At 41.5% G+C, this 143,134-nt stretch overlaps 5 protein-coding genes and 1 long non-coding RNA gene across 8 annotated transcripts; 3 read left to right on the top strand and 3 right to left on the bottom strand.

Annotated features, from left to right (window-relative positions):
* Positions 1-24,371: 24,371 nt before the first annotated feature.
* C20H20orf85 (chromosome 20 C20orf85 homolog) lies at positions 24,372-28,460 on the top strand. The gene is made up of 4 exons (XM_039563490.1): positions 24,372-24,692; positions 25,225-25,306; positions 26,010-26,108; positions 27,928-28,460. The coding sequence occupies exons 1-4, from the start codon at positions 24,655-24,657 to the stop codon at positions 28,057-28,059; spliced, it is 351 nt and encodes a 116-aa protein (XP_039419424.1). The 5' UTR covers positions 24,372-24,654; the 3' UTR covers positions 28,060-28,460.
* On the bottom strand, positions 25,339-34,274 carry LOC120411059. The gene is made up of 3 exons (XR_005603472.1): positions 34,166-34,274; positions 33,773-33,888; positions 25,339-28,805 (listed from the first exon to the last, which is right to left on the bottom strand). It is a non-coding gene; the product is annotated as an uncharacterized LOC120411059 (long non-coding RNA).
* Positions 34,275-40,261: 5,987 nt separating this feature from the next.
* LOC104687618 (serine/threonine-protein phosphatase 4 regulatory subunit 1-like) lies at positions 40,262-62,053 on the bottom strand. 2 transcript variants are annotated; one of them, XM_019284394.3, is made up of 20 exons: positions 61,952-62,053; positions 61,812-61,856; positions 57,070-57,202; positions 56,638-56,744; positions 55,894-56,036; positions 55,247-55,393; positions 53,538-53,645; positions 52,335-52,400; positions 51,581-51,739; positions 50,910-51,103; positions 50,129-50,562; positions 49,207-49,439; positions 48,549-48,641; positions 47,879-48,064; positions 47,436-47,597; positions 46,740-46,840; positions 45,521-45,641; positions 44,888-45,022; positions 44,081-44,222; positions 40,262-43,374 (listed from the first exon to the last, which is right to left on the bottom strand). In XM_019284394.3, exons 1-20 carry the CDS (start codon positions 61,956-61,958, stop codon positions 43,220-43,222), a joined length of 2,871 nt encoding a protein of 956 aa, XP_019139939.3. In that variant the 5' UTR covers positions 61,959-62,053; the 3' UTR covers positions 40,262-43,219. The 2 variants fall into 2 exon arrangements, with proteins under 2 accessions (XP_019139939.3, XP_010395118.3); XM_010396816.4 differs by lacking the exon at positions 61,812-61,856 and having other exon boundaries at positions 61,952-62,043.
* Positions 62,054-62,137: 84 nt separating this feature from the next.
* Positions 62,138-81,525, top strand: RAB22A (RAB22A, member RAS oncogene family). The gene is made up of 7 exons (XM_010396818.4): positions 62,138-62,329; positions 64,159-64,238; positions 67,700-67,781; positions 71,733-71,804; positions 71,924-72,030; positions 73,834-73,943; positions 75,266-81,525. The coding sequence occupies exons 1-7, from the start codon at positions 62,294-62,296 to the stop codon at positions 75,361-75,363; spliced, it is 585 nt and encodes a 194-aa protein (XP_010395120.1). The 5' UTR covers positions 62,138-62,293; the 3' UTR covers positions 75,364-81,525.
* A 3,705-nt stretch (positions 81,526-85,230) lies between these two features.
* Positions 85,231-115,973, top strand: VAPB (VAMP associated protein B and C). The gene is made up of 6 exons (XM_039563504.1): positions 85,231-85,575; positions 101,237-101,389; positions 108,896-108,999; positions 111,219-111,299; positions 112,499-112,675; positions 114,828-115,973. The coding sequence occupies exons 1-6, from the start codon at positions 85,518-85,520 to the stop codon at positions 114,984-114,986; spliced, it is 732 nt and encodes a 243-aa protein (XP_039419438.1). The 5' UTR covers positions 85,231-85,517; the 3' UTR covers positions 114,987-115,973.
* A 4,073-nt stretch (positions 115,974-120,046) lies between these two features.
* On the bottom strand, positions 120,047-141,579 carry APCDD1L (APC down-regulated 1 like). Of its 2 annotated transcripts, XM_039563503.1 has the most exons (4): positions 141,196-141,579; positions 129,667-129,778; positions 128,522-129,080; positions 120,047-126,141 (listed from the first exon to the last, which is right to left on the bottom strand). In XM_039563503.1, exons 1-4 carry the CDS (start codon positions 141,230-141,232, stop codon positions 125,377-125,379), a joined length of 1,473 nt encoding a protein of 490 aa, XP_039419437.1. In that variant the 5' UTR covers positions 141,233-141,579; the 3' UTR covers positions 120,047-125,376. The 2 variants fall into 2 exon arrangements, with proteins under 2 accessions (XP_039419437.1, XP_010395370.4); XM_010397068.4 differs by lacking the exons at positions 129,667-129,778; positions 141,196-141,579 and having other exon boundaries at positions 128,522-129,660.
* Between the last annotated feature and the right edge of the window lie 1,555 nt (positions 141,580-143,134).

The raw sequence follows: 143,134 nt of genomic DNA, 5'->3' as shown, positions 1-143,134 counted from the left end.
TCCTCAGCATTAAAATAAAATTGACAGAATACAATGATGCAAGGAATCAAAAAAATCATCCTTTTACCTTCAAAGAATCGCCAATCTAACCCCTAAGTCTACACTTCTGACAAGGAAAGGGAAAAGGTAGAACATATCCTCATGGTGACAATGAAAGGAAATGGATTGTTAATATGAAATAGGTCACCTTTATGACAGCTGCAAGTGAATGATAGATGCCTCAGAGAGATGTTTCACCCTACAGATGTATGAGTGACACACGAAAATTTTCAAGCAGAAGCTGCTTGCATAAAAGCCAGAGAACATACTGAAGAAGTGGTATCTGACCTTTAGAGGGGAGAAAAATGGAGAGGGATTGTGCAGCTGACTGGTACTTCTGCAAAAACAAAAGTTAAAAGTGCAAGCTGTAATACAGTCATACTGGGGCTTGCTCTTTTTCTTGTACAAATTACTGCTCTCCCCATGACCTCTGAGATAACATTACCCAAAGTAAGAGGTACAGAACCAGTGGAAAGAGTTACTTTTTTCCCTAGGGCTCTACAAGTATCAACATTTCATTATTCTCCCATTTTTTAGTAAGTGGGTGCATCATATACTGCTTGCATAAACAATAAACAAATGTAATTCCAGATCTTGCTCACACATTGCTTTATTACATCCTATGCTTTTTCTGACATGGATCTCTCCTCCAATTTCCATACACAATGCATTCACAACAGTTTTCTCCCATGGGGTGTTGAAGAGTGGTGGATTGTGTCCCTGAAACTGGGAGATGCTCAGGGAAGGAAAGCCAGGGAGCACGTAGAGCAAGTTCCTCTCGACCAGGCTCTCTATTGCCCTCAGATTCAAGGATGGTCCCTTCTTCCCCAGAACTTAGTTTATACTATTTGTCAAGAACAAAGAATGTACAGATTACTAGCTCAGTATTTATCAACTGCAATCAGCCCCATCATTCTACTCCCACAAAACTGAAAGCCCTTTCAAAGAATCAGTGCCTTGGAGTTAGTTCTGGATAATCATCATTTAATATTTGAAACCACCACTCAGGAGGTACCTATCTATCAACTTGTCACTTCAATACCAACACAACAATTCTTCTTCCACTGTACCTGAGCTTAAGAATCTCAAGGTGTTTTGGAAACCTGAAAATTCTTATGGGATTCTTATGATTCCCAGTGAAAAGATTGGCTTGGGACCTCAGAGATTGCCTGATTTCTGGAAAGAATTCAGTTTGGACCAATGAAAATTCAATCTCTTTAAAAGCATGTTTAGTTTAATGCTTAAAACTTGAAACAACAAAAGTGGCCATTCACCTTTAATTTAAGCCATAATCTGCCAGTAGTTACAAATGCTGCTGTATCACCTATTACATCAGAGCCTTCCTAGAACACAAAATATATCACATGCAAGCAGAATTTGTAAGATGTTTTATGCTACTTGATCACAACCTCAGAAAAGTATTGACTAAATTTAAGATATAAAGAAAAATATGCTAATGACAGCAAGGCTGCTGACACATCAACATTTAAAAGCACTTGGCTGACATTTCTTTTTATCTATCAAGAATGACTTTTGCATATTTTTATATTCTAAAAATACAGGATTAACTGCATCTGTTAGATCAATAGCATAAAGTATCAATGCTGTCATCCATAAACACCCAGTCAGTTTTATGAACCAGATTATTACTAGTTAAATATTTAAAGCTGCTTGCCCTTTGGATCTCACTTTGATGCTTGTAGCCAGAACACACTATCTTCCAACACCACATCTAGGCTCCACAGTGTGGGAGGAAGATTTTGAACCTGATCAAGAGCAAAATTAATTTTCCATCCTTCCAGACATGAAAAGAAAACCAAGAATAGGTTCAAAACAATACTGCACATTTTGGCTCATTTGAGATTGTCTTCAAGGAATGATACAGAATGAACCATATGAGAAAAGGCACCACAAATTTCAGGGGGCAGAGTTAGGAATAAAGGTTTGGTTATTGCTGTGAGTCCTGACATACACAAAGCAATAGCCCCACAAAGAGTGAATCATCCAGTCACGCTTGCTTTGTCTCCTTTTCTTTTTCAAGACTTTCTCTTTCCTCTGCAGCGTTTGTCACCCTCAGTCCTTCTCTGTTCAAGCCCATATCATTCCCCATGATTTGCTCCCTCACCCCCTGCCCTGCTTGGTTTGAAAGCTTAAAAAATAAATATGTGCCAGAGACCATCTATTACAAATAACTCCTTAAAACAATATTTCAATTAAATCAAAATGACTGGATGTCCAAAAACGGGGGGGGCACAAGGCAGCAGCAGAACTGGAGCTGTTTTTATCAAGAGTATTGCAGGGGCCAATTCAAGAACCCCAGGCATGTCTATGGGAGAGAGACAGGGAGACATGGACAGGGAAATGCTGTGACATGGTCCTTTCATCCAAAGTAGGGTCAAGACAGCAGCTACCACAGAACAACATATCTAACCTGGAAACAGGATTTTCTCCCTGGAATTGTCCCCATTTCCCCAGGGTACTCGTCAGGCTGTGCACTGAAATATAACAGTTGGTTTCAAACAAACCCACAGTTATATGACATTGAAATTTTAAGACTGAAATCCCACCTGGTTTACTTTCACAGTAACCAAGGAACAAACTTAAAGAGCTACACAGTAAAAATCAAAGGAAACCAATACAGAAATACAATATTTTGCTAATTCTTGGTGTCCAGTTGTACCCAAAATGATCCCTCTTTTGTCTTTTTCTGTTCCTTCAACTGCTTATTCTCTTTGTGGGCTGACCAAGATGCTCTGAGCTGTCTGTGGCAGGTGGGACAAGACTCATATTCTGTAGACACAAACAGGGTTAAACTTTAAAGGAGCACTTCAGCATCCAAGACAAGGGGAGCAGGCACCGAGGTGTGGAAAGGATGTTCACAGAAATTTACATTTGCACTGAAATTTGGGACATCTACACTAGACAACATCTGTGTACAAGCAACAAGAAAGTGTAATGTCTGATTAGCCCAGATAAGCTGAATTGCCTCTTGACTCTGTAGGAGATGCTCTGCTGGGACCTGACAGGAGGATGGGACTGATGGAACTCAGACAGTGAGAAGGAGCACAAACATTAAATACAACCAGACCAAGGCTGACTCCCAGAGTCACCAAGCACAGACCCAATTTCCAAAAATAAGGGATATATTTATCTAGCACATTGTCCCCATGATTGCTACTTAGCTGCATCACACAGGAAGCAATCCAATCTGTTCATACATTTGTATGAACTGTACTGGTAAATTAAATAATAAATGTCTTCCCAATAGACTCCCATTGGTTTAGAAAATGCACTGAACCATTTTAAAGAAAAAATTGGATGTTTAGGGATTTCACAGTCAAAAAGGTAGTGTGGCACAACCATTTTGCTGGCTACTGCTAATAAGCTTGTCACCATAACAAATTAGCATACCTGTGTAAAAATATACATGTGTTTGCATACATTCATCTGCACACATTTCTGTTCCTGTTTTAAAAGTACTTCACATAATGTCTTCTCAAACCCAGTAGTCAGTATTAGTACTTATAAGAAGTCAGTTAAAGTAAGTTGCCAAAACAGTGCTTTTGTTTCCCTGAGACCGCTCTGTCAATTTATTTCAATTTAAATATACCATATTAGTTTTCTCTAAAAAAGAGGAAGGAAACAGAACTGAGCTTTTTGTCACTTGGAATCACATTATCTCCTAAGTATAATTCACATAAAACAAATTACGAGGCTGATCAAATGCTCTGTTAACATAATTCTTTAATAATAATATCACTTAGATCTTAAACTGCCTAATTAGATTTCAGTCATTGCAATCAACAGCCTCATTGAAACTGTTCATCTATAATTTATACTCTTTGCATTTTACTGTTCATTTTAAAAACAGCATTAACAATAAGAGCCAATAGTAAATAGAAAAAAATAGTAAAAATTAAAACCCTTTAGGTTTTGGGGTGAACTTAATTCCTGGTTCACTGAATATCTGTGAAAATATTTCAATTGGCTTGAATGGATTCCTGATTTCCCTTTAGGAAAAATACATTTGGACTTTAACCACATATGTAGATCCAGCTTTCACATCTGACCACAAATCTGAACTGAATAAAATAAGCTGTGCTTTTATTGGAAAGTTGATAAATGAAATAGATCTTTCAGACATTTGAGGCCTAAACACATTCAATTTAACTTCCAATCATTAATTAGTTTTCTCTAGATAATGAAGGTATAAAGAACAGGCCTAAACAATGCAACATTTGCTGAAATCATGTTCTTTAAAGAAGACATGCCTACTGAGAACAGTGCAGAAGTGTTCTGCAAAGAAGTATTTGTGCATTTTTCAACATTACAAAACAGCCATGTCCACAATAACTTTTTTTTGAGTGCAGACAGAAATAGGTCATCCAGGGGCGGATGACTTACTGTCTTGGAATAAATTACAATTATATGTCCAGTGGTAAAGTACAACCTTTGGGTCTGGCCTGCAGGAAACAGAACTCCCCATCTGATACCACCCCCCTATACAGCACAAGTGGGATATTACAGCTCCAGGACTTTAGATAAGATTTGAGGATTGTGGTTCCTCTTTGAACAGAGACTATCGTCATGTTAACAAGCCAGGAGTTTTGCTTTTATTCCTATTATTTTAATAGCCAGATCTTTATCTTCCTGTTGTTATTGCAAGATGGTATATTTATATACTTATAAGTTTATAAATATACTCCCTGTAAACACACAGTGATTGGTTAACACCTTGGTGTTTCTTCAATAACTGTTTTAGCTCCCTAAACGGAACACATTTCAGTAGCTCCTTCCTAACAGTGCCCACAACAGACCCCAGCAGGATTTTAACACCCATCCTTCTAGAGCATTCTGCTGATATGCTCAAAATATAAGTGTAAACTAGCAGGCATCTGCTAAGCTACTAGGGAAGTATCCAGTAAGTAAATAAATGCATCTGGGTTGCAGCCACTGAGATTTATAGCACTTTTCCCCGATTTCCTTTTTCACACTACAGTAAATACAGTAATGGTGCTGGCTAATAAACAGCCATAAATCTGCCTTCCTGTGTTTATGATGTTTGCTGATTGAAAAGTAATGCTGTGAAACTGATGAAGTCAGGGACTATGAATGCAGGAAGTCTTTGGATGCTGGGGTGGGGGGACAAGTTTTCAGTATATTTGAAACAATTCATTTTGCAAGAGGTCTCCACTCCCACATCAATAAGTTGGGCTTTTCTCATAACCTTCATCCCCTGTATTTTCCACATGTTGTAAACTAGACTTTTATTCCTAGTAAATTCAACAGATCCAGTGCAGATGTAGAATAGAAGAGGAGGTCTGGAGTTTTGTGAACATGGCTTCTCACCAACAACTTAATTCAGTTCCCATGAAGTCGTCAGAAAAATTCCTGTAGACTTCCATGAGAGTGGATTTGGGCTTCTGTTACTTCCGTCCACACCGTTTCTGTTATCCCCCTCTTCCATCCTTAAGGGCGGTTTGGGAGCAGCGGTAGAGAACACACAGCTGTTCTCACAGCTCAGTTAACAGAGCCCTGCACCAAACTTCTCAAAGTGCAGCAAACATTTGCTGCAGGATCTCTGCAGGCAGAGTCTGGCAGAGAGCATCCTCCCAGGAATACCCACACTGATTCTGTCAACATCTCAGATTCTGCTAACCCTGATGGGACTGTCCATGAAAGTCAGACATTTCTTTTCAAGTAATGACACTTATGAGAAAAGTGACAGTGGGGTTTTTTTCCCAGACTTTTGTAGGTGTTAGTTTGAGAACTAAATCAGAAGCAAACAGAAAAGGTGACTTAATTAGACAATTTCATCTTTAGAAACTCTGGAAACAACTTATTTTATCAACTAAAGGCTTGGCACTTCTGTATGTTGGAAGTGCTATACACTTGTGAAAGGTGGCCCAAATATTAATTAAATCAGTTTGCAGATGTCAAACCTGTGAGATGTCAAGTGATAGCTACAGGGAATTAGCTGTGTCTATATTTTAAAAGAGAGGAAATATGGGAAGATAGACACACTGATGGCACTGGGCAACAGAAGTGGTAACTTCTTTGCAATTCATCCCCTCTTGCTCATGTATCCCCTTCCCTCCTGGCAGATGTGCTAATTTCAGGGAAGTTTAAAGTGAATTCTTTCAAAGAAAATAGTTAAGACAGGCCTAGCTATGCTGACCTGTAAAAGGTCTCTCAAGAGGAAGCATAATTGCATTTAGACAACCTTTATCCCCTCCAGCAGTTACAGCTACCAGCTCTGCAGACAGATATAAAATCCCCAGGGCTACAGGAACCTCAATACAAAGGAAGAGGTGAGAGTTAATGACTGACTAAACAAGAAATCCCATTATTTTCCTTCCACAAGAGCCCATGCTACAGTCTGCCTCATCCCCTCACAGTGAAACATGACCTAATGCTCAAGGAGGAAAACCTCAAATCAAGCACATTGTTACACGGGGAGAAATCCCACAGGAATGGCAATGGACACCCTCCTTCCCAGCTATTATTGACTCCTCAGAGCTGCACAAGCCAGGACAAGTGAACTGTCAGGAACTCATTGAAGTTCAAAGAATGGGGGCAACATCCATTTTTATTCCTTTTTTGATACACATACAAATTGTGCAGAGCAAGCAGTTTTAGGACTGATGCAGGTAGAAAAAAAACCTTTTTTGAACAGGAGAATATTTTACTTCCTGTAACCAAATTATATTTTGCTCAATAATATTTCAAATAGGAGTTAAACTGTACACCAGGACTACCATCATTTTAATAGATATTTTGCAGTAGGAGAAACTAAAACTCTAAATTTCAAGTGCAAAAGAAGAAAACATCTCTGGGCAGCTCTAACACTGAAAGGTCACTGCTTATCTTGCTTTATCCCTGGTATGCCCAGTTTATAATTCTTCTGCCATACATGAATCTCCAGACCCATTTTTATTAGTGCTAAAATAGACTGTTCTCCCACTGTCACACCATCTGTCTTTTCCTCCTGCCTGCCAGTATACAGAACATCTAGGAGTTGTTCTGAAAGAAGAAAAATAGGAAAGAAAGAAAACTGTATTGTTTTGGTCACACACTCTGCTGGTGACAGCCTGTTTCCAGCAGTGACTGTCTCCACAGAGGGACACATTCAGCCTTCACCAGCCCATGACACACATTGAGTTAAGAAAAAAAAAAAAGGCAAAACAAAACCCCCACTGGTCTGAAATGAGGAGAAATGAGATTTGCTTTCTGCTCTCCCACTGTGTGATTCCAGAGAAGGGCAACTCCTCCCAATATCAGCACTGCCTTGTTGAAATTCCAGGTTCTGCATCAGAAATTTCTCCTGACAAATTTCTGATTCAGACTGAACCTGAATCAGCAGCAACAAGACCTGTTCACAGCACACACCAGGAATGGGATTTTCAGAAAGTGACAGAAAACACTATATGGGCTGTTACTGCCTTTTTAGAATTTACTTTGACTTTAAATGTAAAAAATTTTGGGGGGACTTAATACAGGCATCAAATTCGTTTTTTCTCCACATAATAGCTCTCTGTATGAGAAGCAATCCAGGAGACTGCAAGCTCCATTTATACTCAAGACAAGCCAGAAATGATAAAGTACTGAGTGGCACAAGTGGGGCAACAGGCTGTCATTATAAGGAGTGTCCTCATGGATAATTTTATACCTGCCTAACACAGCAGTCACATCTCGTGAAATGAGCTGGATCAGTCACATTTTGTTATGTGTTAGAAATACCTGCAGATATTTTTCTAAGAGGAGCACACTGAATCAATGGTCTGTCAGCAGGAAAAGAAAAACGTAGAGTGAGAATGCATCATTCAGAACAGATTATCAGGCTGACCATCACCCAAGTCCTGTGATTTTGTAAGAGGAGAGTGAGGAGGACTGAGCAGCACAAGGTTCCTGTCAGTATTCAGTGTCTGTCTACTGCATTTAATACATAAAACTTGTACCTCAAGAGAACAGTCAGGTTTGTTTAGTTCCTGGGCCGGTGAATGAACACTCACCTCCCCTGCTTTGACTATAGGATATTTCAAAAGCAATAAAAGAGAGAGTCATTATAAAGAATGAGGGATAAAATAGATTCAAAAATCCAGAACTTTCTGGGTTTTTGTAAGCCATATTCGCCACTTGTTTGCGTGCATGAGCACTTAATAACAAAACTCAGTTTCACAGAAATAAATCCCAGCACTGTATGAACCTATTCCAGTATGTGACAGCACCTCAGAGCTCAGACTGAGAGGCTGGTTGGGCAAAATGGAGAGGGACAGCTTTGGAACTGGGGAGCTTCCATTTGCTTTCCATCCACTACCAGAGCAACACAGCTTCATAGTCTAACAGTCCTTGCAACATCCTGGCTTTTTCCTTTGGGCTAAAAATGAATTGGCATTGAAGTAATTTGATTTTTCAAACTTTTAAGATTTTTCATGGGAAAATAGCACCATCTGTAGGAAAAAAAAATGGACCAAATTTGATTTAAATGTGTGCCTATTTTCAAGCCATTAAGAAAAGTTAGTACTTTCTAAGAATAAATACATTATTTTACAAAGTGGGCCCACGTTTTATCCTCAGAGGAAGCCAAAATAGACTTTAGCTGGTCTCATGAAGGAAAGACAATGCCATTCCCATCCCATGATAAGAAAGAAGGTGCTATGACAAAAAAGTTTGCTACTCTAATCCCCTCTAACACACTTCAGGAGGACAGTCATTGATAGCTTACAAACCTCAAGTTCTTCCCCAAATACCACCATGACAGCAAAGTTATATCAGGCTATTGTTAGAGCTTTTTAGTTATTGACAGGGAAAAAGAATCAGCCTTTTCAGTAAAGTTCCCTGACTGTTGGCCAAATCTCTTTCTAACATATGCATCTTTTATCTTAAAGCACAAATATGTACTAGAGAATTTGGCTGCCTGGTGTGAATGAGTAAAACATTCAACAAGAGAAGGAGTTCCATAAAGATATAACAGACTTCTAGTTGCATGTTCTTATTTAATAAGAAGATGAATATTATCTCAATTGACAAGGCACAAATAGTGGTAGTAACTACTCTGTGAGCCATTTGCTCTCTAAAGAGAATCAAAGAACTCCATCAAAGAACAATCAAAGAACATTTGAACAATCAAAACTCAATCAAAGATCATTGCTAAATATTCCCTGGAAAAAAATTCACTTCTCTGGGACCGAGTCCTACTTCTACCCCCACCTTGCTGGGAAACACTCTAAAATCATTTAAAAACTCAGTTTAAAACACAAGGAAAGTCTACTGGCTTTGGAAGCATTTATAGTTTATTTCACACTGCTTGAAATGTTTATATAGACTGTACCTTATTTCCTAGCATGAATGTCACTCAATTCTTTGAAAGCCTTTAAAGATGTATCATGACATTTGTTGCTTTTAAAGGTAGCATTTCAATTAGCCTAATGATGGTTTCCTAGGAGAATTGAAGATCCACTAAAAAACACTGCACAGATCAGAAAAGCAAATGTGTGCACGTAGACGTGCTTATGTCTGTCTTCATCAGATGGTCAGAACAGTGTTGTTAACTTGCCTGTGGACCTTCCTCTTCTTAATTTAGCCTTCACATTTCACTCCAGTTTCTATACTGACCTTTATTTCTTAGTGGCAGTTGGACAATGCCTGAATATAAAATTTAAGAGCCATCCTTGTTCACAATGCCTACAGAAAATCCTTGGGGATCTTTCATAATAGCTGCACCACAGCTGGACAAACTGATAGCTCAGGAGATATTCCACTTGGCATGGAACTGTTAGTTGCATCAGATAACATTACTAATACCATTTTATTTGTCCAGCCTTGAGGTGAGACATGGAAGACCACAGTGTTAACAAAACCCCACCAGCAGCTGATTCCAGCAGCACAGCTGTTACACAGGATAATGGAAAAGTATGGCCCTGCTGAACCCAGCAGCCCAGCCCAGTCCAGCGGAGAAAGCAGCCACATGGAAAAAGGGCTCATAGGAACAAAGAACAGCTCTTTCCAGAACTACATCAACTTCTCCCTGGGAAGTCTGAGGGGTGTTAAAAATCAGTCTCTCACTACTGCTGGTTTTGAAGCTACCGAACAAGATGCGAAGAGTCAAAGAGAAACCTCTAAGTTCAGCTCCTTCCAAAAGCCAGCTGAAGGCTCATCCCATGTGAAATTCCATCCTATTCCTTTTGGAAGCATTCTTTCTGCAGTTCATATTTACAGAATCAGTTGAGGAAGGGGCACTCAAAAAGCATCAGCAGCTGCAAAATCGAGTCTTGAATGAATTGAAGAGAAGCTTCAAGACAGCACTGATGCCAGGTGGCATTGGCTTGCAGTGAGATTTGGGCATAAAAATAAGATACATGCTGTTCTCATCAATAAAGCACACCGAGCTTGTATTTAGTAAAAATTGCAAATTTGTTTGAACAGCCCAGTGGAGACTTATCAAAGACTGATTTGTTGCAATCTGCCATTCCCTCACTTGTCTTACATATCTAGCTTTGAAGTTGGAGAGTGACTTTGAGCCTCTGAAGTTATCTTCCATTTTCTGACATAACACCACCAGCTGTTGCTGCCTTCTGTGAAGAGACAGCCCAGGTAAAATTCACCCATGTGGAGAGAGCTGGCTGAAGGGAGCCTCCACTCCAGTTACACACTCATTCAAGTGCACAGAGACACATTCTGCAGGGTATTCTGCTCCAGGCCAAATTTCATTTAAGCTCTTTCTGAATCTGAAAACCTTAAACAAAACAGTGAAATTTTCTTAAGGTCTTCCATGTATGCAGAAGTCACAATTCTTAAGACACTCAGGTTTTATTAAAATGTTTCAATAAAGCAACATTTGTTTATTTTACTCAATATGGTTTTAGGACCTGATTTGAATTTGCAAATTTAATTTGCTTCACTCCATTACCACAAGGCAGATTTCATAAGAGTGAGAAGTTTGTTCTTACCATTTTTCTCTTCCATTGTTCTCCTTCTTATTATTTGCAGCACCCTGAGATTTGAACAAATTGTGCTCCATCAGAAAATTTCCACTTTGCAGAACAGCTTTTCTGCCCCCCTCAGTGAAAATTAATGTAAAATGCATTTTCCTCTAACTTTTTCGTGTGCAGAAAAGTTAGATGTGAGCCTCCTCACCAAAATGTGATGAGTAGGAATGGAATAAATGGGTCAGGTTTCAAGAGATGTCTAGCTTGCAGTGATATTTGAAGCTCAGGAATGTAACCTGGCAGACAAGCTGCCATGGGAAAAACAAAAAATCTCAGCATATTAAGTAAAAGCCTTACCACAACTCTTTCTGCACTCTTCCCTTGCCTCACCTGCAGCTAAGGAAACATGGTGAATTATAATAACCTCAGCGGTTTCATGAGTGTAATTAAACCTCCAAATTACGTGACAAACTCAGAGTAAAAAGACTTCACTAAATTCTACAGAGCTTTGTGCAGGTATGTGACTTAAGCAAATTTCAAGGCCTTATGGTTTTGTGCTGAGTCTAAAATTCACGCGTGCAAGCCTTTTGTGCAGAATCAGATGGAAACTTCACTTCTCCACTTGCACTTCACTCTGAGCCTGGGTCCACTAGAAGCTACAAATGATAGCAAAATTTGCCAAGAAAAAGTGATACAAAAGGAATGAATTTACATAACACAAAAACTGAAGGCAACATTTGCACGAGCCCCTGTGAAGCCCAAATCCCAAACGCCACAGAGCAACAGTCAGCATGTGCTGAGAAACACAAAATATTAATGACACTATGACAAAGCTCATACATTTCATCTCAGGAACAGGACTCCTACTGCTTATATTTGATTTTTAAAAAGTAAGAGCATGCACCACAGATGTTGGAATTTCTGCAGCTCTGATTTGACTTGGAAAGCCATGATACAAACTGATAAATGAATTCCCCAAGAGTGACTGTCCCACAGAGACATTTTTATCTTTCAAGACCTATCACACTTCATGGGATTACACTGTAATGTAGCAACATGATGTGTCTGAATACAAATCGCTGTCTTCCTGCTGAACATATAAAGAAATAAAAAACAGACTTTGCCTTCCTTTTTCTTTGGTACACATTCTGAGTGAAAATTATAAGACAGTGTCTGAAGTCAAAGGACTGACAAACAAAACTTCTCTGCCAGCATCCAAATCACCAAGGATACAAATGTTTCGTTTGTCTCTCTGTTCAAATAAGGTGGGCTGTTTTCATTTATTAATGCCAGCATAGACTTCTTTCCTGCAATACTCTCACATGGCTCATCAGATGGAAGCTCTACTTCAAAAACTCTTTTCTGATGTTTAATATTGATGTCTCTGCAGACTGCTCTCATTGCATCAATTAGGAAATGAACAACAAAGCATCTCTGAAATTACAGTATAAGGAGTCTTAATGTATGTTAAAGGTAGTCTTGTGTAATGAGCCAGTGTAAATGTAAACTGAGTCCTTGGAATAGCAGAAAATAGCAGACCAAAAGGAGAGTACATGGAACTGGAGACAATTACAGGAATTACCAGCATGGTCCCATCCATACCAGTGTGCTCAGGGGAAGCAGAGTTGGAAGGCTGTGCAATCAACGTGGTCTCAGCACTACAACCTCCAGTATTTCAAGTTGCACAAAAAGAGCTCAGCCATCTCTGAAAACTGAATGTCATCTTGCCTCAGATCTGTCACTCTTGAATACTTAAGTTGTGATTTATCTCTTACTTTTGATTATCATCTTCTTGACAGCAGTAGACAACTCCCTGCTCTTTGACAAAAAAACCCCCAGAACTGAAAAACAACCATGTTTCAGCTGAAAAACTTTCTTCCAGCTTCTACAGTTACAGATGAGAGGACAAGCTTCTTTGAGTCCAGCTAATCTTCCAAACTAAAAATATTAACAAAATTTCAATATATCATATTCTTCCTTCAGTCCACAATACCCTTGCAAGCAATCACTCACTCCCTATAGGATTACACCAAGCAACTGCACGTGGATATGAAGCCAAACCTCTAATCTCTGTTCTCCTTCCAAGCCTCTCCTTGAAAGGTCATCAGCCTAAAATTTATTATATGGCTTTATCCCAGCCTCTTATGAAAGCTTGATCTCTTCACTGAGCTGCTTGGCTTTTCCCCCCCACTCAGTTTTTCCTGTTTCAAACAAGGACAAGAAAATCACTTGATTCATGCCCACAAAAAGTCACCCAAGAGGCTTCTTATTGTCATTACAGGGATAAGTAACCAGTGTGTAGAGTCTAGATGTAACTGGACTGCAGTTTCTGACTACTTCACAAGAAAATGCAACAAAGACTACATTTTCAAAAAAGCAATGTACAGTCAAACTGACTTTATTTTCTCTGGCCCAGTTTCTAAAGGCCACAACCAGAATTTAGGAACACCAGTAATTATACCAGTGATTTATTTTACACAGTGGGAACACGATTAAAGGCATTCAAACAAAATTGCAAAAACAACTGACACAGAAAAAGTATTTTTTACACCAACCACTGCTTTAAAAAACCACCACTCTTCACCATCTGATACCACATAGTACATTAAGATTCTGTTACTATTACTGTGCTGAAGTATTTTCTTCCAAGGGAAAAGATACTGGTTGCAGAGACAATTTTTGGAAAAATCCCAAATCAGGAGGAGCAGAACACGCCACCTCGACTATCATCTATGATATTTTTCCAGTCCTATGACCTTCATTAAAAAATTTCCTACCCAGTCAAGTGATTAAAGTGATGAAAGGTCATTTAGCACTTTCTAGTCCTTAAAGGCATTCAGTCACACTTTGTGCTGCAGAGAGTATTTGTCTTCTCTCAGTGTTTACCACTACAGAGAGGGCGACCAGCAGTGTCATGATGGAAGAGCTGTTCATTTCTCTTACATCAGTTACACTTTAGGACTAACAGCTTCTATTGGCTGATTCTCTTCTTTTGCTACATGGTCACAGCGAAAGACAAACCTTACTCAAATTACTCAGGAAAGACTTCATGGACTGGGTCACTCTGACCCTCTTATCTTCCACTGGCATCTTGTCTAAACTGCCTTAGGGCATTTCCAGTCACAGTACCTGTGTTTTAATATATTTTTTATAAATATTGATGCAAAACTAAGTGTAGCTTGCACTGGTTTTAACTGTCAAAATTATTCCCAACCATAGTTTTCTACTAAAACTACCATGGTATTTAAAAGAAAGCCATCATTCTAATTGGTTTGTGAAAAAAAGAGGTTTATAAGATCATGGAAGCTGGTAGTTACATTTGCATCCTGACTAACCTTTTCCTTTTCCACACAAATTGTTCTATTCCTTGGAAAAAATTAATCAACAGATTACTGGAAAAAAAATCTAAATCCATGCTTGAGTACAAACAGTTTCTTAACAACAACCGCCACCAACATATGCGCACATACACTGATACAAAATTGTGATCTCTCAAAAGTTTCTTAAAATTGGCAACACAGCCTCTCCTTATCCAGGACACGCTTATGAATTCCAAACCAGACAACTCAGAGTTGGGAGGCAGCACCTGTGTTCTAAGCAGTTTTTAGACCAGATACTAAATTTATATGATCTATACTCAGCTTGCATGATGTGGTTAATACTTTCACATGAGAACATCCTTCAATAATGGAGAAAGTCTTTTCTCTGAAAGATGGAATTCATCTCAGTTACACAGTAGAAAGCTACAGTTGAATGAATAAAGTACCCTACCTATCAATGTCCAAAATAAAATAATAAGGAATTAAAAGGTAATAAAGATTCCTGAACTGGCAACAGTCTTGCAATTTGGAATTTGTTGGAGAGGTAAAATGTACATGACATTCAAAAGATTCCTGAAGCAATCACCCATAATTAACAGTGCTGTAACAAGTACACAAAGAAGAAACAGTCAGTAGGATACAAACAGCACCATGTTCAGTCGTAACAGGTTTCAATGTGTTGAGAGAAGGTTCGGGGTTGAAATGAAGGCTCATAGTGGATGCATTCTCTCATACAGCAAAGCATGTACAAAAACTCTGGAATCATCCAGTTTCTTAACTGGCTTGAATCCTGGAGAATATAAGTCATTTCCGTTGCTGCATTTCAAGGCAGTTTCCCTTAGCACAAATTTTACCTTGTAGTGTTTTGTAGGATTATCTTAAAATAAAATGCAGAATTTTTAAAAGAAAAATACCTACCAGAAAATTTGAAAGAAAGGAAAGAACTCATACAGAGTAGGATATTTTCATGTCTTCAGATATTTCCATCCTTTTCTGTTTGTTGGCTATTTGAGCTGCAACATTAAACACTTTGGCAGAAGAGAGCAGTGCAAAAGAAAACATGACCTCTCTCATTATTGCTGCCACCCTATGGACCTCACCTCACAAGCATGAAGAATCTCACCCAGATGAAGTTCTGTCGCCACAGCCAATGACAAAGAAGCCACATCACTCTCACAAATTAAATTTGGCTGGAAGAGTGGCAAAGAAGAACAGAGTGCCAAGCATATTTTTGTTTTGCCAAATGAAAGGATGTTCTATCATTTCAGCTAGAACCCATATGTCACTCATACCAAGGGATATCAGTAACACATTTCCTTCTGAAGAAAGAACACAATGAACCAATTAATCAAACCTTAAAATGAGGATGAAAATTATTAGAGCCATTTGTTAAAATACAAAAGGGCATTAAGAAAACAAACAGCAATATCTGCTATGGTTAATGCAGTGATATTTTCAGTATCCTAGGCTTGCAGAAAATTGGCACCTCCTTTCTGGAACTCAAATGCAGGAGTTTCTTAGCAGTCTTCTCTGATTCACTAAAAATGAAGAGATTTATTTTGTTTCTACCCAACATGGATAAGGGATAAGACTATTGAAATAAATGTGTCTGATTCTGCACTGGCTCAAGTCTTTTTCTAAAACTATGTGAGGGCATTTTGAAACCCTCCTATTTATGTACTTACATGACAGGCAGCAAAAGTAGTGTTAAACCCACCTAACTACAACATGAAGCCATGAATTTATTTGAAACTGGCAGCCTAAACTGTCATCAAATGAAAGAGGCACCTCCGAAGGGTGAATCCTATGATGGTTGATAGCCCAAAGAAGGTGTCTCATTATTAGATACATAAAAAAGAAAACATAAGCTATACAAAATGCCAGGAAATGGAGAAGCAGCCTCAATTAATAAGTTTACCTAATGTGTTTCAATAATTTAGATGTCTCGAAGAGGTCCATGACATCAAGACTGGAGTAGTATAGACATGTAAGGAGATGGAAGGAAGAAGACAACACCGCTGCAGAACTACAAGCTCCACCTCCTTCTCCATTTTACTGGGAAGTACAGGTGGGGCATCTGGGTAGACTGAATAGATTTTTCTGAAAACTCAATCTAATAACATTGGCCTGGCAAATTTTATAGACAGAGGTACCATCTCTCATTAGACCAGTTAGTAAATGCTAGTGGGTTATGTGTAGAATCAAAGACAGATATAAGTGAAGCATATCACTGCAGTCATTTCCGATGTCCAGCTCTATCACTAGACCTTTTCCTTCAGCAAAAAATAAAACCGAAACTCTGGAGTATTTGCAATAGTTTTTCTGCCCTTTTCATTGTCATTTTAATTTTTTTCAATGTCAGACAGAGAAGCTGTGCTAATTTAATTAACAATGAAATATGTTCCTCTTGAAATCTTTTTTCTCAGCAGTAGTAAAGTAAAACTGAAGTGAACCACAAAGAACGGTGCTGTTCAAGCAAGTACTGGACAGTTCACAGCCCAGAGCAGGTTATTTTCATTTTATCACAACACTTTTGTTGACAAACAGACTGAACAACCCTTCCACAAGCAAGAGCACTTACCTGTAGTGTTAGTGCAACCAGCTGGGCAGTTCACAGGAGTACTGATCTGGCCCTTGGACAATGCTTTCCTCAGGAGTAGGACTCCCTTACAGAGACACCTGCAGAAGTACAAAGCCTGGAATTTAGTCCTCTCCTGTGAACTGCTGAGGCACTTCAGACTCACAGAATGGGTCACGTTGGAAAGGACCACACTGGGTCATCTGGTCCTGCTTAAGCAGTGTCATCCCAGAGCTCAGTGCAAATAACCATTGCAATTTAACCAAGAAACTTCAGGATTTTAGCACAGAAAGGTATTCCATTGGTTTCAGCAGAAAATCCAGGTAAGAGTGTTAAGGATTCCAGTCCAAAAGAAATTGAAATTAAGGCCCTCATTCCAAACAGTTAAGCATCTGCTTTGCCTGCTTGAATGAACAGTACAAGTGACTTAATGAGATTGTTAAATAAAATGTTATATATGAAGCAGAACCTTTGCAAGAACTAACCCCTAAAAAATTAAAATTATCAAATTGGAAAAGCAACATTCAATTTCAATTACAAAGGACAAAGCACTGGTGGTTATTGGTCTCCTTATTTACATGGTGTTTATTTAAAGCCATTAATTAACAGAACCCTGAGATCACACATAATGTTGCCTGGGTAGAATTTCTGTTTCCACACCATATACACATGAAATTCAAAGCAAAAGGCTTAAAAGCTTAATGCAATGAAGACAGAAAATATTAAACTTTTCAAATCCTCATTTCTCTGGCCTTTTTCTCACCCCAGTCTCCTATCACTTTTTTTTCCTTAAAAGACATTATGTGTTAGGAGAGCAAAGCAGCCTGGGGAGGTGATATTTTACCATTGTCTGTGCCATTAATGCAGTTAAAAAATCCTCAGACTGGAAAAATCAGACAGATGCATCTTCCAGGTTCACATGTGCCAACTCCATCTGTTAAATCATTAAAACACAGGCTTGGCAGATTCTGGAGAAAAACACATTTGTTTTCACTATAAAGAGGAAGAGTAAACTTTCTTTCTGTTCTTACAACTCTCCCCTCCCCCATAATTACTTTAATGTGAAAGTCTGCATGAGTGGGTACTATTTAAGATGCTACTAAAAGAAGTTTTGATTTAATTGGGATGCTTACGTGTCAAATTATATGTCATAATCCAGGTTAGTCAAAGAACTATTAAACCAAAGTCTATAGATACATTAAGGTGCTTCATCATTTGCCTTTTTATTGCATATATCATATTCCACCACCTATTTAAAAACTGATTTTCCTTACAGGAATGAACCTGTTCATGTTAATTTTAAAGGTGCAGTTTACATAAGGAGCAGAAAATCTGATCAAAGAAAGCTACCAAACCTTGCATAAAGTAATTAATAACAATAAATCTTTTTTTCCAAATCCCCTAATGAACAAAAAATATTTTATACTTTCAGGATAAACAAAAGCAACAAAATCCTAACCTAAATTTAATACCAACATCCTATATTTTCCCAATATCAATACTACTGATATTGGGAAAAGAGATTTATGTTGTCTTTTTCCTACTACAGCACTGTACACCCATTTCTCACTATGGCAGCATTACCTATAGTGCATACATCTAAAAACTGAGCATTTTGAGTGCAACTAAGTATAAAATAGGATAAACCTAGACACAAGTATGACAGTGTGAATAATTTAAATCCCAAGACATCCCATAGCTGCTATTAAAACAACAAATTGCTGCTGAATGCATTTCTTTCTCTTTGTATTCTACAACAGAACAGAATTTCATTTTCCAGGCTTGTTACTTCAAGTAAAATATATCCTATTTAAAGCAAATGTTTGGAAATTGTCTTTTTTGTGTTTGCTTACAGTTTTGCAGCTATTTTCTATCATCATCTAAACAGAGATTTTCTCTGTGCTGTTCTTAATGGCAAAGTAGAGAAATTAAAAGCTGTTTGAGATCAAGATATCTGCTTTTGCAAAATAAATACATTTTCATAAAGGATATTCCACTGCAGTATCCTCAAGTTTCACCAAGTCATCATCCCTGCCGTTCTGTGCATCAGTGCTCATAAAATAGACTTGAAACCAAGATCCCACTTTGTGTGTTATGTAACTGCAACCTTTACTTCTGTCAAAGTACCCACAAAGTGGCTGTAGGAGCTGTTTCTCTCCCAAGAAGCGGTTGAAACATTTCTTTGACTGGAACTGGCAATTCTCCTGCTTTTGGTCATGGGTGAACTGCAGCCTCATGTTTCACCCTCCTCCTCTTCCAAACAGCTTCTGAAAAACCTGATGGAACTTACTCCAACCAGCTATCTCTGCACAGAATTGATGGTGCACTGTGCACTCCACTCACTCCCAACTATGCTTCTTTTATTTATGCAGTCCTAGAAGCGTTCTTAGAACCTGGGAAAATTGCAGAACCATTTCTTTGAGTCATCCAACACTTTCCCAAATGTCCTCTTTCACATTACCTACGCACCACTCCCATATGGCTGGGGTCTATCCAGGGAACTGGCTACAGCTTCTCCACTGGAGATCAACCCCAGTAAAGATTAAGTGGAACAGAAAATATTTCCTCAATACTGAGCAACGTAATATTTACAATCTTATCATTTTTATAAATCCACTGTCAGAACTGTTCTCAGGCAAGACCAAGCCAGCAGAATACAACATGAGTACACCAAAGAAAAAGAAGAAAACACAGGCATATCACAGAACACAGAACAGAAAGAGTACTTAAAGTATTTTCCAACAAAAACTGTTATTTCAAGTATGTACTTTCTAGAAAGTATTTTAATTTATATGCTCAGAGAATGCAGAGGAAAATGTATCCAAAAGAGACAATAAGTTCATCATGTGATGGCTACAAATAGAGAAACCTGAACTTAAAACAAATATCCTTTTAAATTAGAACACAATTAGATGCCGATATCCCACCACTGCCTGCAGTCACCCTCAAGGGAAATTACATGGGACTAACGGAACATTCACTTGTTCTGAAACTTACAGGAGGCTCAAGAAAGTTTCACATGCATTTTACCTCAGAAACAATGTGCTATTTATTCTTCCTAGCAATGATTTTTTACATAGCATTCTGGGATCAAAATGTAATTTTCAACAATAACATATTTTCTGACATTCTCTAAGGAAAAATTACTGGTTTCTTCCCTCTAAAAGGATTTAGATGGAATAACATCTGTGTTGAGATTATTGTGAATATGTTAAACTGACAGCAAGTCTCTAAGGGGCACTGCTCATTAATGTTTTGTGCATAAAATTAAAACTTGAAATATATTTTTCAATCCTTTTTGAATCATTTAAGCAATTCTCATGCAAAGAAACTATTGTGCAGAAATACTATATTTGCAGAGTAGGATATGAAAGCGATTAAAATGTCCCAGACCCCCTGCCTTTCAGGAAAAAGGAAAAAAGGAGATGCTTTCTGATTTGAAACATGCACTGTATTGAAACACAAAATACTTTCAAAGACCATGAAGAGTTTGATTTCAGTTTATACAATGCAACAAAATTTTAAATTGTTTCTTTTCCATCTTTAATTCATATGGTGCCTAGGTACTTCTCCTATCAGCAGGAGAGTTCTGTTAAGTGTTGCACATTGGCATTTACAAGAAATTTTTCCAGTAGCTACAAGTGGTGGCCATATTCTTTGAAAGTGCATCATGGCAGCATTCTGCAAGCTCTCTGCTCAACTGGGGAGCTGTGCTCCGAGACAGTGCCTGGTACTCAAGGAGTTTAATGCAAACACCTTCTCTAATTTGAAAGTGACAGAGATCTCCATATCCACAGAACAAATAATTTTGTTTGGAGGGCACCTATACTTCTTCCATCAAGTGCGACAAATGTAAGTGCATCTATCGGGTTTAGTATAAAGCAGTCTCTCACTTAAATCTTTAGTTTGAACAAAAAGGAATGAATCTGCTCAAAACCAAATAAAACTCCAGGAATTACTGAATTTTTCAAGCACAGAAATCTGCATAAAGCTGTAGCTGTAAGTGCCATTTTATGGATAAAAAAGGAACGTATTATCATTGGGAAAACAAACATGCCCTCACTGTTTCGAAAGCCACTGGATAATTACAGCCACAATAAGACGAGAGTTCTAAATTTTGCCACAACATATAATGGTTCTAACCAGGCTGCTAGGTTACGTTCATGAATGGAAATTCAGGAACTCCAATTAACATATTCTTGATGTGATAGACTTTAGCAAGGTTTTTTTTAAATGAAACCAGAGTCTGTGTCAATGGGACTTCATTACTTAAATCACAGTAATCATAACAAGGCAGTCTCAGGCTGCCTGCATCTGAAATATTATGCAAAAACATTACAAAAAGACACTGAAGTTATGGTCAAATACTCCTCTTTTAGACTTCCACACCTCATATTGCAAACTGTGGAGCAGCAAACACAAAACCGCCAGTACTAACTAATATTTTTTGGTAAACATTTTCAATGCAAAAGCCTAAGCATAAATACACAAATGGCTATATAAACATCTATCAGCCCCCTGTGCCAGAGCTGCTCCCATGAAGAAAGAATTACTCTGTGTAACCATGATCTCCACAAGAAAACCAGTTTCCATTAAACCAGACCTTTGCTAGTTTGTGTCACAAGTGTTCACAAAACAGGTACACAATTCAAAGCGTGATTTAGCAACAATTCTTTAGCACTTGAATCCAAGTATCATGCAGACTCAAATCTCAGCACATTCTGTGGGAGTGGAGATGTCCATAAACAACACTCACAAATCCTTGGATAGAACTCAAAAGAGAACAGGTTTGTTTCCTTCAAGTCATTTCAGACTAGGACACAGAAAGCTTTTGTGTACTCATCTGGATACTTTCTCCATAAACAAGCAATATACAAAGCTTTAACATTCTTTTATCAGGGTACACACACAAGATTTCCAGAAAACCAAAAATTAACTTGAATTTTGAAGAATGCAAACATTAACACAGCCAAAATTGCATTATACAGAGTCTTCAGCAGCAGTAGAAGATTAAGATATCCACCTACCCTGTGTTGCTCTTTTCAGCTCACATCATCTTTTCCTGTCTCTGTTCTGTCTGATGCCTCCATGCAGAAGCACAAGTGCTTGTGGATCCATTCTGTGGAAGAGATTAAAACAGTGAGCTGATTTTCTGCAGAGCCTATTTAAGCTTATTTGGTTCCCTGACTTATTTCACAGAGCAATACCACCTGTGTTTGTGTCAACACAGCATCCTAAAACTTTGCAAAGACCTGGACCTAGCATCCAGCACTGCCCTCCTGCAAGCCCTCCTGCATTGCCCCATCATGTGCTGGTGGAAGCATTTGTACAGCTACACAGAAAACTGTATTTGCATTAACGCATCTCATTTTCCCCTTGGTTAGTTTTAATCCCTATCAGCACCAAGCCTACATTAGGACACAACACCACAAGCACTGCTTTTGGCCGAGAAAAGGGAGTATGGGGGCTGTAAGAAACCCAAACTGCTTCCCCAGGGGCAGGGCGATGCCTGACACAGGTGAAAGGTACCCCAAACTCCAGATATTAATCTGCAACTCTCAAGTTATGGACAGGTTGTAAGTTCTTGAAGAACAGTTGTGAGTTCTTGTTCAACAGCAGCATTACTGAACAGCTCAATAATTGGATAATTCCTAATTAGAAAATGACAGGAAGAATTGGAATTCCAGCATTTATGGCCACATCCAGATAGAATTTACTCATCTTAAAAGGCACCAAGTATTGAGACTTGATTCTATTTCAAGATGATACATTGAGTGATGTAGGATCTACTTCAACATTTGTCACATGATGACAAATGCTGTTGTATGTAGCTACAAGATCCAGACTTTCCACAAAAGACTCTGGAATCTCAATAGACCTGTATTCCTGTCAGTCAGTATCATTATTAGCTCATTAAAATCCTATTTCACTTTTTTCTCATTGTACAATTCTAATATTGCCCTGTGCTCATAAGAGCCTAACAAGACCTAAGACTAACTACTCATTTACTACATTCCCTCATCTGAGAAGTAAGTACAAAAGACTTGAACATTATAAAGTTCTATTTTCACAGTGTCAGTATAAGTTTCATCTCTCTTGACAAATGCTAGTGCAGTTTAAACCCTGACACAGTAATCTACAGATTTGTTTCATTAACAAATTATCTTTTTCACGGAAAGCATCAAAGCAATAAGAAGGTTCCTGAGATAAATGTGACTAAGCAGCAGGAGTTAATTAAGTAGGACAATGAGTAAGCATTTATGGGTGTGATAGGAGACCCAGCTGATTTAATTGCTACCCTAATTATCAATTAGAGAATCAAGAAATGGCATGTAAGTGAAATATTCCATTTGTTGATACTTTAATGATTTTCAGAGACCCAGAAGAGCAGTATTAATTGCTATTTTAGAACTACAGGAGGAGTTTTCATTCTCCTCTTACTCAAACAGAGGTTCTTAGTACTTCTAAAATGACTAATAAATGTATATAATCTTCTCATACTCAAATATTTAAGGGCTCTAGATCCTTTGGATTTTTCTTTAAAAAAGTCTAGCAATTAAACATCCAAACACACAGCCTATAAACCCTTCAGCTGAAGTCAAAACCTTTCTGTGTTTATTTTCTAATAAGGATAATAAGTGCCCAGTGGTGTGAGAGTCCCATTAACTATTTCCAGGGTGTTTACACAAGTCCATTTCCAGACAAATCCAAAGAGGTCGGGGAACCATTTAAACCCAAGAGGGCAAAGAGCCAGCTGGCTCCACTCATTGTTGAAGCATTTTATCCAGCAAGTGCAAGAAAATAAAATTACCAAAAAATTCATGTAGAGCCAAAAATATTAATATATTGGAACACAAAGAACCCTTTACAAGCCGTAAGTATATTCTGGGTTCTACAAAGAAGCCAGAAAGCACGTTGAGGTCTTTCTCAGAACTTCTGTCATAGGCATGTAGCTTGTAAAGAACATTCATCAGAAAAAGAGATCAGGCAGACACTGTATCACAGGACGGGGGTTGTTTCCCAATGAAATTATCAAAAGACAATTTTGGTGTGAAGCAAGAGGAACCAGGCACAGGACAGCAGGTTAAAAAGCAGCTTTCCAGCACCTTAACCCAAACGTGTTTTCCTACATTTAAAGACACCCAAAAAAAAAATTACCAAGCACTTCCCCTGGCTTCCTGAGGGGCCTAAAGAAAGCACGGAATGAGAGTTTGCTGCTTTATTCCCAGAAATGCAGCTGCGGTACCACCATAGAACTTCCAAAGGACAACCGAACAGGATACCCAAAAAATGTGCGAGCACTTCCCGACCTTTCATTCAAGGGCTCCCGCCCCTCCCACCTCCTGTGCCCGCCCACACGGGCTCCCGTCCCTCCCACCTCCTGTGCCCGCCCACACGGGCTCCCGCCCCTCCCACACGGGCTCCGGTCCCTCCCACACGGGCTCCCGTCCCTCCCACACGGGCTCCCGCCGCTCCCACACGGGCTCCGGTCCCTCCCACACGGGCTCCCGCCGCTCCCACACGGGCTCCCGTCCCTCCCACACGGGCTCCGGTCCCTCCCACACGGGCTCCCGCCGCTCCCACACGGGCTCCCGTCCCTCCCACACGGGCTCCCGCCGCTCCCACACGGGCTCCCGTCCCTCCCACACGGGCTCCCGTCCCTCCCACACGGGCTCCAGTCCCTCCCACACGGGCTCCCCTCCCTCACGCCGCCGTTGCCCCGCAACGCCCGGGCGGTCGCGGCGAATTCCTGCTCCCCCCGGAGCTGAGGCGCCGCGGCTTCGGCCTGATGGAGGCCTGCAACTTCATAGCGCAGGACGACAACTGGTAACAGCCCCGTCCGGCTCCGGCAGTCGCTGCTGCTCTGCTGCTGCTCCCCTCCACCTTCCCCTCCCGCCCTGGGCTGCCCCGCAGCTCCGCGCTGAAAGTTCTCGTGTGTTTAAAGTGCGCTGGGTAAAGCGTGCCTTGGTGAAAAAGTCAGGGCTTTTAGAGCTGGCTCCAGCGCTCCCCTCCTTCCCCACCCGGTGTGGGGACGGGGCATCTCGTCAGTCAACACAGTAAATTGAAGTATGTTGAAAGCACATTGGTGCTTACTTTTCAACCTCCTCCGCTTCTTAACAAACATAATTTAAAGGCAGTGCGTTCACACGCGCTGTTTCAAACCTTTGGGAGGTATTTTCCCATTAGTTCTGAGTCAGACAATGATAATTTGTACATAAACTTGCTGTTTTGAGGTGGAAATTTAAAGATTCCTGCTAAAGTGCTGTGCTTTGTGACATCAATAGTTGGGTTGGTGTGTTGGGGGTTTTTTTAACTAAAGTTTTCAAAGTAATCTTAAGTATTTGTCTGTTTGTTTCAGGAAAAAACGTGTTGAAAGTGAAGGAGACGCTGCAAAAAGATGGGCTGACAAATGGGGATTTTTGAAAACACCTCTTGAGGAGGTAAAATTGAATGGCGTATAAGCAACATGAAATCTGCTTGTGCACAACTTTATCTGGACACAAAGTTATGAGAGCACAGAAGACTAGAAATGTAGTGAGTATGCTTTACTAAGCTGGCATCCGAGGTGGCAACTGCACTACTTTTGAGATGGTTCAAATATTCAGTTTTCTTCTGACTAAAATACATCAAGTGGTAATTTATATGCTGTGCATATTCTGAAATATTTCTCTTGAGAAGCATGACTCCTAATAGTGCTAACAAGTACTAGATGCATACTGACAGGAAAATATTTCCCCTTTGTCTCTCCATATGGTATTTTAAAAATTTAGGGGAAAAGGTTCCAGCTAATTAAATTGTCAGTGAGGGAATCTACAACCAACAAAAATATTTGGAGTGATGTCTCTTCTCAGTGATGTTTAGATATTAGAATACAGTAGCAAATGATGTTACATTTGGAATCACAGTATTTCATTGCTGAAGAACAGGACTGATGCAGCCCCTACATAGTTATAAGTGTAGTTTGCATGTCCTCTGAAACAAAAAAATCCAGTAATTTCCAAAGCACTGAAATAAGTAGCCCTGCTTGATGTGGAAAGAATGGGAAGTTCAGATGCAACAATGAGGGGAATCATGTGGCTATCTCATATTACAGTATATTTCAAAAGATTAAGAGTCCAGTTTTTAATTATGTTTGGGTTTTAGTTGATTGGAGATGAAAAGAAAGAAGATGCAAAGCCCAAGATACAGCTTCCAGATCACCTGCAGGTTCGACCTGTGACACCTGTGGAAAAATACATTAAGGTTAGAAAATCAGATTTTAAAATTGCAATACAGCAACATCTGTCTTAAGAAACCACACAAGCCCTAAACCCCAGTTTTCTTATAGAAGGGGATCTTTAACTAATGGTCAAAGAGTTTGCAACCCAAGCTATGCTTTAAAAGCATTTGTTTAAGACAAGGAATTGCCCTTAGGATATGGTTGTAATTTTTCTACCTTTATTTAAGAGTGTGCTTTTTGGCAGAGACAATGCCACTGTCCTCTTCAGTAGCACAAATTAATAAGAAGCCAGTTCTAATAAGCCAAGTCATAAATATTTTGTTTTATTTGATTTATATGTACATTCAGAGTCTTAAAGCTGTCAAACAGCTGGAGAGTAGAATGTGACTGATGGTTTAATTTATAAACATGGTGTGTCAGGATCACCAATGAACAGGGTAACTCCACATGCAGCTAAAGCAGTGACACTGGGAGAGGAACGTACTCACAAAAGGGGAAGCAGAATATGCTAACGAAAAGGAAGGTTAGTTCACTTAGAGAAGATTAGGAAGAGAGATTGGAAATCTTACTTGCTGAACTAGCTTTCTTTCAAAGGATTCCAAGGGTGAAGAGATAACGTGAGGAAGTAGTAAAAGCTTTTACTGAGATTAAATTAAGAGCTAGTGCTCAGTGTGGCAAAGAAATGAAATGGCATAATTTCTGTCATTAGTGCTACTTGTTCTTCAGTTTTGTCCAAAACCTCCAATCTCAGTCAAGTTGCGGTTTCAGTCGAGTCTCAGCCCCGTGAGGGTGTTGGTGCATTAACAAACCCTGCAGTTACCAGCTGCTCCTCAAGTGTGCAGAGCCTGGTGCACATTGGAACAGTTTCCATTTCACCTCAGAACTCGGAGGAAGAGAAGGGTTAGCTGTGACTTAGGTCACCCTTTACATATTCAGAGTGAAGTTTCATGCATCCTTTTCAGAACTGTGTGTCTTTCTGCACATTTACCCTGTGGTAACAGTCAAATCTGTTCTCTCTAGGTTAGACTAATAAAAGCTTCTGCATCGTCCCCTCCCCCAGACTGAAAGTGGGACATGATTTCCTTCATTATCCCGCTCAGTGGGTGGCACTTTTGGCCATAAAAATTATCTTTTCTAAGGAACTGCTCCACCTAAATATCATAAACATTTTCTAATCTTGGCCAAGGAACAAAGTGAAGCAACTCTGGCAAGAGAACTGAAACATTGTTCTCTTGCTGTGTATTTCTCTGCTAAGTCCCCAGATGCTGAAATGATAGAACGTGCCCAATTGAGATGATTCAGCCAAAGTAAGCACAGCAGTCACTGAACAGAGTCTGTTGGCTTTTGTTTTGTTTCCTTTTTAGCTAGATTAGTTGCAGATTAACTCACCCATCTTTTAAAGTAGAGAGAAGGTAGAACGAATAAGTAATTCTTGATGCAAAAGCCAACTTGGTTGGTAGTATCTTTGGCATTTGAACTTAAAATTATTATTCCATAGCTGCATTGCTACCAAATATATTACAGCAAGGAGAAAGCACTATTTCTCCTGTTTACAGCAGTTAATTAGTTTTAAAGATGATTATGATGATTATCTTCAGCTTTAGTCTTTTTTCCATACATGATAAAATTCTTCTCCTAATAACATAAAGCAATTAAAGCCCTTAGTATTGAACCAAACTTAAAAAAAAAAAAGAAAAAAAAAAAGAATTCCACCATACACTACTAAACAATGATTTGATTTTTGGTTTTAGAACACTATAGCACACAAGACAATGTTGCATGACAGAAACTGCAATCAAAAACCTCTTCATAATTCAATTTTACATGTTACTTTGATTTTAGGTGCTTCCATCTCCTCCAGTACCTAAAACTACCCAGGGATTTATTGGCTGGAGATCAGGTGTTCCAGGGCTGGCACTTGAACATGATTATCAAATCCAAAGCTGCAAAGGAACTGTCTGTAATATGAAGTGACCATGTGAGCCCTCTGAGTGACATTATGAAATAAAGAGTTAGGCACATAGATGCATCTGCATTCCTGAGGAAACATCCTGTAGTGGACTGTTGGACTGTTGATCATTTGTGCTATTTATGTACAAATCCAAAATCATTTTGGTAAAGTGTGAACATTTTAATTTTACTTAATTGAATCTATGGCATCCAAGCTGTTAACTCTGCTTCAGAGCTTCTGCTTGTTAACTTAGAAATAACAATGAATAAACTCAGATAAAGATCACAAAGCAGGTACTATTTTTATTAGCACTAATAAAACTATAATTTAAAAATATTCATTGGAAGTTGGAATGACAATGCAAATTATAATTGTTTCTCCATGAGAACCTCTGCTCATAAAATCCCCATGATTATAAAATACACTGGTTTTGTGTTGGGTGTGCTTTGTAGGTGTTTTGTGTAGTTACACACATAAGTAAGTGAGTACTTCCCAGTAAAGAAATAAAGTACACAAAGGCCACAGTGACACAAAATCACTTTGAAAAATCAGTTTTGGTATCAAAAGAGGGTTTTTTCTATTAGTTGATCAGTATGCAAATGGGTTATAAAGGATCACTTGAGTTTTGTGTATACCAGTATGTGCACCAACCAGGAAGAGATGCTGAGAGCCAGCAGGGGATTGCACCGTGAGTTACTGGGGTAGCTCCCTCAGTGCCATGGAATTCAGTCTTGCACTTCATTATGTATCTGAAGATTTGCCAGGATTTCTGGAAATTCAGAAGGAGACTCAGCAACTGTTTGCACGATATAATTCTAACTGGCCAAGGTGTTTAAACCAGAAGGTTGTTTAAACAAAAAAGACCTTCCAAGAAATCAACACAGGGCTCTCCCTCTAACTCCTTATCACATAAAGAGGAAAAGTTTCCCTCTTTAACCCTGCTGCAAGATCTCCTTTGTGCTCTGCAGCCATCAATATCTACTGCTTGAGTCAGCACTAAGTCCTTGGCTTTCACAGCAGTAAGACAGCAGCTAGTGTTTGTTCTTCCCTTCTTCCCAAGAAATGACTCACAATGATCAACATCCCACCTTTTTTTTTTTTTTACATCCATTTCCAAATGCCCACAAAATAATAATATTTTACTTTTTTCCATATTCTTTACAAATAATGGAGAAGTGAGTCATATCCTTTGGAAAGATTACCCAAGAATGAGAACACATAGCAGAAGTAACTTCAGACACTTCACTTAAAAACCAGAATAAAGAATAACTTGGAATCAGCCTCTGGAAACTTAAGTTAAATTGCAGTTTAGCTACTAACCATAACCTGTGCACACTGTTCTTTGAACAACCAAGGTAATTGTTAGAACAATATTTTAAATCAGTGTGCTTTCTTGTCATTGCCAGGTTTGTATCTCTTGCTTATTTTAATCACGTGGTGTGTGGTTCTTCAGTTTATTTTAAGGCCATAAGATCTTATTCTTGTCTGATTTATATAAACAGGTAAAATAATGATTAATATGTAATTTAGTAGCAATTAAATTACATTCATTCAGGCCAAATGAAAGGGGAACTTCAAGACCACTGGCTTTTAAAGAGTTATATTGAAGAACCAAAGCTGTTTGTATGAAGTGAAATCCAAATCCAGATGAGCCATGATTTGATTTTGAAAACCAAAATAAATTCTTTGTCTAGCATCTACAGTTGGATATTCCTGAATCCTATTCCAATGTCTGACTATTAACTCTGTACTAACAGTAAGGGGTTTGTATTGTACATTCTGTCATTTAAGGTACCCTTGCTCCAGGAGATACTTTGATAAGACACTAATTTGGGATGTGCAAGGAGTACAGTCTAAAATTTTAAGTAATTTCTTTATCATAAATCTGTCAGTCATTATTTGTCCCATGTATTCAGGGTTTTGGTGTTTTGTGAAACTAGAAACCTGACTTTCTTTTCCAAACACTTCTACCATTTTACATGAAAAAAATTGTGTAGAAGTTGTGGATTTGCAGCTGACAAAGGACTGCCCAGTCATCTGCCCCAGTTGTGAATCCTAAAGGTTGATACAGAATTATTGTATCACCTTGGAATGTTTGAAACCTGGCCTTTAATTTGTGGAAATTAACCTATTTATTGGAACCAGGTGGGGTACATAAATGCCACTGCACACTGTAAAATATCCCACATCTCCAAGGTCAGGATAGTGTTAGTAAACTCTGCACACACCAGAAAATGCTTCAAAACAAAATTAAATCACTTCAAAAATGCAGCAAAAGTCTAAGCAATTTTAATTCTGCATAAAAGTGTTAGACCTGTGTTTCTGTGCAAGTCAGAGCAGAACCAAAATATGAGAACAAGATGTAAGTGTATTTAGACATCTTCGATGCTTCAACCAAAATTTCATTTGTTCTTTTGCAAAGCTTCTGGTGAGCACAGGGGGCTGCAGAGCAACTCCTTGGTTGACTAAAATTTTTCAGAAAGCTGAAGCCATCTTGCCTTTGTTTTCAGGTAAACTTTGCTAACAGACTCATTTTACAGAAGAGCTATGGATGGTCTTTCAGAACTGCACACACAGAAATGTTACTGGATCTGATACCCAGTCACCAGAGCCAGAGGTGGAAACAAGTCAGCCCCACATCAGCCACCAAGGATGTATTCCTGCAGGTGCTCTCCTGCGCGTGTGATGAAATAACAGCAGAGGCTTAAACGGCAGCTGTATTTACATTGAAGAACTATGAAATCAGAATTATCTTTTTCACAAGCACTTACTTTACAAACAACAAAATTGAGGGACAAAAACCTGTTGTTTTGCTTCACAGTGTGTTCTTTTCTGTGCTGCTAGAACTAGCACAGAACTGGCACTTGCTATTTATAATTCCATTAATATAAGATACTTTACCAGGAGCTCAGAGTCAAAAAAATTGCTATTTATTTAAAATGCATTTCACAGAGAATAAAGATTTTTTATTAGATCATAGTTGCTGGTGATTCTGAGTAAGTAGCACTAAGGTTGCAATCACCATACAAGTGTTGCTGTACATTTGGGAAGAACTAAAGTGAAAAGCAACTACAGCCTGTACACAGACAAGTGATACAGTGCCCAGAAGGGTGCTTGGAGAATAAACCTACTCAGTGGTGTGCATGAGACATCTCTGCAGTGACATGATGTGACATCCCAATGACACCCACTGCAGTCCTAAGCCTGAGCACAAACTCCTGTTTCCAGTTCCTCCTACTGGCTGCTCTGTCAGCCTGAGGTAACTTTAGTCCTGAGATTGTTTCCTTACAAAACAGAGGATGTAGATTTTATTATTATAATTTTCAGACACTTCCCATTCAGAGACATAATTTCCTCCTTTAGTGAAGGATTCTTTTTGGTTCGTTCCACATTGTACGAAGTAGCAAAGTGACAAACGTTAATCTAACAGAGTCACTGGCAACCAGACCAGAAACCTCTGCTCCCCTGTGAAGCCCAGCCCAGGCCCTCCTTGCTTTAGGTTCCTCAATGTGTTTTGCTTTGTTCCCCTTGAAACCCTGCCCTTGTAGCAAGACAGATAAGGCCTTCTCACAGACTATTACCTTCTTCCTGACTCCTGTGGTTTTCACATCCCATCAAATTGTCGTTTAGCTGAAAGCATGTCGGACCATTTCACAGGACCATACTGGAATAAATTTAACTGTACTGGAAATTGATACTGTTGTGCTGTGAAACTGATTGGGTTGGAAGTGAACAAAACATCATTCTTCAGTCATACACGGAAAAGACTAATGCTATTGAGAAAAAAAATTTAAAACATAACAATTCTGTTAACCTCATGTGTCCTGTTTTAGGTGAGCTGCACTCTGCAGTTACATGTGAGATCTGGCTGAAATTTGAAAGTGATTGATCAGTACAATTTGCTTTAATTAATGGAAATTACACCTTTACACTTTGTGGTCACAAGTTGTGTATGTGGCCCAAGTGACTCAACTTTGAATTTGGCCTTTTCCCCCTCCCTGCTTTACTACAGAAGCGAATAAACTAAAAATTCACTAAATATTGAAATATACCTGTGGACTTCAAAGCACAAAAACAGATACAACAATGAAGAAATAAGCAGAACAAAGAGCCTTCACTCCCCAGCAGAACCACGCTCCACTGACCCAGCAGCTTCCCTGGGTGCAAGATCAGCCTTGCAGGTACCAGATTGGGATTAAATGTGGACACAGCTCTTGTTAAGCAAAGTTTTTAACAGCTCTAATAACACTATTTAGAGTTCCAATACAGGGCGTGTAGAAGGTGCCATTTTCTCTGCTTCCTTGATAAAGGCTCTTTATTCAGTCCATTTTCCCGTCTGCTTTCCCAAAAGATCGTAATTGAGGACAGCAGCCTTGCACCTAAACAAGCCGTGGCAGCCCTCGGCCCCCACCCCTGCACGCACATTTCTGTCTCCGGCTTTCCCAGCGATGCCTCCAGGCTGCCGAGTGACAACCCGGCTAATCCGTGCTGCTCCAGCCTGACCCGAACCTGACAATGCCTTCTCACTTCCCGCAGCCGCCCAGCAGCCCCCCCTTTCTCCTCCCGAAGTGAGAGACGGGCAATGCTTTTATTCCTCACTGGGGAGCAAGACGAGCCCGGCTCTGCTCGTGAATCTCCTCTGCTCGCTGACATGCGTCAGACACAACATTCTCATCCCTAAAAGCTGGAGCAAAACAAAAACAAAGCAAGAGCCCAAAAAAACCCCAGTGAGCTCCAGTCCCTGTCTGGAAAAATTAAACAGCCATTATGCTGTTATTGCCAGAGCCCATGGATGTCCTTTGTTTCAGTGAAAGCTGTGTGATTTCTCTGCTCCCATCACGTGCGTTACAGCTTCCATCTCGGCACTACACTGGTTAATGAGCAAACCCCACATATTTACAGTCTCTCAGGAGAAGCCGAGATCCAACTGACAGGCTGGCAAGAAAGCATGGAGGGACAAGGTTGATGGCTTGGACATGGAGATCTTGTCCCCCATCTCATTTCCTTCTTGGCTGTAGTCACAAGCAAAGTTGGGAGTTCTCTGTCGCAACAAAACAGCCCTTCCTGGTTAAACCCAAGGCCTGAGAAGTCAGGCTGGCTGTGCTGCTTCTGCACAGATCAACAGGGTGTAGGGGCAGTGGTGCTCCTGGGTCAGAGAACTCTGCTCCAGGAGATGGGCCCTGAATATTTAAGGTAGGAAAATTCACTTTAACCTACAATTTTTGGGAGTCTTGAGCCAGCTCTGGCCAGGGCACAGTGCCAGGTAAAGGGAACACTCTGCAGTGCAAACTGGACAATAACGTGGTTCCCAGAGAGCACTGCAGATGCTTTTGCTCTCCCAGAAGCTGTGTCCACAATAATTTGAGTTACTTATGTGCAGATGAGGAAAGTTTCACCAGCTCTCACCATAGATTTGACCAAAGCAGGTTTTTCACCATGGTTGTTTGCCTTTTAGTTCTCGGTTTTTTTGTAGGAGTGCTGAGCATATCAGTATTTTACTGAGATAACCACAAGCAATGGACAGCTCGAGCCTTACTCCTTCACCTTGGGCCAGAGCTGTTTAACTTGAGAGGGGACAACCTTCTTCATACTCAACAAATCTCAATTAAAATGTCCTGCATGCATGTATGCAGCATTCTACACTTAAAGGACTCAAGAAGGAGAAAGGATTGCCTAAATCTGCTTCCCATTTTCCTTTCATTTGCACTGTTGGAGTCACTGCTAATCTATCCTTACCTGTCAGCAGTGACAGGCAGGACCAGGCTGGTTCTGCTGGGCAGCCAGACCCCGGTACTCTGTGTGTCCCTCTCAGCTCACTGGTCCTGCTGGGGTTAACCAGCTGTTGAGGGTTTCTGGAACACAGAAAACACCAAATTACAGAAACACTGCAATTATTTGGAATGTATTTTACATTCATTTCATGTGTGTGTTTGGCAGTGTTGCTAGAGTTGTTTTTGGAGTTGAATAAAGCACATGCAGAGAGTGGTCATGGATGTGTGAAAGCATCCAAATTATGAGAATGGTTCTTCAAACCTAGTGAGCCAAATCTCTTTCTCTTTTGAAGAAGGGCTCTATAATGATGATTTATACATTTTTACCGTGGAAAAGTAGATAAATACACAGTACTACCTTGTAATCCTTGTGAACAGTCCCCATAAGGGCAGGTGACAGCCAGAATGCAGAGTTTATCCTGTACCTCTGGTTCTAAAAGGTTGTTTTGTTCACCTGGTCTTGCCCAAACCCTGTGGGGTAATATAATGAAACATAAAAATACTAAGTCTCACAAGACTATGGTTCCAGCTCAGGTCTCTCACAACACTAACAAAACAAACAAGCTTCACTTTCTCTCCTGATGACTACAGCCTCCCCTGAAAAATTACAGCTTTATTATGCATAATTCAATTTCATCATCTGCTTTTCTTTATTGTCCCTTCTAATTATGCACACATGTATTTGTTATTTATTGCAATACATAAATCATGCCCCAAGCATGGCACAGAAGTACACACACACTTCCTATGCAAGAAGAATGGAAAAAATCAGTCAAGCCAGTCATGGATATACTTAGTCCCCTGCCCCATTCTGGATTTGTAGGTGTTTGTACAGATTCAGAAACCACATCTGAATTCTGTCTGAATTCTCTCTTGGGTTGTTACAAGGGCATTAATTACCTTCATTCTATAATGTATCACAACACCTTTAAATGGTTTTTATTTCTGAAAAGCAAGGTCAGATGCACAGAAGTTTTTATGCTGCTGGCAGCCTAATGATGACAACACAGTAACTCAATTTGTTGCCTAATTTTGGCACAGTGAAGCTCGGGTCAGTGGTGCCACATGGATTACTTTTAAACTCTGGTCATGATTCCAGACTTCAGTCCAAATTCAGACCTTTAAAAGATACATCACAGAATCCTTGTTCTCCACAAAGCTACAGAGGAAGCTTGGACAAGGAGATCTTATCTTTAGCCTTCAAAGGTATTGTCTGAAATCAGTCCCTGTGGATAAATCCCTCCAGGGCAGGATGCCAGGGCCTTGCAGGAAGGCAGCACATGGGATTTGTTCATCCTGAGCCCACTTTGACTGTGCTGACCACTCACCCTTCCCTGCAAGAACATCTGCATACAACAAAACTAAGCCAAAAAGTCAGGGCTTTTTTTCCAGCACACACTGAACCACCTATGGAATATAATTAATCTCATATGTACATTCCCTCTGCAAGGTGTCAGGACAGCACAGAGTCCAGAGGCATTTATGTCCAGTGAAGAATGTAATGCCTGCAGGTCTCCCTTCTCCCCCAGAGGAGAGAGACTTGAAAGGCTCCCGTAATGGATGTTTATCTGTCTGTGGTATCAATTTATTAATTTGTTATGCACTAATCATTAATCAGCATCTGGTGCTCAGACAGTACAAGGGGTCGCACAATCAGCCATGCAGAGCATCACCCACTGCCCCGCCAGAACTCACAGATGCTAAAACACCAAACAGGCAGCAGAGGGGCTTAAATTTCGTAGAGTAAATGCCAACACTGCTTTGCAGTCCTTGGATGAGCCCAGCCATGGAAGCTCTCCTGATTAGACCAGGGAGCACTCCCCTCGTGTCCCTGAGGTCACAATTTGGCTAAACATATGCAGAACATGCTTGGCTCATTACACATGTGCATATCAAATCCACATTCAGCAACAAGGGAACAGAGAAACAATATATGGTAAAATACTGGAACTGCACTTCAAAGATCAGGATGCAGTTCCACGGACTCCCAGGGTGACTTTGGCCACAACAGTCACCTCTCCTGCTCCAGCTCCTGTCTGTAAAAAGCAAAATAACCATCCCTCATTTTTACTTCACCCATCTTTGCAATTTAGACTCAGAGTTCTTTGTAGTGGTATCTCTCTCAAAATACATCCAGCTCCCAGTACAATGTCCTCCTCAGAACAGCCTTATGGAAATGTATCACAAAAAAAAAAAAAACATATAAAACATCCACCGATGAGATAAGACCACCAGCACAACAGTGCAATGAACAGCTGTAATCTGTGGGAGGATTATTTCTCTTTGCCATAAATGCCATCTAATTTTGAAGACAAGCTCTTCCCTTTCATAGAACAGGGAACTCAGTATTTGCAGACAACTTCCCTTTCCACCAGTATGGTTTTTAAAGGCTCCCAGTAGTTTGTGACATTAGCTAGAAGATGTCACATCTTAATGACAAATATTAGTATTAGTCTGCTTGATTAACATAATTCATTTCTTCATGGACATTTTATTCCAGCTGAGCTGCTTTTCATCCATCCATATTTGCTGGGGGAAAAAAATGCATCCTGACATGCAATGTTAATGTGCCCTTTGTGCTGACCTCTTATCTCTTAACTTTTCATTCTCACCCCGCCCCATTCTCTGCAGTGCCTGGAATGAGCTTTAGCAGCAGCTCTTGGTCAAGACTCTCATATGCTGGACCCCTGCCAAAGCTTTTGGGGTGTTTAGCACTAAAGGTCTATTCCTATGACACACAAATTTAAATTTAGCACTAAACTGGTGGGCAAAAAAAAAGAGAAAAATATGTAAAATGTCACTTTCTGACAAGCAGAAAATTAGAATTCATTCCCCTGAGAATTAAATGGACTTTTCTGCTTCCAGTCACTAACTATGACAAGGTTAACATTTTTCAGTCTAATGACTAAGGACATTAAGTGTGCATGTGAATAAGAAATAGAATTACTGGAGGGTATTAGCTGAGTGTGTGACAACAGCCCAAGCTGACAACAGAACTCTGAGGCTGCCGATTGTAGCCAACACCGATCCTTTGCTGCGGAGAACCAATGGATAGCAGAACATGGAGGGCATCCTTCTGTCCTTATTACTGTAACAACATAAAAATCACAGCAAGATCCACATCTGGGTGGGAGGAGAGCTCATTTCAAAGGGCAGCCAGCACGTTCCCAGTATCCCAGGCAGGGACACCATGTCAATCAGAAGCCACAAACCCCTGAAGATACTCCAAAAAGAAAAAATCCCAAGTGCATCTCTTACTTCCCCGAGGATTCTTTCACAGCTCCTGATTTAATTCTGATATGACACAAGGATTAGGGTAGGAGATTAAGTTATTATTTGTGACTTGCCTTAGCTTCTGTCCTTCCTAGTTCAGTTTTCCCTGTAGCTCCTCAGTCTTACTCAGCTGTGGCAAACTGAAGCTGTGTCTTCCAGACAATAAAGGATTTCATGGGCTGCAGCACCAAGCAAGGAGGGCTCAAAGGAAAAGAGAAGTCTCTGTGTTATTGATATGCCCTAGGTATTAAGATACTGCAAATTATTAACTATTGGGAATCTTTCAGGACATACATAAAACTGGGCCACTAAAAGGTAAGACTAGAAGATTATCTTTTCAAATATCTAATTTCTTCTGTGAAAAATAAGTGTAAAAATTACATTTAGAGATATGGGTCAAGTTAGAGAAAGCCCTTTTAAACAGTGACAATTAATATGGATTCTATCAGAACAATAAAAGCTGCAAGGACATCAACAGAATTCAACACAGAGAGCTCTCCTTTAATTGTTTTTGCCTTTGATTTGGTTTCAAAAACTGCTTGGCCACAACTGAGAAAAATCCAAAGCTTACAATTTAGGGGATAAATGAAACACTTATAAAAATGAAAATAGACATTAGGACTAAAAAGAAGGAAAGAAAACCAGAAGAAAACAAGTACTTTCAAAACCACAGAATCTACCTCTAGATTAGCCAACTGGAAGGATTCACCAATTTCTCTTTGCTTTCCTGTGGTTGTCAGGGCACTCATGAGTCCAAAAAAATGCACTTTTTATTTTTCTAGTCTGAAATCATTGTGATGAACTATTAGGCAGCTCAGTTACAGATCATGTTTCCTGCAACATCAAAAGCTGGATTCTCCTCTCTGCATGTACAACTACCAAACACATCTCAGCCTCTGAAAGGTTTGTGCTTTACCAAAGCAGCATGAGAGGATTCCTGTGTTTGATACCAAAGACAAGTGCTGCACCTGCCCTCCCACAAGCTCTGATCCACATTCCACACCACTCTCACTCCGACTGCACTCTGATTACTTTTGGTCCCTGGCCTCATTACCTCACACTTCCCTAAAATAAACTGCATAAGCCACCTACCTGCCTGTAATCCTGATAAATCCAAATCATTTTGAATGAGTTTGTTTTGTTCCTCTGCCCCTCCAACTTTCTCAGCCTTATTTTATGTCATCAGCATATTTCAGGCACTTTTGAAATTACATTCTGCTTGAGGTCACTGCACTCATTTTAATTCCAACCCCCCCAGCACATCAGTGCTTTAACTCCCTTCTGATTTATTTATACTGTTTATTATCAGAGCCCAATTCAATCAATAAAAGCTGGAATTCAAACACATGCCCACGTTTGAATTATGCATACAAACACTCATCAGGGGAGAGAAGACAATTGCTATGGTCTAGATCATTCCTCTAACATATGGCAGCTCATAGGTAAGGAGGCTCACAGCCATCAATTTTTATACCTTGACTTTTGCTTGACCCCCGTGGTTGTTTGGCTACTGGAAACCAAATGAATTGAAACAGCGTCAGAAATTCCACGGAAGAGGCTTGGGCAAGGGATCTCTGCATTTCTTATCCCAAGCCACGAGAACCATATTTATGGGCTTTCTGAGCTGACAGTTCCTTTATTAGCTCCTGTACACACAGGAATTCCAGAAAAACACCAGCAACCCACACCAGACAGTCATGTCAAGCAAATGCTGCAAACAGAACAGTGTACAGGGAACTGAAACTTAAAGGGAAACCAAAGCACAAACCTCAATTGCAGCCTGGCTTAGGCATCACACCAACCTAAACGGGCTGCTGGAAGCAGAGTAGGAAATTAATAGCTTTTGGCTCCTCTCTGCAAACCACCACCCTCCCTAAACATTACTGGTCAGCAGATCCTCAGGCACAGCTCACTGCTGGCTTCTGCTTGCCTTTGAACGCAGTTGGTGGTTACAACCCAACAACACTGCAAATTCAAAAAATGAAGGCAGAGAAAGTGTGTGGATGTGGTTTCTGCTACAGACAGACTACCTTTGGAATTGTGTGCCCCAGCTCATCTGCAGTTCCATTTCTCTCAGTCCTCAACTCCTCATGGCTCTTCCCTCTCCATCCTCTCCCTACCATGGATCCTTTGCAGCCATCCGTCATAAGCAATCACCCTCCCTCCTAATCACTCTTCTGAAAAAGCTGTTTCTGTTTTTCCTTACTGCTCCAAGCTCTTGTGCCACAGCAGAGCTGCACTGGCTTGTAGCACATGGAGGCATGGCCTGAGTGCAGGGGACTAAATCACAGCTCCTCTGCCCTCCTCACGAATTTGACAGTGACAAAATTCCTGAATCTTCTCTGGCCTAGAGTTATGTGAATTCCAGGAGTCTCTTTGAAATCCTGTTTTAATATTTCACAATTTATGCACAGAGTATTTTGGCTTTTCTATCAATACATTTCTGCTCAGTAACTCCCAGTTTGAATGCTGATTGTGTTTTGCATAAATTAACTAAATTGCAGCCCTTCTGTTTCATTGGTACTTTTTGTCTGCTTCCCTCAAGAACAATATCAGGGAGATTGCAAGCTGACTACAATTCTCTTTCCTAAGCAAGAGGAAAACATGTAAGAGCCCAATCAGCACCAGTTTCCTGACGTCTGTTGGGCTTTATAAGATGTATTATGCTCTGGCATTTAACAATTTCTGTTCATTTGGTTCACTTTAAGAAGGGAATGTAACAATTGCCACAGTGAGCCTCTGGTGTCTATTGATAAATAATGAAACAGGTGTAACAACAGCTCCTTTCTTTCTCCTTAAAAATTCCCTGAGCTAACAAGTTGTTTATGCAATGCCAAAGCAAGGACAGGTCTCTGCTCCCAAGTTCCAACACTCAGCTTCCATAGGGAGATGTGCAGCAGACTGGATTTCACAGGTACGACAAGACCAACAGTGGTGTGAGGCTGCCACAAGCACAAAACTCTGCTCAGGTGCTGCCTGAGCCTGAAAGGACCCATATCCCCACAGGCAGGGGAAGTTCCAGCAATAGATGGCACATTTTAAAGGCTCTTTTACTACACAGCATGAAGAAGTCCACATTCAGCCCTGGTCTGACAGCCAACAGTGTTTATACCTGGAACATGTTTCATTAACCAAGGAATACACTCACATCTCACCCATGACAAAAATCAGTTACCACAAGTTGGTTTATAAAACAGTCACAGGATTTATTGAGATAAATACAAATAGAAAGTTACATAGATTCTTTATTCTGACAAATGAATGACACTTCCAGAGTGTCCCCACTTAACTGGGCTCTAAACACCACCGTGTACAGACACAGCTGCCCCTGGGGCAGCACCTGACTGCTGCCACGAGCTCATCCCACCAGGGACACCAGCGAGGTTCAAACCTAAGCAACATGACCAACATGCTTTGGATTACAAGTGCTGGATCATTCCCTACAGCACCCCAGCAATATTGCACCAACGACTGTTATTGTCATGTTCCTTAGCTAGAAATGCTGAAAAGTGATATTCTTACTGCTGCTGTGAAAGTGGATGGACTACCTAACTTTGCTCCACCTGGCTTTTTAAATACATATTTTTGCATAATTTAAACAACCCAGAGAACTGCACGTGAACACACTCATTGCATACATTTGTCTAGGACAAGACGTAAAGTGCGGCCTTTAGTCATGCTGAAATCATTTCTAGTTTAAAACTAAACCAAAAAGACAAACTTGCAGAGGGTAAATCTGTATAACAGACCTGCACATTGTCTACAAAACACCCACCCCAGAACTATGCTGACCCCCATTAGGACATGCAACTGTGGAGTTGTAACAGGAGGTTTTAAATGCTCGACTGAAATTGCCTCATTCAAAACTGACCTGAATTTGGGAGCCAGAGAGGTACCAAAATATTGTTAAAAACAAAGAGCTTTGTTCAGCCTTTTAGTGAACTTTATAGCTGGTGGCTTACCCTTTACACACATCCTAGTTAAAAACCCCTACTGAACACTAACCAAACATGCTAAAACCTATGGAAGCCTGTGTTTTCCAGTGGATTATTGCAAGTCAAGGTAACTATCTAAGGTGATCTGACAAACAGCAACCTGGGTTGGGTTAACATTCAAGGTATTTAATTTATATACAGTATATTTCAAACATACTTACATATACACACACTTAAAAAAATCTGTTCAGTGCTGAGAAATTTAATGAACTGATAATAAAAAACAGAAGTGAAACCTTGTCAGAAAGGCCTTAGAAAATCTGAACTGTTAGAAAATATCAGTATAATGCCAGCATTAGAAAAAGATATTAGAACTAGAAAAAATTAACTTGAGGGGTCTTTTTGTTAAGAAATTGTAATCATAAAAATCCTGTACTGAAGAAGCATTTGTTTTAAATTATAAAAAAACCTGTAAAAAATTAAATGTAGAATGTTGCAGAGTTTACACTGTGTGCTGCAATAGCAGTGGTTCTGCCTGCAACTTCCAAAGAGTGTTTTGTGATCTTACAAGAAAACAATTTGTTACAAATACTGTACATATTATAATACATGACTGGTTAACTTATACAAAAGTGAGCCCTCCCAAAATACAGAACCCAGCTGAGGAACCTACTCACTATTGCAGACAAGCCACATCCAAACAAAACTGAAACAGTTATTTCTGTGAAAACCTTTCCCCATGTGAACTACTTACTATGGAACATGAAATAAGGGCAAGTATTGACACAGGTCTGCTCAGGAGAAAGGACTCTGCTCTCAGAAAGAAAGTAACTGTTATCACATTAAACCATTTCTTTAGTATTTAAGCATTAGTTTTTGAGCAGGACAAAGTTTCAATCCACAATTAAAAAAAAAAAAAAAAACCACCAACTTTTTTTCCCAGGACCCACATTATTGCAGATTTGGGTTCCAAGAGAAGACAGGGTCCAGGAGAAGTATAAGCTTTATAATTTTTCTGAGGCTACTCAATTTGACTAACACAATTCTGCTCTTTCTTCCAAGCCCCTGTTCCAATAGACAGGAGAAATCCCACTTCACCTTACATGTCTCATCTGATGTTTGCCCCAGACCGTGCCCTACAACCCACAGAGGTTGCAGAGCAAACTGTGGCACCACCTTTCCCCAGAACACTTCTGAATTGGGGTTTTGCAGAATTTAGAGGTCCTTTGTTTCTTAGGAAAAGCTGTTTGGGGTTTAAACACTGGGCAGGTTAAAAGGTGTTTGTTAAATGAGGTGTGCATGTAAAACAAACAAAGACTTAAGCCTGTAACTCTCTGTAATACCCTTGTACAGCCACAGCTCCTGTTGCAGAACTGAGTCTCTCAACTCAAGTGACCTTTGCTGGGGCAGAATGAGGAATTTTCCGCTTCGGAAATCTCCACTCTACCTGGTCCTGGGAGAGGCAGCAGTAACAAAAACTGACCTGTGAACACCTGTAAGGGTGTAGCTCAGAAATAACAAACTACTAGAAACCTCACAATATACAAAGAATCTTGAGCTCTCTGTGCTTTGAAAAATATCACACATGAAAATGGTCCATGCTTAATTCTAGCAGTGTAACTACTTTAAAAAAATGAAATGCTTTTTGAGCTTTTCCCACTGATACAGAATTAAGTTCTTCATAATATTTTGTTACAATTCTAAACTATTCACATATATACACTTTCTTTTTTTCAAATAAATGCAATAGCTGAAACAGTACAAAGATTATAATAAAAGTGAGGAAAGAATAGCTTCAGGGAAGTTTGCTATAATCAGGTTTTAAGATTTAACAACCTTTTTAAGCTTATAGCAGACTTGTACTAACGGAGATGTTTTGTTAAAAAAAATGAAATATAAATTCCAATTATGCTGAAACACTGAGTGTAGTGTAAGACTTTAGAGACACTACTGAAGTGCAGGTGAGGTCAGAGTTATCATTCCATTTACAAAGGGAAAACCAAAAGGAAGGAATTACTCACAGGACTCAAACACACCGGTAGATGAAACAAGGTTGTGAAACGAAGACCATAACATTTCTCAATACTCCCTTTCCTGCTCAAATAGGTAACAAAACCCACCTTATCTGTCCTTGTTATTCACACTAACAGAAACACAAGGTGAAAAACCATCCTGCTGTTCAGCTTTCACTGCAGAACCACCCCTTAGTTTTGTTTCTCAATGGTGATACTGTCCATGTTACCCTGTTTCAGTTTAACGGTGGCAAAGAAAGACACATCTTGATCTCTGTCAGATTGCAGGGCTAGAATGGTCTCTTCTGCAGCTTCTAGATGAGGATTGCCAACACTTTTAAAATAAGCTGGAATAAGAGGAGAAAAAGGACAATTTTAATCAAATACAAAAGAATAAACCCTAGGGCATAAGTAGTGCAGAAATACAGAGAACGCCAAAACCATCTGGGGCAGCTTATCCAGCTTACAGTCTCCTTACAGAAACTACAGGAAACTAAGGAAGCTGACAGAGACAGAAATATGCTGCTTCTGATCCATCTTGCTAGGTACTGAAATACTTCTAAGATAAACTTTTTGCTGAGCCCTAAATAGAGATGTATCAACGAGCAACAGGAAGCTGCCACTGTACAATGCATTCGAAAACCTTCTCCAGACTTCATTCTGAAAAAAAGATAGGCGATTTCTGTCCTTATTCCTCTGAATAATCAGAGAGCAGCACACAAATTACATTTGAGATACACCCAAATAACCCACGGCTGGATCGCAAACGCGGAGCCGCCTCGGGCGCGGTTCGCGGGGCCGCACTGCCCCCAAGTGGGGCCACTCGGCACCTGCAGGACCGGCCAAGGCAGCTCCAGCCCTTTCGGGATGAGCATCCCATGTTCCAAGGCTGCAAAGCCACTGAGTACTCTCAAATCTGAATTTAAATCCTAAGTTACAGCATATGATTCTGTTTCACAGCCTTGCACCGACTGAGCTACAAGAGCTGTGCTGGCAAAGGAGAGCCAGTGCTCCTGAGATGTTGGATCTTTCCCAGGAAATGAAGGGCCACACCTTTCTCCAGCAACGTCTGCCTGAGAGCCTTGGCGAGCAGGACCCTGACGTTCGGCACAGGATCTGATGCAAGGCTTAGAAGGCTGGGGAGTAAGTGTTCAACAAACTGGTCCACAGGCATGCACTCCTCTTCTACTACAGCCTATGAGACAAACACACAACAGGAGAAGGCAAAATTTATGTTAAAAATATACTCATTGCCATTTCTTTCATTTCTTTCCACCTTATACTTAATTTGGCCTGTTAAAATAGCTCTGAACAAGAACAACCCCCCCCCGTGTCTCACTGTTCTGAAGTTCAGCCAAAGATGCGCCAGAAAGAGCAGATGAATTTCTTTCAAGAATGTTTTAGCTGCTCTCTTCCCTGCCATCACCCTTTCCCCTTTTAACGTTCAACCCTTGCTCCTCACTGCTACCCAAGTAAGCATTTTTGGTTTGGAGGGGGTGAGTGATGGCAATAAAGAGGGAAATAGTTCCTGGCATTCAGCACCCATTGGTGGTTTGAAGAGCTCTTGTGATCCTTTATCCTAGCACAGCCAAGGATTAAACAAATGCATCTCCATTTGGGACTTAATTCTTGGCTTTGCCACTGGGATACCAGAAAGTCCAAGGATCAGCTATGGCAGCTGAAAGCACAGACCCAGACAGAGATACAGCCTGGAGCGGGACAGCTGGATGCCAGCACTGAGACCACACTGACTGACCAAACCAAAAAAGACCAAACAAACTGAGAGTTCAAATTTCAGTTTTGCCCACATTCCTGCAAAGCCCCAAATTTTATACACATACAAACAGAGAATATTCCAACCTGACAAATAAAGGCAAAGGCTTGTCTCCCAACCCACTTGGAGCAGTGGCGAAACCGCACTACGAGCTCATTGATGAAATTTAATCCCAGGGCATTTGCACTGTTTGCATAGAACTTCTGTAGTATTGCTACAACCTGTGAGCCAAAGGAATGGGAAAAGGAGGGGAACAAAAAGAAGAAATGAAATTTCAGCTGTAGCCCTTAGACTTAAAAAAGACATAATTTCATTTGAATTCTACAAGGGACACTGTATTCAGTGTAGTCAGCTGTGCTTGTAGGCTTCATAACAAATTAAATCAGCTTTGAGGAAAGATCAGTAGTTGGTTGTTCTGTGTTTTGCTGTGGGGTTTTTCCCCCCAGAACTAGGGGAAGGTTTTCCAAATCACATATACTGGCTTTCACTCACTTCAACCACATTCACATACAACCACAGAGAAAGATTTCAATATCTGTAACAGTCTGACAACTCAAAATATTTTATAAACTTTCCATTTGACTTTTTTCCATATTGATTCCAGTGTTTATCAAAACATCCCTATTCACCCTACTTGTGTGAAAAAAACAGTGATTTCAGGTACCCTCTCCAGGACCATTTTCCTGCTCTCCTGCCAGGAAGTGAACTAAATCCCCTACCAGTTTGAAGGAGATCCACCGAACTTCTGAAACTTTATCGGAGCACAGAGTTAGTGCAATGTGCCTTAAGTAGTCATAGACATCATTGGGATTGTAGAGCTCCAGGATCAGGATCAGCTGCCTGGAACACAAAGGAAATCATTAACTGTACCAAGTGCAGCATCAGCCTGCTGCCATTCACCAGCTCTTACAGGTAAGGAAGGAGCACCAAAGCACCAGGTTTACTACAGAGCCCTTGAGCACTTTGCTCTTCACTTGTTAGAGGTACAGCTTTAATCCAGCAGGGAGGCCAAGAGAAACTACACATGATCCAAACTACACGTACCAGTGTATCAACATTACCCAAAAGAATAACCAAAGGCTACAAAGAGAAGCATGAGAAGCTTTTATCAACTTCAAAACAATACCCTGTACATTCTTGCAAAGCAAAAACTGAATATTTACCTTGGTGTAGAAATCTACATTTCAGAAAATAATTCCTATCTCAGAACCACACAGAACTCACTCCAGCCACAGAACCAGCAGCCACACAGAACCCAGCCAGTGGCAGCTTCCCACCAGGGCTCAGGGGAGCTGCTGTGTAACTTCTGTACCACTGTGAGTTTGTTGTGCCAAACGACAAAAGCAGAGCAAGTCCTCAACAGCCCAAACACAGCAACACAATAAACACAAAGGTCAGACATGAGCTGCAAACTATGCCACCAAAGGTGCTTCAAATATCAACAGGGCTTGCAGAAAAGGAACTGTGGGATGTTAATCTACCTTTGTTATATAGCCAGTCTTATAGAAGTACCAAAAGAATAAACTTATTTTTTAAGAGCTGGTTTTTCTTTCCTACACATTAAAAAAATTACTTTTCGCATGTGTTTCACTAATTTTTGCAAGGGAGTCTTGAACTAATAAATTCTCACTGAATAGTATCTATCAGATTGTCATGTTTCATTAGCTGCAACTGAACCAGACCTCCATTTTAGTAAAATCACAGACACTTAAGTTTCAGTCACACATTACAATGCAACTTGTGAAAAATAAAAAACCCAAAAAACCCAAACACCCTCAACTCCCCCCAAACAACGCTAACAGCCAGAGGCTTTTTCCTTCCTAAAGGACAGTTGTAAACTTTTAGCTCCTAATCGACATGTGCTAACTTCTGAATGTAATTACTTATTTCCAAGTTAGTTGTACAGGTTAAAAATCAGAAGTTAACAAAATTACATACTCTGCCAGCTCATAACGAAACCTCCAGTTCCTGCTGTTATCAGTCACCACAAATTCTTGCAGCTGGTAAAGATACTCTCGCCTTTTGTCTGCATGAAGTAGCTAAAGAAAAAACATTAATGGTACAAAACTGATAAAACTTCAAACTTGCAGTTCTCTGGTGTGTTACTCTATTCACACTCCATGCATTTTTGTACTTGAAAGCAAGTGACCATTGACAAGGTGCTTCCTTAAAACCGTGCACAATCACCTGAGTGCCTGCACACACACAGGTGACATCCAAAGGACAAGAAGTCATCCCTTTAGCAACACCCAAAGCACCATCTCTGGGCATAAGAGTGAGTAACCAAAAGCTACGGATCTGTGTGGATTCCACAGCAGCCCACCAGGATCTGCCCTCTTCTCTCCCAGCCCCAAACACAAATTGCAAATGGGCCAGCTTTCTCAGTTTACAACAGCTAGCAGCATTTACAACCACATTAACAAAGGGTTTCAACTTTGGTATTTTGTTGGGATATGAGAGAAAAGAGAGGTGAGGCACATTAAAAGAAGGCATAGAGGCACACACATGAAACAGCAGCATTGCAGAAAACTAAACATTAATTAGATGCTGATACATGCACAGCTTGTTCAAAAACTCTTCATACAATGGCGTCAGAAAACATTTTATGCTGAGAATTTCATTACACTTCCCTACCTTCAGAAAGTCATACAGATGTTTGAGGACACCGATACGCACTTCATCCAGGTCTTTCAAGAACCCATTGAAAATTGGCACCAGATCAGCAGCTGTTAACTGATCCCCCAGGATCACAGCCAGCTCGTGGATGGAGAAAGCCAGAGTGCGCCGCACCTTCCACTGCAAACAGGCCAACAAGGGAACTGCATGAGGCACCACAACTAAAACAAGCAAGCTTTTGAACAACCCCTGTGTGAGGATTGAGACAACAGGACAAACAGGACTAGTAGAAAGTGTTAATCATATTAACTATGTCTGATTTAAATCTGTAATTTTATGTTTTTAGTGCATATTTTTTCCCTTGTAAGAAATTACATGATCTTATAACTTCAGTGCAACAAACTGAGCAAACAATCCTCACAATTCTGATTTATGGTTACAAACCCTTTTTTTTTCCTTACCTGTACATCTGAAGCCAGTGTCTCATAGGTGTCCTTGAGGCAGTGCCAGTTCTGCCTGCCCAGAGTCAGGGCCACGCCAGGCAGGCTGTAAGCACAGTGCTTGGCAATCTCAGTGTCAACAGTCTGGGCCCGAGCAGGGTCAGTCATGGACAGGTACTGGTCCAGTAAAGGCTGAGGGATGATGTCCTACAGACAGACACACACTTCAATTTAAAATCAGAAAGAAAATACACTTGCTGTGCTACAGTTCTACCAACCAGCCAGCACCCAAACACACCCCTTGTGTGTGTTACCCTCACCAAGGGTACATGACCCCAATGGTTATTTGTCCTCTCATTAGGACAGAGCAGTCAGCAATGATAAAGCCATAATGACTGTTCAACACCTTCCATCAATCAAGCTGAAAATTCCTTCTTTGCTGATGCCAAATAGCAAATCAGGGACAGAACAGTACAGTCACTGCCTACCTTGGTTGCACAGGTTGCCTCTAAGGCACCAAAAAGGCAACACAATGTTTCTAATTTTCTCATTTAAAATAGGGTTCTCCTTGAATTCTGGAGCATTCCTTCACATTCCACAACTGATCCATTGCAGAAGATACCACTGCATTAAGGGTAAGATGAACTGTAGCCAGTACTCCACTAAATCCATTTGATGCCATTCTAATCACCTGTAATTTTGACTTGTCATCTTCAAATGGTGGATTACTTTCTTGCTCTTTCCTCAAAAATACACTGGTTCCTCTGTGTTGTTCTTCTGAGTCCTGTAAAAGGAGGTACCAGGTAGTGAAATGAGTGAGACTTGGTGCTGTTTGGGATATTTCAAAGCATCACAGTGCAGAACAATGGAGCTCAGATTCAGAACAGCCCTGCACAGGCAGAGCCTTGTTCAGTGTGTTTATGCAAGTACAAAAAGACAACAGTTGTACACTGAGGCAAACAATAGAGACTGTAGCAGCAACAAGGGCAGCAGTAGTTAAGATTTACTTCTAAAGAAAGCAACCTAATTTACCACCACAAACCCAACACTCATACACATTTTGGATGGTTACTTTTAAATAGTTTTTATTCTTGAAATCAAATTATTCAACAGAATTTCATCAGGAAAAAAAACCTACAAGACTACTGCAAAACTTTAACTCCTGGGTCATTTGGGTGCAAACATAAATGATAACCCCTTAAAGGCTTTTCTTTTTTTTGATTAGACTAAGTAGAATATCACAGCTGTGGTCTAGTAATGTTCAAAGGCTTTGGATCAAAAGTGGGTCAGTTATGCCAGGAACTACACAACCCCACACAGTTCAGACATGGAGCACAACCTGTACTTACTGTGCTTTTCAGCACACTGGTGGCTGACTGGTCACTGATGTCATCCTGGGAGGCAGGGGATGAAAGAGTGTCCCCCTGCACCTGGTTGCAGGCAGCATCTGAAACACCTGTTTCATCCAAAATCATTTTGTTCTGAAGATTGTCACCGCTTTCTTCCATTTTTTTGGTCTCACAGTCACCAACAGAATCAAACTGAGCAGCTCTGAGAGCAGCAGACAACACTTGGACCTGAGCTGTATAAAGCAAAAGATGGTTATTTAGTCTCCCTACTGCATTTAAAAGCATTAAACTTGCAATTAACTCATCTGAAAAGATAGAAGGTAGCCCAGTGTGAGCTGCACAGAAATGGTGTATTAGCAAACCCTTGCTCTTGGAAAGAAAAGACCTTTTACCCCCAAGCACTCAAGAGACTTGGTGAAACAAGAAACTGAGCTGACTATGGATGACAAGAGGGATTTAGTCCATGAAAGACAGATCCCACCATCAGGCCAATATCCTTCCAATACTTTCAACAAAGGGCCTGTTTCAGGTGGCTAAGGAGAGAGAACTTGAAATTAGGGCCATTCTCACTCAGCCAAATATTAGATTAATTCAGCTGGTAACATGTAGAATTGTCATTAAACCCCTAGTACCTACAATACTCGAAACCTGTTAAAACTGTCTTTAACAAGCTGTTTTCTCTTTTGTAGTTAGATGAATTTATTTTTCATGCAAACAGAAGCCAGGAACACTTCCCCAGCTGCTCTAGAAATAACTCAGGTCTTATAAAAAAAGCTGTCGCATAACCTTCTACTATAATTTACTCCCCAAGGTAGGCTCATCACCCTATGAATACCAAACCAATTAAAATGCAGTCAAGTGTTTTGTAAAGGCCAGAAAACCAGCTCAGAGAAAATACGATTTTACTGTCACAGAGCCTCACCTTGAACATCTGGATCATCTATGTGCTCCTGTAAGCTTTCAAGAACCTTCTTTATTTCACTGCTAGCAACACAGTTATTGCATGGCACAGAGCAGGCATCATTGTGCTTCTCAGCCTTGAACTGCAGCAACTCCAGGTCCTGACTTATGTCAGGCAGAGGAGGGCGCCAGTACAGGAATGTGTTAAACACGTCCTCGGCAGACGGCAGCCTCGAGCTCATCCCCGGAAAACTGCTCTCCTTTGTAGCTTCAGTGGCACCAGCAGCAGCTTTGCCACCCTGACACAAGTGAGACACTTCTTCTCCAGGGCTGGCACAACAATCTGAACTTTCTTCCCGTAGATCTTTATTTAGGTCCTCAGAGAGCTTTGGATGAACTTCTGCTGAAGTCTCCTCAGTCGATGATTCCGGTTTGATTTCCATTGGTTGTTCTGAGCTGGAAACAGACAAAGATATTGAAAGTAAACTTTAAGTACTCTGTAAGAAGAGGTTTTCAGTGAAATAATTCATAAAAGACAGCAGCAACAAGAGAAGCTTTTCTCTCCAGAAAAACAGAACTTGTGTTACCACTGTGCTTTACTTCACCAGTTTTCCCTTTGCCCTCCCTGTGAAGCCAAAATGAATTTTTCAATAATGTGGTTACACTCAAATGTGTGATCTCACTCTTCAGACCTTTTCTAGAACTGCATTCTCAAGCTGGGATTTTTAGCCTTGACAAGCAACAAAAACCAATTACCTTTTTTTCAACCCTTTCCACTACACCACACCTTTCCCAGGATTTACCTGGACAATGCAGCATTTGCACTGGAAGACATCAAAGTGATATTGTTGCTTGGCTGACAGGAATTGGAATTCCCATCTTGTGCTGGTGGTCGGATACTCAGTGTCCCATCTTCTCGAATGTAAAGACCAGCACTTGAAGGGTTTGCAAATGTAGAAATAAATGGGCCAAGAGACTGAAAAGCAGCCTGACGAACCTGTGGAGGAGTAAGAGCAACAATCAGGCTTCGTGAAACTCTGTGCACAGAGTTGAAAAATAAAAATTTGGTGCCATTTTTTAGTAAGAACCAATTAGTTCTTACCATAACAGCTTCATTTAATACCAAATATAACCAATTACCAAGTAAGTGCCACTTAAGCAGAGGGTGATACACCTAAGCATGTATCTACAACCATTGTACAGAAATCTTTTGGAAGTTATAAATTCAAAGGACATCTCTATCTACTTCAACTCATCTATTTAACACAAGCAACTTTTTTCTCAGAAGAGTATTTACACTTATTAACTGATGAGAGGGAGGAAAAATAAGACACTACTTTATTAGAGGAGATTAGTTTTTTAGCACATTGGGCTCTGATCTCAGCAAATGTACTTCAGAGCATTACTAAACTTGCCCATTATTTGTTCAGGATCTGCCTGGGAGGATGCATCAATTCCAGAGTGAGTTACTCACCCATCTGCAGGTGTCACTGATCAGGCTGATGAACAGTGGAGACAGTTTGCTCCTGCGAACTTCTGGGGACGTGGTGTAAGACACTGCCATAAAACATTCAGCACAAGCCTTCCTCATTCCCCACACACTATCAGAACAGAGCTCAAAGAACTTGGGAATCTGCCAAAAATAAGCCAATCCAAAACTAATTAAAGACTAAACAAAGACTGCAGCAATATCAAAGTATTTGTTTGAAAACTGGAGACAATGACAACTCAAGAGAGAATAAAATAAGTGAAGAACAGAAGAAACAGGGGCAGGTTAAATGTATACACTAATTAAAGGAATTGAAAAAAAAACCATCTCTCGCTTACTCCATTAGGAATGTGTGTATAACTATATGCAATAAGAAAGAATAAAAAGAATTACTAATGGCCTACGAAATCATAATTGAATTGATGATCATTGAATCATGATCTAGTTCAGGGAAAAATAAAAGTGGTAATTCTAAATTGTGTGTGTGTATAAGTATAAATATATGTGCATATATATATCTGCTGTCAATTACATTTTTAAACGTGTTTTGCAAAACAAGAACTTTGCATTTCTCTTAATTTCCAGTTTTGCTGTGTAATTGCAACCAAGGCCTTAGCCAAATCAATTAAAAAATGCATACACACTGATTAATTTATAGAGAGGACAATAAAGGAACTCATTATTAAACTTTCTGAACTGAGAAATACAAGCCTTGCAAATTGATTGGGTTTTTACATACCAGCAGTCTTTCTGTGGCTTCTTGCCCAACTGCATTACAAATGTCACCAAAATTAGCTGCACAAATCTAAGAAATAAAAAAGCATTAATAACATTGTGTCTCTTTCAAGGGCATTAGTTTGATTATCAACTCCACCATGCATTATTTATCCCATGAAACAACTGCACATGTTTTGACTCTTCCAATTTCAGCCCTGTTACTATTACTCATGTAATAGTAACTCATCCAAACAAAGACTCATTGGAGCAAGTGCCCATACACCACATGCCTCTGGAATCAATAGTAATAAAGGTTTCTGCATGAGGAGCATCATCTGCTCCAGTAACCACCAGAAGGGACAGTAAGCCCACACGAAAATTTAAATCACTTTGAGCAGCAGCTGCCAAACCCAAAGCAGGCCAGAACATGATACCAGGGTCAGGACTTAGGTGTACTGACAGCAGTACCCTGGCTCAAGGTGGCTTAAGTGCTTTGCTGAAGCGAAGTTTAATCAAGGTCTCAAGTTCATGCCATTTACAGACTGTTACAGAAGCTCTAATTAAGGCAAAAGGGACATCCCCTCATGCTGGAAAAAGATGTTGGCAAAATCTGAAATCATTCAAGATAGAACTGTGTTAATACACGTTCTAGTCACTCTCTGTGCTTATTTAGAAGGCAATAAAGCAGCTCAATTTCCAGCAAGTGCAGCTTACGTTGCAGACCAAGCTGAAGCTCTGCATGACCCTTAAGTCTACTCAAATATTTTAATACTTCTTATGCTACAAGTTTCCTTTTGTACTCAAACATGAATTAAACTAAGTCTTACACTTCAGGGATTTCTCCTTTCAATAATAACAGATTTTTTTTTTTTAAAGAAAGGATGTCTCAAATGTCTATTACTTTTGAATTTTGAAATCAGATGCTTGAAATTATGCAAGTTGATTCCATCACATAACCAAGCACAGCAGCTTAAAAAAAAAGTTGTGCAAAACTATTAAATGTGCAAGACCAGTTTAACTACTGGACCCAACCCACTGGCCAAGGTCTATTATCTGTTTCTTTACTGAACCACAGAAACTAGAACCATGTCAATAAATCAAAACTTCTCTTCCAGATGCTTTGAAAGTTCATCAGCTAAAGTTATGACTAAATTATGCAGGAAGGCATTTGAACAGCAATGTACAAATTCATTTTTAGGTGGGTTAGAGTTGGACACACACCAACCTTTCGGACTTGAAACAATTTCCCATCACTGCACAGTTCACAGAAACGAGGAAGCAGCATGTGCTCAACTGTTGTTCTGCTCAACATAGAAGCCATTTTACAGATTATCTGAAATTCAGGAAATGAATATGTGTAAGGAGAAGAAAACGATAAAGCTTGTAAGCACAGCCAAATATTCCTCCTAAAAATTACCTCAGAGAGCAAGATAGTGATTACAACCAAATAGATTTAACTGCTACACATTATTTGTATTTTCGTACACCTGTTTTACGTGAAGCACAAATATAGCTTTACTTTAAATCATTCTATACCAGAACATAACATTTCTGCATTTAATTCCTTTTTTGTTTGGTTAAACAGAATTTTCTTAACAGATTTGTTTTCAAGGTGTTTGCAATGTGGCAAACACTGGTATTTTGTATGGGAAGACAAAAGCTCCATTGCCCTAAGCACCTTATAAAAATCACACTCTTTAAGCATATTAGAAATATCCCAAGCTTCAGCACACAAGTAATTGGGCTTTAACAGTTCAGATACTTAAAAACGCGCACAGTCCCAGCTCCTTGAAGGCTCAGATACCACAATAAACTAAAAGTTTGCCATACAACAAGAGACGAAAAAAGGGAGTGCAAGAAAAACTAATCATTTATGTGAGCCAATGTACACTTTACAGGAATGATGCCCTGGAATTTTAGGATTTAACAGTGTATAATTAAAGGAAGTTAGTAACGTGCTCATTAATTCAGCTTTCTCTGGGGAACCATTAATTTCCACTACCAACACAAACCGTGTTTCTGCTGTGAAAATCATGTGCTTTGGGTTGTGTGCTTCCTTTCAACTCCCACTTTCTGGGAGAAGTTGCTGTAATTCTTGTATTTGCAAGAGTAAGAAGCAAGGGGCTCTTATGCACCTTTCTCCTCAACTGCTCTGCCTGCAGCACCAGGGGTTTAATGCCTACACAAACATCATCTGATTAACAGTCCTCATCTTTCTGGTTTTATTTTTCAAAAAATATTGGCGCTTTCTACCTTCACAAAAAATAAGCTTTATTCCCTTCTAGGAATAAATGCTTGTCTTTGTAATAGAATGCTTAAGAACGAAGGAAGAGACCATTCAAGGACTTTCCTACAAATTTTCCAACTCCTAAAAGGCATCTGGTGCTCAGATGTCATCCTGGAAAATTGCCTAAGCAATTCCCAACTCTCAAACAAGGAAGAGGAAAATCTAGCTGGTAAAATATTTTACAGGTCAAGTGTCAGATATCCATGCTGAAATGTAATTACACACCAGCACTTTTCTGTGGAGTCAACTGATTTCTTGAAAGTCACCAGGCAATGTTTTTTTCAAAACACTTCAGAACTGAGATCAGGTCATATTTCTATAACATTACTGTGAAACCTGGTAAGAGCACTCCGGGGAATGTAACAATCCTAACAAGAATTTTAAAAAAGGCTGCCCAGGACCAATTGTATTTTAAAGCTATTCAGCTACTATTTTGACATCATTTAGCATCCTGAAGTATAAAGATGGTCTCTTCTTAAATCTGATATTTTCAAAAATTCAGACTAAAAATCAAAGACTTGTTTTGTTAAAAATCCAAGTATCTTAATGAATAAACACAAAAAGTTTGATTGCTTACTTTATTTAATGTCAGCACTATTCCTGGACCTCATCTTAATCACCACTATAAATTAGTGTTATCAACTTACATTCACAGCTTCCACCTTGTACTCATCATCACTGTCAGGGGCAGAGAGGTCCAGCAGAATTGGACACACCTTATTTTCAATGTCACTCTGAGCCACAAGGTCTTGTTCCAGCAGTATCAGCAGTGCTTCCTGACTTGCCTTTCTAACCTATAAACAAACACAAAACCAGTTTGTCACTATAAAAACAACATTTACAGATACAAGAACCACAAAAAAAACCCCTATTCTTTGAATGGGCACACAGGTACAAGCTAAAAAAAACACAAAGCCAGAAAAAGTCTTAGTTTTATTATCATAAGGAACAAGTAACAAACACTAAAGTTTAACATAATCATTAGATGACATTTCATCACATTCTGAGAATAAGACAAAGACAGGATCTGCAAGTCATGACTCCTGTAACAGACTCTCTCCATGTGCTAGTAGGCAAATGCTGATGTTTCCCAGTTTTTGTGAAGGGAAGTATTAAAAAAAAAAAAATCAGGTCTCCCTAGTACGGTGTGCTGAAACCAATAAACACAGAGCACTGTGTACAAGCCAGATATCAACCAACATGGAATTTCCTCTTATTTCTTTCTCATGCCTTAAATTCACTGGACCACACAGAATTTTCCAAGGATTCAACTCCTGTTGTCTGTTTTTCCTACCTGATTATTAACATCTGTGAGGTACCTCACAACTATGGGCATAAGGTATTCAAAAAATGCTGTTGGGAATTTCGGTCGACTTTCTTGTAGAAAAATGGCAATAGGAGGTATCTGTTCCATCAGCTCTGTACGAACAGTTGGCTCTGGAAATAAAAGTCAAACCTGCATTAGTAAACATGAAATGAAGATCAGGTACCTTAAGAAAAAAAGCGGCATTTTTCTTAAATGTTTTCACAACAGAGGAAAATTTAAATAATCAAAACATAAAAATAGCATCACTGAGATTGCCTGTTCTTAAAGGAAAGCTGAATAAAACAGAATAGCCTTACATACATCATTGCAGTTCAGAGAGTTGGGATCAGTTCCCAAATCAATCCTATAAAATGAGATCACAAGCTTGAAAATTCAGTCACCATGAATGTATGCATGAGAACTATTAAAACACACAACTGCTCTGTGCCACTTACACCAGATATAAAAAATCAAATTTAACAAATTTCTTGAAAAATATTGCTTCAGGCCCTATACCAAGAAAGGACCTTTCATTTAACATTTACCATACAAAATGCTTTAAAAACAGAGACAAAAATGAATCTGTTTTCATTGACAGATCTTCCTGCTATGATTCAACTTCCTTGGTTCACTCATTGTCTTCTCAAAATCGGAAGTCAGTACTTCCTATGTTGCAATTTACATAAAATAACTTACACAAATTAAAAAACAAACAAAAGCAAACTTTCAAACCTGCATCTTCAGAGAGCCTGACCACTATTTCCATTACAGTCAGAAAGCCTTCTTCATTGTTACTGAAATCTCGAAAGACGTCCAGAAGACCCCTGGCAATAATTTGCCTGTGAACAAATAATTGCTTTAATATCCAGCCAATGACACAGAGATGGGATGCATGGGGAACTTATCAAATGTATATGGCACCATAAAAGAGATCAAGCTCTTCTCTGAACATTCTACATACCAACAGAACAAAGATGGAACCCAGAGATCTTATTTAGATAAACAAGAATGCAAATCTCTTTTCATGGAAGTGTTTTACAAGTTATTCAAATAGAAATAACATCAGGCATGTCTTTGGGAGAATAATGACAGACACAGTGACATCTTAACATCCACAGTGCACTCAGACTCAGGTACCACCAAGTGTGCCAGTTGTGCCCTTACCTGTTATATACATTATCACTGAAGGCATATTTCTCTAGACGAGCCAGTGGAGTTAAGTTATCCTGTCCAGGAATATCCAAGAATGCTGTTATCCTCATGCTACCACAGTCTTGTCCATAATCTTCAATGCCAACTTGAAAGATATGAAAAGTAACCAAGAAAAAAAAAAAAAATAAATCCAAGAGTCAGCAAGAGATGTTACAATGTAAAATACAAGAAAGCAGTAACTATTTCTTTAAAAGAAACGTAATTGCACTTCACTGAAAACAGCTTACAAAATCATCTTAAATTGTATCTAATGAAGTTCAGTACAACACTTCATACAGACTTGTAAATTCAAGCTTTAAAATTTAACTCAACTGTCAAAATCCTTGGCTTTAAACACACTTTACTTTGCCCTTTCAGTGGAGGATCCACATGCACTGAGTTAAGAGGGCTCAGCTGACACAACTCCACATCACAAACTGACCCACACATTTAAAAGGAAAGTAAGTCCCATTAGAAGAAACAGGAATTTTAAAAATCATAGCAAATTTCAAACTGTATTGCTTTACAACAGCAAATTCTTATGTCTGTTTCAAAGTTCCCAAGGTACATTTTTCTCACTGTAGTTACTGGGTCCCACATACTTAAACAGGTAACTTCGGGAAAAACTTCAACTTCACCGTACTTGTGAACATGCTGGGAGCTCCCCACTGCACACCTATCAACTCTGGACTTTTCTGTGTGAACCTACTCTTCTATGAATCTTTTTTGTATTTACAGCTCCAGATTTTTACCCAAATATTACCACACCAACTGTTACAATTTGCCTCACCAAGTCTAACAGTCACCATTACAGACCACAGGCAGGAGGTACGACTGTGAAAAGGAAAAGGAATGGGATCATTTTGTTGCCAGCTTATTTTAATCCTTTATTCTTACAACCAAGTGAAATAACGTGCCTGCAACACATAAATCTTTCACATAAACACTCTTATTTAAGCACTGAATATAGGAACTCCACAGAAGTAGTTGCACTGGAGTAGTTAATATTGCTGCTCTGGGTTTACAACTGTCCCAAGCACTCCTAGAGCCAGGCACACTTCTTTCACACAAAGAGCAACTGGGATCATACTCAAGTAAAGGCAAATTCTGCCAACACAGCTTCTCACATGCAAGATGTATCTCACAAACCAGCACATGCACTGACAGTGACAATCACTGAAGACAACAAGCCACTTCTTTGGCCTAAACTCCATTAATACCTGTTATAAATCACTTCATATGTTAAAAAAACCCTCTGTTACTGAGAGGTACCCAGCCCTAGGTTTTTCCCAACATTTTCTATGTAAAACTCTGCTTTCCAATTATTCAGCACAAGTCAAAACACTCTCAGAAATACAGCTCAGAAAAAGAAGAAATCATCTGAACATACGTGAAGAAAAATGCTATACCTGGGTCTTCAGGGGGAAAAAAAAAAAAAGCATATTGGTTTAAGGTCTCCAGGAGACCCAGGTGAGTTAAAATACTGCAGCAATTCCAAATTCTGCTGTTCTGGCAGACAACGTGCTCAACAAGCTCAATAGATTTCAAACAAAATAGAACTGTGGGATTAGATTAAATGTTGACATATCAAATGTACACAGATACTAAAAGTGAACTCACAGCTACACAATAGGAAACAGATGCTAATTATTCCTGGCTTTTTTGAATGATGACAAATTGCACTGACACCCTTATTTCCAGTCCACTGGTCATTATTATTTCTCATGGCTGCTCCTTACAGAAGGGTCTGTTGGGTTCGAAACATTTATCTGCACAAATGTAAACAATTTACAGTGCGCAGGTCTGTCTGGGATCGATCTGCTCCAGGACTTAGCCCCAGTCAAAGCATCTGAAGAGAAAACACCCAGATTTGCCGCTTCAGAAGAAACTTGCTGTATCCCTGATAGCTCAGGGGAAGTTACACAGTGTCCGTGGGATTGCAGATTTCCCTTCTGAGGCTGCAACAAACTCTCCATATCCAAACTCTGGCCATCCTTCTATCTATGCAATTATAGCATATATATTTGAAATTCCACACAGACCAGACACTCACTAGCTGATTTTTGAGGCTAGTCACCTGTTACACAAAGAAAGACTGATTAGAATCAATATACTTGTCATTAACTTTACCTAGTTCCCACCTGTCCCCAATTAGAAACATTCTAACCATTAAAGCTCTTAGTTAGCTTCAAATATTCCAGAATTGCTACCAATTCAAATGACAACAAAATAAATCCCAGTTCTAACTTTGACTACAATACCACACCTGGGACTAATTTTGTAAACATGATGTACATGTTTAATTTTACAACATGGAGTAGCTCTATTATTCATTTAAAGTACTTAAGCACACACCAGTGCTTCCAACAGCAGAGAGAAAACAGAGCACTACTACTTATGCTCAGGATTGAGAGTTAAATACCTGAAATTTTTTCCACACACTCTCACTACACATAAGTAAGGAATAATCATGGCAGAATCCATTTTGTCTTCTCTCAAAAATTTTAGTTTTCTTTTTTCATAAAATAAGACACAGTTGGTACTCACAAGTTTCAGAATACACCAAGTACTATGAAGTAAATCCCAAATATTGAACTAGTATTTCTTATTTAATGTTCTTTCACAGGTACATCTAATATTCAGTATTTTACCCTCTAACTAGATCAAACTAGTAAGCTTGGAAATCTGTTCACCTACAATCAGAAATAAATGTGACAGTATTCACAGCTGAACTCGAGTTCACTGCACTCAAAAGCTGCTCAGAGGTGTAAAAAACTCAGGGTCACAGGACCTGGCAGAGCAATTCAATGTCATCACCCAGTGTCACCATCCACATTTCACAGCACAGACCAGTAAATACCAGCACCAAGCACAACGATTTAATGAGCTCAAGGAGGTCATTTTTCCTCCTGGTGTTTGACAATGAAAAACAAATTCTTTAGATACTTTCTTATTAATTACACAAAGGGCATAAATAAGCTAATTATTTCTTCCAGATGGCCCATTTTCTCATCTTATGAAAAACAAGTTTTAAGCTTCACTTGAATTTAGATAGACTTTACGACAGCTTTTTTCCCACATTCAGAATACGCCCCTAAACTCCCTGTTTCAACACAATTGATCTTCAGTGCATGACACTATTTCACCAATTTAATTCACCAAGAAAGAATCCAGTCCCAGTGATTTATTTCACTGAGGCTTTCCTAAAATACATCCTGAACTCCTTGCTAGCCTAGTAACTGGATTAGCACAACAGTATCTCAGTCACAGGACACCTGAACTCTGCTACAACAGAGAGCTTTTGATATCATAATTCTAAAGGTATAGTCAAATTAATGACCATAATCAATATTTTTAAATCACAGAATTAGATTTTAATAAAGCTCTAAAAGGTACATTTATTAACATGCTCATCCTGAAACTGATAATTTCTTTTATGAACTACCACTTATGGCAAAACTGTCTTTATCTGGACATTTTTACTTACTAGAGTTTTGTCTTACAAGCATCAAACTTCTTAATCAACTTAGCAACAATCTGTTACAGTCTAAATAGAACAGCCAAGGCGTGAACACTAATGGAAAACAAACACTTCCAGGGATGGTCAATCCCTGGTCAAGGCCAAAACCCGTAAGAAAACTACTACAAAATTTGCATTTATTTCTGCTTCTCACACTTTACATGCTGCTACCTACTAGGGAAAAGCAGAAACCTCAAAGTCTGAGAGCAACAACTAATAGAATTCCACAGAACCAGCTCCTCCCACAGAGGCAATGTCCCCGCACATCTTCCCAACTTTAGATCCCACTTGTATTCCAACATTTCCTCTGGTTTTCCTGGAGGCCACCTTTCTCCTAAATCAGCTTTCTCATGCTCAGCTGGGAAGGTGAGTGGGATGGGTCCACCTGTTTCACATTTCCCAGCGGTATTAAATAATAAAGGTCTTGCGAGAAACTTTATTTTTTTTCTCACAAGAAACGAATGAAAGTATCAGTTTTCTTTTTTAATAGAAAGGTCAAGCCAGCATCCAACGTGCTAATGAAACCACCCCACAGAGAGAGAGCTGCTTTCTAAGACCATAAGAAGTTTGTATCGCTGTCACTCAAAGCTTTATCTCCTGAAGTCAGAGAGCTTACCAGGCTGGTTCAGGTCTGACAGGTGTCCAGATCTTCCAGAACACAGCCCTGGACTACAGCGGCATGTGATGGAACTCTGTCCCTGCTCTGGGACCCAGGGCAAGGTACTCAACCCAAACCCACCAGTTTGTGCAATCCAACCGGAGCACACACGGCGAATTTCCCTTTATCCCGAAGCGCACTCGCAGCATATCCCCAGGATACAGGAGCAGCGGAACACGCCCTCACATCCTCTAGAGCTTTGGAAAGTCTCACCGCGACTGAGCAATCCCTGGGCTAATTATCCTAATTCCCACCGACAAGGGAAGAGGAGCGGGGCTGATCCCCTTGTCCCCCCGTGCACCTTTCCTAGGCAGGGGCGCTGCTGGAGCTGCTATTTACACCGAGCCCAGTGGCCACTAGAACCAGCGGGGATGGTCCCTACACACTGGGAACCTTCACCTTCCAGAACTGCCTCAAAATCCTCCCCTCGCTCTCACCGGGGTGAAAATGCGGAGAGGGAAAGAGGGCAACAGGACGACCCCGGAGTAAGAGCGAGGGCCTGAACAGGGAGCGGAAAAATAAAAAACAGTTACTCACAATCATCTAAGTCATCCTGCAAATCCACAAAATACAATGGGATCCCTACAAACAAAAAACAGAAGAAAGACACCAGGGGGTTGGTTTCAGAGGGACGGCGGCAGCCCCAGCTGAGCCGCCCGCCCGCCGGCCCCACTTACCGGCCATCTTGGAATGGACATGGGCGAGGAGGAGGAGCGGGAGGGCACAGGGAGGAGCCGCGGGTGCTTCCTGCCGCCGGGTCAGCCCCGAAACGCCACCGGGTGAAGGAGCAGTGGCTGCCGGGGTCGAGCGGTCCCTCAGCACCCGAGGGGGACAACAGCGAGCGGGGGGCGCGGGCGGGGATTCCGGCGGCCGCCCAAGATGGCGGCGCGTCCGCGCAGCCTGAGGAGGAGCGCGGTGTGCGGGTAACCGGGGCGGGCGGGGGGCGGCTGCCGCGGGGACGGCGATGATCGTGCTGGGCCGCGTCTCAGGCACTCGCTGAAGGCGCTGCTCGCCCGGCCATGGCTCTGAGGGAACTGAAAGTTTGCCTTCTGGGGGTAAGTAGTGGGCAACGGGAGGGAGAGTGGGAGAGGAATGAGGGGCCGGCTGGACAGGCTCTGTGGTGGCGGGGAGCTTCTTGTCAGAGCTCCGGGAAGCCTCTGTGGTGATGGCGGAGAGCCTCTGTCAGAGCTGTGGTGATGGCGTAAAGCTTCTAGCAGAGCCTGGAGAGCCTCTGTCGGAGCCCGGAGAGGCGCCGAGCGTGGCGAGCTCTCCCCGAGCGCGGGGTGGCCCTCGCCCCGTCCCTCTTGGGGACCGGTCGGACGCGCCTTCCCCTCCGCGGGGGAGGCGTCTGCCAGGGGTCAATATCGCTCCTTTTTTGCCCTGTTCTCCTTTTAAAAAAGAATAAGAGAGGAAGCAGGAATGCCAAATGTGTACTCCCTCTTCCTCCTAGGCTGTTTCGGGCTTGGAGTTCACAAAATAAATAGAAGCACCTGAAATCAAACTGGTGGGAGAGAGGGAGGGGCCTGAACTTGTATTGTAAGAACATATGTAGGCTTGAAAGTCTTGCAGGCGGTGGAAGGAGGACACATGGAGCAAAGTGAAGCAGAAGTTTAAAAATTGAAGGGTATGAAGCTGCGTGTTGGCTTGGTTTGATCTGAGAGCCCCGCATTGAACAGGTCAAGGTGTCACCACCTTCATCGAAACCCTCTGTTGTTCAGAGTTGTTTTCTGCTTCTAAATGGCCACATTGCCCTTCAGAGGGGAAGATTATCTGCTTGTGTGCCCTTCGTGTTATAAAGGTATTTGGGGTAACTACTGTTTGTGTTCACCTGGCCTGAGAAACCTTTTGTTGTGGAAGAAAAGGAGAATAAGCACCCAGGAAAACTTGTCCTCGAACTCTTTGAGCCAGGAACCACATCTGTGTTTCTCTTTTTGAGATTTCCTCTGATTAATGAGACTGCAAACAGTATAAAATACAGAGCTATGATAATGTGCTTTTCCTCGAGAGGAAAGCAGCTTGGCAGGACAAACAGTCATATATGTACCCAAATTACTGCCCTATTCAGGAGATTTAAAAAAAAAAAAAAAGCATGTATGATGTAAAACTTCATTTTCAGTGAAGCAATTCCTCAGGGGTTTATTCCTTAAAGTTTTAATGACTCAGGAAATGTAAAGCAAAAAGTTTGTCTTTGCACGTCTTAAATACCATTTCAAATGTCCAGCTTCTACTGAGAAGTGTTTTACTGCTAAGAGTTTGTTTCACTTCTAAATGTGACTTCTATATATCTTTTTCGTCTTAACCATGGAGTCGGTGGTGCAAAAATATACACAATCCAGTATTTTCATGTTCTGTTTCCTCTTTCACAATTTTTAGTACTATAGAGTTGCATTAGTAACACGTTTCAGGTGCGTCACAGAAGAAATTTCAAGTCTTTCATTAAGCAGGGTGGGACAGCATTAGTCAGAGGTTGAATGTGTGTGTCACACTTGTATAATTTCATGTGCTGCTCTGGTCCTCCATCCTGGCAAGCCATACTCCATTGTTGTATATTTTACCAAAAGTGGTCTTTTCCCATTGCTGTTCCAGAGCAAGGTATGCATAGCTTTGTAAAAAACCCCAAAGTTTGAGCTATAGTAAGTGTGAATGCAGATTTTTGTGGTGCTTCAAAAAAAAACTTAACAATTTTGTTTAGAAAACTGTAACTTGTCACAGACCTTTCATTTTTCTGCTAAATTAGTACAGTACCTGAAGTATTTCACAACTTCTCTGAGATTCTCTGCAGGAATGTGTTATTCACTACAGTGTACTGCAGGGTTTGGAGACAAAAAGAATCATCTATTTATAGGTACTAATACCACTTTCAACTGCTTCTGGTCTTTTTTAGGACACTGGTGTGGGCAAATCAAGTATCGTATGGAGATTTGTTGAAGATAGCTTTGATCCCAACATCAACCCAACAATAGGGTAAGAAAATAAATGAAGTAAATGTGATTTATGCAAGAATAAAATGAAATTACCTGAATAGATCACTTGAGAATTCTTCGTGTGTGGCAGCTAAGTGTGGTAATAAACATGACTGCTGCCTTAATTAAGCTCATGAGCTACCTCAGGACACGTAGGAGTGTTCCTGGCACTCCTGTAGCTTCCATTTTCATTTGTAAGGTCTGGACCCATTTTGTATTGTTAAGCTAAGCTAACAGTGAATACTATGGATGCATCTGCTAAAGAGACAGCATGCTTTTCTCAAGCACAACCCTTAAATTTCAACATCTAGCTATTATGCAACTCCACGGTTTCTAATTTTATTTTTTTAAGGCTCAAGTACAATAAGTCTCCTAGGTTCTTGAGGGTGGTTAACATACTAATTCAGGTAGGTCTCGCTATTAGTTAGTTAAAGTGTTACACATCTGTATGCAATGCACACAAATCTAACTGATGAAACTGTTTTTGCAGTTGGTCTCATAGGTAAGGGGAATATTTGAAAGTTGAGCCTCAGAGCAGCAACATTATTGATCTCAAATCTTTGAATGGATAGAGGGAAAGGCAAGCATCAGGAATTAGAGTGGTTGGATCTTTTTATTTCTTTTTCTGTCTTTTTTTTTTTTTTGCTTAGCAAGTGTCTTTTGGGCTGGTTTGATCAGAAGCAATTTTAGGCTTATGGGAGGACAGACTTGGCTTGATGCCAAGAGGTGTGTGGGGGTGTCAGTACAATTTCCTGTCTCAGGTGTCACACGGGCTCTGCTACAGCTTTAGCCAAAAAAAGGTCCTCCTGATAAAGATCAGCTGTGTCTCATCCTGTCCTTCTGAAAAATTGGGGTCCCCATGATCTCTCTCTTTTCCCTTACACCCCCCTCTTTTTTTGGGTATAAATACTGACATTGAACTGCAAGACATTCTGTAAGAAGTGTGTTTTTGTTTAGATTTCCCTGGTAACAGAGGTTTATTGACAGTACTGAGATCATTATAGTTGCTTGAAGTGACAGACTAAAAATCTATCTCTTAACAGTCTTAACAAAATCATTCACTGGTCTGGGGACTTGGTATTTTGGTAGTTTGCTGTAGTGGTATAAATGAATCAAGACTTGCCCAAATGCAGGGGTTGTGTGAAGGGCCAATAAGATACGCAGTCCCAAAATTTTAAGCAAATTAATTTTGACTTTTTTTTATACCTTGCATTTATTTCCTCATTTAGACTAGTAGGTGGAAAGAACAAAGTAAAAATTAGAAGAGCTTTGAGCATCTTGCTCAACTAAAGCTGAGAATGTTTAAACTTTATTCCTGGGTCTTTGAGTTCATGAGATATGATCTTGCTTCCTGTCCTGTTTTCATTCCTCTTAGAATTAGCTGAGCAATCACACTTTGTTGTTCTCAGTGTTCATTGCTCAGGTTCTGATATGGGCAGCTGCAGAAGTCCTGTCAGAATTGTGCAGTTTTTCTCCTCTCAGGATGGTGAGGGCACATTTAACCAGCATATACCTCTAGGTACTGCAGAATATCTAGTCTTTCCTTATAGCATCAAAAAGGAATATCAAACTGCTTTCAGGTGCATCTTGTTCATGTAGTTATAGTGCCTACTTGGCTGGGAGAAGCAGCTGGGAAATTTAGTAACAAAACATTACTCCTAGTAATAAAGACATTATTCCTACTAAAAGTCATCAAGGATAACTCCAGTTTGAAAGGTTTTGTTGACTCAATTGTCAAAGAATTTCGAGAAACATTTAAGCTCTTGCTAGGTACTACTTGGGGTGGTTTAGTTGTGATGTGAATTATAGAAACGCAACTGTTCCGTTCAAATTGACTGTGTAGGGATGTTTTGGTTTATAGAACCACGTAAGATAAATTCAGTGAGAATCTATGATTTAGGAAACAGTTTCCATACTGGCAAGAGAATTCAGATTTGATGCAGCAGTCTTAAGGAAGTGAAAGTCTCTGCTGTGCTTTACAAGAGATACTCCTATCACTTTGTTTTTCCTTACTTGTTGCAGAAGTACATCAGCTAGTAAATGATGTTGAAATGCATTGCATCTAGGCTCTTCCTTTTTAGGGGTGTTGCAACTTTATATCTGGCTTCTTAAAACACTAATTAACTTTGGAGTTTGGCACACTATCTGGCAAATGCTCTGGGCTTAAGGAATGGCGAGAAGGTTACTTCTTAACAGTTGAAACATTGTGTAGCCTCTCCCTTTCCCTTTCTTTAATGTAGCTAGCTAATTGTCCTCTTATAGCATTGAAACATGTCCGAAGACTGCAGTTACGTTCGCTACAAAAGTGTCAGGGACATCATTAAGTGGTTCTTAAGCCCCAAGATAAACTGAAGTTCAGCGTCCTGGGCTCAGGTATTTAATGCTGTTGATCATGCTGAAAGACTCTTGCTGTCTGAGTCTGACTGTACAGCAAGTTTGGGGTACTATAAGAAGATCCGGTGCCTTCAGAATCCTGTCAAAACTGACAGAAGAACAAACTTGAAGCTCTGCAATATTTTCAAGTGACAGGACTTAATCACACAAAAGGTATTCAAGTTCACAGTGTAGGATCTCATGTGCTTAAAACAATTATGTCACCTATAGTTCCAGCTGTACAAGGATTTGAATTCAGTGTGTGGTTTTTCTAGTGAAAAATATTCCTGCAGGTAAGAGATACAGCAAAGAACTCCCTCTTGTAGAAGAGTAGGTCACTGAATTCATGTTCTTGTGGGAAATACATTCATTCAGCTAAAGCACATCAAATAAACCACAAAAGTACTTTGCAATATTTAACTATAAAACATCTAGAATTTGGGCAATGGGAGAAGCATAGGAGAGATTTTTTTTCTTTCTTTCTTTTTTTTTTTTTCTGTCCTCTGGAAGTCCAAGAGCCTCTGCAAACTAAAATATGTAATGCCAGACAGGATCTGGAAGCTGTACAGAGTGCAGACAACAAGCAAGTTACTCTATTGATTTCTTTGTCCTGTTAACACCTACCAATAGTGATATCCATCTCCTGTTTTATTCCCAAGTATGGATTTACCAGCACTTACCTGAATGTTAATACAGAGATAGAAAAAGCTGGTACAAAGGGAAGGATTTGACCTCTTTCCCCCCAGAAGTTTCCAGTGTGCATTGAAGTGATTGTTGTGAGGAAGGATGTTGCTAAAAGGCTGACCTTTCTGGGTTTTTTGGTCATACATCCTATATTTTTTATCTAAAGCTTATAAACAATTAAAACTTATCATTTATGATGTGTTTTGTTAGTTGAATTTCAGTGTCTGAAAGGAAATGTCATCCTCTCCATTTCAGCCTTTATATCTGAAACTCTTCATCAGTTCATGGGTTTATGTGTGGGGAAAGCACTTTTATTGGAATGTGAACCTTTTTACAAGGTGGTAATGAATGTTCTAAGCAGGTATTTATATTCTCAAAAAGCATGAACTGTGCATTTTTTTTCAGAGCCTCCTTTATGACCAAGACTGTACAGTATCAAAATGAGCTGCATAAATTCCTGATTTGGGATACAGCTGGACAGGAGCGGGTAAGTAAAGTCATTATCTGTGGGGAAAGTTTGGGCCAGAGCTTGGGTTGCTTTTTAACTCTGCCCCTGAAAGTCACAAAGTGATCTGGTTTTACAAACGTGTTAGAACACTTGTTTCTATGCAGGTTCCTTTTGGATGTGGGTGCTGTAGATATGTTTTTATTTTTCATTGTTGTCATGGTTGAAGTAGAAAGGTAAGGAAGATTACCTTATCTGTAAGATTGCCTTATCTATTGTTTCATCAACTCCTATACTTAGGAGTTGATGGAACAATAGACTGGGTTTAGATTCGCTGAAAGGGAGTGGTCTTTCCGAAGAAAACAAGGCTGGTGTGGGGGGAAGCCAGCAGCTCTCTCTAGTACCATTTCTAGTTGAGTTTTAAACGTTCAATTGCAATATTTGCAGCCAGTGCAGCACCACAAGAATCAAAGTGAAATGAATTACCATGTTTCATAGTACAAGTAAGGCGTTGATTCTGGAAAAATATACAACTGCTAACACATTCTGTTAGCTTTACTGTTAGGGTTATAAATGTGAGTAGGATGTAGATTTAAGCTTTCCAAAGCAGAGTTTCAAGCAGTGTTACAGGTGATAGCTGCTTTTGTATTCTTTTGTAAAGTTTTACTAATCAAATCTGATGGTGTTAGAAGCTATGTCAAGGAATCTACTTTGAAATTTAAATTTTAATTTGGTTAGTTTGTGGTTTTGATCTCTGCAGCATGCATCGTTCTGAGGGGAGGCAACAAAAGCTTTGAAGAAAATGACTAGTCAGATGAGATCTCAGCTAATTAATTTGCATGATTTTTACTTGGAATTTAAAAGGAAGACTTTGCTAGAGAATTTGTTTGCTTATATATTACTACTAACAGTGGTAGAAATTACAGTAGCCGTATTAACAGTGCTTACTCTTGCTGTTTCTTGACTGCAAGTGAACTACTGGCAACTGCCAGTTACTCATGATGAGTTTATTTAGGATGTGAGGTAACCGTGACAAAGGTTGGATTATTACTTTAGGATAACAACTGGCAAATACAGCTGTACTACTTTTCAGGATTGGCTTGAGAAACAGCCCAAATAAAAAAACAAACCAACAAAACAAACACCTTGTAAAACCTCAGTCCTCCCTATCCACAGGCACTTGACCTTTAGGATTCCTGGTGGAACTGAGTTGCCAGATTTTTGGCTTGGTAATAGCTTTGATGTCTAGAAGTAACTCAAGTATATTTGTATTTTGATTTAGTGCTGTAGATTTTGAATGACAATTTATTTCCTTCCAACAGCACTATGTAAAGCAAACAGAAATTGTCAGGGATGTTTCCCCAGGAATATGTCCAATAGTATCTGTGTTATCAAAAATATCCTGAGCCCTTCCATTCCTAGCAGCCAGTCAGCATTTGCTGTAAATAGTTTGTCTTAAGTGAACATCATAGCCCATTCTGGAATGTTAATGCTGCAAAGTGATATTCTGAGAGGTAGAGTATGAATTTTTAGAGGTTGGTACTCTTAAATGGAAAGCTTTATAAACATGCCTGCCACTATCTGGCGGGAAACATCCATTACATTTTAGCATTCCATCCCGTTCACTTTAACTGTGTAAGCAATGGGAGGACCCTGTAATTTGGATTCAGCACATCTAATCTGAGGAAGCATCTCTGTACATGACCAGCATGTTCCTGGTCTATTTTTAGACTCTCAGTGATACCTCTTTAATTTTCTTCCATATAAGTTGCATGATACCTTTCCTTTTTTGATTTCAATAAAGATGTCTTTCCAGGACTCTGACCCAGGAGCTGTGATACCTGCGAAATTTATATTCCATGTCTGAGAGAAGTCACTGAGAGACCCCAGTATAACCGAGGAAATCAGTGAAGTGTGAGCAAGGATTTTTTTTTTCCAGAGCAGGACAGCACTATCACTGCTGTCACTAATGGGTTGTATACCTGCCTGGCCCTGAAATCTGTAGCACAGTTTTCTGGTCATGCAACGTATCTGACAATGAATTATGGAAGGAATTCCCTCCATGGAATACATCTGGAACACCAAAAATGTCCACACCATTCTTGGAACTGAAATGTCTCTGCTGAGTTATGATGTGGAATGCACGGAATTCATAGTCTTGGCTTCTTGAGGAGAGTTTGCTGATTCCCATTTCAAAAGCCCAGCTGCAAATAGTGCTGCACTGCTCTGGGTACCCCCTTGCTCTCCATGGCTTCAGGGTGGCTGGATAGCCTTGTTCCAGAGGTGGAAATGTGCACCAAGTCGCTTCACACACCTCGTTTACACGCACACACCTTATTTCTTCTCTCATTTCTTCTCCACCGAGTTAAATTCATAGGAGGTCACTTACAGTAATGAGGATTTTTGCCTTCTTACCTAACAGTTTTGAGTTTCCTTGCATAATTACAATATGTTGTCTTAATAATTCTGTCAAAACACAAATTGGAGGCTGGGGGACAAGCTGAAGTCTTTGGAAAAATTGGAAAAGGAAAATCCAGTGTTTCTGGTAACATCTGTTTCATTAATATATTTTATCTGCCGACTGCTCTTAGGTGGAAAAAAGTATCTAAGTGTTAGTAGACAGGAAATGAGAGTAATACAAAATCAGCAAGTGAAAGTTGGTTTATTCCCAATGTAAATAGTGAAATAATCAAAAGGCCAGGTTGCAACCAGTCCAAGTGGTGGTTTACCAAATATATTTCCCTTTATATTAGTACTTAGAAGGAAGAGAGGGTTTATATCCCAATGTGAACTGAGTGCCTGCCCATGTTTCCCTTTCCCACTATTAAATATTTTTATATTCTGAACTTTGTGTTCAAAATCCTATTTTCAAAATAGAATTTGAGAGCCAAATGTAAATGGTCTGGAATTCTGCTTTATAGCAAGATTTTTATGATTTATTATATTGCTCTCAGTTGAACAGTACTAAGCAAAAGGAAATTGGTATTTTATTAGAAATGAATAAGCCTTTATGAAAAACTGTATCCAATTCATTATTTTTACCCTGAGTAATAAGATGCACAAAAGCTCTAAATCATATATGCTTACATGGAACCAATACATGCAGTTCACTCTGCACTTTGATGGAGAATTCTGGTTGCAAGATTAGTTGTCTTGGCTTTTTTTAAATTGGCAGAATATCCCACTGTTCTTAAGAATGCTACATTGATATTTTTGATGCAACTTGATCATGGACTTTATCACTTTTTTTTAGACCTGGATTCATAAGGCTCTGTCCACACAAAGGTACAGGCCCTACCAAGCAAACAGACCTGCAGTAGATTTAATTCTGAAAATCACAAGAAAATTACTGCAGCCTTTTATCTAGTATATTCCTTAAAGCTCTGCTTGCAACAGGGCACATAGTTATGGGCTTTTGCTTTTTTTAATTTTAAACATGCTTCTAAATTTGAGGGGAAAATTGAAGCAAAATCCTTAAAGCCATAAGTTAAATCATGAAGAAATCAGCATTTCTAGCATTTAAGACTGATGACTGATCCATGGGGCTAGAGGTTGACAGCAGCTTCTGAACATTTCAGATCAACATTAATATATGGTAGTTTTCTTGACATTTTTGTCTTGGTCAAAGTTGACCTTGCTTCTTCCTGCATTTTTGCCCTTGTTTGGTGTTTAAAGTTGAGCACATGCATGTTTGTGTAGACAGTCTGTTAAGTGAGAGGTTCTAATCTAGGCAAAATAAGATCAGGCTTGCCTTTGTGCTGTTTGCAGTAGGTGAGCTGCTGAGCCCCGCACGATTTACTGCCCGGCCTTTGGAGAACAATGCCTTCCTGGGAGATTGTGTGCTCTACTGCACAGACCAGTTGTGACTGTAAAGGAAAGTTTTCCACTGCTGTGATCTTGGTTTTCACTTTTTTCAATAGTAACAGTAATGACAGTGAGATTCTGGAGTTTGGTGGAAGATCAGGTTTATGTTGTCTGGTGTCTTTCTTCCAGTTTCGTGCTTTAGCCCCGATGTATTACCGAGGGTCAGCAGCAGCCATTATAGTGTATGACATCACAAAAGAGGTAAGAAACTTGATCTTGGCCCAGCATTACGATTTCTGGGGTTTTCTGTTTGTGTCATGGGCCAGTTCTGACTCTTAATTCCTTCCGTCTTCTTTCTTTTTTTTTTTTTTCCATATTAGGAAACTTTCTCAACATTAAAGAACTGGGTTAAAGAGCTTCGCCAGCATGGACCTCCCAACATTGTTGTAGCTATTGCAGGAAATAAGTGTGATCTTAATGATGTCAGGTAAATAACTCTTGTCAGTTTTGAGGGTTTTCCTGAAGCCCTAGTGTTAAATATTTCAAGATTTTAGAGCAGCTGAAAGGTATAGAACAATCTAAGCTGTTCTGCTCTAGTGTTGTAGTTTCATAAGGGGTTTGGGCTGTCAGAGGACATGGGGTTTGTGCTGTTTCTGCTGTTCAAAGATGTGGTTAGTCTGCCCTTGGATGGTCTCATCCACTTCCTCCCCTGTGCTGATGTGAGTATACGTGTGATTGGGCAGTAAACTGCGCTGTAAAATGGATCCAAATTAAAACTAACCCTTTAAAAAAAATAGAAAACAACTGATCCAAGTATACTTATCTTTCTCACACCATGAACACTTGCTGGCATAACGGTGTGGGGATAGCAGGGTTAGGAATGAGCAGTTTACAGGGAGACAGGATTACCTTTTCTGGTGGCAGTGCCAAGTTACACAAACCTAAACTGCCTGTGAAACTATAGTGTAATAGAAGCTGTTTACCTCACTTTACAAGAAGTGCCCCTGTCAGTCTGTAGCACCTCATTTTGCTAGGAAAAACACCAAGCCTGTTGGAAAGCATTGTGTAGGTTTTTCTGACTTGCTTGTTCAGGTGCCTTCCTTCCCTGCTTAAATATTGGGGTGGAATTGGCTGTGGCCAAAATAGTTGCAGGGAGCGGGAAAAGCTCTTGAGAAACTTTATGAGCAGCCAAACTTTCAGGAAGGCATGTACTAAAAACAAAAGAAGTCCTTTTTTATTGATGCTCTGGTTAAATAAGCCAAAATTCAGAAAGAAGGTGTGTGTAAACTTCTTGGGTTTAGGTTTCACTGCAAAAGGCACCACAGCTGGTGCCTCAAAGGAGGCAGCTGGTTACATGTTTAAAGAACCACGGCAAAGGTGGTTCTGAGTATGGTTTTACAAATTGTTAATACCTAGAAGTTATCTAGTGAGGTCTAATAACTTTTGTTAGAAGTAGCATGTCTTTTGAAGGAAATACAGTGTAAAATTACTTAGACCAGAATTCAGTCTCACGTGCTCAGCTGGCATCATAAGTGTAAACATTTCTATTCAAGCTAATGAGGAAGATTCCTTGTACTTTAGTCAGAGGCAATATTTGAGTCGCTGATCAAAGTCCATGCTCTTGATATTCTAAAGTCCCTCATTACTGAAAGTAGCCTGTGTATTGTAGAAATTGTATGTAAAGTGATACAACATAAAGTCCAGATCTCCCTACAGCTGCTAGGGTTTGTATTTTTCATTTTTTTTAAGGAAAGATACAAAATCATCAACTTGCCTTCTTTGGGGTGCAGAATAACTTTTACACTTCTGTATGCTCAGTATAAAATTATTCCTCTTTTATAGCTACGTCTTCACACAAAGTAAATGCTGTGCTGATGATTTGTGCAGTGTTGGAAGATGCTTTGGTTTTGTTAACAGTCATAAGAAATGCACAGGATCATTGGAAATAATGCTTTAGGATCTTCTCAGGACATCTAAAGCGGGGGGGGTGAATAACACACCTCAGAAGGACTGGTTGTAGAACTAAACTTAGAGCACTCAAGACAAAACCACTGTAATGTTGTCAGATGGATTAAGGCCTTGGGTAGTTCATGACTATGCTCGAACCTCAAGGCAGGGAGACAGCACAGAGTAAAGAATGAGCAGCAGCTTCAGCATGAGGGAGCGCTGTGATGCCAAACAGGTAAAATAGTCATTATAGGAGACACTTAAAAACTTAATCTGTCCCTTAAGGTTTTGAGTAATGGGATTCTTCTGCATTCATGAATTTTTCTTTGCTTTTTTTTTCCAGAGAAGTCATGGAAAAAGATGCTAAAGACTATGCAGATTCCATTCATGCAATATTTGTTGAGACAAGTGCGAAAAATGCAATAAACATTAATGAACTCTTTATAGAAATTAGTAAGTATTTAAACAGTTAATGTACTTTCTTCTGCAAGAAGTTCAAGTAGAAATTTGATTTCTGTGTTACCTTTTGTGCTATTTGGGTGAGAATATACTGACTTAAATTTGTTAATCTGACATGACTACAAACTGCAAAATGAGCTGAATGATTTTCTGGTCATCTAATGACCTCTAAATATTCCTTCTAGAGATTCTCAGCCTACTGTGATGCTGCTGGGTAAATAGCAAATAGGGTACTCATGTCAGAAGTCAGTATCATCACACCATGTCTGTTATTGAATGTTTCAATTAGTACTTCCAAAGTTATGGAAGGGAAAGGAAATGGCATGAGGAAGACCCAGACTTTATACATCTGAGAAAAGAAGTTAAGTTCTCACTCTTAGTGCTTGTACTTAGGCTAAAAAAGTGTGTTTTTAAAAATACAAGAATTCATAAATGCCAGATTACTGCACGGGGAATAGCAACTACTGCATGTAGATTTTCCACAAGTATGTTTGTGGTACCTTGGGGTTTTTCATATTAAATTGCAAATCTTTTCTGTCCCATTTGTGGTGAGGACAACAATGATACTTTTTATGTGCGTTAATAAAAGCAGACAGTATTCCAAAGTGAATTCTATGCAATATTATTTGGTAGCAGCACCAATGTGCAGGTATGTCATCCTGTTCGTGAAAAGGGGTCTAACTACAGAAACATCAAGAAAAAAAATTGGGTCTTATAGAATCAGTTGAATGTATTGAAGCTGTTGTAAAAAATATGTGCTGTAGGTTAGCTTCCTTATTTACTGACTTAATAGTTGCTCTCTAAAATTGATCTTGAATAAACTATGGGGGAGGGGAGGAAATCATAAATCCTCCTCAGAAGAGAATGCTCAACCAGGAACAGTCCATTTTAAAGACTGATGAGATGACTAAAGCAGCTCTCTCTACAAGCACTCCTTTGCTAAGCCTGATGCAGGTGATCTGTGGAAATACAGGTCAAGATGGTTGTTCTCAAGCTATTCCAGATGGTATTGCATCCTGCAAAGTATTCTCCAAGTGCTTTTACAGCTCAGCTGTCCAGATCTAGATGAGCCTGAAGTGTAACTGTTGCTAAATTGACTTCAAACTGCCTCTGCTGTCTTTTTGTGCAGCCGTCCCTCTTACAGACATAACACAGACTGTTGCTGCCATCATGCTGGGCAGGAATGTCTTCCCTAGTGACCTACAGCTAATTGAAGACACATTTTTGTATACATACAAAAGAGCATACACCGGATGCTTAGAATTAGTTTCAAGTATAACATTTCCTATAAATTTCTTTTTCCTGCCTCCTTGTAGGTCGCAGAATTCCATCCACTGACACCAACCCCCCGTCCAGTGGGAAGGGCTTCAAACTTCGACGACAGCCATCGGTGACAAAGCGCAGCTGCTGTTGACTGACCCCTTAGAAAATCAAACTTGTTTATACAGTAGGTGGTCTTGGAAGTTAATAGTTCATGTTGGGTTTATATTATCAGTCTTAGATCTTTATCTGCTGGTGTTCATACACCCAAGGTCCCCAAAAAAGGGACTGGCTCATCTGACACCCGTACGCGTGCAGAAAAGACTGCAGTCATCAGGGCAGCCTGCTGGCTTCCACAGCGTGCAGTGTCTCTTGCATTCAAAGGGAATCCATCATCACTTTTTTTGGCCTTGCTTGATTGGAAAGTGACTACATGGATGGTAGAACTGAAATGTTTTTGTAGTTTTGTAATCAAGGTTTTGGGAGGTTTTTTTGGTAAAAAGGGAAATGAGCACTTTTGTGGGAGATTGTGTTAGGAGAAGTCTGGAAGTTAGATGTCATTTCTTCCTTTTCTTCAGTGAGCCTTATTTTAAATTTTGGTGTAGCTAATCCAAAGTATGACAGGACAGTTGATGTGAGATGGCTACAGAATAAGCAACTGAAGACAAACAGTAGGCAAATCAGTCCATCCAGTCCCCAAATCCCATTTGCACTTTTTATTTAAAGATGATCTGCACTGGGGGTGGGGACACAAGCAACAGATCTTAAACCACAGACAATCTTCTTTTTCATGCTGACTGTAATCACTTTAAGGCAAACTGATATGCTTATAGGCATCTTTTTGTTGTTACAAGTTTTTTTAATATTAAGATGTTGTTTGAAGAAAATTACTTGTAGATCTGACTAAATTAAGTGGTTACTAAAAAGAGATGCTGTAAACAGATGCTGCCAGTGGTTCTGAGAAGACCTACAAGTTTTTGGGGAAAGCTTTTAATTGCTTGGCATGTGTAAAGTGTTCATATTATATTTATGAGACCGGTGTTTAAAGTGTTATAAATTATGTAAAAACAGTAAAAAAAACTACAATCTTCTACACTCCTTCCATTCCACACCTAGGGATAAACTCTTAGGGAATCTCCATCAGGGCTTTTTTCCTGCATTTTAGGTATTGTCACTGTGAGTTCATCCAGAGGCAGATGAAATTCTTTCTCTTTCAATGACATTTGAAAGGGCCAATAGAGAATCCTGTTGGGGCAGCATGAGGCCTGTCTGTTGAACAAGCTTTCATCTGGGGTGCACCCAGTCCTTCCTATTTTGGGCACAAAAATACACATAGGAAGTAACCTTAAGACATGTGGTAATGTAGATCGTTACCTCTTGGTTCCTGGGGTTTTTCATCTGTGAGGGTTTTTAGCAAATCAGTGTTTAGCTTATTCTGTATTGGGTTTAGTAGGCTTTCAATTAAACTATAGATTGACCATACCTGTTTGTGCTATTTTATTTATTTTTACTTTTTGTTTCTTACCAGCACTAGTGAGAAACTTCTATACTTTTTGAAGAAAAAGAGCTTAATAGACTTGAGTATATACTAAAATATGCTGTTTAGCTTTAGTATCAAACTGAGGTCATGATGATGCTTATTCTTTTTTTAATCTGGTTTTCTGTCATCTCAAGTATTTTTTCTGAAGAAAATGCATGAAAATTTGTAAGAAATGAAAAGGACTTTTCATTTGTGTTAGTGAAAATTCTTGGAGAGCTGGAGCAAAACAGGCAAACTGGTACAATGAGGTTTTTGGACAGGTCAGTGAGTTTAATGATATTTGGTGACTACATTTTTGTCATGCCTTTTCCTTACCCTGCCTGCATTGCCAATTCTGCCTTCTTTGCCACAGTCCTACAGGCTCCATGCTTCTAGAGAGCCCAAGAAATCCAACTCATGCAATCCTTCATGGGCATACATCCTACTCTTTCTGCAGTTCTGATCTTGAATTACTGCAGGTAATGAACACATGGAAACAACCAGTGTTTCAGATTGTCCAAACGACCAACCCTGGAGTGAGGCTGCTTTTTAATGCTTGCCTATTTAAAAAGTCAGACGGTTGATGTAAGTTCTCCTGAGTCAAGATAAGTGTTTATTGATCACTGGCCCTGCTGAAAGCTGGAATGCAATCCTCTCTGCATGAGATGCACATGCTCATTGTTTCATTTTTGGTGGAGAAAAATGGTTTCTTTTGTATTAATAATTTGGTAGGTCAGCTGCTTTCATCTTGCACTAGACTTGCTGGAATTGATTATATTTTGTCCTAACATAGCTTCTCTATTTGGAGATACATTGGTATTGGAGTGTTTGGAGTGCTGATTATCAACCATTCCAGCTAAATTTTTAATAACTTTTCCTGGTAAGAAGTTGTTAAAAAAGCTCAGGATTAAAGTTTTATTGCACCGTGTCTTTCTGTCTAATGAGTGGAGCTCATCAGAGAGACTAGACTTTCAGATACTGTCAAAGGGAATTACACAATCTCAGAATGGTTCAGGTTGGAAGGAACCACAGTGGGTCATCTGGTTCAACCTCCCTGCTCAAGCGGGGTCACCCCAGAGCACACTGCACAGATTAATTTCTGCAGAACAAGTTTGAAAGGGCAAAGTGTCATGTATGTAAAAATGTAACGAGGTGTGTGTTATATCATTGATCCAGAGCATTTTTTAGCTGAAAAAAATATGACTATTGCAACTTCTAAACACCGCCAGTTCTTTCTCATGAAAGTTATAGAATTGAACAAAAATATAATTTGATAAATATTTCATTCTTAAGCTTTGGAGCAACTTGAATGTGCTCTCCAGGTTTTGGAAGGTGTCTTCATCTGACCCTCTGTTGCAACAGTCACTTAGGTGACTTGCCAGGCTCCTAATCTGTGCTGTAGGTAGTTTTGTAGGATATTTTATGTACATGCAGAAAACTGGCATATTAAGTGCCCAAGTAGGTGAAATTTGGAAGCTTGCATTTAATAGCAGGAGCATCTAGTAATCGTACTACTGGAAATTGCTATAGGTGCTTTGAAAAGTTCTAAGACAATTCTGAAAACTTTTGCTGTTGCTGTGAAGGTAAAGACTTTGTTATTAGGTCCAGCAAATCACTGCACTTCAGATCCCTGCTGACATCAGAGACACCCTTCCTTTAAGTGCTGCAGGATCAGACAGTTAATGGTTTAGAGGGAGGCTTTATGCAGACTGGAGTCTTTGATGTGTTGCTTTACATTTAATGCTACCAGCCTGCTCAAGAAGGATTATTCACTTGCTTGGGAAGAGAGTTAAGAGGAGAGGAGACAGGACCTACTTATTGATTTGGAAGTCTAATCCTTTAACCTGGTTGAGGGAGAACTACATTCTTGGTTAAAGCTTCATTTTAATTATCAAAAAGTAATTCATGGTGAAAATCTTGACTGGTTTAAAAGTTAGCCTCAGCAAGATTTTGTTACACAGTTAAGCTGAAATTCTTCCTTAACATTAGTGTTAAATTCCAGTATAATGCATTATTAGTTGGAAAAGGAAGCTTTAGCAGTGATGTTTGAATGACTTGCTTGTGAAACAGTCTTTAGTGTGTGTTAAGGATGATGTAGACTATTTGTGGTATGCTGTGTCAGCAATCTGCAAAGACTATCTTGGGAATAGATGATTTACAGGACAGAAGCTGTCAGAAGAGTGGAGCTGCTCACCCTGGAGTGAATCTCACTCAGCAGCAATAGCTACAGACAAGCAGGGTAAAATCATCTCCAACATGAGGAGAACCTGCATAATTCACTGGCTTCAACTTCTACGCTGCCTGCTCATTTTGTAAAAAGGCTTCACGTATCTCTCCTGAGTACTTGCAGCCTCTAAAAAAGGCTGTTTGGCTCATAGTTGAGAGAGAAGGAGAAACTTTCTTAACTTTTCCGTCAGGAAGTCATTTTACAGCCACCTGAGATGGTTTGTACATCACAAGTCAGTTATTCAAAGCAGGAGACTTGTGTACTTGGAATTAAGCCTCTAAAAATCTGCAAAAAATTCCCTAAAGAAAACTGTTGATGTTTTATGTTCAGATCCCATCTCTAATAGTAGATCACAGCCTAGTGATGGTAGGTGACAGAAGATTTACAGAAATGTGATGATTGTGTAAATTAATAATGTGAGATGGAAATATAGGTTCTAGTATTAAAAAAAAAAGTTAGTTTTCCTTTGAGTCATATGGCTCCAGCTTGTCAAAAGGAATATGCTTGAAAATACATATTTGTATATCATGCAAGCATTCAAGTGCCAAAACATCATTCCCTAAAATTATTTAGGCCTTCTTATACCAATGTTTCTGAAAAATCCCTTCTGATATTCTGGAGGTCTCAAAAGTCTGAATGCAAACCACTTCTTGCTCAGCTACAGTCAAAAATGCATGACTTGGAAAAAATCAAACAATCATTACCAGATATTATCCCTAAAGTGTCACAGATAACAAATCTTTCAAGGGATATAAGACTATCCTGAAATCCAAGAATATGATGAGCTTAGCCTCTGACATGTCAAAATGTTCCTAGGGTCAGCTTTTTCCTCCTTCCCCCCCTCCATTTCCTTCCACCCCACCCAACCCTGAATTTTTAACATAGTGTTGTCAGAGTGTACATGCTACAAAGAGCAATTCAGAAATACTTAGAAAAGTTCTAATGGCTGAGAGTGACTTGGTGCTCACTGTTTTACATGGAGAACCAAGGCAGTAGGATGACTTTTCTCAGTCTAAGAATAAAGACTTCGTAGAAGAATCAATTTTGCTGTTCCTGTTTACAGCAACCTGCAAATTGATGTCCTTAAATTTTTGCTTAAACACTAACTATAAATTTTATTTAAGGAGCTAATTGCCTTTGTAAAGGTCACCTTCTTTTAAGAAGGTTGGGCTTTGCTTGGTTTCTGTTGATGTTTTCACATACATATTATTGAGCAAACCAACTGCTACTCCTTTTTCAAATGTTGAAGGACACAGACCACTCTTCTGTCATGCTCTTCATCACTGGGAGTGTGATATTCCATCCAGTTGTTGCACTTGAATATTCTGTAACTCTGACACCTTGATAGATTCACCGCTACTATCTTGCCTCACTTTTACTTGTGTTACAGTATGTATTTCCTATTAAATCCATTATGTTTTCTTGGCAATTTGTTCTTTGTTTCCTTATGGGATTTAGACAACAATAGGTGGTGAGTGTCTCTTTTGCCACAAAGTTCTAGAAGTATCTGTCATAGCAGCAAATATTTGTAAGCAAAATGGTAATTCATTAGCACAGCCTTATGAAACTGTTACAGCAGCTGAGACCTGTGCCATGACTGTATTTTACCACATAATGAAGGCTAAAAGCACATTCACCTGGAGGAGCAAGAAGTTATTGTAAGCCTCTAGTCAACTCCTCTGCATTTTAACTTACTTTCTTGTACTTCCTCTTTCTGAATTATGTGTATCCAACACTGACACTGTGACAGTGAATTAATTAAGGCACAGAAATGGATTGCATTCTGTAGCTGAGACACTTAAGACTTCCTGGCAATTTTCCCACTTGTACCCCCCCACACTGAGGACAATGAAGAAAAAAAAGGGTTTTTTCTTAACGAGAAACTGCATTTGTGTGTTCAGGACACAAAAATAACCTGATATGCATAGAGCTCTTGCAGTGTAGTAAATGTTTGCCTGTAAAATTAGATGTGAAGGTTAACCTTTGTATCAGCAATTCTTGTCACTCATAACAACATTCTGCCTTTTCATCCTAGGATGGGGTTAACCTGTTACAAGGGTTGAAAGGTCTGTGCCTTCTTACTATATTATCTCTTACTAAAACAAACGTAAGCCGCTCAAAGTTACAGAGCATTTGCAGCACTGTAAACTGCACAAATTTCCAACCATTGCTTCACTGCATGAAGTGTAGTCAGATTACTAGTGATGAGATATTGTAGTGATGAATTCCCAAGCTTATGAATGTTTTGAGACTTTTTTTTAGTCTTCTCTTGGGCTGGTCCTGAGAGCGTGTACAGGTTTGTCTGTATTGTTGGTTTGTAGATGCTAATGAGGAAAACCAGGCTTTTGTTCTCTCCTTTTTGTTTGAATTGTTACACTCCCATATAGTGCATAGAATGCAAATAAAGAAATGTTGATTTGACATAATGTAAACAGCCTTTTCAGCCTCAGCATCCATAATAAACTTTTATAGTGTAATAACATGCTAAATCACTACCAGTCTGATGTATTGTGCAAAAAAAAAAAAAAAAAGGTGTAAACATTTTATTAATAAAAAGCTTTGTTTATAAATATGCTGGCTTGTTTATAAATGCTTCCAAAATTCTCCACATCTTAAAAAACAGTCTCTATAGCAATTTAATTATAGAAGAGGAATGTAAGTAATAGCTTACATGTACAAATGACTGGAATAGCTGTTTTCCAGAAGTCCTGACTACTGGTGTTCAGAAACTGGAGCTTTTCCCTGGTTTATGTACACACAGACAAAGGCAGAAGATCTTGTGCAAAGAAGGGATGGGGGGAAACAGCAGAGAGAATGCAGCTTTTGTGTAACACTTCCTTTCTCTGCAGCACCATGTCTGAGAAACTGCAGGCCACACACAGTCTTGCCAAGCAGGGCAAGGCCTGACAAATTCTAGCAGGGCCAAGTTATTTAATACATTGCTTTTACCTTAGACTGCATGAAATGCACAGTTCTCAACTGCTTAGGCCAGGTTTCTGTCAATCAAAACTATCAAGTGCTTTTAATATCTGCATAGTGTTGTGGGGCCTGTTGTGCTGGGAAGGGATCTTCTCTTGTTTGTTAGTACAGCCAGCTGGTTGGTAACTTGCTTTTTTTAAACCACTGCTCTGCTGCTTATGTAGTACCCAAAAATATGGAGTTGGCTGCAGTTAACTCACTTGTCTTACATGATGTTTAAAAGATGTGGCTTTGTTGTTTCAATCTGGGGTACACATCTAACATGTTGACTTAATAGCAGCCTTCAAAAGCTAAATAAACAAAAAATTCCTGCTTCTGAACCGCTGTTTCACCTGAAAAGGTTGGATACGAGCTTTTACTAAGCAAGGGGGTGCAGTTCCTATGCAGGAAACACATACTGTGTCATCTTTTGTTTACCAGAGAACTGGAATAAGTTAAAGTTACCATTACCTGCTATTTTGAAGTTATCCTATTAGATGTGAGCAAACTGCTTTTGAAGAGTGTCAGATGGGTTTGTCTAAGATGGCATGAACGTGCATTGGGGAGAGGATAAGAAGGGTAGACACAAGGAATATGCTGGAATAGAGAGAAAAAGATATTTGCATATGTTTGCATAGGGAATCTGGGGAACTAAATGCAAACTACCTGATTTGCACATACACAATGAGAATGTTTCATTTGGATCAAGTCTTTCATAGCTTCTAAGGTGGAAATTTTGCAACAGATGAACTTGTTCTTTAAAATTGTTTCAGTACAAAGTTTTTTGGTGCTCTCAAGCGTTTCCCTGTAGTGTTCATCCCAATTTTCTCCTGTTAATCAAAAACCCACGTGGGCAACAAATTGCCTTTTAGTCTTGTGGCCGAATTGTTGCCAAAGAGGGCTGCCTGTGGAACAGGGATGTGGTATTGCAGGTGACCTCCACGCACACCGATTTCAGTGAATCTGACCTACACAGCATTAAATGTACACACATTATTTACATGCAACAAAACCCTGACAACCTACATTCATTAGACTTCATAAACTTTCAACTTAAACAAGGCTGTGCTTTATAAAACCTTCAGCCTGGATGAAAACGTGGGCGAGTCCTTCAAATACAAACAGGTAAGTTCAGAGCTGCCAATTAGGGCAAGGTGATACATCTTGGCAAATCCTTTAAGAGAAGGATCATCAAATGCTTCAGGGAGTTCTTTGTACTTCTTTCAGGAAAAGTAAAACTCAGAAAGGTCGGGGCAGCAACACTTAATAGTTGTTTACTTTAGAGTTTTTTATTGTGCATGACTATATGCTGTGTAAAGTTTTCTCTCTTACTCCTTGCCATTAGTTTGCAATTAATTTACAGCTATGTATAAAGCTTGTCTTTTCTACTAATTACTGGTCCAAGAATGCCTGGCTTACAGAGGGAATCTGTTTATAAAATAAAACCTCAGAGATTAGGTAAAAGAAGGTAACCTTCCCACAGTACCAGCCAAGAAAGCTGCAAAGTATGAGCGAACTCAATTCTCTCCTGCCTTGAGATCTAAAATGTTATGACATAACCTGTAGTTTAGGCTAAAAATTACCCCCCCACACCCCTCGGAGCAAAAAAAGAAAGTGCACCCCTGTATGAAATATGACCATTCTTTCTCCAAAAGAGAAAGAATTTAAGGAAGAAAAGCAGTATTTGAGTGTATTGCCCTGCAGTGCTGATGCTTAAAAAAATCAGTCCCACTGTCCTGGCTGGAAAGAGTTGTCAGGTTTCACTTGTATTATGCAAAACTAAGAGTTTTGTACTAAATACAACTATGGGTTTGGTTTGTTTTGGCATGGAATGAAAGATGTCTCACAACAAAAAGGATGAAATGGGATTGGAGGTAGTAAAGCACATGAGCAGAAAAACAGGGATTGTGGTGGACAGAAGCAGCTGAAGGTGTGGTATAAACACTGCAGATGTGCTCAGAGCAGTGAATGCCACTGTCCTCCTTAGGGGTGTTCATTTTAACATATACATCCCTCATCTGACATTGCTCTTACTGCCGGAAAGGAGAGCAACACTCTTGTTATAATTCTAGTTCTTTTTAAGTACCTTATGCATTTTTGGCATTTATTGAGTCAAACAACATGATACAAAGAATTTGTGTGAGGGGGAGGTGCACTGCATCACGTAGATTGTATTGGTGTGAGAAAATGAATTTTCACAACATTTTAACATTTTTATTCACCTCTCACCTGTTTGCTCATCAGCCCTGCCTGGGACCAAACATAACCATGTGCTTTGAGTTGCTGTTCTTTGGAAGCTTTTTATTTCTGCAAATGGCATCTCCTCCTGAAGTCCTGCATGTATAAAGTCCAGTATGTATAAAGTCCAGTAATGTACATAAATTATCAGTTTTTAAGACCAGCATGTTTCTAACAGGGGCATCCCAAACTCCTGCCTTTGAGAGGTTACAGCAATGCTTTATAAATTCTTAGGAACTTTTCAAATTTTTAAAACAACCTGAGGAGAGAGGGGAGCAAAAAGCGTAGTGTTGCTGTAATTACACTAGCCTAGGGCTATCAATAAAGCAGCACTTTATATTAAATCATGCTGTGCATTTTAAAAATGCTTTAAACCTTTGGAGTAAAACCCAACCAACCAAAACTAAACACAAACAAAAAAATCCCCAAAACACAACCACCACAAACCATCCCAAAACAAACAAACACAAAAACCCTAACGAGCAACCCAAAACTTTGGTTACTGTTAAGAAAGGGGAGGGGGGATGTCTTAAAATCTGAGGTGACCTGAAGTTCTGGTTTTATTCATTAAAAAGCGAGTATTTCCTGCAGCTCGATGCCCGTTCCCAGGGTTGCCCTGGCGCTGTAGCGCTGCGCCCCGAGCCCTGCGGACACGGCAGCTCCTCCTTTTCCCGGGAGCGCTTCCCTGCCCGTCCCCGTGCCTGGCCGGAGATCCCGGCGGCGCTGGAAGCCGCGGAAGGGCGGCGAGGGGCCCGAGGGCTTCCTCTGCAGTCCTGAGGCCACACGGAGTAGAGGCCTGAAATAACACGCTGCTTGAGGATAACAAGGCGTTTATTACAAATCACGCTTTCCAGTGACGATTAAACGTTATTTATTAGCCCTCTTTCTTTCCGTAAGGCTCCGGGGGGGCACCTCCGGCCACAGAAGCGCCCGAGGAGCACCGGTACGGAGCCTCCCCCCACGGCCCCTCACGGCGGAGCCGGGCTCACGTCAGGCGGCGCCGCAGCCTCTCCGCGGGCCCCTCCGTGCTGCATCATCCCGCCTCCCGCCCGCCCTGCCCGGCAGCGTGTGCGCCGCCAGCCGCCGCCCGACCGCCGGCCGCGCCTGTCCCCGCTCCGGGGCCGCCGGGAGAGTGTGAACAAGCACCCGGGCGAGGGTGAAACAGCACCCGAGCGACGAGCGAACGACCAGCCGGGACAGGGTGAACCGGCACCCGGGAGAAGGGTGAACCCGCTACCGGGCGCGCCCCCCGCCCGCCTTCCCTCCTCCCTCCCTTCCTCCCTCCCTCCCCTCTTCCTTCCCCTCCCTCCCCGTCCCTTCCTCTCTCCGCCTGGTGCCGCCACCGCCGAGGAGGAGGAGGAGGAACATGGCGAAAGCGGAGCAGGTCCTTAGCCTCGAACCGCAGCACGAGCTCAAATTCAAAGGTACGAGGCGGCCGCCGCCATCGCTCACCGCCGCTCCCCGCGCTGGGCGGGCGGCGCGGCCGCGTTCGGGCCCCGCTCCCCGGCAGCCATTTTCCGGGGGCCGGGCACCGCCGGTAGATAAAATGTCCTTCAGCGCCGCGCCCGCCGCCCCGCTGGGCCCCCCCCCGGCCGCCGTGGAGCCGCCCCCAGCCCGCGGGGGTCCCCCCGGCCGCCCTCAGCGCTGCCGCAGCCGCGGCGCGGGTGGGGGCGGCTCGCGGGGCCGGCGCGGGGGTGTCCCGGCCGCCGCCTTCCCCGGCCGGCCGCGGGAACACCGGGCTCTGCCCGGCTGACCTTCCCGGGGGCGGCGGCCCGGGAGAGGGGGGGACCCCGCGGGGCAGCGGCGGGAGCAGGGGTGCGTTCCCCCAGGCGCCGCCGGGGGTGTGTGCGCGGCCCCGGCCGGAAGATCTGGTGCTGTAATGTAGGACAGCGATGTCCGTGAGGTAGGACTGGGAACCCAGGTGTCACAAACCCTAGGAATGGATAAAGGGCTTAATCAAACGACAAAACCAGGAAATTGCTAGCTGTGATGCTGTTTAAGTGCTTTGCGTGGCTCTTCGGTATAAAATCTAGAGGGAGGAAGGATGTTGGGAATAAGATAAGAAATAAGGGTTTCTTCTGTAACGTGTCCCAGGCACTGTGGGGTTGTAATCGTGTCTCTGGCCAAAAACACGAGGCCCCTGGCCAGGTGCTGGGCAGCACTTCCTGGCTTTTCCTGCTTATTATTATCATTATAATTTAGTGAGCCGTTTGGCTAAATAAGTCACGAATAGTCTGCCTGTGTGAAAATCCATCCTTTAAATAAAAGTCTTGAATGGGTTTGGGCTTCCACTGGCACTGAAACTCCTGTCTTGCAGCCTGACAGCACAGCTGTAATACAATATTCTGGGATTACAAATAAGCAATCAGAAAGTTTATTTATGCGACCAAAGTCAGAGGTGTTTTATAGCTTTGCTTGATTTTCTGGCAAATATGCTTTTTTAAAAAATAGAGATTCATTTATTGGCCTCTGGTAAAAATAATACTCCTTTAAAAAAAGCTTTCATGTACATTTTTAAATATAGGGGAGGTCTTTACCAGTTTTTGTTAGTAAGTATATTTGAACTAATAATATGAAGTGGGTTTTATCAAACAGCCTGTTAATAAACACTGGGGGGAATGAATATATCTTTGTTGTAAGCTGAAGTTGTTATGGCAGCAGTATCAAACATGCTTAAGAAGGAAACTATTGTTGTTTTGACATTCTTTGTGTTAAGTATGATTAGATGAAGATCAGCTCTTGTTCTGGATAAAATTGCTTTCAGCAAACAAGCAAATCCAAGCTCAGGTGGGCAAAAAGTGGGGCCTTAATTGGCACTGACTTGCTAATGAGACATAATTGTGGTTCAGGGTTTGTTTTTCTTTCTTCATTTCATCACAGGTAGATACAAACCTTGCCAGACTCTGTTTTTTCTTGAAGTAATGATAATTTGTCAGGCTGTCTTTCTTTCAGATGGGGTTCTGGGCTAAATAACCAGCAGCCATTGAAGTTAAATCAACTAGCCATAGCACTTTTGGTTGCCAGATCTTTAGCCAGCAATGCATACTCCTTATAACACAGAATGCTACTTGACTAACTGCAGCTATTAAATGGCTTAGTTTCAAAGTACACTTAAATATTAATGTTCAAACAGACTTAATGCTGCCGGCAGCATTCATATGCTTTGGCAGTACCTCTGCCTTACAGTCCTTTCTAGCAAGCAGTGCTGACCGCTGCCCTTCATTCAGGAAACACCAGGTTGAAGTATTCATGAAGTAAATTCTGCTCTAAGCATTTCTTGCCCTACTGATCTTGTGATGACATACCTGCCTGGTGATATGGCTGAAATGATATTGTCACCTTTGTAAATAGTTGCATTTGTTTCCAGATTGTTCCTTGGCCCCGTCCTAGTAGATCCAGACTGACAGAGGTCATGGAGCTGCTGACTGGTACAGGCGCCTCATGGTGTGTGCTGAAAGACCTGGTGCTTAATGTAGGAAAATGAGATTGGACCATAAACCAAACACTGGAAATGGTGAAGGGCTGAATCCAAATGCAGACAGGTAGAAAAAGCAGGAAATTGTTCGCCTGATGCTTTTTAAAGGCTCTGTGTAGCTCTTCAGTATAAAATTTAGAGGAAGGTAGGATCTTGGGAATAATATAGCAAATGAGGATTTCTTGTATGATGTGTCCCATTCACTTTGGGGTTGCAACCATGGCCTGCACTTTCATTTCTGAAGGGCTGAAGACCATTTTAAAGAAGCTTTTGCAGCCCCTTGGTTTTGCAGTGAATCTCATAAATTCGTTTGGTGCTCTGTTTCAAAATACTGTGCTTGCGTCTCGTTTGAAAAAAATATCAAAGGAGTTTTTCATGCTGGAATTTTTTTTCACAGCATGTGAACATGAGCAGGGGTTGTCTTTCCTCCCGCCTCGCATCTCCTACAGCAGAGCACACATACTCCAAAATAGCATCAGCGTGTGCTGTGCTGAAATGCAGCTGTGAGTCGTGGGAGGCTGGACACCATTAGGTGGCTGAAGGTGCCCATTTCCTTGCCCTGGTCTTTGATGCCATGTGAAATAGGAGCTTCTCTGTCTTGCCAGTGACTTCTTCCACTTTTTGGTTGCTGTAGGTTTGCAAAAAAATTATCCAGCTAAAGGTTTACAGCTCAGCCTTTACTGGTAACAAATGGTGAAAAAGAACATTGTTGTTGGTATATGTGACATTTACATTTATGTTTCCCTTTCTTCTTTTTTTCTATCTAAGAGATGACATCAATCTGCCGAGAATTTATTACAACATTCAGGGCTCTGACTTTAAGAATTGCTAGATTTAAACCTGGACAAGGATGTGGAATTGTGCTGCAGGATGCCTCCTGCACCTGGCAGGATTGCTGCCCACCAAGGCTGATCTGTCTTTTCACCATATGTGCCCACCAGGAGTAGAGATCGGCTGTTTAATGTCAGCAAGTAAAATTTTGTTAAAATACAGCATATTATAGAACTCCCCTGGGTTTGTAGTGTTGGAGATGTTGCTGCATATTTGCAGATGTAGGGTGCTGGGGCAGTGCTGCTCAGGAGGGGTGGCACGGATGGGAGGTGGCAGAGGCTGAGGGACATTTTGGTAGTGTTTCTGGAGGTTTGCTCCAGGTTAGGCTGGACTTATGACTCAGCACTCTGTCCGTGCTCCCCAAGTGGCTCCCGGCAGTACTGCCAAACAGGGATTAGTGCCTTGCTAAACTCTGCAAGTCGTGCCAGTTGGAAATGCAGGTTCCTGTCCCCAGTATGTGATTCTGTACCTGTGCAATATGTCACTGTGTGGCTTTGCCTTCTGCAAAAGGCACAACAATAAACCAGAACAGCCGATCCTCTCCAGTCCTAACAGAGCGGATTCAGCCCTGGCCCGGGGCTGTCAGCTCAGGTGCAAGCCCTGGGTACATCAGAGCTGCAGCCCAAAGGTGTGGCCCGTATCCATGTGCTCAGTCCAACAGTGCATCTACAGCACTGGAAATGTTCAGTATTTAGTGTTTAGCCACAATCCTGTGCAGTTTGTGTGACCTGTGCTTCTGTTGTTGGGTGGCTGCCACTCCCTGCTGAGACACTTTGAGCTCCCCAGGTCAGCCTAAGGAAACTCCAGCCAGATCTGTTCATTGCAGTGAGGGTGTGCAAAGCCTCCTGTGTCTGACAGGAATATCCCGTTCCTACCAGATACCAGGCTAAGGCTCTTCAGTCGAGCAGTCCAGTAACATTTGGGATGTGAGATTAGAGTTTGCTGAAGCTGCAGCTGCCAAGCCTCAGAAGAGAGGTTAAGGGCATGTGGACTGTTCACTTACATCTGTGTCCCTGTCCTGATCCGTGGTAATGGTTGAATCACTCCTGCACTGAAGGTATTGAGAGGAATTTGACTTTGTGCTCATTCTCTTCTGTATTGGATAAATAGGAATTTCTAGTCACAGGCCATATAAAATAGTGACAGCATTGTGAGAATTTGGCTGTTTAGGATAATTAATATGCATCTTTTAAGCTAAGCATTTATGTGCTCTTTTCATTAAACTCTTAGAGCCCTCCTGGTATTCACAGCAGAATGGCAGTCAGTACTAGGATTTCTTTGCTCTTTGAAGGCTGCTGTGCCAATGGCTGTCTGCTTTTCTGCTGAAAAATGTACCAGCCCTTGCTTCCCTTTGTCTGGCCTGATTCCAAGTCAAGTCATTGTTACTGCATTAAATAGGAGTAAACCTGTACATTTCTCTACGTATTTGAATTTAATTACCAAATTAGAGTCTTCAAAAGAGGACGTAGTATTTAAATAACAGGCAGGCTTCCTAAATCTAAACAGATTTATCCTAAAATATATCCCAATTATCAAACAAAATCAGTCCTTTTCTGGTGCAATTCATGTTACACTCACTTTTCTTGCAGCTTAGCTAAAATCAATAACTTATTCTATTAAGCGTTTGTTTAGTTGTACAGACCTGCTACATCTCACTGAATTATTCTGATTTCACGTGCTCCATTGGTTTTATAATTAATTCATGACTTTGCATAGTCTCTTCACTTTAAAAGAGAGGTGTTAGGAGGGAAAAAACTGGAGGTAAAAGAGGGTAGCGATGCACTGTGAGTGTCTTCAAACACATCTCATTTTTTTGAAAGGTGGATAAATTGAAGATTGTGGTTCTCTTGAGCTTCCTTAATCTGCTGGTGTCCTGTACACTAGAGACACAACACTTAACAGCTCCACTGGGAAAGAAGAAGAGGGATTGTACATGTGGGACTAACAGAAATTTGAAACTCTGAATAGGATGGTGGGAACACCAAAGAACAATTGAGATGCGTGAAGCAGTCAAGGAGGTTTAACTGCATCTTTTGTTAAATTTAATTAATGTATTTAGGTCTCCCAAGACTATTTCCAAAAATACCACAATCTCCTTGAAGGCTTTGGTCAATGTGATTTATGGGTTAAGGACTTTTGAATAATTTTGTACTGCACAGATTTTAAGAATTCCAGTTGAAGTTACGAGCATTAATAGGATCAAAGTATTACTATTTCAGGGAAAGACCTAATGCAGTGATAAAATTTGTTACTTGGCCATTGCTTCTCTTAGTTTTGTGGGATTTTATGTTTTAAATGTGATCAACTCCTTGCCTTTACTGTACAGAATGGGACACATACATTCACAACTTCCAGTTCCTTGGGAATCCCATGTTTGTCCATGGATTTTCAGCTCACTTTGAGCTATGGAGCTATTGCAATGATACGTGAAAAAGTTTTTCAAGTTTGTTATTTAAAGCTCATTGGGATGGCAGCCTGCCAGTCTGATTTGGTTGCTGCGATGTGACCTCTATTCATCACTTCAGAAGATATATCTGATAACAGATTATATTGAAAATACAGATGGAAGGGGTGGCTCTCTCAAGTCCTAGGAGCATGGCTATCATGGCAAAATAAAGACACAGTTAATGTGTCAGAGTGGATGCAGGTTCACACTGGTACTTAGCAGTAAATTGTATTTACCAGCTGCTGCCCTGCATGCCATGTGCAGTGTCCTGTCACCTGTGAAAGGAATACGGAGTAAAAATTTATACAGCAGTTCCTGATAGTGCCTTCTCATTGGAAAATAAATTATTACCTATTTTTCCTCATTGCATGGGTTTTATAAATTAAAAACTTACCAGTAGTCGCGTAATGCTTTATTTCTTCTAAAATAGGTTAGCTACCATTAAATAGAAGAATTAATTCTGTTTAGTTGCTCTCTAATTCAGAATTAGGATTGTAAAAATTCAAGTACAAACCTTTAAATAGATTGTCAGATCTGTTTTGAAACTCAACTGGAAAAAAGGCATCATCACCATAGCAAATGATCCAACTTCATGAGCTCAGGTCAGCTTACATCTATGAACAAATACCCAATTTAAAAAGCAGCTTAATTTGTTCTATGCAGCCAGCTCTGGAAGGTATTGATTGCATCAAATGAGTTTTGGGTCAAATGAACAACTTCTACATATGTTATAATGCAATTTTTGTAGGAAACTGGGGGAGTGAGGGTTTGTCTTGTTTCTGAGTGCCTCTGCTTTCTGCCCAGCTGAGGTGGTGCAGGAATCAAATGACCCTTGCTAATTCTGCCCACATCTTGCAGTCACACTCATTTTCTACTATCTTGTTACCATATTGGTCTTATATTTGCTGCCTGCTGGGAACAGCTAATAACTACTGAATGCATTTCATAGTTGGTACCATAACAGCCTCTTCACTTTCCCTGTCAGTGTGGCTGCTTGGCTTTGAAAGCCTTATTGATGGTGTTTGCAACAGTTCTGTTTGTGGTGGTGACAGCTGTTGTTTCAGACTTAAATTTCATCTTTGTATTTGTAAGAAACGTGATCTTTAACATTATCATCTTGCTGCTGCAATTGTTGTTTTGTTGGCGTTTTTTCTGCAAGTAAATCCTCACTGATTAGACCAGGAACTCTTCCCAGTTGGAGCCCTCTCCCCTCTGGATGAGGGACTGGCACTGGTGTGACAGTTCCTACCACAAGTAACACTGAAGGTCCTTTGTCTTCCTATGTGATGACCAGAGGCAGAAAGGAAGCCTATTTTACATACATATATGAATATTTAAGTACCAGTTTGTCCAAGCTGGGGGTTAGATTCATGCTAAATCTCTTCCTCTGTCATTTGACCCAGAATTTTTTCAATATATAAACTCTTTCAATGCTTTGTAGACCAAGATGTCTGTAGAGCCATATAGGATATTTTCTGAGATGCCTGGGATGTTGTTGAGTTTAAAATTTGGCCTGCTAGGCAACCTTTTGTAAAGAGGGATTTGTGCCGTGGGTCTGGAACAGCTGTCACGGTCTTGCTGTCATTGGAAATGTATGCAAAGCAAATCATCATTGCCCTGTTTAATTCAGGGCAGGGTAGAGGTGCACACGGATCGAAGTGATTGCGTGTTCACACCAGCAACACAACCCAGACTGAGGGCTGAGTCTGTCCTTTCTCTATTAGAGCTGTTCTGAAAATTGCTCAATTCAACTGTAATTCTCCTGGCCTCAAAAACGTTTGTACAGATTGGGTACTGCTGCTGCCTGCAGTACTTACCCCACGTTATTATAAATACTTTATGAAAATAATCTCTTTACTAAACTACTTTAGTGTCTGGTTCTCTGAGCTGTAAACGAAGTCCCTTATACCATGGTGCATGGATTAAAGATTTTATCATTCTAAATTTAATCCTGTTTTCTTGGTTGGTTTCCATGAGAGGTGGAAAAATAGAGAAGGGGGAGGTTTGCCTGGTGATCCAGTTACTTAGGATGCAGATTATAAAATCATGTAGGTGTGGGGATCACTATGGAGCCAAATCTTATGTTTCTGCAAGCAATTTAAAAGACAAATTAGTTGTGCTTGTAGAAGGCATGTCAAATGACTATGTAATTCTTTCAAGAAAAAAAATTGCACTTTCGTGTTTTTCCCAAGACTGCTCCTTTTTTCATCACACCAGTTACTTCATCCTCACTGATGCTTCTGATGTTTCTCCCAGCAGTTCACCCTCTCTCTTGAGCAATTTTATGTTTGTTGCCTGTTGATATTTGCAATTAGTGTTTCTTGTGATATGTGAATTAACAATTTATTTTATGTTTTCTCAAAATATTTTCATTTCCTCTGGTTTGTGATGTCTCTTCTTCTGGCCTTCCTATATTTTTACCAGACTAGGAGCAAAAATCTAAGGGTAGTAACATTTTTTTTTCCCCTTAATTTTTGTATAGCTGGTATTACACTGTGCTTACTGATGTCATACAGCGGTGCAGATGATCATAGAATCATGGAATTGTTTAGATTGGAAAAGACAGAAGTTTAGGCTTGAAGAACACGACTTGACATTTGTTTCTTGTTCTATGCCACACATATAAACTGTCAGATTTTTTTTTTCAGTCAAGTTTTCTCACTTCTGCTGCCTAATTTCTGATTTTGTTTTGCTTTCTTTTTCCCTTTGGTCCTGAAAGTACAATTAATAGTCTGGTTTTCAAGTGACTCCCCTGAAATATATCTTGCTAAACTCAGGATTCCTTCCTTATTTGTAGCCATAAATAGTATCCCACTGTCTATTTTATGTGGCTTGGTTTTTTTTTTAACTTATTAGAAAAGCAGCTCTTCTTTGTGCATCCCCAGAATATCTAATTTTGTTTGTTTCTTCTGGTATTTTCAATTTATGCACAGTTTTGCACTTAAAATATTTGCTATTTAAGTTGCACATCAAATTTCTCTATTTGAGGAGTATATGTGAGCATAAAATTGGAGTAGTTAAGTTGCTCCTTCCCGAACATTTTAATGTGCATTTGAAATGGAGATGAGTGATGAAATTAGACCAGGAAAAAAATCACTTTAGAAGAAAAAGTGTAGCTTGGATTGATGATTGAAATCAGGGTGGTTCTTCCAGGGAAACATTTTACACTGACTTCAGTCTTTAGCAGTGTTTTTGTCGGGGAGGTTTGCACATCAGGGCTTCATTGCTCTTTTGCTGCATCCCCACTTCTCCTGGGAGCCTGGGCTTTGTTTGTGTCCTTTCTATGCCCCATGGATGGAGCTCCAGGCTGTGTCTAAGGAGGTGCCGTACTCTAAGTGGATCTGGCTACATCATAGTTATTGAAGGAGATGCAGCTGCTGTGCCACTGTTTCCTGAGCTGTTTCCATACCTGGACAGAGTTGGTTCATGTGATATTTGTGTGCAGAACAAGCAAAGTAATACAATATGTTTGGCACTTGGTTCTAAAAGGATCTGAAAGCACAGCTGAAACAGAGATACACCTCTGAAAGCTCACCAAGGCTGCTCTCAGTCTCTTGTTTATGCAAGTGTGTGCAGAAATCTGTTTTAACTTTATGATGCAGAGAAAATAGTTCATGTTGTGTGATTTTGTTGCTGAAGTTTGCTGTAGGTAACGTTTTTGGGTGTAAGAAAACTCTGAAGAGATCGGTTGGGAAAAAAACAAATGACACTGATACCAAAATTATACGAAGAACATATTCTTCTATTTCTCTTGGCAAGCTTATGTGTGGCCTCTCAGTTCTTACAACTCTGAAGTCAGACTGTTAATGATCCTCTGAGGGATAAAAGGTGACAAAAATTACATACTAATATATACCCTGAAAATAGTCTTCAGTCTCATATTTGTTTGGGGTTTGGGTATTTTTCCCAACTAAGCATGAGGCATGCTCTGAGAAAAAGAGTTTATGCCAGAATAGGCCAGGGAAGGACACTGATTAATCCATCTAAATGGAATAACTTACTGCCAACCTTGCTCCAACTTTGGCATCTGGATCATGTAATTTTGTTGGATTTCTTCACCTTTTTTTTTTTTTTATTCTCTTAGGTCACTTTATTGATGCATACTTCTTAAAAAAATTGCTCCACTGCATCAGCTATTGCATAGGGAGTGATGTGGATGTTGCTTCTATTTTTGTAATATTTTTTCATCCAGGCATCCACTGCTTGACACAGCAGAAGTGGAAGAGACCACTCCCCTCCTGTCACTTTGCTTCAAGGGCTCTTTTGGGTGAGGAGGTGGGTGCTGGGAGTAAAGATACTGATTCCACAGGGTGGGGCTTTGTAGCTAATTCCTTTTAAAATCTGAGCTGAGGTCAAAAGCTTGGCAAGTGGTTTACACAAGGATTTGTTTTTTAAAATAATTAGCAAATTTGGGGGATTTGGGCTCTCTCAGTGAGTTAGTTGTGAAATCAGATATTTATGCAACACAGGCTCTTCTTGTTTCTGATTTTTTGACTTCTTTGATTTCAAAAATTGCGGATGCTCGCTTAATTATGAAAGTCTCCAGAGCCAGATGATGATGATGATTAAACCTTGGCACACGGTACTTTTAAAAACACTAATCTTCACAAGATTCTGTGTAATTAGGTAAGTATTCTCCTTACTTGACGGAGAGTGAAACTATAAGGGTCCAAACCTGCTTCTGTTTTGGAGTTGATGTCAACTCTTAAGGCTTTTAATAGCAGAAGATCAAGCCCTTAAGTGATTTGTCTAAAGACAAGTAAGGTGGTGGGAGAGTTTGAGTGTATCTTGGGTGTTCTTGATTCTCAGGCACCTGGCTGATAGCTCAAGATGTCTTGCTTGACATTTCAGCTCTTTTCATTTTAGTGTTTATCTTCAAAGGTCATCAGCTTTATATATGACTTTAAAAAGGAGCATGCAGTAAGTCAAGTTCTTCACCTGTTATTGAGCCTTCTTGCACATCACTACTGGTTTTATTTTGCCTGTCTGTAATGCTGATAGACATCCACAAAAATAAAATGGGAGAGCCCATGGAAATAAAACAAAATCACTTGGTGCCGTCAGAGGCAGTAAAGGAACTGAGAAACCACTCAGATGTGAAGATGGGAAGAGTTGCAGGTAGAAAGACTGAACTAATCAGATGGAGAGATGGGTGTGGTGGCTTTTTGATGGTGCTGACATCTCTCTCTAGAGCAGGGCAAGGGGCATCCCCAGTTTGAAGGGCTGGTAGAGCTAGGGGGAGGCACTTAATGCCCTGGGAGAGGGGCCAGCGTGGGGTGTGGAATGGGGAAGGGATAAGTATCACATTCAGCCCCCATCCTCTCCACTCACACAGGGTCAGTGTGGCTCTTTCACTGGATTAGTTACTGCTCCATGTGGACATCTACCCATCACATGTAGGATTTGGGCTCTTGGGAATAGTCACAAAGCAGTTTTGGTTTCCCCTCTACTGCTTTCCACCATCTCCCTTATTAAAGATTCTTCAGTTACCTTTCTATGGCTGATTAATGTGTCAGGTGATTAATGACTTTCATCTGACACATCAGTGGGATTAAACCATGGTGAAATACGTCCTTCCCCTCCTATTATTGCATTCCACTGCTTTCCACAAAGGAAGTACAAGAGAGGTTATCTCACGAGAAGCTCTGCCTGTATTTCTGCCTGTTTCCAATTACCTTGCTGTTGGATGCATGTCTGTGGTGAGCTGGAGTTGCAAAAGTTGTTTAGGGGAAGATGCTGAAAGTGCATCTAAAACACTCTGGGAATAACATGGGCAGTTTGATGAGAATTTATTCTTAGTCTTGTGGATCAATGGCTGCCAGTTGAACATGACTATGATTGTATCAAGTATTCCTGCAGTGCTTTTCTTGGAAAAGTTCACTACATTTTTTAGAGATGTCTAGCTTTTAGCAGATGAGAATTTGCATTAAATAAAAGTACCAAAAAAATGATGCATGTGCCTTAATTACTTTCAGCAGCTATGCCAACACTGCAAGTGTGACTGCAGCACGTATGCCCAGATGTGCTTGCAAGCTTTAACCTACAACTGTGAGACCTTAAATTGGCAGAATGCTGTGCAGGAAGATGCAGTTTCCCTGATGCCAGATCTGAGTGCTGCGTGTTCTGGCTGAAAACTGATTCTCCTTTTTCTCTTCCCCACTGCCCCCTCCCTCTCTCCCTGCCTGGTAAGTGGATTAATTTCCAGCCCCAGCAGCTCCCTGGCTCTGCTCTTGGCCCATGCAGAGGAACACAGTGCAACTTGCATAGGCAGCTGGTGGAGACGAGATGCCAGACCACCTCCCCTTTCAGCAGTGAGATGGACTCATGCAGGAATTAAGCAACCCTGTGGCCCACCTGATGTGTGTAATTAATTATAAAGATGTAGTGATAATTGCAGGTACAGATCTGCAGAGGACTGTCCCTGCTGGGTTTGAATGTTCCTGCCCAAGCCTGGGCCATCAAAGCTTTCCCTCTGCTGGTACTTATGCTAAATTCTTTCATGTGCCAAACAGCATGAGGACTGATTATTAGCCATGCCAAAGCATGGAATTTTGGTTAAAGTGGGGATGGTTGTATTAAGATGTAGTACAAATGATGTGGCTGTGTAATGTGGTTTCTTTGAGGAGTGCGTGGCAAGGAACTCACAGTGAGTACTGTGCTCATCAAAAAGTTATCAGCCTGGATTTGCTGGTACAATTATGGGCAATTTCTATTGCAGTGAGAGTTACTTAAAATTTAAATAGAGTTGACATCATGTTCCTTTGACCTAATTCCCAGACTTTTGTATTATTACTAAAATGGTGTGGGATATTACAATGCCATATGCTGCAGAATGGCTCTCTTAGGAAAGATTGATACAGCACTGGTGTTTGAATAGGAAATGGAGTGTAGAAAATTCTGAGATAACACCGTGATCTTCAAACGTGAAGGGTTGGATGTGTGGTGCCTGGGTGAAAAGCCACAGTTCAGAAATAAGCCTGATGAAAAGTAGTCCTATGAAAAACCAGCATACCTCTTACTGCTTGTTGTTCCATGAGTATAGGAGGTAATGTTTCCTTTCCTTCCGGTAATACTGGTTGTTTGTGTATCACTAGATGCCCACTTTGCATTAACACAAGTTGACTTTATTTTGGCAGGAGAAAGTCACCAAGCCCTTGTGGAATATTTCAGACTTTCTGCACCAAATTCAATTTACTACATTCTTCCTTCTAGACAGCTTGCTCCCGTGACAACCCCATGTCGGATGATGCATGTACAGACCCTGTTTCCCATAACTTTGTCCTTGGGATGACACCAGTGGCATTTTTCTCATGATCTTTGAAAAACACGTGAGAAAAACATTTGGGATGATTTTAAAGTGCAAATTGTCATTTGGAAAGCACCCTGCCTTACTATGAGTTCAACTTATCTAGAAATATTATGAGCAATCGAAAAAACATTCAAAACAAAATAACGTGATTAAGTACGGGTTGTGGGTTTTAAGAGTCAGTCTTCACTTGTGGCTTTTACCCAAGTACCATCCAGATGCACCAGTCTGGCTTAACTGTGCTCTCAGCCCACCTTGGAAGTACAACCATTGTCCAGGTGTTGCATAAACTTGTATAAATAGTCCATCCACTTGTAATGAGGACAAAGTTACCGGAAAAAAGTGAAGAGTGTTTTCTCTTACTGTATTTGAGTGTGAGTGCAGAAGTCCCAATGCCTTGCATTGGAAAATGAAGCTCCAGAGTCAATGTGCATCTCGCATGGTTGTTGATACCCACACCAGCCTTATCTACAATGCTCAAATCCAGATGCTGGAAAGCAAAGGTGTATCTCTAGTGCAGAATTAGCTTATGTCTATCCTGAGATAAGTTCTCCCACATAGCCCAACCTCTCCAAAAAACCTGTAATTTTGGCTACAGTAATCCAACAGCAGGCGACCAAGGTTTCATTTCAGCCTGAGTTGGCAGTCCGTGGGCCTTGCTCTTAAAAGGCAGGCCAGCCAAGTGGTAATATTTCACTGCCATGCCCCAATTACCCCTGAGTAATACCTTGTGGTCTGTTTATTTTTTTACACACGTCAGGACACCTTAATGGCACGTTAATGCTGCATTTGTCTGCTGTGTTTTGCTTTGCTTTGAACAGCAGTGCCATAAGGAGTGTGCCTGCACACAGGTTTGCTGGAAGCAGATGTCAACCTTCTAGTATAGTTGTGGTGGCTGTAAAACCTGTAATTTGGGGGAAATGTAGCTAAAGAAACTGTTTATGGTTTAGTGGACAAAACAGAAGAGGAAACACCAAGCAGACAAGAAGAAATGAGTTCCGTCTGCCGAAAGGTTTTGCTGCCAAATATTTTGGTATGATCTATGTTAGCAATAAGTAACTCCATTTGGAAATTATTTTCCAGACAGAATTGTTGTCGTATTACTATTTCAAACAGCAGCTCTGTGCTGGGGCACACAAATCCCGCACACATTCATGGATCAGCCAAGTAAAAACATGGTATTTCCCCCAGGAAATCTATCCCAGCATGCAGACCAGTAAAGCACTACTGAGGATGCAGCTGCATATGTAGGGCTTTGTACAGCCAACCCTCCCTCTGTGCTGGAACAGCTCAAGCTGTAATTTTTTAGTAAAGACACATCCTTATTGCTTAGGCATCCTATAATTTCTTCTGAAATGTTAGATTTCTCCCAGTTGGAGCTGTTTTGAAGATCTGCTACTGTCCTTACACACCTAATGTTTGCTGGATTTTTCTGATTGTTTGGCTTGTTTAACTTCTTTAACACCTCATGGCTGCTTCTGGCCAGTTATTTTCCATTAACTTAAAGTCTCTCCCTGCATGCAGAACACAGAGAAAATTTGACAGTTGTGTTTCATTCTCTTTCACATCTCAATGTTTCACCAGGCACAATTGTAGTGAAACCTTTGCCATGGGATCTGAAAATTTTATTGCTTCAATTTTTGTTTGCTCCCGTGTTGGATTGCAAAGCTGGTTTGCTCAGAGTGCAGACAGAAATGGTGCTGCCTTGTTGTCTGGTTGGGGTTGTTATATGTGTGATTGTTTTGAGGCTTTTTCCCTTCTAATTACTTTAAACTAATTGGATCAAGGATAGAGGTTGCAGGACTGTAGTACTGTAAGAGCTGGATTAAACATTGTCTTAGGAGACAAATTTGTGTAGAGTAAGAAGCAAACTTGAATTACATCAAGCCATCCATGCTGTGAGAGGAGGGTGGCGGAATGCTGCCTGCCAATATTTTTATCATTGTCATTTTCCCTTTTTCAATTTTAGGGCTGCCATTTCTGCAAGAAAAAGTTTGATGCTTTTTTCTGACCAATTTGTTTTTACTCCTGAGGGCAGATGAAGGTATTTTATTCAGGCATCAAATTAATCACTTCTGTGGAGAAAACAGTTGATCAAAGTGTGGTTATATTTCTTTTAATTTTACTTCTTTACCGCCTGTAAAGCACTGTAGTTGTGTGCTACCTGTCTGATTTATCAGTGTCATGTAAGAAATCAGACTTTCTTCTCCCTGAGGGATTTGGGAGTTTCAATTAGGTAGTGAGCCTGAGAGAAATGGATTTGCCTGCACTTGGTGTTGCAGATCTTGACAATGGTTTGATTTTGGCTTTGCTAATATGGAAATCTTTGCCAGTGCTCTCAGTGTCTAAAAATTTTCCTATTTCCACATGGTTATTTCCTGTCCTGGGTGAGATAGGCTATTTTATTTATTCTGGTTTATAATTTCTAGCTGCCAAGAGAGTTTATTAAAAAAAAAAACAAAACAAAAAAACCACAAAAAATCACAAAAAAAACTTGGTAGGTGAAAGGAGATGTACCCTAAATGCTTGTCTTGCTGGTTTTGGTATGACATTCCTGAATACATGGTGGAATCCTGGTTCTGTGGAGGTCCGGCTTCATGTGCAGATGGGTCTGTGGTAGTCCTTGATTCCCATTCCGTGCCTGGTTAACAAACTGTACTGTACTCACTACTTACCATCTACAGCATGGGTATTTGTTGGTATCTCTGCTAGCCTGGGTTTCAGTGACTAGAATGGAGCAACTGTGACACAGCAGGGAATTTGGCATCCTTTGAATGCCATGTTGTGGTGTTGGCACAATGTGTGAATGATTTCCCCCTTTTGTTTTGCTGTTAATGATGAGCTCTTGGGCTGGGGCCTGGCGGCAGCCTCAGCTTTGCGTGCATGATTATCTGTACGTGCTGCAGATGGAAATTGAACATCTAATTACTTTATAAGATTTGTGAACAGAGATTTAGAGCCTGCTTAGGCTCTGCTTGAAAAGTGTTTTCTGTGTGATTTCAAGTCTGCTTTTGCTCTCCTCCTCAGGTCCTTTCACAGATGTGGTCACTACAAACCTGAAGCTCGGCAACCCCACGGACAGAAATGTGTGCTTCAAAGTTAAGACCACAGCACCACGTAGATACTGTGTAAGGCCCAACAGTGGAATTATCGATGCAGGAACATCAATTAATGTTTCTGGTAAGCCATTCAAACAGTTCTTTGGTGACTGAAAATTGCTTCTTATAATCAGTTATTTCTTGGAATGCCTCGCAGCCTGAAAGTATTTTGGTGAATCCAAGAAGCTGTGTTTTCCTGGAGAAGCAACCATTTCATATATCCTTACCTCCCTTACTCCTGGTCTAGCAGTAATAGGTTGGGTCTTACATCTTGTTTTGGAGAGGAAAAAGGCGGAAATACATAAATGATTGATATGGTTCGTTAACAGCCTCAGCCAACGTATCCAAACCAGTCCTGCTGCAGCCCTGCCCTCCCTGTGGGATTATTTCTGTACAGTTAGTTTTTTGCCAGCTTAAGTTCCTGAACCAGCTCACCACGGGGTCAGACAAGTGCTTGGATGAGCACATTGAGGGAAGAATAAAACTGGGTGGACTGTATCCCCTGGTTTAGACCGGTGTGGGCTGATGCCAAACTGCCTTTGATTTAACCAACAATGAAAACATTTACTTTCAAACCGTGCTTGTTTTGTGTGCCTTGAAGATTCAGTATCCTTTGGTGTTAAAAATGTCAAGTGACTAAATCTTTGCTGTTGCATAGGAAAAGTTAATGATTTTCTCTAATGAGTCAGTAGCTCTTGACTTGCCTAAGTTTGGTAATGGAAAAGCAAAGGAGTGGCTTACTTTGAGAGCATAAAGAGCTGAGTATTCTCCCAAACAGAATGTCTGTGTATTATTAACTTTCTGATGGTATATTTTCTCAATGACATCTCTGATCCATGTTCTTAATAAAGAATTCTATCAAAGCATTTAGTTGTGGCATATTGGATGAATGAGGTCAGACTTTAGTTAAGAACATTATTTCTCTAAACATGCAGATTTGCTTTGCTATTTCTAAAAACAAAAAAAAAATACTGGCATGATAAGAAATATTATTGATAGGTTATACACTTTGCTCCTACCAACCTCTTTTAGCCTGGAATAAAAAATCTGGGAAGCTAAAATCACTGCTTTTTACTTGAAAAAAATCAACATGTAGAAATCAAGAGTTCAGTTTCTTACTTAATAAAATGTAAAATATTTAAACACCTCCCCCTTGGAGAGAAATTGCTCCAACAAAATACAAATTGATTCCAAACCCACTTTGCACTGTAAAATTAAGCAACTCTAATCCTGTAAGTCTTCTTACACATACCCATATTTGCACACTCATTGATCTGTTGTCTTTGGGATTTCTGTGCTGTCAAATTGAGTGTGCAAAGGGCTACAGGATTGTGCCTCCCTTGCAGTTAATCCCAGGGGAATGTCACAGTGAGGAAGTAACCAGGGAAGTGTGGGAGCCCCAGGTGGGGCAGGCAAAGCGCTTCTGCTTCAGGAGAGGGCCAGCACATACCCAATGAGCTCTGAAATGACTAATATGTAAATGAAAAAGCTCTCTGGAGAGAAATGGAGATTTTTAAAAGTCGGGACAATTCCCAAGTAAAGCTGTCTGTCATCTATACTAGCTGCAGGCAAGCATATCAAATGCATTGAAATCAATGAAATGATAATGAAAATTAGCATGGTTTCTAGCTACAAATTATCTTCATGCTATAAAAATGTGGATGCTTTTCATCTTGCAGATGAACTTTGAAAATTAAAAGCCTGCTTCCTTTGCAGGCTCTTTCCAGGCTTTTTGAAATGTTGTCTTGATCTCAGTGTTGAGTGGTGTATTAAAGTTCTGCTTACAAGTGCCCCTTAGCTCCACCTTGAGCAAATACAGTGCAGACAAGTGTTTTAGGAACCATCTCTTGTTATGCTCCCAGCAGCTTGCTTTTCCAGCCTGACCCTTCCCAGTGGCACACCAGGTAGAGTGTGGTTCTAGTCCAGGGTTTAAAGTATCCCCTTATGAGACTGCTGTGCTAACCCTGAGCTGTGCTTTGCTTTTGCCTACATAGCTTTAAGAATTTCCCTTTTCTGATAACCTTATTTGCAGTGATTTTTGGTTTGGTTAGTGTGGAAAATGGTTGTGGTATATTAAATCACAAGCTCATCTGTGTTCTAGTATTTCCGTGCTGATAATAGCAGTGGTAATAAATAATGATCCTAAATTGCCAGTCCTTACATTAACATTATATTTTAAAATGCAAGTAGCACACTTTTGTTGTTCCCTAGGTATATATTAAGCTCCTTTAAACCATGCATGGGACCTAATATTGGACTTGAAGATGGCACTGTCTTTGGTTCTGATCAGCAGGTGGGATCCTTTGGATAGGAGGGATCAAAGAGGGGACTGCCATTAACTTGCAGAATATAATTGTTTTCAGATTCACAGAAAGGGGGAAAGATGTGTTTAACCTTTGCTTTGGAGTAATGTTGCTTGAGAACAGAGGACTGATTTTGGAGTTAATGAAGTGAAAAATAAATAGAATTTGGTTCTTTGCCTCTGAATCAGTTACCTTTTCAGTCATTTAATTCAAGTCTTGCACAAGGCATAAAACCAGGACTTGAATAAATAAGACTTGAATTCCTCCAAACCTAGTGAAAATACTACCAATGAGAAATTATTAAACTATAGTTAATTCAGTAATTTCTGGACACTTAAGCTAATTGGGCTGTATTTGCTATATGCAATCTTGTCCCCTTTGCAGTTGCTGACAGGCTTTACCGCAGCCACTGATAGCAGTGCATTGGTGCTGCACTTGGTCTCCAAAAAATCAGTGCCTAAGCATTTGTTAGTCTCAGAGAATATTACTGCCTGAAGCTGAATTTGGGACAGCCTCTTCCTTCTTGCACTGTAGTAACCAGATGCCTTTCTTATACTCCTGTGAAACTGTGTCTGTACTATTTTGCTGCAAGTAAATGAGAAGATATTCTGCTCTAAGAGGCAGCAGTTCCATTTTATTTCACACTAATATGATGGCTCATTTAAACACGTACAAAATGCTAGAAAAATAAAGCTCACTTTAATCTAGTAGAGTCTCAAATGCTGCCTTCTTATGCCATATCACAGCTTTTGCTAAATACCAGCATTTGAGGCCCTGTCAGCATGTGCAGCCTGCTGGGATGGCAGGTTTGGAGCCCGTGTTTTCACCTGTTATATAATGGCATGTAATTTTAACAGCTGAGTTTATGTAACTGTCGGGAAGCGTATGTGTGCACTGTCATCTGATTCCATTGCATTGGGGCTGCAATACTTGGGAAAAAGAGTATTTGCACACATTCCGCTGCTGTTAAGCATGTCTGATTTCAGCAAAGATAGCTGATTTTGTGGCTTTGAAGTCTAAATAAAAAGCATGAATGGATTACAAAGGAAAAGTGAAGGAATGCCAGCAGATGCTGGTGAGTCTGCAATAGGTGTATAAGGGGGAGAGAGGAATTGCAGATGGTACCGTCTGTGCACAGTGTCCCACTGAAGAGAGCAGTCTGAACATGCCTCCTAAAAATGGGGAGGAGCTGACATTAGCATTGGGTTGCTGTCGAATATCCAGGGAGGGATTTTTAGTCTTTTGTGAGCTTGCCTGGCTTTGAAAAGGCATTGCCTTGAGCAGGGATGGAGCTGCAGCCCTGTGCTCTGCAGTCGCAGTGGGTCTGCCCCATTCCCTCAGGCACCGATTGTGTCCCATCCACTGCTGCGTTCCCAGACTTTCCTTGGCAGTGTCACTCCTGTGCCCTGTTCCCAAGGAGCTCCCAGGACTCTGCAGAAACTACCAGTTTTGGGGTTGTTCTTGCCTGCCTGCTTTAAAATTTTATCTTGGTCCTCACAGATTCAAAACTTATTAGTATTATTGAAATATTTACAGAAATTTTATGTTTATTTATGTAAGCATGGACAAAGATGGAATGGTGCAGTGGATTCTTGCTTGTTTCTGTAGATGTGCCTTTTGCTCACCTCTGTCAGAGCTGATGGAATTCCACAAGGATCTTGAGGCTCATCCCTGTTTCTGGTTGGGATATTTTATGTGACATAAGTGTGGTAGATTTGATCCATCCAGACCAAGAATTCTGTGCATTGCCATTTGGGAAATTGATTGATAAAGCTAGAAAAGAAAAAATAGATTGATAGTGTATTGAAGGAGCTGCTTAAGAATGAACAGTGATATGGATGGAAATGTGATAGCAGGGAGCTACTAGTTATGTTTCTTAAAAGTGATTCTTGGTTCTAATCTTGTTTAATGCTTTTACAAGCAATTCTGGAAAAAAAGAGTACACTAAAAATCCTGATGATGTTGTAAAGTTGGGAGATTGAAGGTATGCAGCAGAATTAGGTGTCCTTGAAGGCTACAGTAAGAGAAATGGGATGCGTTTCATCAGAAAAACTGCAAAATCACATATTTGGAGTATAAAATACTCTTGCTGTAATTACAAGCTTGTTAAATGAAGGGGCCTGATGGGGGTGAGCAAGATGCTGACATAATGTGGCTGTGAGTAAAGCAAATGTAGCATCATGTATCTGGATAAGGAAAGAGGTGAGAGGGCATAAATACTGTGATTCAGGGCGTTAGTAAAGTTTCCTGCATGCATAATTAGAGGAGCTCAAACCAAAAGAGGTGCAGAGGATGAATGGGGAGCCTGACCCAGAGAGGACCCACCAAGTCTGGCTTAAGTTTACCAGAAGGCCAAGAGTTGCCCTGATTGATGTCTCAGAGGGTGCCAGAAGTAAATGACTCTTCCCGTTCTCTGGTATTTCAGCATAAGGGCAGTGTTGGTCCAGGACCAAGTAAACAGGCCATTAATAAATTCAGATGGAAACTAGAGGAAGGTTGCTGACTATCTGAGCTGGGAGACTTTTCTGTTCCTTTTGCTCTTGGAAAGGACAGCTAGATCCTAGCAGGTGTTAAAGGTGTTCCCTGCTTCAGATTTCCTCTGTTCCTTGAGAAAGCTGGTTTATTCTAGGAAAACCAGAGGAGTTTAATGCTTCTGTCATTGTGACTAACTTTGCCAGTATACTGTTCCATGGAAAAGAAGGAGCATGTTGAGTGGTCAGTGCCTCTCCTTGGCTCTCTACAGAGCGCAAAATGCTGGGGATATTGCAGGAATGTGTGAGAAAACTGATGTCCATTGATCTCTCAGTGACTCTGCAGTTTTTGCTTGTGGTAAAACAGTGCTGGTGCTTGAGCTGTAGGGTGAGCAGCTTGGGAAGTGGTTGAGGTATCTCTGCCTGATGGATGCTGCTGCCAGTAAACTTGAAGATCATATTAATATATTTTTTTTTCTTAAAAAATATTCTTGCAACATATCTGACTTCTGATGAAAGCTGAAACTTCTGACCAGATGGGACAACTGATGTGATAAGGCATTTTGTAGGAACACTCTTTTCACATAAGTTTTGCATAAGGTTTGTGTTTTCCATTCAGAACAAAGGAGCCACATCCCCAGTAGCAATTTCTCCAGCAATTAGGGCAGTTTTATGAAACTGATCTTTCACAGAAACCCCACTAGTATGTGGATAAATATTAAAATGGCTTGGTTTCCTCTTGAAAAAACAACATATTTTTGAGCTTCCCATCTGGCTTACAAGACATTTGCTGAATAATTGTGTCAATGTGGCTTTCATGTATTGATCTAAAAATACAAGTGCTACCAACGTCTGTGCTGTCAAGCCCTCTCTGGCTCTTGTGGTTCAGTGAATGGAGCTTGGAAAGCTCGTTTGGCATTCCAGGATGGATTCAGCACTGTCCCTTGGGAAGTGAGGATTTTCAAATGAGCTGATAGTTGCACTCAGCAAAGCAGGCTGAAAAAACCACAATCTGTAGAAGTTCCATAAATGCTGGATAGTTCTGACTATCCAGTTGGATCTTACACATTATGTAGATTTAAAATTATTTAAGTGTCTACTGAATCGTTAAAAAAAACTGGTATTCACGGACAAAATCTCTCTAACAAATTGCTTCTAACTCCTAGCTAAAGTTTAACTCTTCATAATCTTGACTCACTACTACAGAGGAGAAAAAGCGATGCTGCTGCTTTTCAGTGATGTGTCAGACAGTGTTGAAATAGTTGTGCTTTCACAGTGCAGTCACTCCTGTTTGGAAAATACTTAGTTTGGAATAATATACCGAGTACTGCAAGGTGAATTTAAAATGTATATATAATTTTTAAAGCACCTCATCTGAGAGAATTTATTGCCTTCCTTCTCTTTGGGCTTTAAAAGGCATGTGGTTGTTGATGGCCACAGACTGTGTGCACATTAGAGATGATACAGCCATAACATACCCTGCTCATTAAGGGAGGCAGATTGGTTTGTCTTGCCTTCATTTGCAACAAATGGGGTCTTTGGATATTGCTTTTATATGACAAACCCCTGCAATTAGTGTGTATGAATTTGGGCACATAATGTTAGTAGCACCAGTACTTGAAAATGGTCCTAATTCTTGAACTGCTTCTCTTCCTAGTGATTGAATTGAGGGGCTGAACTAAGACCGGTCATAAAATGTGAATTTTTAAACCTTACACCATTTTTTTCTGTTAGCAGTAACGGCAGTATTTGCAAGCTTCATTTGCAGTTTGAGGGGGTGGTGGCTTTTTGCAGTTTCTAATAACATGTTTGTGTTGCTTATTTTCACATGTTCTGTCTCACTTTGAAGCCAAACTCCTGTTTATTAATGTCCTGACAGCTGAATATCCAGGTGTCACTCACAAATGTGGGGGTTCCAAGTGACCGCTGTGATTAAAGAATATTCCATGTAAATGGAATACCCAGCTGCCCCTCTTTGGCTTGCTTTAACCCAACAGCAAAGACATGGAAATTCCCAATACTGCATAAAAAATTAAATAAAAGCACACACACTCTAAACCTGCTGTTCCTTCCTCTCTGTACCCTGAACACAGTCGTTCTCTTCATAAGTAAATTTTGGAATGCTTTTGACTTTTTGAATGAAGATAAATACATTCCTTGCATACCTTTCATAGGCAAAGTTTGCATCACATTTAACTATAAACTTCCAGCTATAAATTGGTAACAAACCTTCAGTAACTTATTTGTGGAAGAGAAATACTTGCACTTGATAAAGCAAATACCATGAGACTCTTAAACTTTGTAGAGGAAAATTCCATCTCGAGACTTGAACTTCAGGGTTTACAATGTTTGACTTCGCCTCTCTAGCTTTTCTTGGTCACCATCAGCAATATTGTGTGTACAGCTCATCAAAATGCTTGTTACTTCTGCCCCAAGGATGGAGCAAGACAAAAAGATGCTGCCTTGGAAAATTTCTCCCTCTGTCCCAGAAGATACGTAAATTATCCTATTTCCTATAAATTACTATTGTTATCTTGCCATAGCTGTGTACAGAATATTGTAGAGTGATCAGCATTTCCAGAATTCTCAGACAAAAGTCTAGACAGACTGAGAAAATCTGGTTTTCTTGCTTCCTTTCAGAATTCTGGTTTAAAGTGAGGTTCCTGATCTCAACTGCTGCTTTGGTCATAACAACAGACAACTTGAAACCATTTTAATGTTTGTTTTTCTGAAATCTGGTAACTGTGTCATCAGTGCATGACTCTGCACCAGAGCAATATTAATGCCATGTGTTCTGGGGTTTTTTTCTTTCAGTGATGCTACAGCCTTTTGACTATGACCCTAATGAGAAAAGTAAACACAAGTTTATGGTTCAGTCTATGTTTGCTCCAGCTGATACTTCAGATATGGAAGCAGTAGTAAGTATTGAAATAATTTTAAATGGATTTCTTTCTAATTGTATAACTTTTAAGTCCTTTTACTGCGTTCTTTAAGGACTGTTGTCAAACCACGCTGGAATGGTCCTTGAAAGCTTTTCCAGATTTCCAACTCTGCTTGGCAGGGAATGTTCTGTTATTTTGAGCCCCAGGAACCTTGCACTGAAAGTTGGTGTCTGTGGTTGCTTCTCTAGGAAGCTGCTGTCAGTAATGGGATGACAAGTCATGAAACAAGTCATTGTAGTTTTTTGCGGTATATCCTTTAGAAAGGCCAGCTTGAACCATATATTCTAAGGATATACAGAATATATTCAAAATCTGTATCATCTTATATATTTTATGCATCTACTCTCAAGTCTTGAGTCTTCTCTTGAGCAGCTCTTTTTGCAAGATGCAAGAGGATGATTTATAAGTATTGTATTTTCCTTTATCCCTACCTGTGTCTGCTGTGGCTTTGTAAATGAAAGGCCCTCATAGATTCTGTCCTGTGAATTACAAATGAAAGTAGTAGAAATATGTAGGTGCTGGAGCAGAGAAGGACAAAAGACATAGAAAGACCATCAGGCTACAGTAAGACAGCCTGGAAAGCAGTAAACCCTTATGTCAACTGGTGGCTTTCCTTTACCAGCAAGATTTGCCCCCAGAAGAAGGCACAAGGAAGCTTTCTCTAGCCTGGCTTTTGTTAGCTTGAGAGAACACTCAGTGGCTATTGAGGACACAATATAAAAAAGGAAAAAGACCATTACTCTAAAAGTGTGTGGCTTGTGTGTGCTACTTAAAAACAAAAAAGCCAACCCAGAAGAACTCTACAGTAGTCCTTACAATATGTGTCTTCTTCTGAACATCTTCTTAAAGCTGGGGCACTCTGCAGGTTAATAATTTCCCTTCTGAAACTGATTTATGGAACTATATTTATTTAATGGGCTCAAAATAAGATCCAGTGGGAGAAACAGCAGTAGTAATAAAATGTCTGCATCACTAGAAAGATAAGCCAGTCTGCCTTTCTTTCGAGCTCTTTAATTTTTTATGAGTTACTTTATACCATGACAAGTGTTATTCTGCTGGCAAAGAATGTTTTTTAGTACCTATATGGGCCTTTCAGTTTTCCAGAGCTCTCCAGACCAATATGATTCCTTTTCCTGTAACACTTTGATCAGTTCTCAGTTTTGTTACCACTCTCCAGATCTCTTCCTATTCTGGATGAACAGGTGAGACCAGTTGTGGGAGTACTGTAAAGCTTTCAACACTTCACAGGCAGCCAAGGAGCTCAAAATAGAACTCTGACTTCAGCCCCAGCAAAGCTGAACTACGATTCAGCTGTTTAGGATGGGTTAAATACTACTCCAGATTGCACGGGCTTAGCCGTAATTTGTCACCTACTTGAGATATACTGAGGAATACCAAGCTACCAGGAGGATGGTCAAAGTGAAGAGGAGCACGTGAGAACTCCAGGATATCAGTGTGGACACTTCTTGCTGTTTATTACCACTGAGAATAAATCTTTTCACTTCAGGGTTACAGCTGACACTGAGCAGAGATTTATCACTGCTGATCCCTATCAAAAAGATTGCAAGGAATCTTGTTTATGGCAGACTCCCCAGCTGAAGGGGAGAGAAGGTGTGAGGGCAAGTTATCCCTCTGTAGGTAGCACATCTGGTGCTGTTCAGACATTGATGCTGAAAAGTAAGGACGTGGAAAACAAGGAGGGGGAAGAACAGTCCTGTAGTTCATTCCAGAAGAAAAGCTCATGTGAAATTTTAAAATTTTGAATAGAAACTCCACTGGGCAAAGAGTTGAGAACTCACACTGTGATTGATTTGGGGACTTGTTATCTTTCCCTTCCCTTGAATTCGCACCTCCTTTTTCTTTTTTTTTCTTTTTTTTTTTTAAGCAGGCCCATAACTCCCCCTGTCTCTGCTAATTACTCTGACACAGCTCCCAGTTCTCTCATAAATTACCTGTGGAAGTTTCAGACTATTTAGAATGATTTACTTCATAGTATCTGGTCTGTCTTTATGATACCACTCAGTTATGTATTTGATCTCATTTTTCATTCTGTATGTGGATAATGGCAATGTGATAAACACCTGCGGGTTTTTTCTGAGTGAAATGGTGTGATTTGTTTACATAATGCACTGCATTTCCAACCTGCCTGATTATACTAATATGTTTAATATTAAATTAATATTAACTTATTCCAGTGGAAAGAAGCAAAACCGGAAGAACTCATGGATTCGAAACTTAGGTGTGTGTTTGAGCTACCAGCAGAAAATGATAAGCCTGTGAGTATTTTCAGATGCATATTGAGTGATTTAACTTAATACCACAGTAAATCCTGTGAAATGGCATGTTTATTCAGACAGCTATATAAGCACAAGACAGAAGCCTCTGTTTCACTGCCTGGATGGCATTACCCTTCATAAACACAATATAAACTATTTAAAATATTGGTAATCCTTGGTGTAACTAGCAGCCAGTTTGAACATAAGTGCAGCAGTAGCACAAAGCAATTTTTGAGTTGATCTGTTTTCATTTAGTGAACAGTCACAGGATAAAGAATACTTAAAAAAAGATTAAAGATGCTGATTGCTGGTTGTGAAGCTCAGAGTTTATACTGAAGCAGTTATAACCATCAGCAATGTAAATTTGCCTGTCCAACACTCCCCTTTGCTTCCTTGGTACAACACTTACTTTGGCAAGTAAATTGGTAGAAAGCTGGTGAGGAAGGCACAAAAGCAGTTAGGAATTATATTGCAATCCTAATATTGTAGGATCCTTTTTTAGGGTAATGAACATATTAATTTCTAATGGAAGTATGTAGTGTGCAATGTAGAACTGATAATGGATTGAATAAAATGAAAAATGCTTCCTAATGTGCAGGTACTAAAGGCACAGTTGTTCTACTTTGCACTGAACAGTGTAATTAGGATTATGTAGTTGATTGGGTGGGGAGAGGTTTGTTTCCATAAGAGACCGTTTCTAAAGTGCAGAGCATGGAAAGGATCCAAAGGCAGGAGAGGGTGCAGGCTTTGGAGGTCTGAACCTTTGTTTCCCAGCTTGGGCTGCAAGTTCCTCCATCCTTACAGAAACACAGAAGGAGGGAGAGGGGACAGCCAGGAGTGGGGAGTGAAGGGAGAGGGAGCTGCAGCACTGTCCTGGCTCCTGCAGTAGCTGCTTGTGTTGTGCCTGGGGAGGGAAGAGTGAGGAGGCCACTGATTGTGGGACCTGGTTTAGAGACATCTCCTTTTCTGTATATTCAGGGTCTGAAAAGTCAGGGTCATTCTGTCTTCACTTATTGCTGCTGATCTGGTGTTGTCTGGGAAAGCAGTAAAATTACAGAAAGCAAAATGTTGTTTATTTCTTTTTATACAGGCATGTGTCAGGTGTGCACAGACAATTTTACCTGATTCTCCTCCTATATATCAGGTGTGTGGTGTGGTGTTAATAACTAACCAAAAATCACTCTATCCTTTTTTAACAGCATGACATAGAAATAAATAAAATTGTATCCACAACTGCAACAAAGACAGATTCCTCTGTAATGTCTAAATCAATAAGTTCTTCTTTGGATGACACTGAAGTTAAGAAAGTAATGGAAGACTATAAGAGGCTTCAAGTAGAAGTTCAGAGGTTACGGGAGGAGAATAAACAGTTTAAGGTAAAGATCGCTGTTGTTTTCTTTTCAGATTTACCCCTTTCCTGAAAAAGAAGCTTCCATCTTAAAGGTTTGGTTACCTGACTTTAGCACAATATTTTAATATTGTCTATAAAGTAAAAGATAATTCAGGTTTCTCTCTGTAAACTCTGAGAAGGTGCTGAAATCAATGGTCCCTTTGAAAGGAGGCACAAGTCATGCAGTCACAGAAGGTGATTGGGTAGCAACCCAGAGGAGTGAATTCCCTCTCTTTTTTTCTTTTCCCACCTAATTTCTCAGTCTGAATTAAGCATTCAGTGTTGAACTTGGCCCTGTTCTCCCCAAACTGGTGGGAGCTTGAGGGCAGCGTTGTGCAAATACTGAGTGTTTCAGTAATTGCACCTGTAATGTGCTGCTGAAATGGCCAAATTAAGACACATGAATGGGAAATGTGCTTCCTGTCATATCCAGCACATGGCTGGGAAATCCAGTACTTGAGAAACTTTTATCACTGCTGAAAAATTCCTTTTTACAGTAGTTTGATTTGTTGTATCTACTTCCATAGATATCAGCACCAAGGAAAGTGTGGATGTTGTGACTCTTGCAGCCCAGTGAAAGGAGCTCTGTTCTCTCAGCTCTGATGCTGCTTGACTGGCTGATGCATGGAGGAATTCTTGAAAACAGAGTTGTTTTGCACAGAAATAATATGTGTACATAACAGACATGACCCTAACTTCTCCTTGTGTTCTTATTTTGCCAGCAACTCAATACTCTAAATACTCAATACTCTAAATTTAATTAAATTTAATTGTTTTGCAAATCAGTCTTGAATAAACACTCTGTAGGAGCTATCTAGAATTGAGCTGATGTCTTACAGTAATGTCCTTGATCAGTGAGCTCTTTGTTCCCTTTGTGGAGTGTTAAAAACATCTGTAAAACATCAGAAAACAATGCTAAATCACTGCCTGCTACCAGGTGCTGTCAGTGTCAGGCTAGAGTCACTGTCAGAGGGAAGTTAAAATATTTAAAATGAAAATTTGTTGTTTCTATACAAAACTTGTTGTATGTAAACAGCATTTTATTGTTTACAAAAGTCAGTTGTCCCCATTTAGACTTAGAGCAGCAGTGAGGTATTGGGTAGCCTGAGGCTTTCAGTGAGTAAATTAATTAATTAGTTAATAAAAAATAAGTTCACTTTCAGATCATGTAGGTGCCCCTTTAAATTCGAAAGTGAGAAGCACTGACATACCCTGAGCCCTTGAACTTCACTTATCTGACAATTATCTGACAAGGCTGCAGTAACTTTTATTACAATTTTATTTAAGTATAGACTGGAGCCTTTTGCTTTGGTACCTTATACTTTTGCACTATAATACTGTATCTAAAAAGTCTAACACTGTTGCTTCAGCTGGACACAAATTAAGTCACAAAAGACTCCTTTGCCCCTGTCCTGAAGTGCTCTGAGTGTGTGTGTGTGACTGGAGTGTGCTAACACACAGCTGTGCTGCACAACAGCTCAGGGAGAGCTGAGGGGAGCTTCACCCCACTTGAAATGAGAATATCTGCTGGTGTTACATTGTTTTATCCATTGTCTCATCTTTAAATCAGGTGAGCTGCCAAAGTCGTACCAAGAAAATATCTTAATTATTGCCATTAGGTTCATGTCAAAATGTCAGCATTAATATGATGGGAGAAACAGATTTCCCTTCAAGGTCTGGGAAGATTTACTTGTGACATCTGACATGGGGAATGATGAGTGTAATTGCCTTGGGTTGTGAAAAACGTGCAACTTCATCTTAGTTGTATTGAGAGACATCTTCCCCAACAGCACCTTACTTGCTTGCAGAGCAAGAAAAGCACCTTCATGCCATTCTCTCCATTGCTTTTCTGAAGTTCTGGAGCTGTCTCTAGACTTTAGACAAGAGTTCTTGCAGGTTCCTCATTGCTTCCTCACTCCCTTAGCAGGAGAAAATTTCCAAGAGTGTGGCTTTGCTGTAGACACAGAATTCCTCTCCTGCCTCACTACCCTTCCTTCTCAGGACCATTCAGGAAACAGAGCTCTAACTTAGCTGTAAATTCGCTTTCACCTATTCTATAACACCCACCTAAATAAATACGATAAGGGTGAATATTGAAAGCACTTTTTTGTAGAAATAATCAATATCTCTTCCTTTAGGAAGAAGATGGACTGCGGATGAGGAAGGTACCCCAGACAAACAACCCAATATCTCCTTCTGCAGCTGCTGTCAAGGACGAAGGGCTCAGCTCCAGACTACTTGCTTTGGTGGTTTTGTTCTTTGTCTTTGGTGTAATTATAGGAAAAATAGCCTTGTAGAGGCAGCATGCTGGAAAATTGTAAATTGGTTTGATGGTTCTGCCATATCATTGGATTAAATTTATTCATAACAATGTTTAAAAAAAAAATTAATGTATGACATCTCACAGGTCTTGCCTTTAAATTACCCCTGCACAAATACTATGTAACATAATCTAGAAAGTTCAAAATGTATGGTGAGGGAATGAATGAAAGAGAATATGCTTCAGTGATGAAGGGGGGGAGAAAATCCTGATTTAACACTACAATGAAATATTGTATATGTCATTTTAAACATTCTTAGACCCTGGTACATGTTGCTGGATTACCTCTTTTTAAAAAAAAAAAAGAAAAAAAAAAGGAAAACTAGAAAAACCTCTTCCTCCACTGCTGGAGCTGGCCCTAAGGATGTTTGGAGCTGGGTTAGGCAGGAGGTGTTGATAACTTCTGTAAAATACGTTAATCCACCATTCTGCTCATAAATTTAACAGTTTCTGTCAGTGTCTTCAACTCTGTGCAAGTTACCAACTTCTTGGCACTTAAATGAGTAGTGAGAAGCTGCAAAGACTTGTCTGTGGCAACGCTGAGGGAGCTGGGCAGCACCGAGGGGCTCGTTCGGAATAAAGGTCAATGCCTTGTTCTCACCAAGGGACCAAGCTACAGTGCTGTTGGTTCATTTAGCTGAATTAAAATGTTATTCAGAGATGTTTAATGCATATTTGACTTATTTAATGTATTTCCTCTCATGTTTCCTTATTGTCACAAAATTGACTAATACTTTGTGGTATGAAAAGGCACCTGTTCAAAGCCAGTGAAAAGAACTAGAAATTTGCTGCTGTAGTGGTGCAAGATTGTTCTGCCTCCTGGTGTTTTTGGGCACTACACAATTGTTGGGAGTTTTGATCATCTAAGCATTGGGGAAATAGTGGTCAGGAAACTGTTTTTGTATGTAAATAAGTCTATCTAGGGGAGAAACAAAAATAATAGTAGTAAACTAGTCCTATGCCGTAAAAAGACCAATCTTGTTTGACTATGTAGCATCTTAAAAAAAAAGAAAAAAAAAGAAAAGAAAAATTAAATAAAGCCCCCAAATTAATGTTTCCTTTGTTACTTTTGTCCTGTTCTCACAGTTTTAGAGGTGGGGAGGAAAGAGTGTTCTCTTGTCAGTTTGTTCATGGCATAAGGAAACTTGCAGTTGTATTTCAGGGTGAATTTCTTTTTTTTCCAGACTAATTTTAAAATCAGACCAAGCCACCCCATCATGAGCCTGACACACACAAGTTGTTCAGAGTAACCGTGTTGCTGCTGAGGTATAAGGTAACATCCCATTTTCCAGGTTAGTTCAGGAGTTCAGACACTTGACAGCACCTTCAGGGTAAGGTGAAGGTAATTTTGTGTCCAGGCTTCCTTTTACCACAAGGTGTATAAATAAACTCAGAGTGTTTTAACATGACGGATTCAGTAGATGAAACCATTTTTGAGCAGGTAAAGTCACATCTATTCTTAAATGCTAGACCCAGAAACCTTCAGTGACAAAATTTTTTGTAGCATATTACAAGATGAAACTGTCTTTTAAAAATGACTTCATTCATTCCTTCCATAATCCTGGGATTCTGTGAGAAAGCTGTTGGGGCTGCAGCCTGCCTGCTGTACTCCTTGACCTTTATGTTTGTCCCACTTGTGTCTCAAGGGTTTCCTCCTTTGCAAGTGCTAATAAGTGAAATTTTATTTGAGGCTTAATAAGAAAATAGGTAGGAAAAAAACCCCATAACTGGTGTGTTCAGCTTATGAATATGAATATGGAAGTATTTCTAGGAGATTCAATAGAAAGGAGAGGTGTATTTTTTAGCATTTTAAAGTGCTGGTGCCTTGTCTGCTCAGAGGGAAGGGACAGAGCCACTGCAGCCTGGCTGCAAAGGGCAGGGCAGGTGGCAGATGAGCTGGAAAGGGCAAAGCCAGGAGTTTTTGGGACAAATTGGGCAGAATTGATCAAGAAGATACTTCCTGGGCAGTAGAAGCTGAAGAAAACTTTCTAATGAAGCATTCTTTTCAGAAAGCCGAGGTTGTGAGTGATACTGCAAAATTAGTTTTCATGGCTTTGAAGAATGTATTTGAGAAAACCTCTGCTGAAGGGACACTGACATAAGAAGTAGGGTTTTTAAGTGGCTGTAAATATCTTCTTCTCTTACCAGAATTCCTGATCTGCTTTAAATAAAAAAAAGTCTTTTTGAAAGTCCTTTGTTCTGCTTAAAAACAGCCTAAAAAAGGTTGGATTTCAACAAAAAGTCACTGTCTTTGCAGGATAAAGGGGGAGGATTGAAGCTTTAAGCTAGTCTCCGTGAGTATGTCTGGAGTAATGTTCCAGGCTGGTTTTACACCCGGTGTAAGCTACCACAGCTGCCTTTGCTGGCCCAGGGCAAAGCCAGCAGCAACTCTCTCCTCCCCCAGTGCTCAGCAGTCACTTTTTGGTGATCTGTGCCAGCCTGGAACTGTAAATCGTTCATGAGCAAAGTTGTTCCTGGTGTTTGCACTCCAGGATCATAAAGAGGTCTCAGAAAACCCTCTCATGCTTTTCCAGATTCCCTTCAAACACGTGATCAAGGAGACCAGGAGAGGATTTCAGTGTTGGTAACATCTGTAGCCTGCAGCTGAGCTGACCCACACCAGTCCTGAACAAAACTCTTAAATGAACTGCTTGTATTTTGGAATTTAACAAAATCCTGAGGTCTTCCCTCACCATTTTTGACAAGAGCCTGAACACAGTAGCCCTGAGTTGTCTGGGTAATGCTTTGCTTTGCTGAGCTTAAAATAAAGCGACTGATCAGGGGAATCCTCACTCCCTGTTTGACCAAACCCTTCTTTCATAGGCAGTAGAGAGAAATCTTAAGGATTTTTTTTCTTCCAGGGTTCCTAAAAGGCCAGTTTATAGCTAGAGGGCAAATATAGATTGGATGGGTATTCTTAAGCCACCTGACTCTTCTTGTAAGTTGTTCCTTCCATGGCAACACAAGAGCAAATGTTCTCATGAAGTATTCACAGAAAGTGAATTATTCTGAAGGACATTGTACATCTTAGGAAGTTGTGCACAAAGTGTAGTTTCTAAATAAGATTATTGTCTGGGGTCCTCACACAACATCAGATATTAGAAACCTGTGATTGATTCATGGTAGTAGAAATCAAGTTATTACTAATCTAATTATTGTCCTTGCTGTTACTTTAAGATGACCACTTGCACATTTATTGTTGATTTTTGTAACACCCAGTAGAGGCTGCTTGGTGCACTCTTTGGGCGAATTTGGGATAAACAGATATTTGAAATGTCTTGAAGCCTAGTGCTGGGAAATGAATGGAAAATGGTTTATTCTATTTTTATGTAGTTCTCCACATCTTAAAGCAAATAGTCCGTGCATGAATGAACATAACTATTGCTGTGCATTGGCAGTTGTCAGCTGGGAATGCACAGCTGGAGCAGCTGCACGTGCAAGCCAGGACCAGCTCAGGTTACTGGGGAGTAGCCTGGGGGCTGAAGAGCAAGATCATGTCATGTTGTTATGTTGAGGGGGATTGATGTACCATAATGTCATTTTCTAAAAATACAGGATTGTAAAGCTCAATGGTGGTGTTACTTTTTCCTCCTGAAATGCTGTTAGTGGGATAAAGTTGGAACTTCACTTTGCAATTCACTAGAATTTCTTTTCATCAATAAACTATGAAGGGTTTGTATCTGCTGCACATGTGAACTTGCAATTCTTGTCAGCAATTTTACATCGTGGTGTGCACAAGGAATGGATCATTTATGTCTTGACATACTTGATGTTGCATTGCCCAGTGGCAGAAAACTGTCATCCCTTTTCTTCAGAAAATGGCACTTCCTGTCTCTTCAGTGGAATATCCTTGATTTTCAGGCGCAGTAGTGACTTCACTGCTGTGCTCTTAAGTTTGAAACTATATTTCTCTTGCCCTATGTGATGTCCTCAAATTCCACATCCTGAGTTCTGTTTTCTATATAAAGTGAGGAAAAAAGCACCGCCAAAAATCCCTGTTTGAAATTAAAACCCGAGTAAAACAACACTCTGAAGCTCCTGTTTGTTGTGGCTGGGTCACAGCTACACTGGTGCTGCACAGGGCCTGGAGAGCCGCTGGGCCATGGTCTGGGAATGGAGGAGCATCCAGGGCCCAAGTCCTCGAGTGAGCAAGTTGAAAGGTGACAGGTGGTGAGTGAATTTCAGTGGAAGTGAAACAGTAATACAGAAGATGAGCTTCAGAGAACAAAGTAATTGTATTTCCACCGCTCAAATCTGCTTAACTATAAAATTTGTTTGTTTCTTTAATGGGTTGATTTTTTTTTTTTACTGGATAAATGAAGATTATTTTTAAATAACACAAGTAGAGCCAGCCAGGGATCTTGCACGTGATAACTCTAATGAGCACACACCTGCACACTTGCAAAGTGACTGTGTGCCTGTCATTCACTCTGCCATTTCCTGTGGCTTCAGTTCCTGTTAAAGAACTAATTTCACGTTTGTACTTGAAGAGTAAAACTTTTTGAAACCTTTAGTAAACTTCTTTGCCTCCCAGTGCAGGCCTGAGTTTGTCCTGAAGCCTCTGCGAGAGTGAAAAGTGCAAAAGGGACGTGGGGTCTGTGAGCACAGAAACGAGGCTGCTTTTCCTTGGAGTAAACTTGAACTTTGGATCTTTCCTCCTGTGATCTGTCATTAGAAAATGGCCTTTTCCGGAGAGCAAAACAAAAGAAGTTAAGAAAACAAATGAATTAAGAAGAATTAATTGAAGCTGTGTATTACAAGTTGACATTATACATCTGGCATTTCTGTTTATGTTTCTGCATTGGTACATTTCATTCTGATTTAATAAGTTCCTAATTTTGTGGGGGTTTTTTTCAGGATTTCGAAGTGCCTATGAAGAACAGCCCGTAGTAAAGTATTGTTCCCAGTTTAGCCGTACTTCATTTTTTTAATCAAGTCTTTTTCTTTAGTGGATAAACTCACAAGATTAGAAAAGCCTCTTGAACTCCCTCATGTTTGGGTTGGCAAATGTCCCACACACAATTACCCACAGAGAGCTACTTTTAAAAGACCTTTATTAAGGCTGTACAGAGTCAAGCACTCAGGAGTTAGGAAATGGCAGAACCAGGTTTGTGCACTGTGAGTTTGGGGAGTACATTGCAGTGTCTGATCATTTCAGTGATCAAAAAGTGAGCTGAAGCTGCTCAGAGATTGTCCAAAACTGCCCGGCTTTGTATGCCTGGACTTGGAGAATCCTGAGTTCTCTTAAGTTACGTATAAATAGGTTTTTAAAAGTTGGACTTAAATGCAGCAGCGTGGTGTTGGGTGTAACCCATGTGTGTGTGTGTCAGGGGGGAATTCTTTGTGTTCCATGTATGGATCCCTGTTCTTGACCCGAGCTCCCGACGTGGTGGGGAGGAACTCGGAGCTGAAGCAGCAATTTCTGTTTCCACGTTTCACTGGGAGGCCACACACAAGTGTGACTGGAGCCAGGAATCTCTGCCTCAGTGCTGAGCCCAAAGGAGTGTTCCTGTGGGGGCTGCAGACTCTGCTGCCCAACCTCCCTCCTGCTCTGTTCTGCCTGAGCTGTCGAATCTCACTCCGTTCCCTCCCTCGGCGCTTTGGTCCAGGCCAAGTCATCCTTGTTCCTTCGCTGCTCCTTGGCAAACAAACCCATGTTCAGCCGAGCGGCTTTGAATGGCTTTTCTTCCCTGCTGCCTGTTTTCCATCTGGGTCTCTTTCTTCCCATCACCCTTCCAGGCTTGCTCTTCCCTGCTTGCCTGTCCCAGCCTTTGGCCCAGGGAGTCCTGGCTGCTGCGGGCTGCCTGGCAGGGCTCTCCCTTGGCATGGACATCTGACTGCTGCTGGATGCCTTTTCCCATCCCACACAGCCACTCACCTGCTTCCTCATTGTTTTTTCTTCCTCTTCACTCTGTAGAGTTTGGAGCAACAAGTCTTGTCACCCATCTCCTTTCTGTCTCCAGCTTCCTCCTGCTGTTCCAGTGCAGTGGATTTATTTATAGTGTGGGACAGGCTTTTATATTCCAGGGGGATTGTTTCTTAAACAAAGCAGTAGCACGATGCTGTTAATGTATCCAAAAGTGCTTCAGATTTTTTTTGTTTCATTTTATTTGGGAAATCTAGAATGCATAAATGCATTCTAAGGTATTTTTAAAAGGGAGGCATGAAGGTGGTTAATTGGAAAAATAAGTTACTGTTATATGAGCCCTGTGTCAGACCCAGGAATGTGTTTGTCTGGCATACTTGGCTCACGCTTTAAACTTCTGCACCTGCTAAAGAAGCAGAAAATTGGAAAGGCAGCTTGTCTGAGGAGCTTCTGATATTAAAGAAGGTACTGAAGGATCAGACTCAGTGCAGAAAGCCAGAAAATTATTTGAGACTTAAGAAATTATTTTATTTTTGCTTTTTGGAGTTGTTAAAAAATGATTAATCTTTTAAAAAAGTATTCTAAGAGAAGTGAATGTGGCAGAGTTTACTAAGACATGTGTGCCTGTTACCATCAACTTCCAGCACACGTTGACTTGGATTTTCTTCACAGGGACAGTAAAAAGGCATTTATTTGTTTTGTAGTAGAAAGCAACCCAGTAGTCAGGATTAAAGCTCCTGGTCTGTGTTCTAGACCTGTTTTTCAGATGCAGTGTTAGACATGAAAGGTGAAGTTATTGGGTCTGTCTTGTTTAGGTCAGATAAAGATAAATGAATGGCAGAACTGAGGTTGGGATCCTGATTGCAGTGGAGCTCAGCATACAGCCATGTGAGCTGCTAATAAACGTAATTGGTGCTTCAAAAGGGCACAGCTGAGCAAATTTCATATCAGATCTGGGAGTGGAGAGGAAATTAGATGAAAAACTGAAGTAGAACTGACAGTTTTCTAAGTGAAAGGTGTTAAAGGGCCAAAAAACTAATAATTTTGCAATTGAGAAGGGGGACAACTTTGGCTAACTGCCCATCCTGCTTCTGTGATGAAATGAAGGGGAAAATTAGATGGAAAGTAATATAAAACAAATAAGAAAAAGGGAAGCAGACAGCAATCCATTCAAAATGGGAGTTAGGAAGTTTAGAAAATAAGGAAAGCACAAGCCAAAGAAAAACAGGTTGGAGTGCTCAGAGAGGGTGGTGAGGAGCCGAAGTTCAGAGGAAATCTGCAGAGGGTAAGAACTGTTAATAAATATATGCAGGAGGTAAAACCTAGTGATGATGTAAGAGAACTGGAAAGGTGTGTCATTCCTTAGCAATGCTCAGGATTTAAAATTAACAGTTTTTAATTCAGTAGGCCCAGAAACCTTGATCAGTGTTTGCAATGAAGGAGCCTGGGGCTGTGTCTGAGCTGCTGCTGGGGGTGGTCAGTGGGTCAGGACAATGGGGCACCCCAGAAGGGGATGGAAAAGGAGATGGATGTTCCTGATGGAGCTTGGTGTAAGTCCTTTCATTCTGTCTTTTGAGAGTGAGCTGGGTCTGTCAGGGCCCTGCAAAGCTCCATCTTCCTGGCAATCACACACTGCTGAAGTTCAAAGAGAACCACAATGAAATGGGGATGCCCAGAGAAGGGTTCAGCAGGGACCTGACAGATTCAGTGGTTCCAGATCACTGAGGAAAACAGATACAAAATCACTACTGACAAAACATAACAAAAATATCCATAGCCAGGACCAGAATGAGTAACAGCTCCATGTACATTCCCAGTGCAGTCCCAGGGTAAAAGCCTAATGGATACAAATGTGTTCTTGTTTTTAATTACTGTTAGCTGTAAGTGATGATCCTCCTGTATGTCTCAGCTGGGAGAGTTGGGAATTTTGGATGCAGTTTGGATATTTACATTCTACAAGAGAAGCTGAGTAATTGGAATGGATGCAAAAAAAAAAGATTCAGAAAATACTCGTGGAGTGTGAAAACGCCTTAGAGAGGGTGAGAGAAAACTCAGTTGGCTGAGATTTCTACCAAAATTGAGACTGTCTTGATTACAGTGCACAAGTACCTTCACAGGCAGAAAATACTGCACACTGCAGCTCTCTGATCTTAAAAAGCAACACAAGAATCACCGACTGGCAGTCAAAGCCAGGCAAATTCAAATTGGAAAAAGGCACAAATTCTTAAGAGAGAATAACTGTGTAATTTAGGAATGTGTCTTCAAAAACTGTGAACAGAACAATAAAAGTTATGATATTTATGCAAATAGCTCTTTCATGGCTTTTTTTCCTCTCAGAGGTATCCTTAGAGGAGGAAGAGGACAAGGAGGCTCCTGATGAGGTTTCACAGGCAAGTTCAGCCAGCAGAGCAGTGGGGCTCTGGTGCTGCTGGAGCCAGTGGTGCCTGAGCTGCTGCAGGGCAGAGCTTTCCCAAGGCCTTGTTGCTAACGTTGCATAAGTGTGTGATGGTGTCTCACATCATGTTAATCCCATCCCCACCTGGAAAGGATCTGTGGCCTTGTAAGAGCTTTTACACTGTGCAGGACCTGAACACTTGTTAAGTTTAATCTGTTTCCTTGCCATGTAAATGAAAAAAAAGTATCTGCACACAAATCTGATTCATGGGGGTAAATGTAGGGCAGGAATTGCCTTCCTCCTCCTCCACCCACTCTCCAAAGGCAGCACAAGGCTGTTGCCTATTCCTGCCACGGGCATGTGTGTCCAGCAGAACAGGTACCTGTGCTGAGGGGAGTCAGGGCCACTCGAGCACAGTGATGGGAAAGGAAAAGTTCTGCCAGTGTGTGGCTGACAGCAGGTGCAGCTGTGCTGCCCAGGACTTGCGTCCTAATGGGAACACCCCAAGGAGACACCATCTTCTCCAAGATCACTTCCAGTTGCCCATGGATCTCTGTGCAGCAGCAGGGAGCAAAGCACAACCAACACGACTGGAAATCAGATTTGCCTGCTGAAGTCTCCTCCATGGATTGGGAAGGGAACCAAGGCAAGGCAGCCAAGCCTGGCCCCTTTGTGTATCACCTTTGGAGTAGAACTGTTCATGTGCGTGACTAATATTGGGTCATGCCTGGAACATGGGAACATGCTGACAACATTTATGTCGCAACTGTAATGCATTTAATAAGCATCTCATTTGAATTATTAATGTACAGATCCCCCCCAAGTATTTTTATGTTATAACCCCCATAATTTATCTAAGTACAAGCTGGAAGTTCGTAAATACAGCATTAAGAAGGTGGCTATTGCATAGCTGCTTTAACAAAATATCCTTTGTGGGTAAGATATATAGGCTTATTTGGAGAGGATTTAGCTGCTGGAGAAGGGCTTCTCAAGGAAGTTAGATGATGCTTAGCTGCAGCAGACAGGGAATATAATTTCTTAGTTTGTCCTTCTTGTCAGTAGGAATCAGTTTGACCTGACTGTGCTGTCTGATCTGAGCATCTCTTCAGCTCATTGTTCACCAGAGGCAGATTTATAAAACATCTGTACAGGAATGAGCCTGGAAGTGACACTTTGAGAGGAGAGCTGGACTAACAACTGCTGTGCCAGTAACTGAAAAGGAAGCAGTGAAAATACATGGCCTAAGAAGGCTGGTGAGGGATCTTTCCCTTCACACGGTGCGCGGTGACGGTGCCTGTGCCGGGCACGGCAGCAGTGACACAGGGACACTGCTGATGTCCCACAGCCATGCCAGCACTGCACTGGAGAGCTGGGATAACACAGCAGGGATGCAATGCTGCAGCCAGGGAATGCTGCGGCTTGGAGCTGTTGTGCACAGAAGTGTTTTCCATCTACTGTAATCTATGCCCAGGGTCAGGTGGAACAATCGAGCCCTCTGTGAGGGCTGTTCCGGGCATCTCCAAGTGCAAGACTGTTTGTGGGTCCCTGTGTGTGACATACACAGGCAAAGTGCAGAAAATATCTGTAAACTGCAAGAGGCATGTGAACTGTGCCCTTCTCAAGACCGCTTGCTGACTGTTTATTGCCAACTGATTCTGCAGATTAAATTTGCATGAACAGCAAAAAGGAGTGTGATGGGAGGGAACTTAACCTCAAAGAAACTCAGCAGCCAACACTTCGGATGTTTGAATTACATCTGAATCAAGCTCTTGATTAAATCTTAGCAATGTCAAAAGCTCAAAGCAGCAATTTTAATTGATGTCACTTTTTTCCCCCCTCATGTTGCTAAATTATCTGTTGCAATGTGCAGCACATCCGTGTCACTACATTAAATTTGCACGCAAAGAGCGGAGATTAGGCAATAAAGCCACAGGACAAACAGTGTGGAGTCAGGCATATCTCCTTGGCTTCGTTCACTATTGGGTGTTTTTAAAAAGTGTTTCCAAATCTGAGTAAAACTGATTCCAGATGTGCTCATTTGAAGGGTATAAAAATCACGCTAGCACCAAGATTTGTCTGAATTCTGCACTGTACCTGAAGAGATAACTAGTCCCATCTTAAAAACAGAAGTGCTATAAACAATAAAAAGGCCACAGGCAAAGGTTTTAGTGCTTCGTTCCCGTTAGCATCCTTTCTTCCCACGTATTTTAGACTAATATAGTTGGAGAATTCCCGTGAGGCTGCAGCACACTGGATCAGAGGGGCCTGGTAGGACGTGGGTCGCTTGTCGGGGCTGTCGGGGCTGGAGCCGTCCGTGGGCCTCTCCCCGATGTAGAGGAGGCTGCGCTCCTGCGTGTCCTGCTCCGTTTTGAACAGTTCGTACTCGGTGTGGGGCAGCTTGATGCCCAGAGCCAAACATCCATTCGTGGGTGTTATATCCTGCTCCACCCCGGCGCTCCAGGAGCCTGCCAGCCCACAGCTTCCCGGTTCCGAGGAGTTGAGCATCACCACCGTCACCTGGTCCATCGGCGTCACCCGAGCCTGGGTGACTTTAAAAGCCAGCTCGGTGCCACCCCGCACCTTGGAGGAGGGGATGCCCTGCGTGTAGTGCCCGGAGGCGTAGATGGTGAACGTGGGCTGCCTGCAGAGCGGGTCGGAGTAGTGATAGTAATGCCCTTCCCAGGTGTGGTTGTTGCCGTGGAATGTGAAGTACCTGGTGAGGAAGAGCACGGCCGGCCGGACCTCGCAGTGGGTGCTGACCCAGCTGCCGCTGAGCTGCATGGGCAGCGCGGCTCTGGCGGGCAGGATCGGGGGGTGGTGCTCATCAGCCCTGGAAATAATCCCGCACGCCGGGCAAGGGTGCACGTGGTGCTGCAGGAGACAGAAAATAACAGTTCTGCGAACTGGGAAGCAAAAAAAAACCAAAAAAACAAACCCTTCCAGAATATTTCAAAAGCTTTGACTCCCCTCGTCCACAGCAGGGTGCGGAACTGCGGGGAGCTTGCAGAGGCAGCCGAGCAGATTAAGGGAGATAAAGCGCTGCCCTGCTCTTTGCTATTCTGGTAGCTGAAGGACACTGGGCTGTGCCCTGCGGCCGCCCCGTGCTGGGGCTGCTGAGGACAGGCCGAGGGAGGAGGCCGGGGCAAGGGCAGAGCCGCTGCCAGGGCAGGGAACGCTCCCTCGGCACATCCAGGTTGTTCCCCCATCAGTTTTCCATGGCGAGCTGGGTGAGGATGCGGGTGCTGGGCGGTGTCAGAACAGAGCAACGCCGCAGTTTTTGGGAAGGAAGGAGGCTGTGACACCTGGCCGTGGGGAGCTCCTGGGGCTGCAGCCTCTCCAGTACAGCCCAAGGTGCTCTGCCTCCCCCTCGCCCCGTTCCCGCCCGTGTTCCCACATCCAGGGATTCGGGGGAGCACCGGGATGAGCCGGGAGGGGAGGGAGGGGGCCGTGGGGTTTTTCCAGCAGCCAGAACGGGAGAAGAAAGGGACCCTCTGCACAAAGAAAGCCGTGACCTTGGCTTCCCTGCTGGTGGAGAGCTCTGAGTCAAACCAGTCCTGCCCCTGATCCGGTGCCAGCAGGGGTTTTGTGTAGCTTGGAAATTTTTCTTATACTTCATATATCACAACTGATTTATTTTTAAATAAGCAGGGTTGGAACATTATATAATTTTCTAGAGCACGAGCTAATCTTTACTGAACTGTCATAGGCAAGAAGGTTAAATAACTCAGTAGTTAACTGTAGGGTGGGTAATTTACATGCAAGTTGATTGGAGTCTACTGTAATTTAGTCATTTTCAGCTTGCTTTACTGCTACTGTCACAGTAATGAGTGCTGACAGTACACAGTACATTATGGCTAAATAATCCCAGAAGTTGGCAAATATATATGCTCTCCTTAGGCAGGAAATTCTTTGATAATGAAAGGTAATTTGGGAAGAATGGGTTTCTTTAAAACAGATATAAATTTAAGGGGAAAAGAGTGATATTTTCATAAAGAGAGTTAAAAAAGAATTCCTGACATAGCTGTGTAACTCACCAGCACAGGCAAATGGATGTCAGTTCACAGATTTTTTTTTTTTTTTTTTTCCAAAAAGAAAAGAAGAAAAAAAACGAAAAATCCTGTGCTCAATAAAATTATCACTATGGACATGGAGCCAAAACTCTTACTTGCTTAAACCAGTCGTGTGAAGTTATTTCTAATGTATGGCAGCTTCTAATTATCGCCAAGTGGTGACATCATGTGTGGGTCCATTGGAGAGCTGTTGGCTGATTAATTACAGGGCTGCATTCAGAGAGTGGATTTCAGTATCTTTAGGTTTGGTTTTAAATTAACTTTTAAAAGTGTTTATGTTTACCATCTGGTTTTGCTCATATATATGGTTTTGGCCCAAGATAACACAAGTTTAACCAATTTGAGAATGTTACTTTCGAGAGGGAGAGGGGTGTTGCCCTGTGTTTTTCAGAGTTCAGTTGGTGTAGTTCGAGGTGTGGGGAAATGTTGCCCCAAAATATTTTTTTCTCATGTATTTCCTTTCAATCTGGCGAAGTTCAGAGAGGTTTTTTCACCCCATCTCACTGCTCCACCATTTCTGATTTGATCAGCTTTGGTTTGGATGGAAAGGTGCTTTCCTGGGAATAAACTAAGCTGCTATATGACATAAAATAAAACAGAATAAAAGGCAACCAAGTCTGCTGCTCAGTTTTATGTATGTCAGAATGGAAGTTTGATTTCTGCGTAATAACATCATTGTATTGGGGGCAAGTTCCTGTGCTACTGGCATTACACCAAGGACTGAAGAGATCCCTTGTTCCCCTCAGCCTGGAGCACACCCCAAAGAGCATTGAGAGGGCAGGCAGATGAAGGACAGAGCAGATGAAGGGCAGAGCAGACAGGCTCTAACAATGGGCAGCCTGAAGCCTTCACTGACTTTGGTTGTGCAAAACAAGGAAACTGCATCTCCCAGGAAAACACAGCCAAACAAAAGCTGTTAACTCCGGGCCCGTCAGTGCAGGCTTGTTTCCCATGTTGGTTTTGCTGAGCTTTCACCTTGGTCCTGTTCTCTCAGGAGGGCAGAGGATGAACCCCACATGCCATGGAGCACCTGGGGTCCCACCCCTGCAGCCCTGCACGGCCTCACCCGCGTGTCCTTAGGACTGCGGGGGCCAAGTGCTGCGGGTGCCACTTCAGCAGCAATGAACGTGCTGGCAAAGCCCTGATGCAGTGAGGGGGCCGTGCAAAGGCCTCATCCTTACCAGGGCGCTCTGCATGGGGCGCTGGTAGCCGGTGGGGCGGTAGTGCAGCCTCTCCCCCCAGTCCGTGTGGATGTCGCCCAGGTACAGCTCCTCCACCAGCTGGCTCCCGCTCTGCTGCGGCTGCAGCAGGGGCTGGTAGTGCCTCTCCACGCGCACCAGGCTCAGCTCGTGCATGGCGAAGCCCAGGGCAGCGGTGCAGTCGCGCTCCGTCTTGGCGCTCAGCACCTCGTACAGGGCTCCGGGCGCCCAGGAGCGCCCCGGGGGCAGGAACCCGCTGCAGCCCTCGCCAGAGGTCTGGTTGATCCAGGACGCCACCTCCCGCATGGCCTTCTGGCTGTGGAACACGATGCCCACTTTGTGGAGGTGGTAGTCGGCCTCGGTGGCCCCGCGGGTGATCCAGGAGGCCTGGCGCAGCCGGAGCTTGCCCTTGATGACCAGCGAGTAGGAGGGGTCGCGGCAGGAGGGGTCCCAGTAGTAGAACTGGAGAGCCTTGAAGAGCCGGTTGGCGTAGAAGAGGTAGGATCGGGTCAGGAACTCGGGTCCCGGCCGCACCTCACACCTGCGGGGAAGGCACTGCTGAGCCGCCGCGGAACGGGGAGAAATCCCTCCCAGGGCAGCCGGGGTGCGGGAGGAGAGGGGCGAGCAGGGATGGGAGCAACTTCCTGGGCAAGAGCCTTCCACACGTGGTGGCCACCCTTGGGTGATTTTATAGTCTGGGCATCTGCTACTAAAATGTGAGAGTGATGGACAGAGGATCTTAAACTTCATGCACGTCCACAGGGAGGAGTGCAGAGGGCAATGGGAATCAGGGCTGCTCTGCCCGTTCGAGCTGTACCGCGATGGGAAAGAAGCAGGAGGCTCTAGGGACACCCGGGGCTCCCAGCCCTCCTCCAGCCGGGAATGGGGGCTTGCGGAGGGGGAGAAGGGAACACATTTGTTACTCTGCCGTTTGCTGTGTCCTGACAGCACCGAGGGTGGGCAGGAGTCGCGCTGAGGGACTGGGGCAGGAGGTGTCCAGGGGTCTGGGGGCGAGTTCCCTGTGGGTGGGGGGGTCCCTTCCCAGGAGAAAGGGGTTCCTTGCCCGGGATATTAGGGGCGCTTTTCCAGGGATGGATGTGCATTCCCGGGATCTGGGGGTGCCTTACCCGGTGGAGACCCAGCGCCCCTCCAGGCGGGGCGGCAGCCGCGCGGCGATCCCGGCGCTGTCCTGCAGGTGGCGCAGCTGCTGGCGGCACCGCGGCTCCGCGGCCGCGCAGGCTGCGGGGGGAGCGGGGAGCGGGGTCAGCAGCGCGGGGCAGCAGCGGCGGAGGGCAGCCCCCGGCAGCGCAGCCTCCCGAGCCTCCCGCACAATGAGCGGACCCCAGGCGGGCTCGCTCAGCGGCAAACTCTTAGCTAAGGACACAGGGGTTTTTATTTCGCTCAAGTTTTCCGACTTGAGTTTCATCCGAATCCAACCGGTTTTTGGATGAGATCTTCAAATAAAGCCGAGTACTCTTTGTTCGTGTTCTCCCCCTCTCATGCTATTGTTGAGGCAGTGACTGGAATGGGGAATTACAGCATGGGAACGCTGGCCTCGCCTGTCGCCCGCCATAAGGACAGTAATTCTGTCACTTACCTCATTTCCCATAACAACGGATGTTATTGGCTTAGGGAATGTGTGAACACTCAGCTAAATCCTGAAGACCTTTGCATGCACACACACATATGTACATATATTCCTATACATTATTCACTCTTTACTTAAGCACTCTGTGGCACTCACTGCAGGCTTGCTGCTCTAAGAAACTTGGGATTTCCCTCTTCACAGCACCATGGAATGAGCTCTGGGTGAAGCTCCTCCTGAAACCCCACTGATTCTCTGTGGTACAACTGACCCTGGTCCCGGCGGAGCTCAGCCCTGCCAGGGCTTTACGAGCCCAAATGGCGTTTGTTTGCTCCAGCTGTACTTTGCATTTTACCCAGGAGTGTGCTGGACATTTTGAAGCCAACTTTTACTCGCTCCATACCAATGTTAGGACACAGGTTGCTTTCCAGCCTGCCTATTAGCTGGAACAAAAGATCCAACATCTATGTGTCACCTTCCCACAGGATGAGGATGTGAAAATTGGCACACCCTGCACCTCAGTCAAGGAGATGAAGACACAGTCACAACATACAAACCCTAGACCAAGTCAAGTGGGAACTTTGTGATTAAACGTCTGCTGTGCAAGTCAGAGGCTCCTGAACATGTGACAAAGGAGAGGGATCCCGACTCAATAACTTCAGACTTTTATCTGACGGACAAATTCAGTCACTTAACTATGGCACTGCCATTTGTGATGGTTTTACAGGTCACTTGAAATGTGTTTGTGTAGACTTAAGCACACAGAGCCTGAACTACCATGAAGGGAATAAACAAGTGGAAAGGGAAGCCCCCAGGGAAGCAGGAGAGCAGTACCCAAACACCAGGGAAGCCAGCCTTTTCTGGTACTGGAGTGCATGAAACAGCTGGAAAGACACATTATTAGAATTCAGGGCTCTTCTGGGAGCAGACTCACAACTCTGCTGCTCTTACCAGCCTTGTGGGCTAGATGGGGTGAGCAGGCACAGCCAACTCCTTCACAATTGCTTGCACTCGTGCTTCCTGAAATGCAGTTCCTGTGATTCTTCATATGAAAATGGGAAAATATGGGATGACAAAACCCACTGCTATTAGTTCAACCTCTAATTTGGCAGCTGCAGCATGTGTAAGGCTGCCCCTTGGGTGCCTGTTTAGTAGAGCAATTAGGAGCTGGGGATCTGTATCCTCATCCCAGCTCTGCCATGACTTTGCTCCGTGGTCCTGTGTGCTCCCTACTCCCAGGGCTTCTTTTAAATTCACGTGCAGAATATGCCAAGATTCATTTGACTGCCCTAAGAGGCCTAAATACTGGAGAGTCATCAGAACAAGGGCAGTCCAAACTGAACCACACTTCAAACAAACACAAAGTTATTATACTAAAGAATACAGTAAACTAAAAAATAACTGTATATGTATTAGAGGTAATAACAGACATAAGGGTCAGATTTGCTCTTGCCCATAACCACAGAAAGACTCCAGAGGTGTCGGTGCAGTCTATAGATATATAGAATATAGCTATAAAATATACATAATATAACCCAGTCAACTCACAAACTGAGCTCTGTGTGTGTTTATTGCAGCAGAAGCTTCAATATCTCACTGAACCCTTCGTGCTACTCTTGGCAGAAACACTAATAGTCTACATTGTTTGGGAGCAAAGACACTTTGGCAATGCAATCACTGCATTTTGACACATTCAATAGAAAAGGGAATTTTTATAATTGGGATCAAACTCCATGCAGAAAAAAAAAGCCTCCAGAATGTAAATATTTCACATGATGGGAATTCCTAGGGATTTTGTCTTACTTAATTGTACACAAGTCTCCAAGCTGGATGCATCCTCAAACCAAAAGCTATTGGCTTGTGTCCAGATTTTGTGGCTGCTTTTTTCTCTCTCAAATACTCCAACCCCACAAGATCCAAACATCCTTTCAAGCTGGAAAAGTTCAGTCCCAGACCTAAAATCTGTAGTTAGAGCACTTCTCTATTCCAAGAGCAGCATAAAGCAGCTGTCACTCATATGTCACTCTGTTACTCAGCCCCTGATAAAGCACAGCAGAGCAGCTCCTCTGTCTTAAGAGTGACACAAATTAACTGCTCTGTAGAGTTCTTAGGCAGGAGGAAGGAATTATTCACAATTCATCTTCAAGACAAAAATCCTCATTCATAGGAAAATCTAAAAAATGCCTAACTGTGATCTCTTCCCCTCACTCGCTCTGCCATCCGTCTGTATTGATTAACCACCAGCCTTTCCAGAGAGCTCCTCAGCACAGCACTTAGACAAAACAGGGGCTTTTTCCAGCTTTCCAGTGCATGCAGCATCCCAAAGACCGGCCCAAAGCCTCGGAGCAAAGGGGTTGCATGCGCACTCAGGCAGGCAGGAGTGGCAGAGCTGGGAACTGCTCATCACTGCAATCAGCACAAACTGGATCAAGCCTTGAGCAAACAGCACCAGCAGCAAATGCTGACCAACTCATCCCTCATTTGTATAAACCACTTTCAGGAAAATCAGGCCCACAGCATCAAATGATAAGAAAGGCAGAACTGGAAATTCTCAAATTCTCCGCACAGTAAATTGTTGGTAAAATTAAGGTGAAAGATTCCAAGGCAACGGCCAAGCCTGGAAATGAGAGCCTTGTGCTACACAAGTGCTGTGTGCTCCAGATGCAGAGCCATTTCTCACTTCTAAAGGAATAAACCATCAACCAAGAGAGAAATGCTGTCATATTCCTCCTTGGAAACAAATCGTGTCTGTGCTCCCCCAAGCATATTGACTCTGGAAAAAAGAGAAGTTGAGTCACACATCTGTTTCTTCATAAATGGAGGAGAAAATTCATATATTACAGTTTGCACCAAATTAGTTACTGTGGGTCAGCTCTTCTCCAGAGCTAGATTGTTTAATCTGTTACATGTTATTGCCTCCTATGGCCAGAATTTATCATTCCCATTTATAATTCTAATGTTTCAGTTAGTCACCCACTCACAGGGATAAGATCAGGGCCTGAGGTCATGGAGCATTACACATTTCTTCATTTAGAGATGGCATAAAACCTTTGATATTTTCTGAGGAATGTTCAGACTGGAAAGAAATGGATGATAAGAAATGTATCAATATATTTTGCATAAGAGGATTATACTTTTCCACACAGTCTTCATTAACAGAGTAAAACAGTGTTTCTTTAGCATTTTTCTCTCCTGAGAGCACACAGAATGGATTTTGGGCTAGCCACTAACGGAGTAAGCATTCTTTTAAAAGCAAAAAAAATGGTTGTATTTAGCAAATCAATTTTTCCTGTATTTGTGTGGAGATTAAGTTAGTGGTGCTTTTAATTCATCAGAAAAAGGCATTCCCGAGGGAACAGCTCTGTGGGAAGAGATAAATTTTATATTATAATGTTAAAAAGTTATAAAATTTAAATATAACCCACTGGGGATGGAAAGCTGTATCACAGCAGAACCTTGCATTTTGCCTATCTGCAATCTGAACACAGTTCAGGACAGGACTTAAGCACATACTTAAGTCTAATTGGTTTCAGTGAAACTTAAGCATGTGCTTGAAATTAAGCCAGTGCATGAGCATTTTTCCTGATTAGTAATGCCTCCCTGAACTGAAGCCAGAATGTGGTCAAGTGGTTGAGGGAGGATGCCAGTGCTTTCACTGGAGCACTGTTTGGCTTCTGGAAAAGTATTTCTATTATTCATCCCTTCTCTTAGTTGTCTGTAAAACGGGTATATTCACATTTAGCTGTTTCACCAGTCTGGTGCTCAGTTCATGATATTCATAAAATGCTTTGAATTCACTAAATGTTTCTCAGTTATGCCTTCAGGGCTGGCACAGTAACTGTATTACCCACGAACTATCATTGCAGACCATCACCTTGAGTTTCCTGTGCACATCTGAGCATAATCATACATGAAATCCTACAGATCCTAAGAGGAAACTCGGCCAACTCAAAATTCCCAAGTAGCTCAGGATTTTAGAGAAGTTTTCAAAACATACTTTCACCACATACTTTTAGCACAATGGCAAATGAGTTCAGACATCACATTCTATGGTTTTAGCCTGGCTTTGTGTGAGCACTGCCTGACTGTCTCATATCCACAATTAAAATAGTGAAGGGCTTGTGGTGAGTTGCCTGGAGGTTTTTAAGGCACTAGAGAAGTAAATATTTTGCTCTTGGAATCATGGAATCATGTATTTTTCTTGTTAAGTGTCATGTCCAGCAACAGATGACAAGACAGATGGGATTTGTGGTAGGGAAGGGGAGGAAGGAGAAGTACCTCAAAGATCTTCTTCAGTATAAACTACATTTAAATAAAATGGCTTCTCAAAACTGCCTCTCTGGCTGTTTACCCCAAAGAAAACCAAGCCTAACACTGTAAATAGGATTCAAGGGCTTGATCCCAGTTTTACTTGGAGTCTGTAAATAGGAAAGGTCCCATCAGCGCCTTATTCAGAAGATGCCCATCCCCATAAACTGACAGTAAACACTCCATTTGAGGAAAGAAGGAGAAATGGGATAGAGGGAATCACAGAATGGTTTGGTTTGGAAGGGACCTTACAGTTCATGACATTCTCTAATGGGGTGAACTAAGCAGGACAGGTAAGAGCTGCCACAGAGGACTTGTGATGACAAACGAAAGTGCGAGAGGTGGATGTGAGTCCACCCTCCCAAAGCTCTCCCGCAGTTCATGCTCACCAAAGCACCACTCTTAGGTTACACAGCAGAGCTCTACTCACAACATCCTTGCTGTCCTGACAGAGACAGGAGCCATTTCACTTCATGTTCCTCCCTCTTACCCCCAGAAGATGCTGCACAGACTCAGACCAGTCTATGCCTTTTCCACAGCTAAACTGGTCAGTGTGAAAAGACTTACTGGAGAACAGAGCAGCAATTCCGTACAGCCCAATGGCCCCAGCTGGCCCAGCCACTGTGGTCAGCTCAGGGGTAACTGTCCCTTAGCTCAGAGCCCATCCTGCTGCCAGCCCTGCTCTGGGCAGCCCAGTCAGGGACAGGAGAATGGGCAAGAGGGCTGAAAACAGGGTCCTGCGGTGAGCCAAAATCAGAGAGCTCACAGCATTAACATATCATGACTTATGTTAAACTCTGATCAGTATTGCCATGTAAGTTTGGCACAGGTAAATATAAAACCAAAACCCAAAAGAAAGCAAAGGAAAGAAAGGTGATGTTGGAGCTTTTTTTGCTTGAGAATTGCTGAAAGTTTGAATTCCAGTTTGGTGAGATTGGTGAGACCGTAGTGAGGTGATCTCTAACTCCTGGGGTGCCTGAACAGTGAGAGGGTGGGGAGAACACATGGGGGGGAGCATTTGTTTTCCAAAACAAAAGCAAGACAATTCAGTCCAAGGCTGAACAATACCCCGGGAGTACTATCGTGACTCAGTTAAATTCTAACCGGAATTCACGTTCTTACCAAATGGCAAAGATTACATCTATCTTCCTGAATTCAGATGAGTTGGAAACCCAACAGAAAAAACAGCACATGGATGTGAAATTAATGCCACACTGTCATTTTGAATGTGTAGAGCATCCATGCAGGTTTTGGCAATGCCCCTGAACCCCTGCACAGACACTTTATTAGACGCTATCATGGCCATTTTTAATAGTGATGGCTAAGCATATATTTTCCTGGAGTGCTTTGAAGAGCGGAACCAGTAATCAGCCATGGCTTGGCTATAAAATGTCAACCTCATTTCAAACATCTAAATCACTCACATGGACCAAGAGTGCAGAGAGGACCACCCACCACATAATATTAACATAAATACCGCGTTTACCCAAAGCAAAATGAGCAACTGGAACTGGCGGGAGTTGAGAGTAGAACAACAAAAAATGATGAGGGGGTGGGAGGGATTGAGTTACGAAGCAAGATTAAAAGAGCAGAGTACATATAGCCTGGGTGAGCAAGATGGATATGATAACAGCCTATAAATATTCACAAAGCACAAACACCAAGGAAGGGAAGGAATTCCTTGCAGTGAATAAAGAGATTCTGTTGGGAGTGAATGAAGGGAGGAAAAACATGTGGCTTGTATGGCAGGGTGAACTTCTCGAGGCACAATGTAGTAGGCAACGTAAGTCCACTTGTTTGGCAGGATTTTGAGGGATTGAGCAAAGCTTTAGTTCAGCAGGGAACAACCCGCTCTTGGCAGGGAGTTGGCGGGATGATCTGAGTGGCCTTTCAGTCTCCCACTGCCATGGAGCTGTCCCAGCTCCCCGCTCCCACAGGGGACAGCTGCTCTCCTGTGTAAGCACATTGTTCATTGCTCTTCAGAATCCCTGCCTGGCCTCCATGGGACTAGAAATAAGGGCTGGATGCACAAAGGCATTTAGGGACGTAGAGACCTAAGCAACTGCAATAGCTACTAAACTGCGGGACACAGCTGGGAATCCCAGCAGGTCCCTGCCATGTCAAGTACTCACTGTTGAAAATCTAAGTCCAGGAAATTAGGTTGTAAACCCACTAAAGCAAGAACAATCCTTTTGTTCTCTCCTTATTTAGCACCTAACACAACAGGACTCTTGGCACTGCTGCAAGGATACTGTTTATAGTAATAAAAATAGGATCTAATAGGATCTAATATTCTGAGGCTACTTGGCTCCTGTGAAGCCAAGGATGAGAAGGGCATTCAAAAGCAGTCATAGCAGAAGGTATCCTGAGGAAAAAGCTCTGCAGAAAGGTGGGAAACTGATCCAGAGCCCACACCAGCAATACACACACATTTAACTTAAGAGTCACAAGTGACCACAGAAAAAGGTTACTTGTTCAGCTGGAGCACAGAATTATAGTTACTTCTAACATGTGTTTTGGGGTCTGGGTGTGGTTTCTAGATAGCCTGAAATTTCAGTATACAGTTTTGCCTGTCCACATTAGCCAAGTTTTGATGTGTTCCAGTTCTCCTAAACTCTGCCGACAGATGCTAAAATCAAAGCTGACATTCAACCTACGCGCTGCATAATCTAATAACGGGACTTGTGCTACTTAAAACTAACAAACTCTGGGGGCTTTTCTGCAGCAAAACTTTGCTGTCATTTATATTTTCATCTGTCTTTTCCAGGCAGCCTAACTGGGAAAAATGATCTTTTTTTCCTCTGAAAATCTTTAAAAATAACATGTCATTGTGTTTTTGTATCAACAGGGGAGAGCCAAGCCATAACCTGCTGTGTCCAGCACTTGTGGATTTAGTGAGAGTGTGAACAAGGTGAATCCAATTGTCTCAGTGGGGAGCTTGGTGTATACATTGATCCCAGAGTGCCAGGAGAAAGCTGCTTCCAAAGACCACAGTCTTGGAGTTAGACAAGGCCAAAATGTCACACATTTGTCAGTGTTTCTTATTAACCCAGGGGAAACCATGAGGGGCTTTTTCAGTGCCTGCTATACACTCAAGTTTAAAGCATTATTTTAAAATCTAAATCTCAAGCAAATCTCTTCAAGCACTCTGTGGTGAGACTTCTCCTGTTGATTTATGTGCCCTCACCCCAGCTGTAAGCAGAGAACTGCTGTTGCACCAATCCAAATATCTATCTAACAGTGCCACAGGAGCTGAGTTTCTTTGCAGCATTCAGTTTCAGCTGAATTCAAACCGTGATGATTTAATAAGCTATTCACTGAAAATGAGAAAACACCACTATGAAAGCCACAATTATCACACCATCACCCTGCTAAAACTCAAAAATAATGATGGATTTCAACTCTCTTATCACTTAACACTCTGAAGCTCTGCCATTTCAAATAAACATCAGAGCTTCTTCTCTAAGACGCAGAAATAGAACTTTTCTAATTTTGCATTTTAAACCATGAGACCTTTTAAGTCCTTAAAGAAAAAAACCCACAGATTGCAGATTACTAACCCCTCAGATCTTACACAATTTAAAATGGGAAGAGAAGGAGATGTTCTATGAATCATATTTTCAGTTTCTGGCAGCACTCTTAGCCTACAGAAGAAGGGTTACACATTGAAATTCTCACGTTCTCACTGTCAGTTTCTTGGGATTATTATATCTGAGATACACCATCTTAAAATCAGGAAGTTTCTCTTCTTTCATACCTTTATCTCCACCAGCAAATGAGTAAGAACACCAAAGCACTTGTGTAAGAGCATTGTATAGGTGCTTCCTAATTTTGAAGTTGATTTCAGCAGTGATTTTATCTCACCCATGAAAATGTTGTCTTTAGAGATGACATATGCCCTGTTGTGGGGAAACACAGGATCCCACTGAAAGCAAAACCTCTTTCCAAACTTTGTTCTGCCAGATGCAGCCTCCCCTAGCATTGGATTCCAGCTTTGGTTTTCTTCACAGCAATTTCTGGCTTTTGAAAATCTCCTTACTCAACAATTTGTGCTTGGGGGGAAAATATAGAAACCACACGATATTTTTTTCACTTGTGCTTTTTTTACATCTCAGCCCTGTTTTTATCTATATCCATATACTTTGAAACGTGGCTAGCCTATAATTATTGAAAGAACAAATAGAATCATATCACACGATCCAGCATAGCACATTAGTTGTTGATTTTTTTGGCCAGCTTGAAAAATGAAGAATAGAAACCATCAGCTTGGTAAAAAAAAAAAAAAAAAAATTAGCTAAGTAAACATTACCCAAATAAATATTTGAACCAAAGACAATGATGTTGGTTTAATAGTAAAAACAGATATATGTGTGTAAATAGACACACATCTCTATGCTGAATGTTGTTCTATCACTTATGGGATTCTCTTGCTAATCTCATAACTGAATGCAACTGGTGTTCTTATCTTACCTCAACTCTGTCATTTTCAAGCTTAAAAATAAACATTGAAAGCAGGAATAGATCTTTTATGTTAAAATCGTGTAGGAGAAGATATACATGAAAAATATCACCGTGGTGTTATTGGAATGTAAAGACTTTAATGAAAGCTTAGGTAAAACTCAGCAAGTCTCTGGGGACATTTCCAGGAATGAGTGATTCTTTTCTGGAGGAGACTCCAAAGTCAGATTCAGTTACCTAACTAAAGTGGTTTTTCAACTAATTATGCACTGGTGTCATGCTCATGCTAATGTTCAGCCTCACACAAAATGCAGAATGCCAGTCTTGCTCACAGTGAGCAAAGCTTACTCTGATTTTAATGATTTCTGGGTCTGACTTAGGTATTTAAACAGTTATTTTGAGGTTCAGTTTCCATTCTTACTGAAATCAATGAAAATTCTCTCACTGACATCAGATGCAAGAAGCAGAGAGTTTAAGTTAGACTGGACTAAGAGAAATTGTACGAGGATTTAAGAAAGAATTATTCTAATTAGACTTCAGTGAGTAAACTTGCATAATGCAGTATAACAGATCCCTGAGCAGAGCAACTTGAGCTAATAAGATACATAGAGAATTCATATTTCTCAGCTTTATTTTGCAAACACATGACAAACATCCCACAAAAGGAGAACAGGAAAGTAACTCTACAGAAGTGCCCTGCTCAGAGATTTCTTTCTGTAGTCTGGTCCTTCACACTTAATGCAAGTAATGTCCAATAGCTGTCACTACACGGTTCCTTTGCCTTGATCACTAAGCCCTGAGCTGAGAGGCAAGTCAGTGTCAGAGCTTTGGTGCCCAAAACCTCAAATGAGTGAACTAAGTGGTAGAAAGAGCAGTAGGAACCTGGTGCCTGGATTTTCAGTCTCCAGACTGCACCGGGCCCTCAGGGACATCCTCCCACCCTTCCTTTCACCTGCCTCTTCTGTTCAGGACTGCCGAGTCTCAACCAAGGGTCTCCTCTGCATTTCCTAGGAAAATACTGTCTGAGGGTGGAGGAGTCTCCCTCAGACTCTGCTCCCTGTCATAAACAGAAATAATTTTGTGGTTTTTTCACAGCACAGTTGCCTTTGTTCTCCCATATGGTCCCTTAAGCCAGAACCTTTTCTTCTGAAACTGCTCCAAGAGCTATGGGGTTGAAAGATGCCTTTCTGAAAGGGAGCCGCAAAGATGCAGCTTGCACTGCTCCGAGAGTCTGTCTGCACAGTGGGGCTCAGTGTCACGTCCCTGGAGCAGGAGGCTACTTGTGACGTTGTCCCTTGCCAGGGCAGGTGCTGGATCCTCCCAGGGAGAATTCCCGACTCCGGTGAGAATCACCTCTAAGCCCTTCCTGCAGCTAAACTCTGCTCAGTGCTCTCCGTGCACCACGCTCGGGACAGGAACGGGTTGCGGTGCCAAAGGGGATGCCCGCCTGCCTCTGGGGAGGAGGCAGCGACCCCAACCATTCCAGGAGCCTCGGGTGGGAGGCAGGGGATGAGCTTCAGCTCAGCAGCTCCCTGGGCAGCTCAGCACCGGATCGCCAGCCCTTCCTGGCATCCCCGCACGGCGCTCATTCGGAAAAGGCTTCAGGGGTTCTGTCCCCGCTCCCGGCCCCACAGCTCGGGGGCAGCATCCCGGGGCTCCGGTGTCCCTCCGGGGCGCTCCCCGCCCGTCCCAGTCCCGGCCAGCGGCGCTGGAGCTGCGGGGCTCCCGGCACCCCGCGGGCGCACAGCGGGGAAACCCTGCCCGGGCCGGGCGGGCACCGAGGCTGAGGGAAACCCTGCCCGGGCCGGGCGGGCACCGAGGCTGAGGGAAACCCTGCCCGGGCCGGGCGGGCACCGAGGATGACCCGGGCAGGGAGCGGCGAGCGGGGAGCTCCGGGCGCCAGGTGCCTCCTGCCGGGCGGGGGCACCCCGGGATCCCCGTCCCGGCGCCGGCCCCACCGGGACCCGCCGTGCGACTTCCTCGCGCCCTCCCGGTCCTCTCGCCCCCTTCTCGCCGCTTCTTTGCACCCTCTTCTCTCTCTCCTTAGATTTTCCTGCATCCTCCTTCCCAGTCCGCTGCGCTCTCCTCGCACACTTCTCGCACACTCCTCTCTGTCCCTTTGCACTCTCCCTACAGACAGTCCCATTGCCCTCTAGCTCCTCGCACCCTCCTGCCCGCTCCTGCCCCTTCACTGTGCCCGGATGGGTGAGGGAGGTGACGGGCAGCCCCATGAGGGTACGACCCTGACTCCGCCACCCGCTCGCCCTCCCGCCGCGGCACGGCACCGGCCGCCGGTGGCACCTACCTACGAGCAGCCCTGCGAGCCACCAGCACCGGACCATGGTGCCCGCTGTGTGTCCCGGCCAGAGGCGCGATCGCCGCCGGTGCCCGCGGAGCTCAGCGGGGCGCGGCGCCCGGCGGTGCAGCCATGGGCCGCCTCCGGCGCTCCGGTGCCCGCGGCACCTCGGCTTCAGCCCGCAGGCGTCCTGCTCAGCCCGAGCCTTGCGAAGGGAAAAAGGGGGGCGAAAAGAACAAAAGTATATATTTTAAAATAAAACACCACAGTCCACCCCGCTTTCGCCGCGGAGCGCGTCCCCCCGGCTGCTTATGGCTTTAATGGAGCTTGGCAGCCACAGGTTCCCGCTGCCAGAAGAGGTGGAGACTCCGCCGCCTGCGCCCCACATGCGGCCGCGCCACCGCACACGCGGGGGAGGAGGAGAAGGAGGAGGAGGAGGAGGAGGAGGAGAAGGGCAGCCCCGGCTCGGCACCGCAGACCGAGGCCGGCACCCGCCTCGGGACCGGCCCTTTTTCCTTAGGGACCGGCCCCACCTCACCGCACCCGCGGCGCTGGGGCTGCCCTGGCCCCCGAGGTCTTGGAGGCCGTTGGGGGGCTCGGGCCAGGTCTGTGCTGTGGGACGCCATGAGGGGGTCGTCCCTCCATCCCCAGGCCATGAGGGGATTGTCCCCACGTCCCCACAGCCTGGTCCTCCTGCCCACTGTGTCCCTGGCACCCTCAGACCCTCCATTACCGCCACGGCCATCAAAAGAATGGGGTAAATCCCTTAAAAACCGTATCAACACTCTACACATAAAAAACACGGGACCGTTTGGGGGCAAGTCAGAATGCCCACCTCAGGCGGTGCTCGCCCATGCCAGCCCTTCCCTCTCCATTCCCCAAACCAGGCCTGTGGGACAGAGCCACAATTGATAAAGGACTCCAAATCAGCTCTTGGCACGAAGCAAGGGCACAAATCTGAACTTAGATGTGTCTGAGACAGAGCAACACTTTTCTTTGTATTGGTGAGCATCAATGAACCAGCTTGTTCACTCTCTTTGAGCACATAAAACAACGCGTGTCCCGTAGTGTGAGGGCTCGGCTGCCTTTGGAAGCAGTGAGGGAAGAGGCTGAGCTGCCATGGCTCTGCCAGGCCAACACTTACGGTGCTGGCACTAAAGGCTGAGGTTTAATGCATTTTTCCAGACTAAAAAACTAGGTTCAGTTTTTGCAAATGAGGCAAAGAAATCAAAACACATGTATGCCCCCGGCAGAACCCCGGGACCCTGCGCACTCACTTTTCCTGGTGAAACTGGCTGTTTCACCAAATAAAAAGGAACTTTAGGGGAAAAAAGGAAGCTCGTCTCCAAGTTCACAGCAGTATTCCTGCTGATTGCAGTGGGGAGAAGCTGAGGCCCGATTCCACAGTCCCCTATTTGCTAAGCAGGACCTTCAGCATGCTGGGGTGAGGTCTCATTGCAGTGGGTTTAATGACTTTGTCAAAAATAATGCATAGCATCTTTAATGCGAAGTGGGACAAACTTATCTGTCATGGGTGCATAAAGAATTAAAGTTTAATGATACTTGCCAAGATAAAAAATAACAAAGTCCATTTGTAATGCAGGCACTCCTTTTTCTAGCTGATGTTTTTATCTCCTTTTGTTTCTCAAATTCCCCAAACCAGTCATTCTCGGTAAATGTCCAAACCACTGTGGTTTCATTATATTTACAAATACATAAATTATCAAATGCATAGGCAAAAAAGCTGTCCCTTATAATGATAATAGAGAGAAAGAAATAATTTTGCAAGAGGTTTTCTTTACAAAGCAGCTCTCACTCTTTTCAGGCATAGCCAACTTAAAATGAGAAAAATGATGGAACAGGTAATCTTCTACCACTAACAAACTTTTATTTTGGCTACACACCTCTCATATGACACTCCCAGCCTCTAACACTAATCTCCTTCATT

This window comes from Corvus cornix, chromosome 20 (genome assembly GCF_000738735.6).
Source record: "Corvus cornix cornix isolate S_Up_H32 chromosome 20, ASM73873v5, whole genome shotgun sequence".
Classification (NCBI taxonomy): domain Eukaryota; kingdom Metazoa; phylum Chordata; class Aves; order Passeriformes; family Corvidae; genus Corvus; species Corvus cornix.
This window is presented reverse-complemented; position numbering and strand designations above follow the sequence as displayed.

What these genes read in the sequence shown, in the direction of transcription:
- C20H20orf85 (XM_039563490.1), top strand. Translation starts at nt 24,655, where the DNA reads ATGGAGGCCTGCAACTTCATAGCGCAGGACGACAACTG. An exon ending in ATAGCGCAGGACGACAACTG is followed by an intron (nt 24,693 to 25,224) that starts GTAACAGCCCCG and finishes TGTTTGTTTCAG; the next exon opens with GAAAAAACGTGTTGAAAGTG. An exon ending in CTGTGGAAAAATACATTAAG is followed by an intron (nt 26,109 to 27,927) that starts GTTAGAAAATCA and finishes CTTTGATTTTAG; the next exon opens with GTGCTTCCATCTCCTCCAGT.
- LOC104687618 (XM_019284394.3), bottom strand. An exon ending in AAGCCACAGAAAGACTGCTG is followed by an intron (nt 51,740 to 52,334) that starts GTATGTAAAAAC and finishes TATTTTTGGCAG; the next exon opens with ATTCCCAAGTTCTTTGAGCT. An exon ending in CACTGGCTTCAGATGTACAG is followed by an intron (nt 47,598 to 47,878) that starts GTAAGGAAAAAA and finishes GCCTGTTTGCAG; the next exon opens with TGGAAGGTGCGGCGCACTCT.
- VAPB (XM_039563504.1), top strand. Translation starts at nt 85,518, where the DNA reads ATGGCGAAAGCGGAGCAGGTCCTTAGCCTCGAACCGCAGCACGAGCTC. An exon ending in AACATCAATTAATGTTTCTG is followed by an intron (nt 101,390 to 108,895) that starts GTAAGCCATTCA and finishes TTTTTCTTTCAG; the next exon opens with TGATGCTACAGCCTTTTGAC. An exon ending in AGGAGAATAAACAGTTTAAG is followed by an intron (nt 112,676 to 114,827) that starts GTAAAGATCGCT and finishes CTCTTCCTTTAG; the next exon opens with GAAGAAGATGGACTGCGGAT.
- RAB22A (XM_010396818.4), top strand. Translation starts at nt 62,294, where the DNA reads ATGGCTCTGAGGGAACTGAAAGTTTGCCTTCTGGGG. An exon ending in TGAAAGTTTGCCTTCTGGGG is followed by an intron (nt 62,330 to 64,158) that starts GTAAGTAGTGGG and finishes GGTCTTTTTTAG; the next exon opens with GACACTGGTGTGGGCAAATC. An exon ending in AACATCAACCCAACAATAGG is followed by an intron (nt 64,239 to 67,699) that starts GTAAGAAAATAA and finishes ATTTTTTTTCAG; the next exon opens with AGCCTCCTTTATGACCAAGA.
- APCDD1L (XM_010397068.4), bottom strand. Translation starts at nt 129,289, where the DNA reads ATGAAGTTTAAGATCCTCTGTCCATCACTCTCACATTTTAGTAGCAGA. An exon ending in GCCCCATGCAGAGCGCCCTG is followed by an intron (nt 126,142 to 128,521) that starts GTAAGGATGAGG and finishes TGTCTCCTGCAG; the next exon opens with CACCACGTGCACCCTTGCCC.